The sequence below is a fragment of the Heterodontus francisci genome, chromosome 10 (assembly GCF_036365525.1).
Source record: "Heterodontus francisci isolate sHetFra1 chromosome 10, sHetFra1.hap1, whole genome shotgun sequence".
NCBI classification, from domain to species: Eukaryota; Metazoa; Chordata; class Chondrichthyes; order Heterodontiformes; family Heterodontidae; genus Heterodontus; species Heterodontus francisci.
Genome location: NC_090380.1, coordinates 63,101,799 through 63,245,977, shown reverse-complemented (window position 1 = coordinate 63,245,977; position 144,179 = coordinate 63,101,799). Strand labels below are relative to the sequence as shown.

The 144,179-nt window shown below is 43.2% G+C and overlaps 3 protein-coding genes across 12 annotated transcripts in view; 2 read left to right on the top strand and 1 right to left on the bottom strand.

Annotated features, from left to right (window-relative positions):
- The window catches only part of tiprl (TIP41, TOR signaling pathway regulator-like (S. cerevisiae)), a 22,302-nt gene extending 7,916 nt beyond the window's left edge, over positions 1–14,386 (top strand). For 3 of the 5 annotated variants that reach the window (XM_068040618.1, XM_068040617.1, XM_068040620.1), the window contains exons 2-8: positions 2,469–2,588; positions 3,274–3,453; positions 3,836–3,935; positions 4,211–4,342; positions 9,039–9,134; positions 10,022–10,084; positions 13,550–14,386. In XM_068040618.1, the coding sequence (XP_067896719.1) occupies positions 2,485–2,588; positions 3,274–3,453; positions 3,836–3,935; positions 4,211–4,342; positions 9,039–9,134; positions 10,022–10,084; positions 13,550–13,711 (837 nt within the window). In that variant the 5' untranslated portion in view covers positions 2,469–2,484 and the 3' untranslated portion in view covers positions 13,712–14,386. Of the gene's footprint in view, positions 1–1,520; positions 1,626–2,468; positions 2,589–3,273; positions 3,454–3,835; positions 3,936–4,210; positions 4,343–9,038; positions 9,135–10,021; positions 10,085–13,549 lie in introns of all 5 variants that reach the window. The other 2 variants (XM_068040619.1, XM_068040621.1) reach the window with 2 other exon arrangements.
- A 29,262-nt stretch (positions 14,387–43,648) lies between these two features.
- Positions 43,649–89,937, top strand: riox2 (ribosomal oxygenase 2). 6 transcript variants are annotated; one of them, XM_068040616.1, is made up of 10 exons: positions 43,649–43,857; positions 49,261–49,700; positions 49,813–49,932; positions 50,527–50,655; positions 55,477–55,580; positions 56,678–56,780; positions 59,608–59,776; positions 65,642–65,730; positions 69,765–69,869; positions 89,695–89,937. In XM_068040616.1, exons 2-10 carry the CDS (start codon positions 49,263–49,265, stop codon positions 89,851–89,853), a joined length of 1,416 nt encoding a protein of 471 aa, XP_067896717.1. In that variant the 5' UTR covers positions 43,649–43,857; positions 49,261–49,262; the 3' UTR covers positions 89,854–89,937. The 6 variants fall into 6 exon arrangements, with proteins under 6 accessions (XP_067896717.1, XP_067896716.1, XP_067896711.1 ...); XM_068040615.1 differs by having other exon boundaries at positions 43,649–43,861; XM_068040610.1 differs by having other exon boundaries at positions 43,649–43,910.
- Positions 89,938–92,422: 2,485 nt separating this feature from the next.
- LOC137374186 (beta/gamma crystallin domain-containing protein 3-like) lies at positions 92,423–135,566 on the bottom strand. Its single transcript, XM_068039973.1, has 11 exons — positions 135,537–135,566; positions 131,199–131,341; positions 130,992–131,118; positions 129,596–129,628; positions 116,286–116,395; positions 113,210–113,339; positions 107,872–108,011; positions 105,016–105,139; positions 98,153–98,302; positions 93,834–93,993; positions 92,423–93,040 (listed from the first exon to the last, which is right to left on the bottom strand). The coding sequence occupies exons 1-11, from the start codon at positions 135,564–135,566 to the stop codon at positions 92,949–92,951; spliced, it is 1,239 nt and encodes a 412-aa protein (XP_067896074.1). The 3' UTR covers positions 92,423–92,948.
- Between the last annotated feature and the right edge of the window lie 8,613 nt (positions 135,567–144,179).

The window sequence follows — 144,179 nt, the reverse complement described above, 5'->3', positions numbered from 1 at the left end:
TGAGCACTTGAAACGCTATAGCATACAAGGCTACGGGCCAAGTGCTGGAAGATGGGATTAGAATAGATAGGCTTGATGGCCGGTGCGGAAAAGGTGGGCCGAAGGGCCTGTTTCTGTGCTGTATGACTCTATCTGGGGAAGTCAAACAAGGCAAAGGAATACACAATTAATGAGAAAACACTGAGAAGTGTAGAGGAAGTGAGGGACCTTGGAGTGAATGTCCACAAATCCCTGAAGGTAGCAGGACAAGTCGATTAGGTGGTTAAGAAGGCATATGAAATCCTTTCCTTTATTAGCCGAGGTATAGAATTTAAGAGCAGAATTGGTGAAGAAAAATTGCCTCTTTTTGAATGCTGGAACTGGATAACTCATTGGTTAGGCCACAACTTGAGTACCGTGTGCAGTTCTGGTCACCTCATTACAGAAAGGATGTAATTGCACGAGAGAGGGTACAGAAGAGATTTACAAGAATGTTGCCAGGACTGGAAAAATGCAGCTATGAGGAAAGATTGAATAGGCTGGGATTGTTCTCCTTGGAACAGAGAAGGCTGAGGGGAGATCTGATTGAAATGTACAAAATTTTGAGGGGCCTGGATAGTGGAGGTGAAGGGCTTGTTCACCTTAGCAGAGAGGTCACTGACTAGGGGGCATAGAATTAAAGTGATTGGTAGAAAAATTAGAGGGAAGATGAGGAAAATATTTTTCACCCAGAGGGTGGTGATGGTCTGGAACTCACTGCCTGAAAGGGTAGTTGAGGCAGAAACCCTCAACTCATTCAAAAGGAGTCTGGACATGCACCTCAAGTGTCATAATCTGTAGAGCTATGGACCAAATGCTGGAAGGTGGGATTAGAATAGGTGTATTGTTTTTCGGCCAGCGCAGACACGGTGGGCCAAGTGGCCTCTTTCTGTGCCTTAAACTTTCTATGATTTCTATGAAGACATTTTACTGAGAAAATAAAAAAATTATCTGCTGAGCCAAAGGTGGAAATATTAGCATTGGTGAGCAAAGGCTTGCTCAAAGAGGTGAGTTTTAAGGAGGACCTTAAAGGAACAGAGGAACCTGGAGAGACATAAGGTTTTATGGAGAAAATCCAGAGCATGGAGCCTAGGCAGAAATGGTGGAGGGAAGGGTGGTGGAAATGCCCAAGAGGTCAGAATCAGAAGAAGAGATGTAAACCTGAGGATCAGAATTTTAAATGGGAGACACTGGGGGACTTGAAGCCATTGTAGGTTAATAACGACAGGTTTCATGGGTGAATTGATTTGGTGTGTGTTAGGATATGGGCAGCAGAGTTTTTGTTTTTGTTTACAGTGCCAGGCTCGCCAATGAGGAAATGGCAGGAAATTCAAAGTTTATTTTTACTAGTAAATTACCTGTTACGTTGCTCATGGCAAGTTGGTGGTTTAAAGGGCTGATGCCGAGGTGAAAGGAAGGGTGCCCATTGCTGCTGAATTGATTTGGAAAGAAGTTTGGACAATGAAATAACTAATTTTTTTCATTGGTTCAAATTTCCCTAGAATTAATCAAGACTTTTTGAGTGATGGAAACGTTGTGTGATGAGCAAAGATTTTTTCAAAACTCAATTTTCCATAAATAGTGCTTTCTTCATCCACGACTGTTAGGTAATGATATCAAATTTATTGTCCTTGTATGTAATTATATAAATAAAGCTGTACATGAAGGGTGCTGTAGTTGCATAAATAACCTCTTGGGTATAGTTAGAAAAGTTTTTCCTTTCAAAGTTACTTCAGATAAAGTTAAAAAAGGTCATGCTTTATTTTCTTTTGATATTTTCATACAAATAAAGGACATTCAATTACTTTGGCAAAGTCACATAAAACTGCATTGTGAATTATACTCTGGTCCTAATATTAGCTTCTTTGCATTCAGTTTGCTTGACGTTTTTCATCACTGGACTGAGGTGAAGAGGAATAGGACATGCAGAGTTTATGAGCATTAACTTGTGGAATATCCCGTGAAAAGCCAGTTAGTCACCATTTTTTTAAAAATAGTGTGGGATGTCCCTCATTCCTGCCTAGCTCCAAAATGTGGTAATCACTGGAAGTAGAGAGAAGCCAGCCTTAAAATACATACTAAGAGTTTTCCCATGCAGCGTGCTTACAAAAAATGACAATGGTGTATTTTGGAAGTTGCTTAATTGAGCTTCATTTAGCAGACTGTGTAGCAGTTCTGCAAATCCCAATAAAGTCAAGTGTTGTATGATGTAGCTATTAATATTTCAGGTATAATTAATCTATTTCAGAATGCTTAGAGAAATGCCGTCAGGTCACTGAATAGATTTCTTAGGGATAAACAACAGTGTATAAAAGTGATTTTTATAATACAGCATTTGTTTATAATTCTCAATCTGAAGAATTTATGTGATCAAAGATACAATTGCATTATCACCATATATACAATAGAATTGACATGATTTATAGAAGTAACTGAGTATTTTCTCTTAGGTGACATTTGACCGCTATGACAACACACAGTTTCAAAAACAGCAAACAAGAATTTAATTTTGGACCATGGAAACTAACTGCCAGCAAAAGCCATATTATGAAATCAAAGGACATTGAAAAGTACGAAATGAGTTTCTTTTTGCTTTTTAAACTGAATTTATTTGTTGTCTAGTAATATCTTAATGTGCAAGAAGAGAAAATAATAAATTACTGATCCTGGATCAGAATTCAAAAATTGATGAATGTGGTGCCTTATCATCTGCAATACTCAAATCTATAAGCCTGCTGTAACACAATACAAAGTGGTCATAATTTTCTATTGCCTTAGTATTGGAAGGTTTGTTCTTCGATCTGCTAAAATCTGAATTCAAGTTCGAGGCAAATGGACCTTTTCAACTCCCATTTATTAATTTTTCCTTTGGATGCTTTCACGCCTGATGAAAAAAGCTAGAATTTGAAGTTGACTTGTTAACCAGCTTGGATCAAAATTCCCAAAACTAGATATAACCTTTCCCCTATTTTCCTAGAGGAGTAATATGACCTAGAATACAATGTGAAAAATTATTTTCATAAGTTTAGCCATCGTTTTAATTTAATCGGATTAATTTAGTTGATCTATTTCTCAGGAAATGAAATTTGTTAGAATAATTGATTAGTCCTGTTGGAATCCTACTTTTTTTTTTTAGCTTACACTCGAATGTACACTTTCGATCTTCTGCTGGTTTTTTAACATGGGTGAAAGCACCTGAATGGACATGGTCTTTCTTAATGTTTTCAACTTTCCTCTGACTGGTTAACCATACAGGTTAGCTGAGGAAATGAAGATGCATTCCCTTCCGGAGATGTTGTTTGGTGATAATGTCTTAAAGGTGCAACATGCTGGAGGATTTGGAATTGCATTTAATGCTACAGATGCCTTAAGGACAGTGGATAATGGACATGGCACGGTGAAAGTAGCATGTGCAGAGGCCTGGCAGGAGAGCAGGTGAGGTCAAGAACTGCAAGTGCAAAAAAGCTATCTTTTTAGTTTAGCAGTGATATCCATAAATAAGAACTGATTTTTTTTATTTGTCGCCAGTATGGTGCTAATTTGGTTGTTCAGATTCTGTATTAAATATAACTGGATTTAACCTTGCAGTTACTATTTTTTCACAGGCATTCAAATTAATTTTCAGATACTGGAACAAGTACTATTATATTTTATTTTACCTTTATTAATGGAACAATTTCCCAGTTAAATTGCATCAATGGTCTTTGTGATCATCTGGGAATATCTTAATTTTGGGGTGTGTTTAGTCTGATTGCAATAATTGAGGGAGCAAGTGCTGCACAATTAATTTCAAATTACATATCTGTTTTAATCTCAGGGCTGATTCTGAACACTCAAAAGAAGTTGTTAAACCCTATGATTGGACGTTTACTACAGACTATAAAGGAACGTTACTTGGTGACGAGTTAAAGTTAAAGGTAATTTGTGAAGATACTGACTTTAAAAAAACCTAATTGTTATAATGTTACTAACGCTTAAGACCATTTCATCAATATTGGGTGTATATAATGGTTGCAAACATACCCAGTGATGAAGTGAATTATGAAAATGTTATCCAGTTTATTGACTTTTTATCAGTGACATAGTAGTATGATGCAAAGATAATCATTTAATAACTGCCTTATTCCTTTAGGCAATATTATATAGTCATTCTTTAGCTGGCTGAATGGTAGACATTCATTTCTTTTTGTAGGTTACTCCCACAACTGAACGAATTGATTTGGAGAAATTGAAAACAAGAGAGCAGATCATGTATTTTGAAGAAGTTTTGTTATTTGAAGATGAACTTCATGATCATGGCGTTTCCATGCTCAGTGTAAAAGTGGTAAGATGGATTATCTGGCAATCCCATGCTAAAGTTGTTAGTGACACCATCCCTTAAGCAGCGAAAGCTGAAAGCACAGTATACTATGGGGTTCCCCAGGGGTTGGTACTAGCACCATTGCTTTTCTTGATCTATATTAATGACCTAGACTTGGGTGTGCAAGGCACAATTTCAAAATTTGCAGATGACAACGTTGGAAAGATTGTGGACTGTAAGGAGGATAGTGATAGACTTCAAGAGGACATAGATAGGCTGGTGGAATGAGCAGTCATGTGGCTGATCAAATTTAATGCAGAGAACGGTGAAGTGATATATTTTGGTAGCAAGAACGAGGAGAGACAATCTGTAACAGTAATACTTGGTTTTTGTCTGTCCTGATTGTTTTGATTGGTCAGTTTAAGGGGTGCATCTGTTGGGTTTATTTGGTGAGTGGTACCTGGCGCATGTGGAGACAGTTGGGGCACGTGGAGGACTGAAGCACGTGACACGTGGCTGCCAACAGTTGGTGGTGGCGCCGGCAGAGTGGAGGGAGTTGGTGAAGAGCTAAAACAGCAGAAAGAGGAGCCCAACAACAAAGTTAGACTGGCTGGAGAGATTGTGTTTCCATGAGGGATAGAATGGGATGGGGATGGCATGAGAGGGATGCCATAGAATGGGTTGCATGGGAGGAATGGATGAGATGATGGAATGGGTTGTGTGGCAAAATGGCGAGGACAATTTTTTGATACAACTTATTATTCAAAAGCTATTCTTTGTGCTAAAAATGAAGATTCACTAGATTTGAATTAAAAAGCTGTCAGGTGAATTAGAAGAGTACATCAGCATTTAATTCTGTAGGTGAAAGTGATAATCTACACCCTCCAGAATTTCTACACAGTCTAACTCCAATGGCCATGCCACCACACAAACTTAGACTCAAGGAAGGAGCAGTTATAATGTTGCTATAAAACTTTAATCCTAAGCAAGGATTTTGCCATGGAACAAGATTGGTAGTTAGGAAGCTGTTTTCTTCAATGATAGATGCTGCATTTATAACAGACAGATTTCAAGGAAATAGAGCTAAGACTATAAACAAGTTGCAGGCCTGACTCTTGACAAAATTTGTATTTATATTCCAAGGTCTGTTTTTGCATATTGATAGCTTTATGTAGCTTTTTCCAGAATGAGATGTTTTGATTCTATTTAAATCTTTGGTGAAAGAATAACTAGAGATCCTGTATTTAAAGAAGTACTGTTGCAATGAAGATACTAATTAGACCACAAACATTTTGCGCGTCTCTGCTAATATAAAATAAAGGATACAATTCTGGTGCGGGAGCAGAGGGACCTGGAGGTATATGAGCACAAATTGTTGAAGTTGGCAGGACAAGTTGAGAAAGTGATTAATAAGGCACACTGGATCCTGGGGAGGCATAGAGTACAAAAGCAAGGAATTTATGAAGGATGTGAAGGCTTTAGAGAGGGTGCACCAAAGATTTATGAGAATGGTTATAGGGATGAGGGACTTCAGTTTTGTGGATAGATTGGAGAAGCTGGGGCTGTTCTCATTTGAGAAGAGAAGGTTGAGAGGAGATTTGATAGAGGAGTTCAAAATCATGAGGGCTCTGGACAGAGTAGATAGGGAGAAACTGTTCCCTTTGGTGGAAGGGTCAGGAACCAGAAGACAATGATTTAAGATGAAATGCACAAGAACTAAAGGCAACGTGAGGAAAGACAGCTTGTGGTTCGGCTCTGGAATGCAATGCTTGAGACTGTGGTGGGGGTAGATTCAATTGTGGCTTTCAAAAGGGAATTAGATAATTATCTTGAGAAAAAATTTGCAGAGCTACAGGGAAAGGGCAGTGGAGTGGGACTAGCTGAGTTGCGCTTGCAGAAACCTGGCATGGACATGAAAGGCAGAATAGTCGCCTCCTGTGCTGTAACCATTCTACGATTCTATAAATGGTTTCCTATTCTACTATGTGCACCAGAACAGTTGTAGCTATTTTTTGCCACCAATATCCCAATCCAAACATATAATGAAAAAGCAAGTTTTTGTACAGGAGAAAATCATATTGTATCAGGCCAATGAAGTAAATCATGCAGTGCAAGCGTGAGCAAGCTTAAAGTTTTTTGTAATCTTATTTCCCCTTCCTCCAACCGCATTTTTTTTTTATAACTGCTAGCTGTGGATGTGCTGCTCATCTTGGTGTGTGGGGTCCTTGTAATGTCAAAGTGTCTGCTCTTAAAATATGAAGCCAGTCAATGAATGTTGGCCAATTATTTGATATTGAGTGGGGGGCAGGTGTTGCAGTGGGCATCAGAACCAAGCCCAATCCTGTGTATCTATGTGTATTTTCCATCAGGGTTCATTGGATAATCATGATTCGGAGTGGAGGCTCTTACTTGTATTTTTCCCCCTTCCCCAAGGCCAATTATAGTGCCACTATTGATCACCCATTAAACTTGTGACTTCCACTTAAAGGACTCAGTACCACACCATGTATATCATATACTCACATAGCACAGATTCAGTCAGACCATCGTACTTGTGTAGGCTCTTTGAAAGAGCAGTCCAATTCGTGCACTTTCCCTGCTCCGTCCCAAGAGCTCTGCAGATTTTTCCTTTTCAAGTACTTATCCAATTTGCTTTTGAAAGTTACTATTGAGTCTGTTTGCACCACCTTTTAAAGCAATACGTTCTCGATCACAACAACTGAGTTTTTTTTTTGATAATCCCTTCTCCCCTCTTATTCTTTTGCCAAATATCTTAAACCTGTGAGCTGTGGTTATGCGTCCTCCTCCCAGTGGAAACCATTTCAATCACTCTGTCAAAATCCTTCATTATTTTAAACACTTCTATTAAATCTCCCCTTAACCTTCTCTGCTCTAAAGAGAGCAATTCCAGTTTCTCTAGTCTCTTCTCTTCCCTGTGGAGCGAGAAACAGAGTTAATGGCCGGAATTTTACGCCACCCCAGCGAGCTGGATGGTGGGGGGGTGGGGGGAGGTGGCATAAAATGGAGCAGGAGGCCTTCCAGACCTGCTCCCGCCTCTGCCCCACTTTACGTAGGGCAGAGGGGAAGGGGGGGGGGGGTGAAAAATGGGCTGCCCGCCCTAGGCAAATCAAGGCCCTTAAGTGGCCAATTAACAGCCACTTAAGGACCTTCACCCACCTCCACGCGGATTTCACGCGTGGCAAGCGGGTGTCCTGAAGCCAGTAAAGGCCACCCGGGAAAAGCTGTCGGGCTCTCCACGCCCCGGGGGTGGACCCTGACAATCGGGCATGAGTGAGGGCCGCCCTCGCTTCCCCAACCGGGACCCAAGATGCCCCCTTCCTTTTTCCCCCCAAACGACCACCCTTGCCTTGCCGGGGCCTGACCAATGACCCCCGGCGAGGCAACCCAAACTTACCTTGACTCCTGGCTCTATGTCCTCAGCTGGGCTGCAGTCCCAGCAGTGGTCACTGCTCCCGGTGGCACTGCTGGGACTAAGAGCTGCCAGCCCACTGATTGGCCGGCAGTTCAATGAGGCGGGACTTCCTCCCTCAAGTGGGTGGAAGTCCTAGCTTGGAACAATTAAAGCCTAGGGACCTGTAAAATGCGAGGCGGAAGTGGGTTCGCCACTGACATTTATGTCGGTGACCAGCTCCCGTCCGCCCACCATAAAATCTAGCCCAATGCTTCAGATCGATGACCTTTCTGTCATAACTGGAGAAGTTAGTGATGTAACAGGTTTTAAGCAAGTGCATAGGCAGGGTAAGGGTGGGGAGAGAGAACAAAAGCGAAGGTCTGTGATGAGGTGGACGTTCTGTCAGTGGCAGGTTAAGTGGCAAAAAGGATGAAATCTTGAGGCAAAGGATGATGGTAATGGGACAAGAAAAAGAAAAGATTGGTCCTGAAGTGGTGTAAATGTGAATAACAGAATCATCATAAATAGCTGTCATCCAAAAAAGTAAAAAAATCAAAAATTTTGGGGGCAGAGATCATGATCTGAAATTGTTGAACTCCTTGTGTCCATAAGGCTATAAAGTGTTTAATTGAAATATATGGTGCTGTTCCTCAATCTTATGTTGAGCTTAATTGGATTGGTGTAGGAGAATGAGGAAGGAGAGGTTGGAGTGGGTGTGTCACATCTCTTAAATATTTCCTGTTCTGATGAAAGGTCGTCGACTTGAAACATTAACTTTGATTCTCTCTCCACAGATGCTGAGTATTTCCAGCATTTTCTGTTTTTATTTCAGATTTACAGCAAGTGCAGTATTTTGTTTTTGTCCCTTATCCTAGTAGTACTCTGGCAAATCTCCTCTTCACCCTTTCAAAGGCCTTGACTCTCTTCTGAAAGTGTTTGCCCAGATATTGGACCACAGTACTTCATTTCAAGTCTATCCAGTGACTTACAAATGTTTAGCATAACTTACTTGATTTAAAGTGCTATTTTAAATAAGGACAATGTTTTCAAGAAAATAAGGAACAAGGTACCTTATCTTGAAGTTATTCTGCATAATTCAAAAAGATAACTAGGTGTACAGCTCATGTTTGTGATGAAGGTTCTTTAAAGGACATCATTTGTCTTCTACTGGAAAGATTGTGTTTTTGTCTCAATAGTGCAGCTGAAATGTATGAAACAAATTGCAGATTGTTTAAAGTTAAATTATTTTGGGTGGGGAAATTGAGGCTAATGGGGCTGTACAGTTGAATAACATTCATTTTTTTTAAGAGAGTGATGCCATCTAGTTTCTTCGTGCTGTTGAGATTTTTCTTGAGAGTTGATGGTGTACTCATACGAATAAATGACACCAGAGTTTATCATGAGGTAAGGATGGATGATAACTACTTGCTTTACCTGTATATTACATTATTATTTTATATTTGTGGAATTTTGCTAAATGTCTCCATTATGATTAATTACTGGATTTTTTTAAACTAGAAATTTAAAAAACATTTATTCACAATATTTCAGTTTCTACCTTAATTCCATGTTTATGTCCCAATCTTTGTTTCACTCTCTAAAAATCTTTGAAAAGTACTTTAATTATTGGTGTTTTTTATTTCCTGGTCGGCTGTCTGAGAATTCTTGAATGTGGTTGGCTGCTTGACCATCTTGATGACATCACTGCAGTTCGACGCCAGAAATCCTTATTAAGCATCTCTAGGATCAGTTGCATGTCGAGAGAGTTAAAGTTCTCACCAAGGAGATCGCTAGCAGCGTTATGAAGCTTTCTTCAAGAATTTGACTGAAAAATCTGGGCCATCATTTTTGTCCCATCTTCATAGCAGTATTTTGGAGCTGAAATGTTAAATCTTCCTTATTCACTAAGCCTCCACATACAGATAGCTTTGAACTTTCAAGTCACTTTGTGACCACTGTCCACTTTGCTGTTGAGACTTGTTTTGGGCAAGAGTTGACCTTTTGACAATCTTGTGCTAAGACTTGAAGGTCTTCTGTTTTAATTTGCAAAAGAAAATGAAATTTTTAACATCCTTATTCTTTTGGGTAACTCAAGTTTTTTTTTCTTTTCACTCTTCTGTTGAATGTGTTCGACCCTTGGCATAGACGCCTGGATAGACTAGTGAAGGTGAAAACTCTGGAATCTTTTCAGAAACCATTAGCAATGTCGTGACTGTAGGATTGTTCTGAATGGATAGATCAAGTTACATAATTTTTCAGTAAAGAAAATCCACTTTCCTTTTCTTTCACAGGCTGACAAAAACTACCTTCTCTCTGAATATAGCTCCCGGGAAAGTAATATATCAGCTCTTCAGGTAACTTCTGACATATCTGGGATTTGCAAATGAACAACCTAAGAATTAAAAGATTACTATGCATTTTGGAAACGCATCACATGTGAACATATTGCAACAGTAAATTGCAAGGCAGTTTTTTTCATAACTCCTGTTTTGATAATGCTGATGAAATGATGGGTTGGGAGTGTTAATTTCACATTTAAAAGCAAATTTAGAAGCTTTGGGTGAATTAATTTGTGTATTTATTTTAGTATCCTAGTTTGGAAGGGTAATCCTCCTGCAAAATATCTATTTTCAGATCAGTTGTAAAAACAATGGCACTTTGATATTTTGTCAGAGAGCACCATGAAGCACAACTGCTAGTAGCAGGTGGTTGAGTTCTCTATATATAGTTAGGAACATAAGAACTAGGAGCAGGAGTAGGCAATTCAGCCCCTCGAGCCTGCTCCGCCATTCAATACAATCATGGCTGATCTCTTCTCAGCCTCAAATCCACTTTCCTGCCCGTTCTCCATAGCCCTTCAATCCATTACTAATTAAAAATCTATCTCCTCCCTACTTTTATACTCTATTCCTTTAGCAATAAATGCCAAAATTCTATTTGCCTTCCTTATTACCTGCTGCACCTGCATACTAGTTTTCTGTGATTCATGCACGAGGGTATCCAGATCCCTCTGCACTGAAGCACTCTGAAGTTTCTCTCCATTTAGATAATTTGCCTTTCTATTCCGACCAAAATGGATAACCTCACACTTATCCACATTAAACTCCATCTGCCAGATTTTGGCCCATTCACCTAACCTATCCATATGTAAATGTCTTATTTCTTTATTGTAACTTACTATCCCACCTATTTGAGTGTCATCTGCAAACTTGGCTATAGTACCATCTATCCCTGCATCCAAGTCATTAATATAGATTGTAAATAGTTGGGGCCCAAAGACTGAACCCTGTGGCGCCCCACTAGTTACATCTTGCCAACCAGAAAAGGACCCATTTATCCCAACTCTTTTGTTTTCTGTTGGTTAACCAATCCTCTATCCAAGCTAATAAATTGCCCCTAACCCCATGTGATCTTGCCTTGTGTATTAACCTTTTGTGCGGTACCTTATCAAATGCCTTCTGGAAGTCTAGATATACTACATCTACAGGATCCCCATTATCCACTTTACTTGTTACATCTTCAAAGAACTCTAGCAAATTAGTCAAACACTATTTACCCTTCATAAAACCATGCTGACTCTGATGGATTGCGTTTTGATTTTCTAAATATCCTGTTATTACTGCCTTAATAATGGATTCTAACAATTTCCCAACGACAGATGTTAAACTAACTGGTCTATAGTTTCCTACTTTCTGCCTCCCTCCTTTTTTGAATAAGGGTTTTATATTAGCATTTTTCCAATCCACTGGAACTTTTCCTGCATCCAAGGAATTTTGGAATATTATAGCCAATGGATCCACTATCTCCGCTGCCACTTCCTTTAAGACCCTAGGATGTAGGCCACCAGGCCCTGGGGACTTGTCTGCCTTCAATCCCAATTGTTTGCTCAGTATTTTTTCCCTAGTGATGATTGTTCTAAGTTCCTCCCTTCCTATAACCTCTGCATTACTTGTTACTATTGGGATGGTACTGGGGTCCTCCGCCGTGAAAACTGAGGCAAAATACTGATTTAGTGTCTCCGCCATTTCTGTGTTCCCCTCTATTAATTCCCCAGTCTCATCCTCCAAGGGACCAACATTCACTTTAGCTACTCTCTTCCCTTTTATATACTTATAGAAGCTTTTTCTATCCGTTTTTATATTTTGCACTCGTTTTCTTTCATAATTTACCTTTGCTCTTTTTATTACTTTTTTAGTAACCCTTTGTTGCTCTTTAAAAGTTTCCCAATCTTCCAGCCTACCACTGGCCTTTGCAATATGGTATGCCTTAGTTTTTGGCTTTATGTTGCCCTTAACTTCCGTGCTTAGCCATGGATGTTTTCTCTCCCTCTCACAATCTTTCTTCCTCTCTGGAATATATTTTAGTTGGGAGGGTTTGAAGATCTCAAACATCTGCCACTGCTCATCAACTGTCCTACCTTTTAGTCTTCCTGCCCAGTCCACTAGGGCCAAATCTGTCCTCATGCCTATATAATTACCTTTGTTTAACTCCAGAATGCTAGTGTGAGACTCCAGTTTCTCACCCTCAAACTGAATTTGAAATTCTAGCATGCTATGATCATTCTTCCCTAGAGGATCCTTAACTATGAGATCATTAATTAATCCCACCGCATTACACAATACCAAATCTAGAATAGCCTGCTCCCTGGTTGGTTCCACAACATATTGCTCCAAAAAACCATCTCTCCCTCGATACTCCCCTTGCCAATATGATTAATCCAATTTACATGCATATTAAAATCACCCATGATTATTGCCGTACCTTTCTTACAAGCCCCCAGTATTTTCTGGTTTATACTGTGCCCCACTGCGGAACTACTGTTTGGGGACCTATAGATTACACCCACCAGGGTCTTCTTTCCCTTGCTATTTCTTATTTCTACCCAGAACTGATTCTACGTCTTGATCTCCAGTGCCTATATCATTTCTCACTATGACACTGATCTCTTCCTTTACTAACAAAGCTACACCACCTCCTTTTCCTTCCTGCATATCCTTCCGAAATACTGAGTACCTTTGGATATTCAATTCCCAAACCTGGTTTCCCTGCAACCACGTTTCAGTAATCGCCACTAAATCATACCCGTTCATCTCTATTTGCACTGTTAACTCATTAATTTTATTCCAAATGCTTCGTGCATTCAGATACAAAGCCTTTAAGTTTGTTCGATTATCAAATCTCCCTACTCTTGTACAATTCCTTGGTGCAATATGACGTTCGCACGTTCTGTCCCTACTGTTTATATTCTGGTAACAATCAGCCTCATAACTAACCTACACTCCTACCTTCTCCTTTAGCTTTGACTTCCTAATTTTCCATGCAACTGAACCCTCCCCTCACTATTTAGTTTAAAGCCCTATCTACAGTCCTGGTTATGCGATTCACCAGGTCTCTGGTCCCAGCATGATTCAGGTGGAGTCCATCCCATCGGATCAGCTCCCTCCTTCCTCCGTACTTGTGCCAATGTCCCACGAATTCGAACCCATTTCTCCCACACCAATCTTTGAGCCACTAAGATTTTATGGTCTGAATATTTTGCAACACATTAAAGGTTGGGCCAGTTTATGACTAAAAACAAAGGGCCCCGAAATTATGCTCAGGGATACTAGCAAAGGAATGCTTAGTCCTTTTATCCAGAATTCATTTTTGCTATTTTGGTAGATGTATTAACCCATTTAGTTCGAATTGAGCTAGTTAGATGAATATGCTAAGTAGTCATATGTTAGCATCGCATTGTGGAATTTCAGGAAGCTGGAGGGAGAAAAAAAAGCTTTGCCAAGATAGTTCCCCAGACCTAATCAAATTTACTTTTGTTTCAGAATGTTCCACAGTATCTTTTCACTGATCCAAATGAGATCTCAAAGTATTTACCCCTGAAAAAGCTAATCTGTGAGAAGTTGGAATTCCCCGAGGGGGTGGACAACAACACCTTTGAAAATCTGCAGATCTGCATTGCAGGCAGAGAATCAAGACAGACGTGACATTCTGCTACATGAAAGCGAAGAGTTATGTGCTGTTTATAAGTGATAAACTAGTATAATCCTTTTTGATTTATTTTAGAAGCTGCCAGTATACTTCTGAACTACTGCAGTGAATTTTGTCTTGTGAAAGCAGCAGCTAACATTCTAACAGCTGCAAAAGACTATTTATCAAAAACAAAATTTATTAACTGACTTGATTTAAGGACTCAGGCTTAGATGTCACAGTAGAAGCCAATGTATTATTGTGAGCAGTGCAGCTTTCAATCTGATTTTTATGTGCAGGTTATTGGTGTTTCTATTTTTTTGCTCGTGAAATCTTGAATCTATTCAAGTTTTGAAAAGACCAATGGAATTTTTAACTCGTCATTTGTAATTAAGGTGAAAATTAGTAGATATACAACAGGTAGATTGAAACAGCACTGTTCACAATGTGCTGGTCGCACTGGAATATGCTTGTAGTTGTACCACAGCATTTGTACTTGTCTGTCACGAACACAATCCTCAGTAAATTACAGCATTTGTCCACACAAACCAACATCACAGGCAGCCATTTACTGTATGTTACTTTTGTGCATTTTGTATTGATAACCAGTCAATGTAAGCCAATAATGGATATCTTTAAAACGGTGTAACTAATCTATAAAATCTAAATAAAGATTGATTTCTGAATAGGTCCATTCTTGAAGAGATCTAAAGTTGTTTGGCTTACAACCAAGATTGATATTGTCGAAATTGGCTAAATTTACTTCAAATTGAAGCAAGTTAACTTGTTGGTAAGTAAATTAAGTAGAAACATATTTTAGTGTACATGCCATTTCCAGAGCAAGATTCAAAAAAAATCTAAGAAATTAGATCTTGCTTTACAGCATGAATAATAAATTCTTAGGAAATGTATGAAGTATAACTGATGTATGGAATATTCTCTGTTGATCTGAATAAGATATGTCTTCAAAAAATACAAAACCATCCCCAGATGGTTATACAAATTGAGTTTCACAGTAAGTCTTTGAAAGGGTGCAGAAGAGATTTACTAGAATGGTATTGGAGATTTCAGTTATGCGGAGACAATCAACCTGAGTCGTCTCAGAGCAGAAAATGAGATTTGATGCAGGTGTTCAAAATCATGAATTTTTTACTGGACTAAATAAAGAGAAACTATTTCCAGTGCCAGAAGAGTCAGTAACCGGAAGGCACAGATTAAAGATTAGTTTTTAGTTTTAGAGATACAGCACTGAAACAGGCCCTTCGGCCCACCGAGTCTGCGCTGACCATCAACCACCCATTTATACTAATCCTATACTAATTCCATATTCCTACCACATCCCCACCTGTCCCTATATATTTCCCTACCACCTACCTATACTAGGGGAAATTTATAATGGCCAATTAACCTACCAACCAGCAAGTCTTTGGCATGTGGGAGGAAACCCACGCAGACACAAGGAGAACTTGCAAACTCCACACAGGTAGTACCCAGAATTGAATCCGGGTCGCTGGAGCTGTGAGGCTGCGGTGCTAACCACTGCGCCACTGTGCAGAAGATAGTTCCAAACTTCTAACAAATTTTGTGTGAAGAAGTCTTTCCTAATTTCATTCTTGAAAGGTCTGGCTCTTAATTTTTTGACTAAACCCCTAGTTTCTCCCAAACTACCATAGCTGTTCCACAATGGGCTGAAAGACCTTCTGTGCTGTAACATTCTATGATTCTACATATAAAATTTATAACTCAATCTTTAATTTTTAAAAACATACTGGAATTGTACTGTAGGTTCATCAGGATCGAGAAAAGGATCTGAAGGCATGTTAATATTTTGAATAGAGGTCTTTTGTAAGAAAGTCGAGTGAAGTTGCTGAATTCGGAGAAAAGGCCCTCCCAAATAAAGTATCAACAGCCATACTTAGATGATTACTGATCAGTATATTGCATTCCTAGTATTTGCAAGATTTTTTTACATATGCTGGTAAGATACCTCATATTGGAATACATTATTTTGGATTGGAGATAAGAAGCAGGAGGCGGGCAAAGGCCCTTAAGTGGCCGTTTTTTGCAACCCCCCCCCCCCCCCCCCCCCCCCCGGCCCTACGTAAAGGGCGGCAGGAGCGGGTCGGGAAAGCCTCTGGAGTCTCCCGCTCCATTTTACGTTACCCCCCCATAGTCTAACATGGAAGGCTCATCCCTGTGTCCCAAAACCTCTCCTTGTGTCCATAAACTAATTCAAACCAACTAAAGCCAGTGGACTCATTGGGTGAGTCCTTGGTGGCAAACAGGAGAAATCCCAGCCCTTTGTCCCAGTCATAGTTATACAGCACAGAAACAGGCTCTTTGGCCCATCATGTCTGTGCCGGCCATCAAGCACCTATCCTAATCCCATTTTCCAGCACTTGGCCCGTAGCCTTGTATGCTATGGCGTTTCAAGTGCATATCTAAATACTTCTGAAATGTTGTGAGAGTTCCTGCCTCTACCAACTCTTCAGGTAGTGTGTTCCAGATTCCAGGAGGACACTCATAGCAGTATGCTCTGATCATTGTCTTTACAGTCTGGTGGTACCACTTCAAAGCCCCTTGTGACTGTGGGTAGTGGGCTGAGGACTTTAGCTGCGTTATGCCCAGATTACCCATGATTTTTTGAAAGATAGCAGACATGAAATTCATGCCCTGATCTGACTGGATCTTGGCAGGCAGCCCATATCGGGTAAAGAATTGGGTTAGCTCCTCTACCATTACCTTGGCAGAGGTAGTTCTTGGGGAATGGCCTCTGGGAATCGGGTAGCCACATCCATGATGGTGAGAAGATACTTGTAGCCCTCTTTTGTTTTCGACAGGGGTCCCACACAATCCATCAGCACTCTGCTCAACAGTATGGGAATTAGGGGTGTAGGTTTTATTGTGGGTTGGGGCTTCCCCACAACCTGGCACGCACGGCAAGTTTTACAGAACTCCACCACATCTTTGTAGAATTTTGGCCAGTCAAAATGCTGTCTTATTTGGGCTTGGGTTTATCGTATACCAACATGTCCAGCCATTGGTAGTTTGTGGGCTATTCTTAGTATTTCCTTATGGTATCTCGATGGCACCACTATCTGGTGAACCACTGTCCACTCTCCGCCTGCAGGTTGGTAATGAGGTCTCCTGTTCCTCATCAGCACCTCATTAAACACTAGCACTCTGGAACTCCCTCTGCTTCAGTTTCAGCTTGGGCAGTCTGTGCTAACTTTTTAAACACTGTGTTGGCTTGCTGACCTTCGGCCATGGAAGATCTATTTAACACAATCGTTGGGTCCTCTAACTTTCCAAAGAAGGTTTCAGATAACCAGACAGTAGGGTCATCTGTCTGCAGTGCCAGTTCAGCCTCCACTGACGGGGTTTGTTTGGGCATGAACCAGGACACCACACAGTCAGAGAAAATGCCAGGGTCCTTCTTAAGAACCTAGTGTCAGGCAAGCCCCCCCACCTGTCAAGAATGAGGAAAATTAATTTCACCACATGAACATTGATTTTAAACTATTGTTGGTGAAGAAAGAACTTGCTTTAAAAAAAATTGGAGAATTTGGCTGGACAGAGATATTAGCATATCAACAGACAAGTACTTCAAAGGACAAAGGAGCTATTCCCTGCTTCAATTTAATCCACAATGGACTTTTGATTACCAGACATTGAAGCTGGAAAGGCTAGCATTCCAGGTTAATTGCTAAGATGGCCAAATACACAAACGGACGTGGTCAGACCAGTTCAGTCACATGACTGGCTGACTGTTGGATTTTTTTTGAATTTGAACTTCTAACAGGGATTTTGAACTCCGAAAGCTGTTTTCTCCTGGACTGAGAACACCTCTCTCCTGTCTGCTCTCATCTCACTCTCACCAACTTTGGAAATCATTAAAGACATATGAACCCCAAGAGAGAAAAGTCTCCTACAGTGAGCAAGGTTTAAGAAGAATACTGGGCCCCAATGAAAATTAAGACCTGTCTACAATCAAGGACTCTACGGTGAGCTGGAAACACAGAAACAGTAACAAGAAATCCCCTTTAGAGACTGCCTCAAACTTCGCCATTTTCTTTTTCTTTTTTCTATCTCTATTTCCATGTGCATATCATGTATGCATACTAGCATGGGGCCCGTCGTATATCCCTAGGCATTAAACGAATTACAGCTTAAGTTTAAGTTTTAATCAATTTCACTTTCCTTCTTTAAACCTAAGAAAGCCTGTTTGTGCTCATTTCTTTGCCTTATAAATTGGAAAGCTGTGAACAAGGATTCACCAAAGGGGGAGCTCAAAACACAGTGTGTTTAAAAATTAAACCCTGTTACAATAAGACCAGCTGAAGACAGTAAAAGACCCCTACACACCTTTCTCACCTGGTCGTAACACTAGTTATGGCAATGTGAGATTGAGAAGTGAGTGTTAGCGAATGAATGTGCGTGTACAGTTTCTTTTTTTTTACCTATTTACCTGTTGTCACATTTTATTCCATGTGATGTGGAGGTGTCAGGAAAATGTGCCAATATGAGTGACGATTTTTAATTCATTGGTTGGAAACCTAAGTTAAACTTTTAAAAGGGAAGCCAGAATTCTAAATTCAACTTTTACAAAGACAGCAGCTAAGATGGCCACCACAATTTGCATTGAAATACCTCACATTCCAAGGTATTGAGATGGAGACACATATCTGAATAGCCCTCATCCAGAACAATAGCATGAACAGTTTGAATGCTACCTGGTATTGCTTTCATTAGCAAGACATTCAAAGCCATCTTGCAACATTAACACTAGTAGAGATGAACCTCAGTGGCTAATCATTGAAACAATAAGATCTGAGAGAAAGCGGAATTCTTAGACTTGGATCTCATTAAAGTGCAAAAGAGAATACACTGGGAGAATCATGTGACAGTCTCCCCAGTCTGTGAAAATTTGGAGTTTCTTTTGAACACATCAGACAAGCTTTGGGTTCTAACCAGTGCAGGACCCCAGTTGTCGATCTTTCTCTCTTTCTCTCTCTCTAGGCAATGCTGTAAGTTTCAAACCTGTCTGTGGACTGTAAAACATCCAAGTCTATCATTGCTGCAGACAGACACTCCAGAGAGAAAACCATCTACAGCATTGTCTCCAAGAAAACGCAGACCAGATGGCCGCCTCTACCAACCAGAAACTTCAGGACCATGGATTCATCCAGAAGACAACTGAATTACCAGACTCCGCAGACTATATTATTTTATTTGTTCTGGACTCTAATCCAAACAAACTATCTTTCTTCACTCTATAACCTATTTGTGTGTGAGAGATTCTTGTGTGTGTGAGTGAAAGTTGGAACATAGTTTATCATTTATAATTAGATCAGGTTTTGATTTTAAGTACAATAAACTAACTTCTTTCTTGTTTAAACTCAAGAAAACATGTCCAATTGGTTATTTTATGATCACAGCACCTAAAAGAGTCAAACACTCACTGAATTTGTAATGACACAGTACTGCTTTTTTCTCCTCATAATAAAACATTTTGCCTTTAAAAATTAAGAGTATAGTGTGCCACAGCTGCACCTGTCTCCTAGGCCACAGCAGGAGAAAGAGGTCACATGGTGTGCTGTAAAAATTTGACTCTGTGCAGGGACTGGCTGAAACCAGTTTTGACAGACACCAACGAAGCATGCTTGCCTTGAAGGATGGGAATTCCCTCAGCAGAAATTCTACAATGAGCCACAGGCTGTGTTAATTGCCTAAGGAAAAAAAACCTTTGAAGAGAATATTTGTATTGTTGGAGGTAGCAAAATTCCTTTTCTTTACTTTCAATTTAAGAAGTCTTTGCTTCAAGATTGACTCTCTCAACTGATAGTGTTTTCTGGAATTCGCAGTTAAGTTTCAACTGAACATCTCCTCTTACATTGTTTTGTTTCAAAGACATGTCATCCAGTTGACCTCACAATCCAAAAACCTGAGTCCACATGCAAAACACACTAATGGTCATGTAAATGTGCTGCTTACATACTTTATTGCAGATATTTGTTTGCCCAACACCATTCTTTGGGACAAGGTATTGCATTATGTTGGCATCTGCTTGGTGAACTTTATTACGATTGCAATTATTTTAATTTAAAAAGTGTGTAGAAATCAATATTAAGTGTGCAGTATGGGAGTTATGGTAGATTTAAAGTTTTTGGTTAGGAAGAATTTTTTTTCATTCATTCATAGGATGTGAGTGTCACTGGCTAAGCCAGCATTTATTGCCCATCTCTAATTGCCTTGAACTGAGTGGCATGCTAGGCCATTTAAGAGGGAACCACATTGCTGTGGGTCTGGAGTCACATGTAGGCCAGACCAGGTAAGGATGACAGATTTCCTTCCCTAAAGGACATTAGTGAACCAGGTGGGTTTTTACAACAATCGACAGTGGTTTCATGGCCACCATTAGACTAGATTTTTAATTCCAGATTTATTAATTGAATTCAAATTTCACCATCTGCTGGGCCTCTGGATTACTAGTCCAGCAACATTACCACTACGCCACCACCTGCTAAACAATCTCATCTGAAACTGTTCAGGATAGTGTGCACAATTTTGGCTAGGGAAAAGTTCACTCTACAACTTCAGAGCGAACCCCTGTGTTTACAAGTTTAAGTGTTGTGATGTCTCTAAGGAAATACAATAGCACGCATTTTAAATAGTTCAGTGTTCAGGATAACTGGGTTTACACATATTTGAAAGCACAACACATCAGTTACTCTCCAAAGTGGGTTAATGTTGGCTTGGGACGTTATACTACATTAATAGTGTTATATAACTGCAAGTTGTTATGAAAATATATCAAACTTTTAATACAGAATATCAAGAGGAAAATGTTTACATCTTTTGTAACACAGTTTACATTAATTTAAACACCTTGTGATAGTTATGTTAAATATTAAAGGAAGTGTGACCCTTAATTTAGTATTAATAGTAGTAGAAAGCTCATAGTGGAATCATCGCTAATCTTGCAACATTATTTACTTTATAAAATGAAGTAACATTGTCCAAACTACTGTTTTGCGAGGAAATAACAAACCTTTTCACCTAAGAACTTATCTGAAGGTGAAGACTGCCAAGCATTAGTGGTAAACTGCAAATTCACAGCAACTCCGGCACTTTCTATGAAGAGAAAAAATAGGATCATGATTTGGGTGCAGTCCCTTTTTCAACTCTCACTGGGTATAATGTTGTGCAAGAATTCACTGCAACTGTGATAGGCACCAGAAGGTCCTTACAGCCCACCACCTATTTAATTGATTGCTACTGTTAAGACCAGGTGAGAAATGTGTCTAGGGGTCTTCTGCAGTCTTTACCTAGTCTTATTGTAACAGAGTTTTATTTTAAACACACTGTATTTTGAGCTCCCCCTTTGTAAATCCTTGTTCACAGCTTTCCAATTATAAGGCAAAGAAATGTGCATAAACAGGCTTCCATGGTTTAAAGAAGAAAGAGTGAAATTTTATCAAACCTTAGAAAAGAGGAGAGGAAATTTTTTTTTACTGAATTTGAAAATAAAATATTGATAAAAATTGATTAAAACCCTAATTAACTAATTAATAAGTAGAGTAACTAAACCAGAGGGAGGAGATTACTGTATTTAGTTAGCATTTAATATTTATAGTAGGAATCTAGCACTAGGGACCATATAGTTATAACAATTTAGTAAGGATTTAATAAGTATTTATTTATCTTAAATTAATAAATTAATTTATGCTAGAAATGTCAGTTAGAGGGGTGAAGTGCTTCACCTGTGAGATGTGGGAGTACCATGACGCTTCCAGCGTTCCGGACAACTACATCTGCAGGAAGTGTACCCAGTTGCAGCTCCTCACAGACCGCATGGATCGGTTGGAGTGGCAACTGGATGCACTTAGGAGCATGCAGGTGGCAGAGAGCATCATAGACAGGAGTTTTAGAGAAGTGGTTACACCCAAGGTGCAGGCAGATAGATGGGTGACCACTAGAAGGGGCAGGCAGTCAGTGCAGAAATCCCCTGTGGCTATCCCCCTCTCTAACAAGTATACCGTTTTGGATACTGTTGGGGGGGTGGGGGGGGGAATGGCCTATCAGGGGAAAACAGCAGCAGCCAGGGCAGTGGCACCATGGCTGGTACTGTTGTTCAGCAGGGAGGGACAAAGTGTAGAAGAGCAATAGTTATAAGGGACTCTATAGTCAGGGGCACAGATAGGCGCTTCTGTGGACGTGAAAGAGACTCCAGGATGGTATGTTGCCTCCCTGGTGCCAGGGTCAAGGATGTCTCTGAACGGACAGGGGGCATTCTGAAGGGGGAGGGTGAACAGCCAGACGTTGTGGTACACATCGGAACCAATGACATAGGCAGGAAGAGTGACGAGGTCCTGCAGGGGGAGTTTAAGGAGTTAGGTAGAAAGTTAAAAGACAGGACCTCTAGGGTTGTAATCTCGGGATTACTCCCTGTGCCACGTGCCAGTGAGGTGAGAAATAGGAAGATAGTGCAGCTAAACACGTGGCTGAACAGCTGGTGTAGAAGGGAGGGTTTCAGATATCTGGACCATTGGGATCTCTTCAGAGACAGATGGGACCTGTACAAGAAGGACGGGTTGCATCTAAACTGAAGGGGCACAAATATCCTGGCTGCGAGGTTTGCTAGCTTCACTCGGGAGGGTTTAAACTAGTGTGGCAGGGGGGTGGGAACCAGAGCAGTAGGACAGCAAGTGAAATAAATGAAGGTAAACTAGTAAATAAGGCCAGTAAGACTAAGAGGAAGAGCAGGCAGGGAGATGTTGCGGAGCACAGCGGGACTGGTGGTCTGAAGTGCATTTGTTTCAATGCGAGAAGTATAACAGGTAAGGCAGATGAACTTGGAGCTTGGATTAGTACTTGGAACTATGATGTTGTTGCTATTACAGAGACTTGGTTGAGGGAAGGACAGGATTGGCAGCTAAATGTTCCAGGATTTAGAAGCTTCAGGCGGGATAGAGGGGGATGTAAAAGGGGTGGGGGAGTTGCATTACTTGTTAAGGAGAATATCACAGCTGTACTGCGGGAGGACACCTTGGAGGGGTTGTGCAGCGAGGCAATATGGGTGGAGCTCAGGAATAGGAAGGGTGCAATCACGATATTGGGGGTTTTCTACAGGCCTCCCAACAGCCAGCGGGAGGTAGAGGAGCAGATATGTAGACAGATTTTGGAAAGATGTAAAGGTAACAGGGTTGTAGTGGTGGGTGATTTTAACTTCCCCTATATTGACTGGGACTCACTTAGTGCTAGGGGCTTGGATGGGGCACAATTTGTAAGGAGCATCCAGGTGAGCTTCTTGAAACAATACGGAGATAGTCCAACTAGGGATGGGCCGTACTGGACCTGGTATTGGGGAATGAGCCCGGCCAGGTGATTGAAGTTTCAGTAGAGGAGCATTTCGGGAACAGTGACCATAATTCCATAAGTTTTAAGGTACTTGTGGATAAGGATAAGATTAGTCCTCGGGTGAAGGTGCTAAATTGGGGGAAGGCTAATTATAACAATATTAGGCAGGAACTGAAGAATTTAGAGTGGGGGCAGCTGTTTGAGGGTAAATCAACATCTGACATGTGGGAGTCTTTCAAATGTCAGTTGATTAGAATCCAGGACCAGCATGTTCCTGTGAGGAAGAAGGATAAGTTTGGCAAGTTTCGGGAACCTTGGATAACGCGGGATATTGTGAGCCTAGTCAAAAAGAAAAAGGAAGCATTCGTAAGGGCTGGAAGGTTAGGAACAGACGTATCCCTTGAGGAATATAAAGACAGTAGAAAGGAACTTAAGCAAGGAGTCAGGAGGGCGAAAAGGGGTCATGAAAAGTCATTGGCAAACAGGATTAAGGATAATCTCAAGGCTTTTTATACATATATAAAGAGCAAGAGGGTAACTGGGGAAAGGGTTGGCCCGCTCAAGAACAGAGAAGGGAATCTATGTGTGGAGCCAGAGGAAATGGGCGAGGTACTAAATGAGTACTTTGCATCAGTATTCACCAAAGAGAAGGACTTGGTGGATGATGAGTCTAGGGAAGGGAGTGTAGATAGTCTCAGTCATCTCATTATCAAAAAGGAGGAGGTGTTGGGTGTCTTGCAAAGCATTAAGGTAGATAAGTTCCCAGGGCCTGATGGGATCTCCCCCAGAATATTAAGGGAGGCAAGGGAAGAAATTGCTGGGGCCTTGACAGAAATCTTTGCATCCTCATTGGCTACAGGTGAGGTCCCAGAGGACTGGAGAATAGCCAATGTTGTTCCTTTGTTTAAGAAGGGTAGCAAGGATAATCCAGGAAATTATAGGCCGGTGAGCCTTACATCAGTGGTAGGGAAATTATTAGAGAGGATTCTTTGGGACAGGATTTACTCCCATTTGGATACAAACAAACTTATTAGCGAGAGGCAGCATGGTTTTGTGAAGGGGAGGTCGTGTCTCACTAATTTGATTGAGTTTTTTGAGGAAGTGACAAAGATGATTGATGAAGGAAGGGCAGTGGATGTTATCTAAATGGACTTCAGTAAAGCCTTTGACAAGGTCCCGCGTGGCAGACTGGTACCAAAGGTGAAGTCACATGGGATCAGAGGTGAGCTGGCAAGATGGATCCAGAACTGGCTCTGTCATAGAAGACAGAGGGTAGCAGTGGAAGGGTGCTTTTCTGAATGGAGGGATGTGACTAGTGGTGTTCCGCAGGGATCAGTGCTGGGACCTTTGCTGTTTGTAGTATATATAGATGATTTGGAGGAAAATGTAGCTGGTCTGATTAGTAAGTGTGCGGACGACACAAAGGTTGGTGGAGTTGCGGACAGTGATGAGGATTGTCAGAGGATCCAGCAGGATATAGATCGGTTGAGACTTGGGCAGAGAAATGGCAGATGGAGTTTAATTCGGACAAATGTGAGGTAATGCATTTTGGAAGATCTAATACATGTGGGAAGTATGCAGTAAATGGCAGAACCCTTAGGAGTATTGACAGGCAGAGAGATCTGGGCGTACAGGTCCACAGGTCACTGAAAGTGGCAACGCAGGTGGATAAGGTAGTCAAGAAGGCATACGGCATGCTTGCCTTCATCGGTCGGGGCATAGAGTATAAAAATTGGCAAGTCATGCTGCAGCTGTACCAAAACCTTAGTTAGGCCACACTTAGACTATTGCGTGCAATTCTGGTCGCCACACTACCAGAAGGACGTGGAGGCTTTGGAGAGGGTACAGAAGAGGTTTACCAGGATGTTGCCTGGTCTGGAGGGCATTAGCTATGAGGAGAGGTTGGATAAACTCGGATTGTTTTCACTGAAACGACGGAGGTGGAGGGGTGACATGATAGAGGTTTACAAAGTTATGAGTGGCATGGACAGAGTGGATAGTCAGAAGCTTTTTCCCAGGGCGGAAGAGTCAGTTACTAGGGTACATAGGTTTAAGGTGAGAGGGGCAAAGTTTAGAGGGGATGTGTGAGGCAAGTTCTTTACACAGAGGCTGGTGAGTGCCTGGATCTTGCTGCCGAGGGAGATGGTGGAAGCAGGTATGATAATGACATTTAAGAAGCATCTTGACAAATACATGAATAGGATGGGAATAGAGGGATACGGTCCCCGGAAGTGCAGAAGGTTTTAGTTTAGGCAGGCATCAGGATTGGCGCAGGCTTGGAGGGCCGAATGGCCTGTTCCTGTGCTGTACTGTTCTTTGTTCTTTGAAAATATAGTAAAGAGGGTTTTTTGACAATATCAGAAGAGTTTCTTGTTTACTGTGTTTCAAGCTCACTCTAGTCCTTTTGTGAGTAGTCTTGCTTTTCGTTAGGGCCCAGTATACTTAAACCTTGTTCACAATGGGAGACTTTTCTCTCTTTGAGGTTCACGTGTCTTCACAAGATTCAGTTCCCTGAGAGATGAGCAGGCAGACAAGAAAGGGTTCTGCTACAGTTCCAGGAGCACTTGGCTTTCTGATTTCAAACACTCTGTTGGAAGTTCAAATTCCAACAGCCAGCTACGCATGTGACTAAAACTGGTCTGACCACTTCTTCTGTGTTTGTGAATTCTGCTATCTTACCAGTCAATCTGGAATGCTAGCTCCCCCCACCTTCAACGTCTGGTCATCAAAAGTCCATTGTTGGTTGAATGGGTCATGACATGGTCCTTTGTCCCTTGTTCCAACACCGTCTGTTACCATGCAAATATCTTTCCAGTCAGGGGCTTGCAATTTTAAGTTTTAATGTTCATGTTGTGAAATAATGTGTGGCTCAGTCTTGGCAGGTGGGGGATTTGCCTGACACCTCCACACCCAAGGGAATGAAATGCGATTTGAAGAAAAACGGTGCATTTCATTACAGAGTTTGAGAGAAATATAAGATACAGAAAGAAAAACCATGAATTACTCTCTTTCATTTCCATTCATTCACCAATCTTAAAGCTCATTAAAAATGGTCTGTTCTGGGTGCCAGGGTTGCTTTAATTTTTCCTTATTCTTTTCTCAAGAGAGAAGTAGCGGGTGGGTCTATCCTGAACCCTGACTCATGCGACAACTTTTGACTTCAGGGGATGGGTGGTTCCCTTTTCTTCTGACTGCGGGGGAGGAGTCTTTGTTCCTCTCCCCTTTGTTCTCTGGGACACTCCTACATGCGGGTATTTGGGCAGACTTGGCTGCACCCTCCTGTGGCACTCCGATTAAGTGAGGCATCACCCTCATGGTTTCTCTGCTCCCTACAGGTCTCTCTTTGTCTCTGCAAGTTCCTGTAAATGCTGTTAGCAACTGTGGTGGGGTGCTTCTAGTGCCTGAACAAAGAATAAAGAACAGTACAGCACAAGAACAGGCCATTCGGCCCTCCAGGCCTGCGCCGATCTTGATGCCTGACTAAACTAAAACCTTCTGCACTTCCGGGGACTGTATCCCTCTATTCCCATCCGATTCATGTATTTGTCAAGATGCCTCTTAAACATCGCTATCGTACCTGATTCCACCATCTCCCCCGGCATCAAGTTCCAGGCACTCACCACCATCTGTTTAAAGTACTTGCCTCGCACATCCCCTCTAAACTGTGCCCCTCGCACCTTAAACCTATGTTCCCTAGTAACTGACTCTTCCACCCTGGGAAAAGGCTTCTGACTATCCACTCTGTCCATGCCACTCATAACTTTGTAAGCCTCTATCAAGGTGCCCCTCCACCTCCGTCATTCCAGTGAAAACAATCCTCATAGCTAATGCCCTCCAGACCAGGCAACATCCTGGTAAACCTCTTCTGTACCCTCTCCAAAGCCTCCACGTCCTTGTGGTAGTGTGGCAACCAGAATTGCACGCAATATTCTAAGTGTGGCCTAACTAAGGTTTTGGTACAGCTGCAGCATGACTTGCCAATTTTTATACTCTATGCCCTGACCGATGAAGGCAAGCATGCCGTATGCCTTCTTGACTACCTTATCCACCTGCGTTGCCACTTTCAGTGACCTGTGGACCTGTACGCCCAGATCTCTCTGCCTGTCAATACTCCTAAGGGTTCTGCCATTTATTGTATACTTCCCACCTGTATTAGACCTTCCAAAATGCATTACCTCACATTTGTCCGAATTAAACTCCATCTGCCATTTCTCCGCCCAAGTCTCCAACCGATCTATATCCTGCTGTATCCTCTGACAATCCTCATCACTATCCGCAACTCCACCAACCTTTGTGTCGTCCGCAAACTTACTATGTCTAACTTTTCACATATTTCAGGGTTGGTTGACCGGATAGTAGGGGTTTTCATCAATGATTCTTCCCTGACCTCCTTTAACGTGCCCTCTTGGTCACTTTATCCCCTTCTCTTTCTAAACTTTTGCCAGCCGTGTGCCTGCTATCTCCTTTGGTTCTCAGCGGGGGTCCCTTACAGTTCACTAACCCTCTGCTGGAGGGTCCTCCTAACACTTGTACAGTACTTAGGGGTGCATATTTCTCTGAAGATTGGGTTTCTCCTCAACCTGGCAAATGTGGCAACTCCTGCAGTACTCCACCACATCTTTGTGGAGTTTTGGCCAGTCAAACTGCTAACTTATGCGGCTTTGGTCTTTTGTATACTGGCATGTACAGCCACTGTAGTCTTGTGGGCCCATCTTAATATTTCTCCCCGGTACCTCTCTGGCACCACTAACTGGTGAACTACTGTCTACTCCTTGCCCTCAGGTCTGAGGAGCACTCCATTTCCTCATCAGTACTTCATCCTTTAAATAGTAGCAATCAGGGACTCCCTCTGCTTCACTTTCAGACTGGACAGCCGGTGCTAACTCTCGCAATACTGGATCGACTCGCTGAGACTCACCTAAGGAAAATCCATTTAATTCATTCCCTGGGTCTCCTAACTTTCCAAAGAAAGTCTCGGACAGGCAGACCTCATGGTCATTTGCTTGCAGTGCCGATGCAGTCTCCTCTGGGGGAGCTGGTTTGATCATGACTTGATCCACTACACATTCAGGGACTCTGCCAGCAAATCGTCTCATGCCACTGCCCTGTCTCTCTGACCTCCTGGGGTCTTTCTTTCACTACTGGGGGTTGGGGGGGTGGGGGTGGAGCTACCAGCTTCATGCATGCCAGATCATTACCAAGGAGCAGGTCAACCCCATCCATAGGCAAACTAGGGACTATCTCTACAGTCGCCAGTGCCAAAACTAGGTCGCACTCCAGGTGCACCCGGTGTACAGGTACAGGCATACACTGCCCTCCAATACCATTCACTACCATTTTGGTGTTCATTGCACTTTCTGTAGGAAAGGCCAGGCCTTTTCCCAATAAAAGGGATCTAGTTGCCCCTATGTCCCGAAGAATTACTGTGGGTTTGCTTGCTCCACTCGAGGGGATATGGGGTTACTTTCTCTTCAATTACAAAACCCTGATAACCTTAAGGAATCCTATTAACTCTTCCTGCAGTAGCCATAGTAAGCTTCCTGAGTTGCACTCTTACTGCAGTTAAAGCCACAGCTTGTGTTTTCCATCAGGGCCTCATCTTCACTGAGCAGGTGTGCCCTGATTAACCCTACCGGTTTCCCCCTTTAGTTTCCAGCAGTCAGCTTTTAAATGCCCTGCCTTATTACATTGGAAGCACACAGGTCTCCGTGTTTCATTCTTGTTCACAACACCTTCCTTTTTTGGCTGTAGGAGGACCCCCTTTGTCTCTTGCTTTCTTTTCTCTTCCAGGACTGCCTGGGCAGATATCACCTTCCCACCCTTTGTTCTTTTCGGATTTGTGAGGATGATCAGGAAAGGTTCTCCCCTGGGAAACCAACTTATAAATTAAAACAAACTCATTGGCCAAAACTGCCACTTGCCGGGCTCCCTGAACCCACTGCTCCTCTACATGGGTTTTTACTGAGAATGGGAGAGAGTTTTTAAATTCCTCTAACAGGATTACTTCTCTGAGAGTCTTATAGCTGAGCTGTAATTTTAAAGCCCTCAGCCACTGGTCAAAAGCCAGCTGTTTGCTTCTTTCAAACTCCAGATAAGTTTGATTCGCTTGCTTTTTGAGGGTTCTAAACTTTTGGCGATAGGCTTCAGGTACTAATTCATATGTCCCGAGGATAGCATTTTTGGTCAGCTCATAATTTGATGAAATCTCATTGGCAACAAGGAATAAACCTCATGGGCCTTTCCGGTTAGTTTGCTTTGCATTAAAAGAGACCAGGTCTCAGCTGGCCATTTTAGCTGCCTTGCCAGTTTCTCAAACAACACAAAGAACTCTTCCACATCTTCCTCATTGAATTTTGGAATTAATTAAGTGAGTTTTAGCAATCTTGTAACCAGCCCTGAATTATGCTCCTTCATATTGACCATGCTTTCACTGGGGTTACTCTGTCGCCCCCTAGTTAACTCAAGCCACTTCAGCTCTCTCTCTTTGGATTCTTTCCAGAATATTCTTTCTCTCTCTCTCTCCTCTCTCTCTCTTTCCTTCTCCTGTCTTTCTTTCTCTCTCTCCTGCCTTTCATTTTCTTCATGTTCCTTTTGGAAGGCTCTCTCTTTCTCCCTCTCTTCTAATTCAAGTTTCCTTTGTTCCCTCTCTGGGTCTATTTCTAACACAGCTTCTGCTTCTTCAAATTCAAGGGTAAAATGGTTGGCCACTAGCCTTAGGAGTTCAGACTTCCTAGCCTTGCCACATACAGTGATCCCACACTGCTCAACCATTTTTCTCAACTCCTCCGCAGACAGTGCTTTTAACTTATCTGAAGTTACTTCACCCTGGCTTGGAGAGCAGTTAGCTTCAGTTGCAGACATGTTAGTATTCAATCACACACAACCACAAGAAAACCTGGATTGAGACTTTGCTCTTTTTGATTTGGAACAATTTGGCTTCCCACTTCCAATTTCTCTCGTTCGTCTGTGGGTAAAATTCTGGACGCTAGCCCCTAAATTTCTGTTACAATCAGGTGAGAAATGTGTCTTGGGGTCTTTTGCTGTCTTTACCTGGTCTTATTGTAACAGGGTTTTTAGTTTAACACACTGTGTTTTGAGCTCCCCCTTTGTGAATCCTTGTTCACAGCTTTCCAATTATAAGGCAACGAAAAGAGCATAAACAGGCTTCCTTAGGTTTAAAGAGGAAACAGTGAAATTTATTAAAGTTAAACTTAAACGCTAATACGGTTCATGCCTACTGATATACGATGCGCCCATGCTAGCATGCACATGCGATACACACATGCAAATAGGGACAGAAAAGAGGACAGGAAAATATAGTGGAGAGGGTTTTGAGGCAATATCAGAAGAGTTTCTTGTTTTCTGTGCTTTGAGCTCACTTTAGTTCTTTTGTAAGTAATCTTGTTTTTCGTTAGGGCCCAGTATTCTTAAACCTTGTTCACTGTGGGAGACTTTTTTCTCTTTGTGGTTCATGTGTCTTCACAAGATTCAGTTCCCTGAGAGATGATCAGGCAGACAGGAAAGGGTTCTGCTACAGTTCCAGGAGCACTTGGCTTTCTGATTTCAAACACTCTGTTGGAAGTTCAAATTCCAACAGCCAGCTAGTCATGTAACTGAAACTGGTCTGACCTCTTCTTCTGTGTTTGTGGATTCTGCTATCTTAACAGTCAACCTGGAATGCTAGCTCCCCCCACCTTCAATGTCTGGTAATCAAAAGTTCATTGTTGGTTGAATTGGTCATGGCATGGTCCTTTGTCCCTTGTTCCAACACTATCTGTTATGATGCAAATGCCTTTCCAGTCAGGGACTTGCAATTTTAAGTTTTAATGTTCATGTGGCGGAATATTGTGTACCTCAGTCTTGGCAGGTGGGCGGGGGCTTTCCTGACACTACTCTGTAGTAGAGTTTATGAAAACTCCTAGTTTTCTTTCTTGATGAGTTTGTCACTACAGATGCTAACAAACTGGCTGTATATGAGAATCAGCTGTTTTTATTGGGAAGGCGTGAATGGCTTTGGCTCTAAGAGGCCTCTGCTTGTACAAGCCCTTCAGTTATTCAGCTTGCTGTGCAACATACCTGTAAGTTAAAATGAAATCAGTGCATGTAATAAAAGTAGAAAATGCTGAAAGACACAACATGTCAGGCAGTATCTGTGGAGATAGTTGCCCAGATGAGCTCCAACAACACTCAAGAAGCTTGATACCATCCAGGACAAAACAGCCCTCTTGATTGGCACCCTATCCAACACCTTAAATATTCACCTTCTCCACCAATGGCTCAAAGTGGCTGCAATTTGTACAAGATGCTCTGCAGCAACTCACCAAGGCTCCTTCGACAGCACCTTCCAAACATGCAATCTCTACCATCTAGAAGAACAAGGGCAGCAAACACATGGGAACACCGCCACCTGCAAGTTCTCCTCCAAGTCACACACCATCCTGACTTGGAACTATATTCCTTCACTGTCACTGTGTCAAAAATGGGAACTCCCTCCACCTATGTGGACCTACGCCACATAGACTGCAACGGTTCAAGAAGACAACTCACCATTACCTTCTTAAGGGCAGTTAGGGATGGGCAATACAGCAATGCTCATGCTGCCAGACCTGCTGAGTGAATCCAGCATTTCTTGTTTTTGTTTCAGCAATGCTCATATCTCCTGAACAAATTTTTAAAAAAGACATTTCAGGTAGCGATCGTTCATCAGAACTGAAAGATGTTAGTGATGAACAAATTTGAAGGAACGGAAGCAGAACGGAGATTCGGAGCCAAACACAGGCAAATAATATCGAAAAATAATATTAGAGTGACATCACAATCAATAGAATGGAGAAACAGAAAGCAGGCTGGGGTGAGATTCTAATTTAATCTAAATTAATCAACTATTAAATAAGACTTGATCGATTCATTAGTATAAAAACTAGAAAATAAAACCGATTTTATAATTAATCATATAATTAAAATAAGTGCTCAATTAATCAATCAGATCCAGGTGATAACATTAAACAATAAATAATAGGGGATAGTAAAAACTAAAGAAGTCTGAATTTTTCAGTAAATTAAAATCTAAGATTTTTAGATAATGAGAGTTAAGTAAAAACATTTTGGTTAACATTCCTATAAAATATAATGACATCAGCACAGGAAAAGCAACTGATTGGTGAGTAGCTGGTGAGTTTCTTTTAGTTTAAGTAGCAAGTTTAATAGTCCAATAAATAGAGGCATGGCAGTGCAGCTCGGATCCATGGCATGTGCATCCTGCTCCATGTGAGAACTCCAGGACACCTCTCGTGTCCTGGACAACCACATATGCAGGAAGTGTCGTCAGCTGCAGCAGTTCAAGCTCCGGGTTTCATAGTTTGAGCAGCAACTGGTATCACTGTGTGCATCAGTGAGGCTGAGCATTTCATGGATAGCACATTGATAGATATGGTCACCCTGCAGCTGAAAGGTATGAAGTCAGAGAGGGAATGGGTAGCTGCCAGACAGTCAAAAAGGCCCAGGCAAGTAGCACAGGAGTACCCGGAATGCATCACACTGGCCAACTGAATACTGGTGGAGTGATTGTTTTTGTGGGGTGTGCAGCTGGAGTCTAGTCCATGGCTGGCTCAGCTGTACAGGGGGACAGGAGGAAGACTGAAAAAGTAATAGGAGAATAGACAGAACTTTCTGCGGCCACAGACGTGAATCCAGGATATGTTGCCTCGCTAGTGCCAGGGTCAAGGATGTCACTGAGCAGCTGCAGAGCAATCTGAGGGGGAGAGTGAACAGCAAGCAATTGTGGTCCATATTGGTACCCCCCAACATAGATAGAAAGAGGGTTGAAGTCCTGCAGGAAGATTTTAGGGAGCAAGGAAAGAAACTAGCAAGCTGGACTTCAAATGTAGTAATCTCCAGATTACTCCCAGCACCATGCGCAAGTGAGTATAGAAATAGGAGGACTGAGCAGATACTGCGTGACTGGAGAGATGGTGCAGGAGGGAGGGCTTTAGATTTCTGGGGGATATGGGACCTGTACAGGTTGCACCTGAACCAAGTTGGGACCAATATCCTGGTTGGGCAATTTGCAATTGCTGTTGAGGAGTGTTTAAACTAAATTGGCAAGGGAGTGGGAACCAGGAGGTAATATTGGAGTGTTCAACCAATGTGCACAGAGAATTGGGCGAGACAGATAGCATTAGAGTAGGAAATAGTAAGGCATTAAGTGGGGTCAGTGTAAGGTGGAACATACTAAGGTCTAAATTAGGTTTACTGTACATGTATATGAATGCGCAGAGTATGGTAAATAAGGTTAATGAGTGGCAGGCTCAGATAGCCACGTGCAAATATGATGTTGTGGCAATAACAGAGACCTGGCTCAAAAAAGGGCAGGACTGGGTGCTAAATATTCCTGGATGCAAAGTATTCAGGAAAGATAGGGAAGGAAGGAAAGGAGGAGGGGTAGCTGTATTGATTAAGGAGAATATTACAGTGCTGGAGAGAGACGACATCTTAGAGCAGCCAAGGACCGAATCTCATTTGGTTAGAGATAAGAAACAACTGAAGTGTATTCTATAGGCCACCAACTAGTGGGAAAGATAAAGAGGGACAATTTTGCAAGGAAATTACAGAGAGGTGCAAGATTTATAGAGTGTTGAGGACTTTAATTATCCTAATATAGACTGGAATAGTAATAGTGTAATGGGCAGAGAGGGGCAAGAGTTTCTAGAGTGTGTCCAGAGAATTTTCTACGTCAGAAGTTTCCAGTCCAATGAGGAAGGAGGTATTGCTAGGATCTGGTGCTGGGGAATGAAGTGTGTTATGACCAGGTGAGAAAGGTGTCTAGGGGTCCCTTTTGGCCTTCACCTGGTCTTGTTGGAACAGGGTTTAATTTTAAACACTGTGTTTTGAGCTCCCCTTTGGTGAATCCTTGTTCACCGCTTCCCAATTATAAGGCAAAAAGTGAGAACAAACAGGCTTTCTTAGCTTTAAAGAAGAAAAGTGAAATTTATTATAACTTAAACTATAATTCGGTTAACGCCTACCGATACAGGCCGCTCCCCACGCTAGCATGCATACGCGATATGCAAATAGAGACAAAAAAGAGCAGAAGAAAAAAAATAGAGCGGTTTCAGGCAATCTCTGAAGAGGGTTTTTTATTACTGTGCTTCAAGTTCACTGTAGTCCTTGCATGTAGGTAGATCTTGCTTTTTGTTGGGGCCTATATTCTTCTTAAAACTTGTTCACTGTAGGTGACTTTTCTCTCTTGGGGTTCCTATGTCTTCAATGGGTCTTCAGTTCTGTGAGAAAGAGATGGGAGCAGACAGGAGAGAGATGCTCTCAGTCCAGAAGCAAAGATCTTTCTGAGTTCAAATTCTCTGTGGCAAGTTCAAATTCAAAAACTCAGGTTATCCAGCAGGTTAGTCATGTGACTGGGGGTGTGTGACCACGTCCATTTGTGTATTCGGCCATCTTAGCAGTCAACCTGGGATGCGAGCTCCTCCGCCCTCAACATCTGGTAATCAAAAGTCCATTGTGGATTAAATTGGAGCCGGGAGTGGCCCCTTTGTCCTTTCCAAGTACTGTCTGTTACTATGCAAATGTCTTTCCAGTCAAGGGTCTGGTGTTTTTTTTAAAAAAACAAGTTATTTCTTTACTCCAGTTTAAAAATTAATGTTCATGTGGTGAAATTACTGTGCCTCATTCTTGGCAGGTGAGGGCCTCCATGACAGGTGGGTCAAGTGGATCAAGTGTCAATAGGAGAACATTTAGGTGATAATGCCCATAGTATTATAACATTTAAGTTAGCTATGGAAAAAGACAAGGAACAATCCAGAGTAAAGATAATTAATTGGGGGAGGGCCAACTTCAATTGAATGTCAAGATCAGGTGAGGAGGGTCACAAGGCTCCCCTTTTATTTGACTGAAACAGGGTTTATTCCTTTTTGTAATCAGTGGATTTTTTTTTTCATTCATGGGGAGGTGGGCTTCGCAGCCCAGGCCAGCATTTATTGCCCATCCCTAATTGACCTTGAGAAGGTGGTGGTGAGCTGCCTTCTTGAACCACTGCAGTCCATGTGGGGTAGGTACACCCACAGTGCTGTTAGGAAGGGAGTTCTAGGATTTTGACCCAGCAACAGTGAAGGAATGGCGATATAGTGCCAAGTCAGGATGGTGTGTGGCTTGGAGGGTAACTTGCAGGTGGTGGTGTTCCCATGCATTTGCTGCCCTTGTCCTTCAAGGTGGTAGAGGTCACGGGTTTGGAAGGTGCTGTCTAAGGAGACCTGGTGTGTTGCTGAAGTGCATCTTGCAGATGGTACGCACTGCTGCCACTGTGTGTTGGTGGTGGAGGGAGTGACAGTGGACGGGGTGCCAATCAAGTGGGCTGCTTTGTCCTGGATAGTGTCGAGCTTCTTGAGTGTTGTTGGAGCTGCACCCGTCCAGACAAGTGGAGAGTATTCCATCACACTCCTGACTTGTGCCTTGTAGATGGTGGACAGGCTTTAGGGAGTCAGGAGGTGAGTTACTTGCCACAGGATTCCTAGCCTCTGACCTGCTCTTCTAGCCACAGTATTTATATGGCTACTCCAGTTCAGTTTCTGGTCAATGGTAGCCCCTAGGATGTTGATAGTGGGGGATTCAGTGATGGTAATGCCATTGAATGTCAAGGGGTGATGGTTAGATTCTCTTTTGTTGGGGATGGTCATTGCCTGGCACTTGTGTGGCCCGAATGTTACTTTCCACTTATCAGCCCAAGCCTGGATATTGTCCAGGTCTTGCTGCATTTCTACACGGACTGCTTCAGTATCTGAGGAGTCACGAATGGTGCTGAACATTGTGCAATCATCAGTGAGCATCCCCACTTCTGACCTTATGATTGAAGGAAGTTCATTGATGAAGCAGCTGAAGATGGTTGGGCCGAGGACACTACCCTGAGGAACCCGTGCAGTGATGTCCTGGAGCTCAAATGATTGCCCTCCAACAACCACAACCATCTTCCTTTGCGCTAGGTATGACTCCAACCAGCAGAGAGTTTTTCCCCTGATTCCGATTGACTTCAGTTTTGCTAGGGCTCCTTGATGCCATACTCGGTCAAATGCTGCCTTGATGTCAAAGGCAGTCACTCTCACCTCACCTCTTGAGTTCAACTCTTTTGTCCATGTTTGAACCAATGCTGTAATGAGGTCAGGAGCTGAGTGCCCCTGGCGGAACCCAAACTGAGCGTCACTGAGCAGGTTATTGCTGTGCAAGTGCCGCTTGATAGCAATGTCGATGACACCTTCCATCACTTTACTGATGATTGAGAGTAGACTGATGGGGCGGTAATTGATCGGGTTGGACTTGTCCTGCTTTTTGTGTACAGGACATACCTAGGTAATTTTCCACATTGCCGGGTAGATGCTAATGTTGTAGCTGTACTGGACCAATTTGGATAGGGGCGCAGCAGGTTCTGGAGCACAGGTCTTCAGTACTATTGCCGGAATGTTGTCAGAGCCCATAGCCTTTGCAGTATCCAATGCCTTCAGTCATTTCTTGATATCACGTGGAGTGAATCAAATTGGCTGAAGACTGGCATCTGTGATGCTGGGACTTCAGGAGGAGGCCAAGATGGATCATCAACTCAGCACTTCTCATACAGTCATAGAGTTATACAGCACAGAAACAGGCCCTTCGGCCCATCGTGTGTGTGCCGGCCATCAAGCATCTATCTATTCTATTCCCATTTTCCAGCACTTGGCCCGTAGCCTTGTATGCTATGGCGTTTTCAAGTGCTCATCTAAATACTTCTTAAATGTTGTGAGGGTTCCTGCCTCTACCACCCCTTCAGGTAGTGTGTTCCAGATTCCAACCACCATCTTTTGCACTGATGTGCTGGGCTCCCCCATCATTGAGAATGGGGATATTTGTGGAGCCACCTCCTCCAGTTAGTTGTTTAACTGTCCACCCATTCGTGGCTGGATGTGGCAGGATTTCTGAGCTTAGATCTGATCCGTTGGTTATGGGATCACTTAGCTCTGTCTATCGCGTGCTGCTTACACAGTTTGGCATGCAAGCAGGCCTGCGTTGTAGTTTGACCAGGTTGACAACTCATTTTAAGGTATGCCTGGTCCTGCTCATGGCATGCCATCCTGCACTCTTCATTGAACCAGGGTTGGTCTCCCGGCTTGATGGTAACGGTAGAGTGGGGGATATGTCGGGCCATGAGGTTACAGATTGTGTTTGAGTACAATTTTGCTGCTGCTGATGGCCTACAGTGTCTCATGGATGCCCAGTTTTGCATTGCTAGATCTGTTTGAAATTTATCCCATTTAGCACAGTGGTAGTGCCACACAACACTATGGAGGTTATTCTCAATGTGAAGGCAGGACTTCGTCTCTGCAAAGACTGTTTCTCAAAGCAGCGATACAAGTGAGTGAGGAGGCCCATTCTATTCGATACCTGGAAGTAATTGTACATGGCCTGCTCATGTACTGTCATGAACAGATGCATCTGCAGCAGGCAGATTGGTGAGGACGAGGTCAAGTATGTTTTCCCCTCATGTTGGTTCCCTCACCACCTGCCGCATACCCAATCTAGCAGCTATGTCCTTTAGGACTTGGCCAGTAGTGGTGCTACCGAGCCACTCTTGGTGATGGACATTGAAGTCCCCCACCTAGAGCACAATCTGCACCCTTGCCACCCTCAGTGCTTCCTCCAAGTGCTGTTCAACATGGAGGACTACTGATTTATCAGCTGAGGGAGGGCAGTAGATGGTAATCAGCAGGAGATTTCCTTGCCCGTGTTTGACCTGATGCCATAAGACTTCATGGGGTCTGAAGTCAATGTTGAGGACTCCCAGGGCAACTCCCTCCCGCCTGTATACCACTGTGCTGCCACCTCTGCTGGGTCTGTCCTGCCGGTGGGACAGGACATACCCGGGGATGGTGATGGCAGTGTCTGGGACATTGCCTATAAGGTATGATTCCGTGAGTGTGACTGTGTCAGGTTGTTGCTTGACTAGTCTGTGGGACAGCTCTCCCAACTTTAGCACAAGACCCCAGATGTTAGTAAGGAGGACTTTGTAGGGTCTACAGGGCTGGGTTTACTGTTGTCGTTTCCACTGCCTTGGACGATGCCGGTTGGTCCGTCCGGTTTCATTCTTTATTCATTTTGTAGCAGTTAGATACATCTGAGTGGCTTGCTAGGCCACTTAAGGCATTCAAGAGTCAACCATTGCTGTGGGTCTGGGTAAGGACAGCAGATTTCCTTCCCTAAAGGACATTAGTGAACCAGAAGGGTTTTTACAACAATCGACAATGGTTTCATGGCCATCATTAGACTAGCTTTTAATTCCAGATTATTCATTAATTGAATTCAAATTCCACCTTTTGCTGTGGTGGGATTCAAACACACATTTCCAGAGCAATACCCTGGGTCTCTGGGTTGCTGGTCCAGTGACAATACCACTATGCCACCGCCTCCCCCACTTTCAGTGAGTGTTTTACCTTTAACTTTTGTGGTGATCATAAAAGTACCAATTGGAGAGGTTTTCTTGAGCTTAAACAAGACGTGAGTTTATTATACTTAAAAGTCTAAACCCGATCTAAATAAACATAATAAAATTATGCTATACTTTCATGCACACATTAGAATCTCATAGACACAAATAGATTACAGAGTGATGAGGAATAAATTTGTGTTGGATTCGAGTTCAGAACAAATAAAAATAATGCACAATCTGTGGTCTGGTAGCTTTAGTGGTCTACCAGTTGAATTTGTTCTCTTGAAGTTCTGCGATGATAGTTGTTCTTGCAGACAGTTGAGCAGAAGGCTTCCTTCTCGGTGTCTTTGTCTTGGACCTAGCAGCTCCAGCTAGGCTTCGCACATCCCACCTAGCCTTCTAGAGAGAGACAGAGAGAGAGAGACAGCCCAGATTGAGCTTCTGCACAGATTAAGTCACTGGATTGTCTACTTGTCCAAGGGCACTTCCTGCTTTCAGAGATGGACAGTCACGTGACTATCTCAGTGTATTCCCTGGTACCTTCTAATGAGATTCAAGTTTAGCAATTTCCATCTCTCAAGCCTCATGGTGTTGATGTTTTCCCCTGGAGGGGTTTGCCCTTTCAATGTTAATGTCCCAGGATGACTTTGAATGTCTTGCTAATGAACGCAATGTCATGCAGTTCAATCAATAGGGCAAGCCATTGATTGGGTACTGGCTAATCAGACATGTCTCTCCACTTTTGATGCCTTGGAATGTGCAAGGTTTTAAAATGCAAATGATGGCGGCCATTTTTAGCTGTGGCAAAGTCTTGGTAAAAGTTGTCTGTAATATTCCAGCTTTCCTTCCTTTTCTTCAAGTTTTTTATAAGTTTTCAACTGATGAATTAAACATCCTCATTTGACATAGCATGTTTTCTTGACAGGAGTGAGAATAGATCTGGCCCAAGTAAATTTGAATCAAAGACTGGAAGGCAAAACTGTAACTGAACAATGGGCTGCTTTTAAAGAGGAGATAGATCGGGGACAGTCAAGGTATATTCCCACAAGAGGGAATGGTAGGGCAAACATATCCAGAGCACCCTGGATGATGAAAGCGATAGAGTAAGATGAAGCAGAAAATGACAGATGTCGGATGGATAATACAATTGAGAACCAGCTGATTATAAAAGGTTCAGAGGGGAACTGAAAAAACAAATAAGAAGCAGACTCACAGCAAACATAAAAGGGAATCTGAAAGTCTTCTACAGGCACGTAAATAGTTAAAGGGTGGTAAAAGGAGGATTGGGGCCGATTAGGGATCTAAAAGGGGATTTACGCATGGAGGTGGGGGACATGGCTGAGGTGCTAAATGAGTACTTTGCATCTGACTTTACCAAGATGCTTCCCAAGTAATGTGAAGGAGGAGATTGAGACATTGAATGGACTAAAAATTGATAAAGAGGAGATATTAGATAGGCAGGCTGTACTTCAAATTTATAGGTCACCAGGACCGGATGAGATGCTGAGGGCAGTAAGGGTGGAAAATGCGGAGGCACTGGCCATAATCTTCCAATCCTCCTTAGATATAGGGTGGTGCCAGAGGACTGGAGAATTACAAATGTTACAGCCTTGTTGAAAAAAAGGGTGTTTGGATAAGCCCAGCAATTACAGGCCATTTAGTTTACCTTCAGTGGTGGAGAAGCTTTTAGAAATGATAATTCGGGACAAAATTAACAGTCACTTGGACAAATGTGGATTAGTTAAGGAAAAATAGCATAAATTTGTTCAGAGCAAATTGTGTTTAACTAATTTGTTTGAGTTTTTTGATGAAGTAACAGAAGGGCTGGATGAGGATAATGTGGTTGATGTAGTGTACATAGACTTCCAAAAGACATTTGATAAAGTGCACATATCAGGCTTGTCAGCAAAGATACAGCCCATAGAACAAACAAGACAGTAGCAGCATGGATACGAAATTGGCAGACTGACAGGAAACAGAGTAATTATGATCGGCTGTTTTTCAGCTGGAGAAAGATATATAGTGGGATTCCTGAGGGGGCCGTGTTGGGACCCCTGATTTTCTTGATATATATTAATGACAGAGACTTGGGCATACAGGGCACAATTTAAAAATTTGCAGATGAAACAAGAATTGGAAATATTGTTATTAAAAGCAAAACACTGCAGATGCTGGAAATTTGAAATAAGAACAGAAAGTGCAAAAAATACACAGCAGGTCTGGCAGCATCTGTGGGGAGAGAAACAAAGTTAACATTTCAGCTCTGTGACCTTTCATCAGAACTGGCAAAGGTTAGAAATGCAATAAGCTTTGAGCAAGTGAAAGAGAGGGCGGTGGGGGGGGGGGGGGGGGGGGGGGGGGGGGGAGAACAAAAGGAAAGATCTGTGATCCTGCAGAGGGCAGGAGAAATTAAATGACAACGATGGCATGGAATAAAAGACAAAGGGAGCAGTAATAGCTGTAGTAAAAGACAAAGCATTTGTGCAGACACAGTGTTATAGGCAGATGAACTTTTAATCAAGAGAGAAATCTACAATCATCTCAGGCCTGCACCCATGGAGAACTTGATTTTCAAGAGAATTCAATAAATTTATCATGACCTCCTCCCCCTGCCACAAAAAATCACTTTCTTTTCTTTCCGCTCTATCTCTTCTTGTGTGTGTGTGTGTGTGTGTGGGCGAATGAGTGGATGCGGTTGCGATAATTTCTGGATAAGGTGTATTGATCAATAAACAATTAATGTTCAATTTTTAAAAACCTACAAAAAAACCTGTCGTTGTCTGTTCATTTGAAAAATAAAACACCAAGGGATTAAAGCCAAGTAACAAAACACTTGCTGCGGTCAGGTGGGGAGTTGAACAGTGGGAACCACCCACATCACACCACGTGGCCGTAACAAGAGACTTTGTCTTTTTCTGTATGGCTTCTGCCCTTGCTGTAGATGGCCTGTGTGGTCCCAAACTTCTTCTGTGGCTCTTCCTGACTTCAGGCTGGTTGCTCTCCATGACCTTGGGCTGAAGTAGTGCACCACAATCCCAATCTTCTGTTTCACTTATCAATTTTAAATTTTTAAAATTCTACAACGTGACCCAGTTTTCAAATACACACCGCTGCCACCATATTGCATGTGTAAGCTGATACTATACACAAAGCACTGACCACTCAGGACAGGATCAGTAACACGGTAATGTGGATTTGTTATTTAAGGATGGTTGGAAGAACAAGGAGAGGCAATGCAAATTAAAGGATACAATTCTGAAGCGGGTGCAGGAGCAGAGGGACCTGGGTATATATTTGCACAAATCATTGAAGATGGCAGGGCAGGCTGAGAAAGTGGTTAATAAAGCATATGGGATCCTGGGCTTTATAAATAGGGGCATAGAGTACAAGAACAAGGAAGTTATGATAAACCTTTATAAAACACTGGTTCAGCCTCAATTGGAGTGTTGCGTATAGTTCTGGGCACCACACTTTCAGAATGATGTTAAGGCATTAGAAAGAGTGCAGAAAAGATTCACGAGAATGGTTCCAGGGATAAGGAACTTCAGTTACGTGAATAGTTGGAGAAGCTGGAGCTGTTCTTCTTGGAGAAGAGATAATTAAGAGGAGATTTGATAGAGATGTTCAAAATCATGAGAGGGCTGGACAAAGTAGATAGGGTGAAACTGTTCTCATTGGCCAAAGGATCCAGAACCAGAGGACGCCGATTTAAGGTGATTGGCAAAAGAAGCAACAGCGACATGAGGAAAAACTATTTTACGCAGCGAATGGTTAGGATCTGGAATGCACTGCTGAGAGTGTGGTGGAGGCAGATTCAATCGAGGCCTTCAAAAGTGAATTAGATAATTTTCTGAACAGAGAAAATTTGCAGGGCTATGGAGAAAGTGCAGGGGAGTGGGACTAGGTGAGTTGCTCTTGCAGAGTGCCAGCGTGGACACGATGGGCTGAATGGCCTCCTTCAGTGCTGTAACCATTGGATAATTTTATGTATGAAGTATTTGTCTCAGTAAGTGTATTTATGGAGCTGGGTTGAAGTGTGGTGAAAGACTTAATGAAGACTCTCCAGACATCACAGGCTCTGCAATTAATGGCAGCTCTGGATCTTGGAGCGGGCTAAGTTGAATTAATTCCATTAATTAATAGATACAAAATACGTTTAAATGTCAAACCAAGGACAGTCACCTTAATGCTTGAAATGGCACCGCTCCCATTACTTATCATGCTTACCCCCTATTTTACATCAAATGTTCAAAAAACACTAAGAACCGGATCTAATTGCAGGCTGATTTTAGCACATTTCTGGATGCTTCTGTATAGAACTTACTTTCATTGCTTTAGCTAATAAGCTGTTTTGTCCAGATCCACAGGAGCAATTTTTTAAAAAGATCGTTCCGGCATAAAGACATTTTGAAGAGTAACGAAGCCAAACATGGAGAGACAATATAGGATAAAGGGTACAATTCTAAAGGGGGTGCAGGAGCAGAGGGACCTAGGTGTATATGTGCATAAGTTAACGAAGGTGGCAGGACAGGTTGAGAGAGCGGTAAATAAAGCATACAGTATCCTGGGCTTTATTAATAGGGGCATAGAGTACATGAGCAATGAGGTTATGTTGAACTTGTATAAGACACTAGTTCGGCCTCTGCTGGAGTATTGTGTCTAATTCTGGGTGCCGCACTTGAGGAAATATGTCAGGGCATTGCAGAGAGTGCAGAACAGATTCACGAGAATGGTTCCAAAGATGAGGAATTTCAGTTATGAAGATAGATTGGAGAAGTTAGGACTGTTTTCCTTGGAGAAGAGCATTCTGAGAGGTGATTTGATAGAGGTGTTCAAAATCATGAGAGGTCTGGACAGAGTAGATAGAGAGAAACTGTTCCCACTCGTGAAAGGATCGAGAATGAGAGGGCACAGATTTAAAGTAATGGGTAAGAGAAGCAAAAGTGACATGAGTAAAAACTTCTTCACACAGCGAGTGGCTAATGTCTGGTATGCACTGCCTGAGAACGTGGTGGAGGCAGATTTAATTGAAGCATTAAAAAGGGAATTAGACAGTTATGTGAAAAGGAAGAATGTGCAGGGTTATGGGGAGAAGGCAGGGGAATGGAACTGAGGGAGTTGCTCTTTCAGAGAGCCGGTGCAGACACGATGGGCCAAAGGCCTCCTTCTGCGCTGTGACGATTCTGTGATTCTGTCACATTCCTTTGCAGTCGCTCGAAAAGGGTAACAGTGGCACCGGAGAACATTTAAAAATCACACCACGATCAGGAAACTGTGGCAGCGGCCGGAACCTATTCTCCAGGACCGGTTTCTGTCGGAAGCTGCAGAGGGTGGCGCCGACCTGTGGGTTCGTTTGGAAAAACTGGAATCCGTTCGGCACGCGGCGGCGTCTCCGGGTAACGGCGGGCCCGGGCGGCGGCGTCTCCGGGTAACGGCGGGCCTGGGCGGCGGCGACGTCGTCTCCGGGTAACGGCGGGCCCGGGGCGGCGGCGTCGTCGTCGTCGTCGTCGTCTCCGGGTAACGGCGGGCCCGGGCGGCGGCGTCTCTGGGTTGCCGCCGGGCGGCGGCGGGGTCTCCGGGTTGCCGGCGGGCGCGAGCGGCGGCGGGGTCTCCGGGTTGCCGGCGGGCGCGGGCGGCGGCGTGTCGCATGACCCGGTTAGCAGTCGCTCGGCGAGAGTTTGAGGGATCCGATCCCGGCAAGACTTGAACCGGCCCCTGACAGTGGTTGGAGTGAAGCGGTGTTAGCGCTCGTTGTAGAGCGTTCACTGTCCCTGCTACTCGCTCCCAGTACATCTCCAGCCACCACCTGCTCCTGACTCTAACCCCTCTTTCAAACTGTCTCCCACTTTTTCCCATTCGTAAATCCCCACCTTCACCAAGAACATAAATAGATTATTGCACTATATAGCTAAGACAGTAAAATACAAGCTATATGAAGCCCTGAACAAAGTGTACACAGTGCTCTTGTCAGCCCGGACCTTGAATACTCTTGTTACCCGGCACCGAAAGCAGTGCACATGGTTGTTCTCTATTCTGGTGTTCAGTAGCCACAGCTATGGCCACGCCAGCACCGTTTTAGCCACATGCATTTATTTTAGTAGTTTTACATCTATTAGATACAGGTAAATATACTTGCTACTGAATGGTAGTTGTTTTTAAGATACCAAGGAAAAAAAGCACAATGATGAAAAAAAAAACACTCGTACTCTTAAAATAAAAGCAAAATACTGTGAATGCTGGAAATCTGACATTAAAAACAAAGTGTTGGAAATATTCAGCAGTTCTGACGGCATCTGGAGAGAGAAACAGCGTTTCAGGGTTTTGACCTTTCATCAGAACTCAAACTACTTTTCCTCTTACCATTTTATCAACTTATAGCTGTTGTCTTCCTGATTTCTCTATTGCTTCTGATCGTTCTGCCCCTCCTGATCACACTCCTTCCCTCCCTATTTGTGTCCCTTTCTTCCTCCTGATGGAGCATGCACTTTCTCCTGATTTTTCTTCTCCTCATTTCTCTTCTGTAATCTCTCTTCCCCCTGATCTCTCAGTTCACAGTCTCCCTTTCCTCCCAGATCACTCCCTCTTTCCTTGATTTCTTCTTCCCTGAATCTCCTCCCTTGATATTTCTGCCTCCTCAATAACACTGATCTTTCATTCCCATTTCGCCCTCACCTTATTTCTTATAGATAAAAGATGAAGATAATAAAATTTGCTGTTCTGGTCCAAGCCATTGGGTTGTTGTTGACCCTGCATGTTTTTTTTAAATACCCCTTTATAATTTTATTTTTATGTGGCTGAGTACATAAAAGTGACGTGGGTTAAGAGCGTGCCTGCTGTATGCACTTCTTAATAAACAATAATGTATCCCTATCCAGTCCAAGTGCCCTAGGTTACCCTACTTGGGGACTATGAATGGATCAAACGTATACCATCGATATCAGCCCCACTGGATATCTTGCAGAGAACTCAGGATTGTCAGCAGGAAGCAGACTGAAGTAACCTTTTCTATCAGTATCTATTTTATATTCAAACACACTGTTCTTTGTAAGAATGCATTTTCTTTTTCTGGATTTTCGGACTTGCGCACACCTGGCTTATAGTTTTAAAAACCCCTAGCTTCTTGACCTTGGAGTTAGTTTGGGCAATGAAGCAGAAATGTTTGTTACGTGAATATACAATGAGCGATAGAAGTTTTCAAGGGAAAATAAAACTTTGGTTTGTTGGATGACTAGTAATTAAACATGCCCAGTGCTGAATTAACGAAACCTGGGACAGCATTTGTGCCAGATTGGCCTGAGGCCACTATTCCAACCAGTGTCTTGCTTGGGTTATTCTTGGAAAACACCATAATGTGGCAGCAACAACTGCATTAGGACTGATACTGAGGCTTTTGCTACATCTAATAGCAGACTGGTGGTCAGGCTTTAGATTTATGTTAATATGCAATTTGCATATGTTTTACACTACTTCCAGCTAACCTCACATCAGCAATTTTCCTCAGTTATGCAGCCTAGAAAGCAATGTTTGACTTTCCCTCAACAACTGGAACTTAAAAAAAAAAATTATTTAAACACTGTTGAACAGATGAGTTTTCAATTTGCTTTTGGCCCAGAGATCCAGTCCACAGTGTACCCAGCTCAAAAATAAATCATCTTGTGCTTACTTTATGTCTTAAAGTGTTTTACCTGGTTCAAACTGAAATAAATCAACAGTTTAAAACTTTCTAATTGGATTATGTATTGATTTCACATGTGCACCGACCTTTTGCAAGCCTTTCTTTTGACTTGCTGCGTTTGCACTAGTTGTACCTGTACCTGCACGACACAAACTATGTAGTGTATATCAGTGACTTGTACAAATGCAACCATTTGTGGGTACTAATTCAATAATAGCCTTCAAAAGGGAATTGGATAAATACTTGAAGGAGAAAAAAAATTCTAGGAATATGGGGAAAGCGCGGTGGAATGGGGCGAACTGGATTGCTGTTTGAAAGGGCCGGTGCAGAGTCGATGGACCAAATGGCCTCCATCTGTGCCGTACAATTCTATGATTCTTTTCCATGATGGTGGCTTTGTACAGAAGCATGGCAGAATATGCACAACTTGCTTTTATTGGTGCAGCCTGTACCTGCACGAGTGGGGCTGCTGGAAAGAAGTGCAAATCTATGCTGGGGCACCTGTAACAGAGACTGCAGTTCTCTTGCAGACTGTACAATAAGCATCCCTGGTAATAGCCTGAGAAAATTACAGTGAGACTAATTGGAAATAAATGTGAACCTGTATTGTAGTTAGTTTAACTGGAGCATCTTTTTAATGGCTTTTTGTGAAGGTGAGGTATGTTACTTCTGTCTAATGGTATTCCACCTTTCAGGTACTGAATGTGAGCAGCTAGTACTTCTTTATCAATTATAGCACATTTAGGTGTGAAATAAAACCTTGTTTATTCTCCCCCAACAACGTGCCCCAGTCTCAGTTTCAGGAAAGCATCGATGTGTCATCTTCCCATTTTCCACAATAGCCATCCTGAGGGCTTGCTGAGTGAGATTGCCCCTAATTAGGATTAAAATGTGCAGTGGGCCCAAATTTATTTAATATAGCACCCTCAAAGTGGGCGAGATTTGAATCACAATCCTAGAGCTGAAAGGCCAGTGTTGAACACACTGGAACAAGTTCTTTCCTCGACGGTGCTTACATTGGTGGTATAACGTTTTGGCTCTTTTAATTCTGCTGGCAATGCTTGCATAATATACCCAATTTAAAACTGGAAAAATATGAAGTGTTATCTCATCAAAATAAGCTTTTATTAAGTTGCATTCTCTATCTTTGATCAATAGGGCAGGTAATGTCTTTGGTAACAGTAGTGGAAAACTTCAGTTCCCAGAGGTTAAGAACCCTGAAAATGTGAACTTAATTACTGTTAAGTAAAAAGAGGAAAATGTAGATTAGGTTATTGCTTTGCTTGTTCTGTCGGCAAGAGCAACATCCAGCGACTGTGGATTTCCAAAAGGCATTGGACAAGGTGCCAGACAAAAGGTTAATACACAAAATAAGGGCTGATGGAGTTGGAATTAATATATTAGCATGGATAGAGGATTGGTTAACAGATTTGAAGCACAGTGTAGGGATAAATGGGGCATTTTCAAGTTGGCAGGCTATGACTGTTGGAGTGTTGCAAAGATCAATGCTTGGGCCTCAGCTATTTACAATCTATATTAATGACTTAGATGAAGAGACCAAGAGTAATGTATCCAAGTCTGGTAATGATACAAAGTGAGGTGGGAATGTAAGCTGTGAGGCTGCGAAGAGATCTAAACAGGCTAAGTGAGTGGGGAACAAGATGGCAGATGGAATTTAATGTGGGGACGTGAGAGGTTATTCACTTTGGTAGTAAGAATAGAAAAGCGGAATATTTGTTCAAAGGTGTGAAACTTTGTAAATGTTGATGTTCCGAGGGACTTGGATGCACTTGTACAAGGAACACAGAAAGCATGCAGACACAACAAGCAATTAGGAAGGCAAATGGCATGTTGGCCTTTATTGCGAAGGAATTGGAGTACAAGAATAATGAAGTCTTGCTTTAAGTGCACAAGGTTTTGGTGAGACTACACCTGGAGTACTGTGAGCAGTCTTGGTCTCCATATTTAAAGAAGGATATTCTTGCCTTGGAGGCAGTACAATGAAGGTTCACTAGATTAGTTCTTGAAATGAGAGGGTTGTCCTATGATAGGCTGAGTAAATTGGGTCTATATTCTCTGGAGTTTAGACAAATGAGAAGTGATCTCATTGAAGCATACAAGATTCTGAAGGGGCTTGATAGGGTAGATACTGAGAGGTTGTTTCCCCTGGCTGGGGAATCTAGAACACGGGCACAGTCTCAAGGAGCTGATCATTTAGGCCTGAGATGAGGAGAAATTTCTTCACTCAAAATCTTTGGAATTCTCTACCCCAGAGGGTTCTAGATGCTCCATTGTTGAATATATTTAAGACTAAGATAGACAAACTTTTGGTCTGTCAGGGAATCAAGGGATATGGGGAGCAGGCGAGAAAGTGGAGTTGAGGCCGAGGACAATTGTGTTGAATGGCGGAGCAGGCTTGATGGCCGTATGGTCCACTCCTGCTATTTCTTATGTTCTTATGTCACTTGTACTCCCTTTCCAATTTCCACACTGACCTCGCTGTATTGACCTTGCACACTGTTGCAATGGAGGGGCAAGCTCAAAGAACAGTGTCTTATCTTTCTCTTAAGTGCCCTGGAATTGTCAGGTCTGAACATTGACTTTAGCTAGAATCTGTTTTCAAACCTGCTTTAATTTCATAGTTGACTCAAAGGAGTTTTATTCCTCCAATTTTCTTGCATCTCTGATCCCAGTTCCCTAGCTATTACTACACAACGCTATGTTTCTCTAAAGTCCTGATGTTTCTGTCCAGTAGTTGACTGAAATGATTTGTTTCATCATTCCACTTATGACTGTTATCTGACTTTTTAAATTTTATGTATCGTTCCCCCTTTTCTGATCATATTAATATGCCTTCCTGCCTCTTATTTATCAGTTCTGAAGGAGATGCTGCACCCAGTACATAAATTTGCCTGTTTTCTCCACAGATGTTGATTAATCTGTGATGTGTTTCCAGAATTGATTGGTATCCAATTAGAGCTAAGAACTCAAAAGAAATCAGTAAGACTTTCACAACATGGTTACTTTCAGTGTCAAAATGTTAAAACATTTTTTTTTTCTTTCCCACAAAGAAATGCTGAAGAAGGTGGGCAGAAAAGCAGAATATGAGTCTGAGAGAGAGGATACTGACGTATGCAAAAGAGTCAAATTAGATTCAGATGTTGCCAGCACAGTTCTCAACTTCAAAAGCCCAGCCAGCTTGTTTGAGAGTCTGATCTCTCCCATTGGAAGTAAAGAGTTCTTCAATGAATATTGGGAGCAGAAACCCCTCCTAATTCAGAAGAATGACCCTTCAGTAGCTGCTTACTACCAATCATTATTTAAGTTTGATGATTTAAAGGAAATCTGCAGGGATGATGTTTTTTATGGGAGAGATGTTAATTTTTGTCGATGCCTAAATGGGAAGAAGAAGGTTTTAAATAAAGATGGGAAAGTTAACTACATACAATTAAAGAAGGACTTTGAACAGAAGAAAGCTACAATACAATTTCACCAACCACAGAGGTTTAAGGTACTATTTCTGAGTGATATCTGTTTTCAGATGTGATTTGTAGTATAAATATTTTTTTCATCTTTTTATTTTTCTTCACCATGCAAAGCACACATTTTGTTTCTTTTTAAAGGATGAACTTTGGAAGATCCAGGAAAAATTGGAATGTTTCTTTGGCTCATTAGTTGGATCTAATGTTTACATTACACCTCCGGGTTCTCAGGGTCTGCCGCCCCATTATGATGATGTTGAGGTATGTTTAAAAACTTCTTTTGCTGCTCTCATTTCAGCATTTTCAGTGGATAAAAGGCATTGTATATTTTGTTTGAAAAAAAAATCTGCTTTGATTATGCAGGTTTATGTTGCAGTTTATGGCAAATGTTAGGATACTTGTGTCCTATAATTTTCTCATTTACCTGGTAAATGAGTTTAACTCTACAATGCAGACAAAGTTACATTAACAGAGTATATGGTCATATGCTTTTATTTTGATTTGCTTATGTTCTGTGTGTATATGCATAATTTTGGTGAATGTTAGTTACTTCCTGCAACTAATATCGGCCTATTTTCATTTGTTCATATATTCATACTGTAAAGTGAGCAGTGTGTATATATGTATATGCATTGTTTATGTTTCTCTATTTCCCTCCCATATTTTATAATAAAATGTTGATGCATGTGTAGTAGAGCAACAATTCAGTTATGAGCCTGGGAAAGAAAAATGAAAGAGAGAGAGAGAGAGATTTCTATTCCTTTCAAAAGCTGCTTATTTGAGCACAGTAGTCAAAATAATGACAGAATTCCTGCTAGTTTAATTTCTTGTGACATTTTTTCTTTGATTTGGTAGGTGTTTATTCTGCAGCTGGAGGGACAGAAGCACTGGCGACTTTACAAACCCACTAAACCTTTAGCTCGTGAATACAGCACAGAACCTGAAGACCGGATTGGAAGTCCAACCCATGAATTTACATTAAAGGTAAAGAATTAATATGATCAGTGTATACTCAATTAGATTTGACAATTTTTCTATTTTTTTATTAAGTTTTCACTCATCTCTCACAAATTACTATGAAACACTTTTTTGATGTATTTTGTACATTTCTGCAGCATTCTCTTATTTCCTGCCACAGCAAGGACCAATAAGGTTATTTCTAAATAATTAACCTAATTTTTGTGGCTTTTTAAAGGGAAACTACAGCAGTAATACATGAGTTTACCCAGTACTGCACGGTGACGCTAAGCATTCACAAAGCATTAAACTACAGCTGTATTTTGTTTAGATGCTGCAGTTATAATGTAAACACTGACTGACTCTGGTGTCAGGGCCTGACCAGAAACCAGAAGGAAAACCAAGTGAGACTTCCTTTAGAAGGCAGTCTTCCATGAAGGTCAGTTCAGGCTTTCATATTGGATTTATACTCAAAGTTTAGCATCACCGTAAAGCGGTTTCAAACTCATACTGATGCAAAAATTCTGGAGCATGAGCACATATTACACACTGCCACTACAACAGAATGTTTCAAACAAATCTAACTGTATGTTAGGTGCCTGCTTAATTAACATTTTCAGTGGACACTCCAGAAATGTTGACTTTTAAAAAGATTGTTCTGAGGATCTTGGTGACATTGGCAAGGCAGTACTGCCCACCCTAGTTACTCTAAGCCCATTGAAAGCCAACCACATAGTGTGGGACTGGACTCACATGTAGACCAAACTGGGTAGGAATGGCAGGCTGCTTTCCCTGAAAGATTTTGGTGAACCAGTTGAGTTTTTACAAGAACCTAGCAGCTTTCATAGTAATTTTCTGGTGCTAGTACATAAATTGCCAGATATTTTGAGTTCAGTTTCACAACTTGCATTGGTAATTTTGTGACCCCCTGGGTTGCTAGTCCAGTACCATAACCACTGTTTATTTACATGCTTAGCTCTTGTAAAACCATAGAAGAGTTATTGAAGTATGATAATGAACTCCCTAAACTGTTGCTAGCTAATAATTATAACTTTTTTTGTTTTGCAACCTCAGCTTCTAGAGAAATAACACTAATGTAAAGCCAGGGGAAGTACTTTTTCTGCCACAATATGTGCATCCACTAATAATTTGTCTGGATTGGGGATCTTCCAGATCAGTTAGCAGCACACCTTGATCCACCAGCACTCATGTAAATTAATGGAACTGCTTTGAATTGCATTTCTCTTTAACTTATGGAGCAGTGTTCACAGTTGTCCACCAATTATACATAAGGTGTTGTGAATTGGGGGAAATAAGAGCACTGGGTACATAATGCCTTTTGGAATAAATAACACTGTCACTTAATGCTAATGGGGTATAATCAATTCTGCAGGATCTTTCACTTTGACTATCTCAAATAAGCAAGATATACAGTTGATTGGCTTTCCTACATTTAAAGTACATGAATTTGAGTTTTATTACCCATAACTTTAAATTAAATCAGAAAACATTGTTAGATAATATGTTGAAGTCTTGACATTCAGTAGCTTATCAAGTTGTTATGCAAAAGGAATGAAACTGGACGGACCACCCGGCATCGACCTAGGCACCGGAAACGACAACGGCAAACCCAGCCCTGTCGACCCTGCAAAGTCCTCCTTACTAACATCTGGGGGCTTGTGCCAAAGTTGGGAGAGCTGTCCCACAGACTAGTCAAGCAACAGCCTGACATAGTCATACTCACAGAATCATGCCTGACAGACAATGTCCCAGACACTGCCATCACCATCCCCAGGTACATCCTGTCCCACCGGCAGGACAGACCCAGCAGAGGTGGTGGCACAGTGGTATACAGTAGGGAGGGAGTTGCCCTGGGAGTCCTCAACATGGAATCCGGACCTCATGAAGTCTCATGGCATCAGGTCAAATATGGGCAAGGTAACCTCCTACTGATTACCACCTACCGCCCTCCCTCAGCTGATGACTCAGTACTCCTCTATGTTGAACACCACTTGGAGGAAGCACCGAGGGTGGCAAGGGCACAAAATGTACTCTGGGTGGGGGACTTCAATGTCCATCACCATGAGTGGCTCGGTAGCACCACTACTGACAGAGTTGGCCGAGTCCTAAAGGACATGGCTGCTAGACTGGGTCTGCGGCAGGTGGTGGGGGAACCAACACGACGAAAGAACATACGGAACCTCTTCCTCACCAATCTGCCTGCCGCAGATGCATCTGTCCATGACAGTATTGGTAGGAGTGACCATCGCACAGTCCTTGTGGAGACGAAGTCCCGCCTTCACATTGAGGATACCGTCCATCGTGTTGTGTGGCACGATCACCGTGCTGAATGGGATAGATTTCGAACGGATCTAGCAATGCAAAACTGGGCATCCATGAGGCGCTGTGGGCCATCAGCAGCAGCAGAATTGTACTCGACCACAATCTGTAACCTCATGGCCCGGCATAGCCCCCACTCTGCCATTACCATCAAGCCAGGAGACCAGCCCTGGTTCAATGAGGAGTGCAGGAGGGCATGCCAGGAGCAGCACCAGGCATACCTCAAAATGAGGTGTCAACCTGGTGAAGCTACAACCCAGGACTACTTGCATTCCAAACAACGTAAGCAGCATGCGATAGACAGAGCTAAGCGATCCCATAACCAACAGATCAGATCTAAGCTCTGCAGTCCTGCCACATCCAGCCGTGAATGGTGGTGGACAATTAAACAACTGACTGGAGGAGGTGGCTCCACAAATATCCCCATCCTCAATGATGGGGGAGCCCAGCACATCAGTGTGAAAGATAAGGCTGAAGCATTTGCAAAAAACTTCAGCCAGAAGTGCCGAGTTGTTGATCCATCTCGGCCTCCTCCTGAAGTCCCCAGCATCACAGATGTCAGACTTCAGCCAATTTGATTCACTCCGCGTGATATCAAGAAACGACTGAAGGCACTGGATACTGCAAAAGCTATGGGCCCTGACAATATTCCGGCAATAGTATTGAAGACCTGTGCTCCAGAACTTGCTGCGCCCCTAGCCAAGCTGTTCCAGTACAGCAACAACACTGGCATCTACCCTGCAATGTGGAAAATTGCCCAGGTATGTCCTGTACACAAAAAGCAGGACAAATCCAACCCGGCCAACTACCGCCCCATCAGCCTACTCTCAATCATCAGTAAAGTGATGGAAGGTGTCATCAAGAGGCACTTGAACAGCAATAACCTGCTCAGTGATGCTCAGTTTGGGTTCCGCCAGGGCCACTCAGCTCCTGACCTCTTTACAGCCTTGGTTCAAACATGGACAAAAGAGCTGAACTCAAGAGGTGAGGTGAGAGTGACTGCCCTTGACATCAAGGCAGCATTTGACAGAGTATGGCATCAAGGAGCCCTGGCAAATCTGAGGTCAATGGGAATCAGGGGGAAAACCCTCCGCTGGCTGGAGTCATACCTAGCGCAAAGGAAGATGGTTGTGGTTGTTGGAGGTCAATCATCTGAGCTCCAGGACATCACTGCAGGAGTACCTCAGGGTAGTGTCCTAAGCCCAACCATCTTCAGCTGCTTCATCAATGACCTTCCTTCAATCATAAGGTCAGAAGTGGGGATGTTCACTGATGATTGCACAATGTTGAGCACCATTCGCAAAACCTCAGATACTGAAGCAGTCCGTGTAGAAATGCAGCAAGACCTGGACAATATCTAGGCTTGGGCTGATAAGTGGCAAGTAACATTCGCGCCACACAAGTGCCAGGCAATGACCATCTCCAACAAAAGAGAATCTAACCATCTCCTCTTGACATTCAACAGCATTACCATCGGTGAAACCCCCACTATCAACATCCTAGGGGCTACCATTGACCGAAAACTGGACTGGAATAGCCATATAAATACCGTGGCTACAAGAGCAGGTCAGAGGCTTGGAATCTTGAGGCGAGTAACTCACCTCTGACTCCCCAAAGCCTGTCCACAATCTACAAGGCGCAAGTCAGGAGTGTGATTGAATACTCTCCTCTTGCCTGGATGGATGCAGCTCCAAAAACACTCAAAGCTCGACACCATCCAGGACAAAGCAGCCCGCTTGATTGGCACCCCATCTACAAACATTCACTACCTCCACCACTGACGCACAGTGGCAGCAGTGTGTACCATCTACAAGATGCACTGCAGCAATGCACCAAGGCTCCTTTGACAGCACCTTCCAAACCCGCGACCTCTACCAACTAGAAGGACAAGGGCAGCAGATATATGGGAACACCACCACCTGCAAGTTCCCCTCCAAGTCACACACCATCCTGACTTGGAACTATATCGCCGTTCCTTCATTGTCGCTGGGTCAAAATCCTGGAACTCCCTTCCTAACAGCACTGTGGGTGTACCTACCCCACATGGACAGCAGTGGTTCAAGAAGGCAGCTCACCACCACCTTCTCAAGGGCAATTAGGGATGGGCAATAAATGCTGGCCTGGCCAGCGACGCCCACATCCCGTGAATTAAAAAAAAATTTTTTTAAATGTGGTGACATTTTCCATATTCTTGAGTTGGAGCAATCAAGCAGTTTTGATTATACCTTGAGACAGTTTACTATGTTAAAGGTGCTATGTAAATGCAAGTTGTTATTGGGATCTATGATAGTTGTAATAAATAGTGAGTCTGAAAAGAAAATAGAAAATAAATATCACTGCTTTAACAGGAAATAAGAAGCATAAGTAATACTGCGTCAGCAAAACATGGAAAAGTTTCCCTTCTCTATCCATTGACCTGCACAGTATGACTAAAATGTAGTAAACTAATCCTGGAAATGTAATAAACTAATCCTGGAAATGTGCATTATTTGCTTCCCTATTTTCTAGCCAGGTGATGTGTTATATTTTCCCAGAGGAACAATCCATCAAGCAGATACCCCAGCTGGAGGCTCACATTCTACCCACATTACCATAAGCACCTACCAGAACAAGTAAGAGCACTTTATTCTGACTTGCGTTTTGTAGGAATTTTGTGCATGAAATTAGTAACTTTTAGTCGCAATTAATTCTTTCTCTGAACATCCTTATTCTCTGACCAGATCGAACTTTATCATTTCAATGACTAACCAAAATGCAAACTAAAGTCCACACAAGTTGTTAATGTGTCTGTTTATTAATGAGGTTTTTACAAGGGAAGTGGGATTCGGCTGCAGATGTTGTGATTGTATTGTCACTATCCACCTAGCCACTCTGCATCATATAAAGATGACCATAATGTTTTTGGTATCCATTCAAACCTTTAGATGTAGTGGGCTTCACCTAGTTTTGCAATCAAAAGTCTGACCAAAATAGTAATTTATGTTAAATATAATATATTGTGCACACATTTCCTGTAAATGCCTCGCATTTATTCACCTCATTCATCCCAAAGCAATCATCTAAAGCAAAGAGAGAGGAAATAAACAACTATTACAGATGTTTTTTTAAAGGTAAGCAGGATTCTATAAAATAATTGTATTTATATTGAAAAATGGATGGAAATAGCTTAAAGCTGCGAACCAGTAGTGATAAGCGCAAAGATGACAGAAAACCGAAAAAAGTCTTGAGAATAATTTAAGGAACACCACCACCTGCAAGTTCCCCTCCAAGTCACACACCATCCTTACTTGGAACTAATAACTTACACTGCATCCAGTACAAATGAAATACGATAAAATAATGCAAACTGATTTCACTCCTGTTCAAGGATATTTGGGATAAAAACAAGAAATGCTGGAAATACTCAGCAGGTCTAGCAGCATCTGTGGCGAGAGAAGCAGGGTTAACGTTTCAGGTCAGTGACCCTGAAACGTTAACCCTGCTTCTCTCGCCACAGATGCTGCCAGACCTGCTGAGTATTTCCAGCATTTCTTGTTTTTCAGATTTCCAGCATCTGCAGTATTTTGCTTTTATTCAAGGACATTTGGGAATGTTTTCCTCTCTCTCTATAGAAGGTATTGTCAATATTGGATCTCATTAGTGCAACAGGTAATAACACTTTTCTATTACTGCATTTACTGTTTTTAATAAATATGTTTTTTCATTATAGTACCTGGGGAGATTATCTACTAGATGTGATTCCTTGGCTTGTATATGATACAATGAAAGAAGATATTGAACTGTCCAGTGGCCTACCGAGGCAATATCTTATGGTAAGGATCTTTATTTTTCCCTTTTTCACATTCAATGATTCTGTTTCTCTCTTTTTGGCAACTTGAGAACGCAGGTATTGAAATAGTGACATATGTTCTGTGACACAAATTTGAAATATATTTTTTACTAACTATCTTTGGCTTTTCTTATAGATGGCTTACTAGAGAAGTGGCATTCTGCCTTTCTGATGTGGGAGATATAATTTGAGTCTAGAGAAGTCAGTGGGGGAGAAATTCAACTTGCATCCAAAACCGGTAGAACAATCTTTCTGCACATTGGTCCATGCAGGCCTGAAACCCGAGTCAAATTTGGCTTCATGCTTAATTTGAAATGCCTCTTGCAAGCTGCAGACCCCAAATGGGCACTCTGCTGTAAGGAGGGTAAGCCTGTTTGACATGAGACCAAAGGTTGCCTGTGCCATTATGGAATCTGGTGCATTTCCAATCCAGATTGTGGATTTGGAGGCCAAACATCCATTTTTATAAGTTGCAAAATGGACAGCACTAAATTTAAATAACTCCCCCAAAGCAATATCATCATAGATTGGCCAAGTTTCATTAGTTCTTAACAGCCTGCCACATCAAGCACAACATTGTGGAAAGATTTTCCAGTCGAGTGCAGGGAACTACCTTTTGCTGTATGAACAACCAATAGCAAGACTTGGAAGGGCATCCTTTCTTCAAACTGCTTCACTATAGTAGTGATTAATCCAGAAGAGATAAAAAGAAATCTCCCATCTTTGAAAATGAAAGACATTAATCCAGAGGTTGATTGTTTTAAATTGCTTCTCTATAAATGCATTTTTAGATTTTTTTGACAAATTAAGTAAATTGCCTCTACATTGGCCTCGCATTTTCTGGATTGCACTTATGCAAAATGATGCCAAAATTTACACTGGTTTCTGCATTGTGCTTGCCAATGGGAAATTCTATTAGTTTCTTGCGGAGCTCATTTACTTACGCTGGAATGTAAGCATCACGTAAAATGAGCACAAGTGCAGTGCCACCAATAGGGAAAATAGCAAGTAGGCTGCTATTTTCTGTTGTGGTGCTTCATTTGCGGAACATCTTGCTTCTGCTGCTCCTTTTCCTCTTCTGTTATTATCCATAACAGGAATATGCCCATTGAGAAAGGCATTCCAGCTGCTTGGTACTTCTGAACATGTGAGTCCAAAATATTTCAGGTTCACTGAGACTGATGGCACTTTTATTAAGTATAGTGCAGATCTCAGTAAGAAAAATTCAAAAGGGAAATTGCAATTTAGCTTCCGGATATCTCAGTTATGATTATATCAGGTGATATGTGGCCCTGCTGTGCTTAAATATTGGGAATAAATCTACAATGCATTGTTCAGGAAATTCACGTCAGCTTGTCATTTGCATGGAGGGTATAGCTGTATAAATGAGTGGCAGAGGGTTTTGCCGTTGTATCTTGAAAGCGGTGCATACGATCAAGGAAATTCGTGCGTAGCAATTTTGCAGCATAAAACTGGCGTAAATTAATTAGCACACGAGATTCCTCAGGAAAAACTAGTGCAATACTGCTGTTACACCATAGTTATGCTGAAGCTGTCCAGTCGAAATATTTGTAATAGTGATAATATTGAGTTGAATGTGGTCAGTTTGGCTCCGTAGTAGCATTCACACCTCTGAATTAGGAGGCTGTGGGTTCAAACTTTACACCAGGTGTTGAGCACATAATCTGCATGGATCTAGATTAGCTAATCCAAGTAGCTAGTACTTCAATGCTGAGATAGTACTTCGTGTGTTGGAAGAGCTGCCTTTCAGATGAGATGTTAAATTGACACCCTGGGCTGGATTTTAAAGCCCCTGCGCCGTCGGTAACCTTGGCGGGGGGACAATGAAGATCGGTGCGGCGGAGGCCTGCAACAGGCCCCATGCCAATCTCGGCGGTGGTGGCGAGGCCTCGTGGCCACTTGGTGACTGGACCCCCATTTAAATATGTAAACTAATTTACATACCTAATTTAATGAGGGTCCCATCGCTCCTTGATTGCTGCACCGATCTTCATTTGGGTGGCCGACAATGCCACGCCTTCGAATCGCCGTTCGAGGAAACGTGGTACGACACCTGTCGGGAGGGGGGAGAAGGATTGTTTCTCTGTGTGGGAGGGGGAAAGTGGGATGACATTGCTGCGGATTGGTCGGGGTGGGAGTGATGGGAAGGGGTAAAGGGCAAAGATGCCGAATTTTGTGGGGGGAGGCGGGGGGAAAGGTTAATAAATAAATTCCGGGGTGGAAAAGGGCAGGACTGTTTTGAAATGCCATTGTGGGGGGTGGGAAAATGAATTTAATAAAAATTTATTTATTTTTTTCAGTCATGGAACTGACCTGGCCCTTTAATTTTAAAATCTCCAGTAAGCACTGGATGCTATTGCCTGTGACGGCTCGCCCCCCCCCCCCCCCTCCACGTGATCACGGGGGGGCGGGTGCCCCGGCCATGCAAATGAGCCACTGCGTTTGAAATTGCAGCAGCTCCGGGACGTGGTGGCCGTGCGAGTGGTGCACTTTTTTTGCTCTTAGAATCCAGCCCCCCATCTGCATGTTCAGGTAGATGTGAAAGATACCATAGCAATATGTAAGGAAAAGCAAGGCGTTCTCCTTGTGCTCTGGCCAATATTCATCCCTCAAGTCACACAATCAACTCAATTATCTCATTCATTGTTTGTGAAACTTTTTTTATATGCTGTCCCTCTTGCCTGTAAGTGTTTTCTCTTCTAAGGTAACTAAGTGCTTTGGAATGTCCAAAAGATGTGAAAGGAACTATGTATATTTAAGTTTGTTCTTTCCTTCTGCGTGTTTTATAGCAGATGAGCTCGTCAACTGATTCAGCAAAGAAACTGAGTAAATTCCTGCGAGGGTTGGCAGATCAGGTAGAGAATGGAAAAGAAACTAGATCATCCGAAATGAAAAAGGACTTTATTTTAAACAGATTACCTCCATATATGAGCAACACTTCAGATTGTTTAACACAAGGTGAGGTTGAACTCCCACGTGTGAGGGAATTTCTCTTTAAAGCTGGATTGATTTATTTAAGCTCTTTGTAAATGCTCCTGAACACCACAAAAACTAAAAACAGCCTTTTGCCTCATTAAATTCCATGCGCTTTGAATGCACTTCAGAACTTTGAATATTGAGAAAATAAATGTCATCCACCAAGCCTATTACACCATTGTTTTAAAAAAAAAACTATGGGCTGGATTTTAAAGCCCCTCTGCCTTTGGGAACGTTGGCGGGGGTGGGGGCAATGAAGATCGATGCAGTGGAGGCACGCCAACGACCCCGATGGCGACAGGCCCCGTGACGCTCTCGGTGGTGAGGCCTTGATGCGGCTGCCCCGCCGCTCGGCGACGGGACCCCCCATTTAAATATGTAAACTAATGTACATACATGATTTAATGAGGGTCCCGTCGCATCCTTAATCGCCGCACCAATCTTCATTTGGGCGGCTGGGGGAACGTGGCACGACATCTGTGTGGAGGGGGAGCTGCAGGTTTTTTTTCTCTGTGCTGGAGTGGGGTGCGGGTTTAAAACGCTACGGATTGGTCGGCAGGGGTGATGGGAAGGGGTAAAGGGCAAAGGTGCCAAACTTCGGGGCTGTCAAATTTTAAATATCTTTCATTCTGGGAGGGAAAAGGGCAGAAATGTTGAGATTTGCCGTTGGGAGATGGAAGAGTGCATGGTAAGTTTATTTCATTTATTTTTAAGAAACTTAAACTTATCTGGCCCTTTAAATTTTAAATGTGCATTGAGGGCTGTAAGCCCTTTAAAAATGGCACCTGTGTATTGGCGGCGGACGCCTTTGCCTGCGACGGCTCGCCTGCCCCCTCCACATCATCCCAGAGAGCGGGCGCGCGGCCATGCAAATGGGCCGCTGCATTTGAAATTGTGGCAGCTCCGTCATTTGGTGCCCGTGCACACTGGTTGCATTTTTTTACATCCGCTGCCTACTGCAGCAGCGGACTCTTAAAGTGCAGCCCTATGACTTTTCACATTGAAATGTGTTAAGGTGTTCATAATGAAGGAATATTTTACCGCCTTCTATAAATCTATAGACATGACAGCTGCATTCCCATACTAAACTCGTAAAAGAAAAAGATGCTTTTAACAAATCATGTTGACTGTCCTTAATGAACCCATGAATGTCAAAATGTTCACTAATTTTATTTTGATTACGAATTTGCTCACAGCTCAAGTTTATGTCAAACCTTCTCTCCCTTTTGTAATAAAGATATTGCATTGGCTGTTCTCTAGTCCAGAATTGTAGCTAATGTATAGGACCATGTGACTAATTGGGATTCCAGATGTGCCTAATTGAGTTTTAGGTTAGTAAATAAAATAAGTAATAAGACACTATGGATAGCCATATGATAGCTAATGCTTAACCCTTTTGTGCATTTTTTGAAGAAATTGTAAGACAAATGGAGTGCGCAAATGCTTTTTGATTGTTGTGTTTACTTTCTTTGTTACGGCTGATTGGTTGTCTGCTACAATGGTGTGTAACAGAGTTGAACACACCAAACTTCAGCACAATGGAAACACATTTATATGGAAAGGGTAGCTGTGATTGTGGCAGCTTGATCAATCAGAATAACCACTCCAGGCCAGCATGAAAAACGAAAATCCAGCCAATAATGAGCAACTTCGACAGGGCATGTCATGGCAAAGAGAGTGCAGCATCCAGCATCTTCTTGATGAAGAACAGGGACAGGTCATCTGCATCTTATTTTGCAAGTCAACATTCTCAGCAATCTCTGATGAAGTCGAAGCATTGCTTGCAAGTTGGAGTTTTTCTAGACCAAAAACCTAGAATCTACAGTACAATGTGCTATATGCTAAACTCATGACAGAATTCCTTTGGTGAAAGAGAAAGACTGCCAACTTTTACACAATGGTGGTCAGTGTTTGTTAAGTAAATGTACATATGGAATACATTTAACTGTATTGTGTGTGAGGCTTAATCTGTCACTGTAGCCATGCCTGTGAATAGTCAGCAATTTCTATCAGACATCACTGCTCTGGTCCAACAGTACAATTTTAAATATTTAATGAGGATTGAGACATTGTGAGCAGAACCTCTACCAGATTTTCTAATTTCTTTGTTCAGTCTCAGACCAATATCATCAGGGCTCAATAACTTATTCACTTTTAATTTTTTTTTTTCAGAACCAAGTCCATTTCTACAGTTTTTAACAATTGTTCCATGTCCTCCACCTTACTTACACCATTTGTAAAAATTAATTCCAAATATTAATTTACTATCTCTGCCATGCTTTTAATCATGCACATGGATTCTTATTTATTCCTGAATGGTCCTATTCCTCTCTCTTTCTTTTACTTTTACTTTTTATATGTGTATAAAAGCTCTTGTTATTTCCTTTAATATTATCCATTAGTGAATTTCATATTTCCTTTCAGCTTTTTTAATAGCCCTTTTAATGTATTTCATATTGTTAGGACTAACGTTTTTTTTCACACTCATAATATGTGCGTCTCTGGCAAAGCCAATATTTATTTTCTATCCCTCGTGCCCTTGAGAAGGTTGAGGTGTGCCTTCTACTTCACCCGTTGCAGTCCATGTGTTAAAGGTATTATTAGGTAGGGAGTTATGGGATTTTGACCAAGCTATAATGAAGGAACAGTGATGTATGTCTAAGTCAGTATGGGGTGAATTGGCTGGGAGAAGGAGGGAATTGGGGAAGCTTGGACCCACTTCCCTTGTCGTTCTAGATAGTGGAGGTCACTAGCTTGGGAGATGCTGCCGAAGGAATCTGTGCATTCTGTAATCCTGTAACTAGTACACAGTACAGCCACAGTGTGCCGGTGGTAGAGGGAGTGAATGGCATCCCATTTGCCAGCTTAAACAGTCAAGCGGACTGCTTTAACTTAGGTGACATTGAGCATTTTTTAGTGTTGTTGCAGCTGCACCCATTCAGGCATGTGGAGAGTATTCCATCACACTCTTGACGTGCCTTATATTTGGTAGAGAGGTCTGGCGAGTCAGGAAATAAGTCACTCGCCACTAAATACCCAACCTCTAACCTGCTCTAGTAGCTACAGCATTTTTATGGATAGACCAGTTGAGTTTCTTGTCCATAGTGACCCCCAGATTGTTAATGGTGGGGCTTCAGCCTGATAATGCCATTGAATATCAATAGAAGGGGTTAGGTTCACTCTTGTTGGAAATCGTCTTTGCTTGGCATTTCTGTGGCATGAATATTACTTGCCACTTATCAGTCCAAGCCTGGATGGGTCAAGGTCTTGCTGTAGGCAGGTATGGGCTGCTTCAGTATCTGAGGAATTGCGAATGGAACTGACCACTGTGAAATCATCAGCGAAGAGCCCACTTTTGTTCTTATGATGAAGGGAAGATCATGAATGAAGTAACTGAAAATGGCTGCCCTGAGTGTAGTGACCTGTAGTGGTGTCCTTGGGTGAGATGACTGGCTTCCAACAACCACAACCATTTTTAGGTACTGGAAAGTTTGCTGCCCAATACAATTGACTTCAACTTTACTCGGGCTTTTTGATGCCACATTTGGTCGAATGATGTCTTGTCTTGTTTATATGTCTCTCTCTTAAATTTCTGTTTTATTTTAATCTATACTTAACCGTGAAACTCTGTTCTTGAAAGACAATTTTTTCACTACAAGGTATTTGATAAAGTTCCTCTCAAAAGGCTATTGCCCAAGCTCAAACCTGTAAGAATTCAGGGTAAATCTTAGTCATGGATAAGAAATTAGCTGAAGGATTGAAAACTCATAAGGGTGTTGGGTTTGGGCACCCTATGGATCAGTATTGGAATCGCTATTTTAGATTATTGACTTACAGTCTGAAACCCAAAGCAAATTGTTGAAATTTGCACTGTCGCTAAACTGATGGAGGCAGTAGAATCAGAGGAGGCAGCTCGGGAATTACAGATTGAGCAGGACAAATTACATAAGTGAGCAGAACAGTGGCAGCTGAAATTTATTACAGACAAGTGTAAAGTGCCACATGTAGCAAGGATAAATGGGAAATTAATGGTGTTGAAATAACTAAGGATGAATTTGGAAAAGCCCTAGAAGCCAATATGTCATATCAATGCAGAGCAGCAATCAACAGAGCCAACAGAAAGTTGGACTGCATACCTAAAACAATAGAATGTAAGCCAGATAAAGTCATTATCAACCTGCATAGTGTTCTGGTCAGACCACATCTTGAATACTGTGAGAGGTTCTGGTCAACAAGACACAGGCTTCAGAGGGAGTACAAAGAAGGGTCATGAGGCTAATCCTTGGTATCAGAGGTCAGATGGACCCTAAAGACTGGAGCAGTGTGGGCTTTTCAATCCTAGAATGGAGGTTATATTATAGAGGTATATGAAATATACATTAAAATTATAAACAATATGGAAAAGATAAATCCACAAAATTGCTTTAAATTATAAAAGTAGGACAAGTTTGAATTAGTAACAAGTAATAAAACCAAAGTGCTGGAAGTACTCAGCAGGTCAGGCAGCATATGTGGAGAGAGTAGCAGAGTTAATGTTTCATGTCTGTAACCTTTCATCAGAACTGACAAAGATTAGAAAAGAATTAGTTTTTAAGCAAGTGAACTGAACAAGAGGGAAAGTGTGTGATAGGGCAGAGGGCAGGAGAGATTAAATAATAAAGTTGTGCTGGGACAAAGGCAAAGAGTGTGTTAATGCTTGTGGTGAAAGACAAAACATTAGTCCAGAGAGAGTGTTAATAGCAGAATAATGAGCAGCTCTGTCTACTTGAAAAACAGGCACGTGGTTAAAAAAAAAATGAAAATATAAAAAAAAAAGGCCAGTCTCAAGTTATTGAACTCAAATGTTCAGTCTGCAAGGCTGCAGAGTGCCTAATCGAAAGATCAGCTGCTGCTCCTCAAGCTTGCGTTGATTTTCACTGGATCACTGGAGCAGGCCAAAGACAGAAATGTTGGCATGAGAGCAGGCGAGGGGTGTTGAAATGGCAAGCGACCGGAAGCTCGGGGTCATGCTTTTGAACTGAGTGGAGGTATTCCATAAAGCAGTCACCCAATCTGCATTTGGTCTCCCCAATATAGAGGTGACTGCATTGTGAGCAGCGAACACAATATATGAAATTGAAGGAAGTACAAGTAAATCGCTGCTTCACCTGAAAAGAGTGTTTGGGGTCTTGGATGGTGAGGAGTGAGAAGGTAAAAGGGCAGGTGCGATTGCATGGGGAGGTGTCATGGGTGATGGAGGAGTGAACTGGGGTGTCACGGAGGGAACGATCCCTTCAGAATGCTGATGGGAGGGGAAGGGAGATATTTTAGTAAAAAGCAAATTTAGGTCTGTTGCTAGCAAGTTCTTCAAGCAAAGAGTAGTGGATGTAAAAATCCTGGAGTTTTAGACAATTGAATGCTGTAACGAGAAGACGTTAGAATGAACTAAGATGGACGAAATGATTTTGCTCCTAATTACCTTCTAGTCTTGAGAAAAACAATTTTAACCTAATGCCATAAAATAAAGTTTTAACCTGTAATTACAGAGTTTCAGTGCAATGCTTGATTACATTTTTACTTGGTTTAAGCTTCCTCTTCCAATGGAACAAACTCAGTTGTGTTGCCCATCCTGTAACATAAAAGCAGCAATTGTAAAATTAAGTATATCTTGAAAGCTATAAAAAAGATAATTATGTTCAAATTGTTATATTTATTTTGGCACAAAAAAGTAATTTATAAATGCAAAATATTTCAACCCCGTTTCTTTTATACCTCATTCTGCTTCAGTGATCTTGACTGTGTCATCTGTCTGCTGATTAGATATATTTACTGTGTGTGCATGCTAACTGGTTTTACTTTCTTCTCCAGCTGGAAAACTCCCCAAACTCAATGATCAGATCAAGTTAAGATTTAAAGACCATACCATGATTTTGGTAGAACATGATCAAGAAAGGACGGTTAGTATAGACAATACCAAGTAATCTAATTGTTTAAGCACTCTTCTCTTTCGATTGAGTTTGTGTACTGACAAATTATTCCAGATCTCCAGGTGTACATTCTAGTATAAAGAAGTGAAAATACCAATGGGACTTTTAATATTACCCAGAAGCTATTGAAGTTAGTTTGGCGAATATTTTATTTTTGCGAATGAATTTTATAAAGTGTGACATGTCCTATTCCAGTAGCAGAGGAAAACTGTTTCTTATTTAATATAAAAATGAACATAGAGGATTCAATAATGTGATTTCGTGGATATTGGTTATGGCATTTGTTTTGCCTATTTGAAAACACCTCACTTATTATGTGTCATGTAATTCTGTTATAAACTCATTCAGTATCTGCTCTAAATTAAAACACAGTATCCAACATTAGATGTGATTCCGCGATTGGACAACATTTGCTAAATAATCCTCAGTGTGCTAAGAATTACGCTGACAACCAATTTAAGATTGTCAGTGGGGCTTGCTTTGGCAGATTTGCACATACTGGAAGCTACATATATTAATACACGGGGCCCTGTTCTTTGCAGACAGAAAGAACATGTACAAACATTGTGCCTGTTTCAGCTAAACCAAATAAATGACACCCATTCGCTGGTTCATTCCTCAGGACAATGCCTTGACCAATCAGAGTCAAGCTGCTTGGTTTAAATTTCAAACAAAGCTTGGCAGTTAACTGTCAGTCGCTGTAAACTGTTGCATTCTCCATGGCAGTCCCTATACCAAACAGAATTCACTTGCCAACCAATAAGCACTCTCCTGATACAGTATAAAGTTGTTTTCCCTTACATTGGTATTCTTGCGGATTGTCCTGTTGAGTGCAAGATGAAAAGCTTCGACAACATGACTCTATTTTCAGCAATACTCAAAATGTAAGTGTCAAAATGGGGTAGAGGAGCAGAGATCTGGGGGCACAGATACACAAATCAGTAAAAGTAGCAACACAGGTTAATAAGGTCATAGCAAAAAAGCAAACAAATCACTGTGGTGTGTTTCTAGAGGGATAGAATTGAAACGCAGAGAGGTTATGTTAACTTTGTATAGAACCTTGGTTAAGTCACATTTGGAGTACTGTGAATAATTTTGGTCTCCATATTATAAAAAGGATATAGAGGCACTGGAGAAGGTGCAGGAAATATTTACCAGATTGATACCAGAACTGAGAGGTGACCTTGGAGGAAGTGCAGCGTAGATTTACCAGTACAATACCTGGACTCCAAGTCCATTTTAGAAAGTCCAAGCACACAACATCAACTGCACTACCCTCATCAAGTTGTTAGTTTATCAGGGAGCTACAAGGAGAAATTACACAAACTAGAGTTATATTCCCTGGAAGTTAGAAGATTTCAGGGTGATTTGATCGAAGTTTACAAGCTATTAAGGGTAACAGATAGGGTAGACAGTGTGAAACTATTTCCACTGTTTGGGGGTGGGGGGTGTCAAGGACATAGGGGGTAGAGTGTAAAAATTAGAGCCAGACCGTTTAGAAATTAGGAAACACATCTACCTACAAAGGGTGGTAGAAGTTTGGATCTATCTTCTGCTGTGGCAACTGATGCTAGATCAATTGTTAATTTTTAATCTGAGATTGATAGGTTTTTGTTAACCAAAGGTATTAAGGGAAATGGGGCAAAGCCAGATATATGAAGTTAGGTCACAGACCTGCCATGATCTCATTGAATGGCAGAACAGGCTTGAGGGGCTAAATGGTCTGCTCCTGTTCTTATGTTCCCATGTTTGATAGTGTAGGCGTGGCAAAGATTAAAGGCCTGCTACCCGACGGGACCGGACGACATGTGTTGGGTTCGGGTCGGGTCAGGCCCCTCTTTCGGGTCCAGCTTTTGGGCTCTGCTCGGGTCAGGCCGGACACACACAGTAAGTGCTCTGCCGGTAATTAAAAATAAAAAACTTACCTGATCTGGGAGTCCGGAACGAAACAGTCTGCGCAGTGAGCGAGTGACGTCACTATGATGTCATCACTCATGCGCTGCAGCTTCGTGGAGCTTCCCAGTCGGAAGGTAAGTAAAGGGATGGTCGGGTCAGGTCGAGTGGGGTCGGGCTCGGGTTCGGGGCGAAATTGGAGGGACTCTGGCCGGATCGGGCTCTGGTCCGCTGTGGATCGGTCGGGTACAGGTCGGGTTCTTTTTCCCTACCTAAGCAGGCCTTTAGCGAAGATCGTTCCACTTGCGGGCGAAACCAGAACTAGGGATCAGAAGTATAAGATAGTCATTAATAAATCCAACAGGGAATTCAGGAGAAACTTCTTTACCTTACCACAAGGAGTAGTTGAGGTAAATAGCTTAGATGCATTTCATAGAAAGCTAGCTAAAGAGACAAGGGAGAAAGGAATAGAAGCATATATTGATGGGGTTAGGAGGCTCCTATGGCACAAAAACACCAGCATGTGTTTGTTGGACTTAATGGACTGTTTCTGTGTTTGTAAATACTATCCAACAACATTATGTCATACATTGAACGATCCTGAAGAAAATGGGATAAGATATAGTGGAGGCCCTCAAAATTATATATCGGGGTTCTATTGAAAATGGATATGTACTGGATGACTGGAGAGTAGCCAATACCTATAATTTTTTATAAGGGAGACAGAGATATCATGTTTGCCTACAGACTAGTTAACATCTGTGGTATGGAAGCTTTTGAATCTTTGCTTAAAGATGAAATTACTAAACATCTAAACGAAGAGAAAATAATTAGAAGTATCTAACGTGGATTTTAGAAAGGAAGATGCATGGCTAACCCAAATGAGTACTTTGAGAAGGTGACAGGTATGTTGGATGGGGAAAATGCAGTGGATATGGTGTATATGGACTTTCAGAAAGAGTTTTACAAAGTGTCACGCTGAAGATATGTTTAAGAGCAGGGCAGCAAATTGGGTTTAAAAACTCAGTAGAAGGAAGGAAACAGAGTAGGAGTTAAAGGCAGTTTCTCAGTGGATGGAAGTGGATAACAGTGTCCCACAGAGGTCTGAGACCATTTCTATTCACTGTATAGCAGTGGTTTGGTAGAGGTATAGAGGGAGTTGTATCTAAATTTGAAGATGATACTAAATAGAATTTATAGTAACTAATTATGAGGAACAAAGGAAGCTACTAAAGGATGTCGATAAAATGGTGGAAGACAAATGTCAGTAAATGTGTGATGGTACATTTTGGTCAAAAAAGAAGTAGTAATTAGACTTTGTGGGAAAATTGGATGATGTGAAAAAGCAGAGCGATTTGCGGGTTCAACTTCATGGACATTAAAAACAGCATCTGAATGGGATAAGACCATAAATGGAATATTGAGATTTTATGGCAATAGAATATAAAGATTGTGATCTAATAGTCAATCTACTTAAACCTTAGTAAGATCAGTTTGCGTCTTCGTGAAGAAAGACTTGGCATCCGCAGTATTTTGCTTTTATTTTAAAATTTGGAACTGTTTTCATCTGAAGAGGCGATTAAGCTGTAATTTGATAGAGGTGTATTAAATGGGATAGGGCAGAGTACTTTTGTTAAGCATAGATATTGACGGATATCTTAAAGTCCCATATATGGAGTTAGGCCGCGGATCAGACATGATCTCATTGAATGGCAGGACAGGCTCGAGGGGCTGAATGGCCTACTCCTGTTCTTATCTTCCTATGTTCCTAGAGTAGATAGAAGGAGTCTGTTTCCAGTGATTGAAGGGTCTAGAACAAAGAGACATAGATGTTAGATTAAATGTAAGATATTTAGGACAGAGAGTAGGAGAAATGTTTTTACAAAGAGGGTTGTGGGAAGTACTACCAGAGTTAGTAAATGAAGCAAAGACCATGTCAACATTTGAAAAGTTGGGTAAATAATGGAAGGAAAGGAGAATGAAGGGATAGGAGAACAGGGTAGGCACATGGAATTAGGACCACTGGTAATGTGGAGGACAACAAACATGGACTGCTTGGGTCGAATTGTAATTTCTGTGGAATTCTATGGTTGCTGCAATTTTTTTTTCAGGATGAATCTCGAGAATTGATGGTGTATGTATATCATTCTCTGAAAAATAGCAGAGAAAACCACATGATGGGGGCTGAGGACAATGAAGAAGAAGAAAGTTTTCAGGTAAGAATACTTTTGTTTTCTTGAAATTCTGTTAATGTGATGAGATTTACTTGAACTCCCATGTATTTCAACTTGGGAAGGGGGAAAGACCAGCATGATTTTAAAGATACTCAATCCAATAATGGAAGTATAGGAACATAGAAATAGGAATAGGCCATTTCCCCCTCGAGCTTGATCTGCCATTCAATGAGATCATGGTTGATCTGTGACCTAACTCCAAATACCTGCCTTTGCCACATATCCTTTAATTCCCTTGGTTAACAGAAACTTATCAATCTCAGATTTAAAATTAACAGTTGAGCCAGCATTAACTGAGAGATCCAAATTTCTGTTATTCTTTGCATGTAAAATTGTTTCCCAGCTTCACTCCTGAAGGGCCTAATTAAAGGCTCTAATTTTTAATGCTATGTCCCCTTGTTCTAGATTCCCCACCCAGTGAAAATAGTTTCTATCTACCCTATTAGTTCTCCTTAATATCTTGAAAACTTCAATCAAATCACCCCTTAATCTTCAAAATTTCAAGGAATACACCCCTAGTTTGTGTAATCTACTCATAATCTAACCCTTGGAGTCTGGGTATCTTTCTAGTAAATCTGCTGCACTCCCTCCAAGGCCAGTATATCCTTCCTAAGATGCAGGACTGGATTTTTGATGCCCGCTGAATGCAGGTGCAGAGGTGAGCACAATTTAAAGATCGTGTTCTTGGAGGTCAGCACTGGGACCCGCCGCCTCAGGAATGCAAAGCTATTTTTAAAGAGATGCTGGGAGGCAAGGAATGGCAACCCCGCATGCCTGCAATTAATTGCCCACTGAGCTCATTATGGAGCTCATAAAAAGGCTTCTTAGCAACAGTTTGGGATTTTTAAAAGTAGGGAATGGGGAGGATGCCATATGTGGAACATGGCAGTGTGTACAAGACGTGGATGCTGTGGGGGACCATTAGGGCTATGGGAAGGGTGATTAAAATAATGCTGTGGCACAAAATTAAGCTCAGCAGCTTTAAAAGTGCCACAGAGTAGCCATTGCTGGAGCTGTGAGACTTGCTTTTCTTAGTGGTGAGTGGCAGGAATCAGGAGAGGGACATGAGCCTGTTGGCATCACTTGGGCACTGGCGTTTGGCAGAGGAAGGCCTGGTGAGCAAACGGACCCCCGCTGAGGGAGTTTGGATGGGAGCAGGCTTCTCTGACATTGGACAGAGCAGCCAGGATGAGCCTCAGCAGGAGGCCAGAGGAGCACAGTGGGGGGCGGGGGGGCGTTGGTAGAATGTGCTATCCAAGACATCAGGTCTACTGCCCAACAGTCAGCTACCTGCAAATGACAGAGTGTCAGTGCCGTAGGAGGCTGCACCTATCCAAGCAGATGGTCTCAGACCTTTGTGCTCTCGTCCACAATAACCTGAGACCTCACGTTCCCAATGGCAGTCCCTTTCCTGCAGCCATCAAGGTCACCGTCACCCTGAATTTCTATGCAACCCAGGTCATTCCAGGGATTTACTGCGGACCTAGCCAGCATCTTGCAGTCGGCAGCTCATTACGCCATCAGGCAGGTCATGAATGCCATATTCAGGAGGGCGGGGGACTGCATCCACTTTGACACAGATGGGCCTGCGCAGACACAGAGGGGGGCATTGGATTTTGCCTCCGTCGCTGGATTCCCCCAGTGCAGGGCATCATCGATGTGGCTGTCAAGACACCCAGTTAGTAGCCAGTGAGATCCATCAACAGGAAGGGCTTCCACTCCCTCAATGTCCATCTAGTCTGCAACCACAACAAAAGCTTCCTCCATGTGCACGTTCCCTTTCCTTGTAGCTGCCATCACTCCTTCATCCTCTGCCAGTCTACGCTGCATTGCATCTTCACTTCATCCTCCAAAGTGCGTGGATGGATCCAAGGGGACAAGGGATATCCCTTGAAGATGTGGCTGCTGACCTCTCTAAGGGAGCCCCAGACAGAGGTACAGAGGCAATACAACCAATGCCACCTGTACAACAGGCCAACCATTGGGCAACCATCGGGCTTCTGAAAAAGCGATTCCCCGCACCTGGACCGGTCGGGTGGTTCTCTCCAATACCTTCCTGCAGTGGTCTCTTGTCATTGTGGTGGTCTGCTGCGCTGTCCATATCATGACCCTCCCGACAGGTGTGGGCCTTGAAGCCAGTGAGGCCCTGGAAGGAGAAAGCTTATTGAGGGAGGAGCAGGAGGTAAGAGAGGAGGAGGGGGATAACATTGAACGGAGAGGTGCCTGAGCTGAGAGGACCTCCCTCCTCTACCCCATGACCTCCAGCATTAGATCCAGGTTGGCATTGATGAAGGGAGGGTCTGCGCCGCCCCTAGTGCCAGCCCTCCAACTCCCCTGTGACATCTAGCTTCCCTCTGGTGCAGTGGAAGGCTTTGACACAAACCGCAAATCTCTTCAGGACAACAAGCAGCCTCAGTGATGGCTGACGGGAGTCTACATGAGTCCCACACTTGATCTGACTCACCTCCATTCCTGGGCCCATGGCTCTCAGTGGACTGGAAACCTGACCCCATACCATTTAAGGTCTCACCTATTTGAAAATTGCATTCTGAATCAGTTCCCTACCAGAGGTGGGTTTCTGATCCAGAACCATGCCCGGTTCCTGTTTCCTGCCTCTGTAACGAAAATCCAGCCCATGGGGTCTAGAACTGAACACACTGCTCCAGGTGTGGTCCAACCAGGGCTTTGTTTAGATAGCTGCAGCATGACGTCTTCCCCTTGTGATCTAATCCACTAGATATAAAGACCAGCATTACATGAGCCTTTTTGGTTATTTTCTATACCTGTTCATGACATTTTTAATCATCTGTGCACCTGGACTCCCAAGTCTCTTTGGACCCCCACTGTTCCTAGCTTTTAACCATTTAGAAGTTACCCTGTTGTGTCCTTTTTAGGTCCATAGTGGATTACCTCGCGCTTGCCTATATTGCCACAGTTTTGTCCATTCACTTAATCTATTTAGTATCACTTTGCAATATTATGCTTACAGCTACACTGCATATATTGCTGCCTATTTTTGTGTCATTAATAAGCTTGGATATGTGGCTCTCTATTCTGCCATCTAAGTCATTACTAAATACAGTGAATAGTTGAGGCCCCAACACAGATCCCTGTGGGGTGCCACCAGTCACATCCTGCCAATTGTCCCTACTTACTGTCTCTTGCCGTTCTGCCAATCCCCTAACCAGGTCACTAATTTGCCTCCATGAGGTTCTTCGTTAGCTAGCAGCCTCTTCTGTGGGACTTTATCGACTGCCTTCTAGAAGTCTATATAAATAACATCCATAGACATTCCCCTATCCACTACTTGAGCCACCTTTTGAAAAAAAATTGACCTACCCTGTACAAATCCATGCTATCTGTCTCCTGATCAGCTGAAAAATGTCAAGGTGTTCAGTCACTCCATTGTTACGACCAGGTGAGGAAGGGGTCTAGGGCTCCCCTTTCGGCCTTTTCCTGGTTTGGCCGTAACAGGGTTTAACTTTTAAAACACATTGTTTTTAGCTTCCCGTCAGTGAGTCCTTGCTCACTGCTCTCTAATTGTAGTTGTAAAGGAATCAACCAGACAGGTTTGCTCAGATTTAAACAAGAAAGGTGTTAAGTTTATTAACCTTAAAACTCTAATTCAGTTATAATTGCTAAAAAGACGCGCCGCAACCACGCTAGCCTGCATACGCAATAAACACACACGCAAATAGATACAGAGGAGGAGAAAGAATTAAAGAGGGGGAAGGGTTGAAATAGTAGATGGAATTCAGTTACTAGTTTTGGGTTGGATGTAAAGTCTTTGATTGAATTTAAGTCTTGCCGTTCTCGTTGGGGCCCTTTGCATACTTTCAAACTTGTTTCGCTGGTGCCAGAAGGTTGCAGGGGTCTTCTGTCTTGAGGCTTAAGTTACTTCTGTGGGTCGCAGGAACTTTGCGTGAGAGAGGGAGAGAGATATTGCTTCTCTTTTGGTCTTCAAAAGCAGTCTGTCTCAAAACCTTTCTGAGCACAATTCAATCAATTCCCAGGTTGGCCAGCAGGTTAGTCATGTGATTTGCTCTTTGTTTGAAACGGCATCACCGAAAGGTTCTTCAAAGCTTACTAGATGCACTCAATGGGGGGGGTGGTGGTCGAATGCTAGCTCTTACACAGACATTGTCTTTTGATCATCACTATTTGGCCTAACCATCAGCCTCAAGAAAACGAACATCATGGGGCAGGATGTCAGAAATGCTCCATCCATCAATATTGGCGACCACGCTCTGGAAGTGGTTCAAGAGTTCACCTACCTAGGCTCAACTATCACCAGTAACCTGTCTCTAGATGCAGAAATCAACAAGCGCATGGGTAAGGCTTCCACTGCTATGTCCAGACTGGCCAAGAGAGTGTGGGAAAATGGCGCACTGACACGGAACACAAAAGTCCGAGTGTATCAGGCCTGTGTCCTCAGTACCTTGCTCTACGGCAGCGAGGCCTGGACAACGTATGCCAGCCAAGAGCGACGTCTCAATTCATTCCATCTTCGCTGCCTTCGGAGAATACTTGGCATCAGGTGGCAGGACTATATCTCCAACACAGAAGTCCTTGAAGCGGCCAACACCCCCAGCTTATACACACTACTGAGTCAGCGGCGCTTGAGATGGCTTGGCCATGTGAGCCGCATGGAAGATGGCAGGATCCCCAAAGACACATTGTACAGCGAGCTCGCCACTGGTATCAGACCCACCGGCCGTCCATGTCTCCGTTATAAAGACGTCTGCAAACGCGACATGAAATCGTGTGACATTGATCACAAGTCGTGGGAGTCAGTTGCCAGCATTCGCCAGAGCTGGCGGGCAGCCATAAAGACAGGGCTAAATTGTGGCGAGTCGAAGAGACTTAGTAGTTGGCAGGAAAAAAGACAGAGGCGCAAGGGGAGAGCCAACTGTGCAACAGCCCCAACAAACAAATTTCTCTGCAGCACCTGTGGAAGAGCCTGTCACTCCAGAATTGGCCTTCATAGCCACTCCAGGCGCTGCTTCACAAACCACTGACCACCTCCAGGCGCGTATCCATTGTCTCTCGAGATAAGGAGGCCCAAAAGAATTGACAAAACCCATCTGGTTAATTGAATCAGGGGCGCTTCCATTGTCTCTCTGTGCAACTGTCTCTCAGAATGCAAATGCGCAGCCATGTTTTCTGCCACTGCTCTGTGGTCTTTTTAAACAAGTTATTTTCAATGTCCAGTAAGCGTTCAAATAGTGTTCCATATGACGAAATTAACATGTTTCCATTTGGCAGGTGTGGCTTTCCGTCACACCATCCTTCAGTATAGACTAGTAATTTCCCAACAACAGATGTTCGACTTACTGGCCTAAAATTCCTTGATTTCCCTTTCTCACCTTTCTTAAATAGCAATGATGTGCAATTTTCCAATCTAAAAGAACATTCCTGAATTGAGAGAACCTTGGAAGGTCAGACTTTAGGCATCTGAAATGTTCTCACCCACTTCCTGTAAAACCCTGGGATGAAAACAAGCTAGTCCTGAGGACTTGTTGGTATTTAGTACCATTATTTTCTTCAATGCTGTTAGTTTGCTTGTCTTATTTTTGGTGAGTCCATCGCTGATTCAGTGTTAATTTCTTGGGATGTCCGGCATGCTATACACTTCCTCTACTGTAAATACTGACACAAAGTAACTATTTAACATGTCCATCATTTCCTTATTTTCATTTATAATATTGCCATTGTCAGTTTTTAAAGAGCCCAAAGTACTCCTAATATAATTGTAATTGTTCTGTGTTGATTTTTATATCCCTTGTAAGTTTCTTTTCATACTCCCATTTTATAGCTCTTACTGTCACCCTTTGCGGTACTTTTATCTCTCCCATTCACCAGGACCCACGCTACTTTTGGAATTTTTGCATCCTTTATCTTTTAGTTTTATATTGTTCCTTACCTCTCGTCATTCATGGCTGTTTTTTTTGGCAAGTAGAGCTCTTGCCCCTTAGGCGCAAAAACTAGTTCTGTATTACATTAAATTCTTCTTTGAAAACCTCCAACTGATCTGCTGCTGTTTACTTGGTAAGGTAGCATAATGGTTATGTTCCTGAACTAGCAATTCAGAGGCCTGGACTAAAGATCCAGAGACATGAGTTCAAAGCCCACCTTGGCAGCTGAGGTATTTAAATTCAGTTAATTAAATAAATCTGGAATAAAAAGCTATTATCAGTAATGGTGACCATGAAATTACCAGATTGTCATAAAAACCCATCTGGTTCATTAATGTCCTTTTGGGAAGGAAGTCTGGCCTATATGTGACTCCTGAGCTGCGCTTTGAAATGGCCTAACAAGCCACTCAGTTTTCTCAAGAGCAGTTAGGGATTGGCACTAAATGCCTTGCCAGCAATGCCCACATCCTGTGAATGAAGGAAAATAAACTGGATAGTCTCTACCATATCCCATTGAAGTTGCTCTTACCTAAATCTAAGATCTTAGTAACTGTTTTGCATTTCTCCCTTTCAAATACAACATTGAACTCAATCATATTATGGTTGCTGTTAGATAAATGTGCATGCACCATTGGGTTGTTTACTAAATCTGGCTCATTGCTCATTATAAAATCTAATTTGGCCTTCTCCTTGTTGGTTCTCGGACAGAAAACTATCCTGAATACACTCAAGAAATGCGCTACATTTCTGACATGAGCTTGTCTACTTATCCCAATTTATATGGAAGTTAAAATCCCTCAGTAAAACCACTCTTTTATCACATGTTAGTCTAATCTCTGCATTTATATATTGTGCCACTTCACAGCTGCTATCAGCGGGCCAATACACAACTCTCACTACAATTTTAAATCCTTTTGTATTTCTTAATTCTACCCATAATGTCTCCATTGCCTACTTACCTCTCATTTAAATCATCTTATTCTTTCTTTGGCCTCCTTATCTCGAGAGACAATGGGTAAGCGCCTGGAGGTGGTCAGTGGTGTGTGGAGCAGCGTCTGGAGTGGCTATAAAGGCCAATTCTAGAGTGACAGGCTCTTCCACAGGTGCTGCAGAAAAATTTGTTTGTTGGGGCTGTTACATAGTTGGCTCTCCCCTTGCGCTTCTGTCTTTTTTCCTGCCAACTGCTGAGTCGCTTCGACTCGCCACACTTCAGCCCCGCCTTTATGGCTGCCCGCCAGCTCTGGCGAACGCTGGCAACTGACTCCCACGACTTGTGATCAATGTCACAGGACTTCATGTCGTGTTTGCAGACGTCTTTAAAACGGAGACATGGACGGCCGGTGGGTCTGATACCAGTGGCGAGCTCGTTGTACAATGTGTCTTTGGGGATCCTGCCATCTTCCATGCGGCTCACATGGCCAAGCCATCTCCAGCGTCGCTGACTCAATAGTGTGTATAAGCTGGGGATGTTGGCCGCCTCGAGGACTTCTGTGTTGGAGATACGGGCCTGCCACCTGATGCCAAGTATTCTCCGGAGGCAGCGAAGATGGAATGAATTGAGACGTCGCTCTTGGCTGACATACGTTGTCCAGGCCTCGCTGCCGTAGAGCAAGGTACTGAGGACACAGTCTTGATACACTCGGACTTTTATGTTCCGTGTCAGTGCGCTATTTTCCCACACTCTCTTGGCCAGTCTGGACATAGCAGTGGAAGCCTTTCCCATGCGCTTGTTGATTTCTGCATCTAGAGACAGGTTACTGGTGATAGTTGAGCCTAGGTAGGTGAACTCTTGAACCACTTCCAGAGCGTGGTCGCCTTTATTGATGGATGGAGCATTTCTGACGTCCTGTCCCATGATGTTCGGTTTCTTGAGGCTGATGGTTCGGCCAAATTCGTTGCAGGCAGCCGCAAACCTGTCGATGAGACTCTGCAGACACTCTTCAGTGTGAGATGTTAAAGCAGCATCGTCAGCAAAGAGGAGTTCCCTGATGAGGACTTTCCGTACTTTGGACTTTGCTCTTAGACGGGCAAGGTTAAACAACCTGCCCCCTGATCTTGTGTGGAGGAAAATTCCTTCTTCTGAAGACTTGAACGCATGTGAGAGCAGCAGGGAGAAGAAAATCCCGAAAAGTGTGGGTGCGAGAACACGCCACTCAGGATAGGAAAGGGGTCTGATGAGGTGCCGCTATGTTGAATTGTGCCTTTCATATTGTCATGGAATGAGGTGATGATACTTAGTAGCTTTGGTGGACATCCAATCTTATCTAGTAGTCTGAAGAGACCACGTCTGCTGACGAGGTCAAAGGCTTTGGTGAGATCAATGAAAGCAATGTAGAGGGGCATCTGTTGTTCGCGGCATTTCTCCTGTATCTGACGAAGGGAGAACAGCATGTCAATGGTCGATCTCTCTGCACGAAAGCCACACTGTGCCTCAGGGTAGACTTGCTCGGCCAGCTTCTGGAGCCTGTTTAAAGCGACTCGAGCAAAGACTTTCTCCACTATGCTGAGCAGGGAGATTCCACAGTAGTTGTTGCAGTCACCGCGGTCACCTTTGATTTTATAAGAGGGTGATGATATTGGCATCGCGGATGTCCTGAGGTACTGCTCCCTCGTCCCAGCACAGGCAAAGTGGTTCATGTAGTGCTGAGAGTATAGCAGGCTTGGCACTCTTGATTATTTCAGGGGTAATGCTGTCCTTCCCAGGGGCTTTTCCGCTGGCAAGAGAATCAATGGCATCACTGAGTTCCGATTTTGTTGGCTGTATGTCCAGCTCATCTATGACTGGTAGAGGCTGGGCTGCATTGAGGGCAGTCTCAGTGACAACATTCTCCCTGGAGTACAGCTCTAGGTAGTGCTCAACCCAGCGGTCCATTTGCTTTCGTTGGTCAGTGATTATGTCCCCTGATTTAGATTTGAGGGGGGCGATCTTCTTGATGGTTGGCCCAAAAGCTCTCTTAATGCCATCATTACATTCCTCTAATGTTTCTGGTGTCTGAGGCCAGCTGAATATGACTGCATAGGTGTTGCCAGTAGTCATTTGCGCAGCGCCTGGCTGTTCTTTGTGCAGTGCTTCTGGCTGCTTTAAGTGCTACGGATGTTAACTCGCTGAGGGCTTTCTTGTAGTTCAACAGTGCAATGCGCTTAGCGGCTATGACAGGTTCCAGCTCTTCAATATGAGATTGAAACCTGCATTCCTCTTCGCACGTTTGCCGTAGGTGGTCAAAGCTGACTCATAGATGGCGTCTCTGATGTGGGCCCACTTGGTCTCAGCATCCCCTGTGGGAGTGTTTTGAAGGGCTGTTGCAAGTGAATTTAGAAATTTTTATAACAGCTGTGGATGAGAAATTCTGCTCGTGTTGATGCGCGGGTGGCCCTTCTGCTTGGAATGATGCAACTTCTTTGGTCTGAGTCTAACCTTGCTGCACACCAGGGAGTGGTCGGTGTCGCAGTCCGCACTGTGGAAGCTGCGTGTGATTTGAACACTGTTTAAGGAGGCTCGCCTTGTGACGATGAGCTCTAGCTGGTGCCAACGACGCGATCTTGGGTGCCTCCATGAAACCTGGTGACACGGTTTAGTGTGAAAGAACGAGTTGTTGATGCAGAGGTTATGATAGGTACACAACTCAAGCAGTCTCTGTCCATTCTCATTCATCCTTTCAATTCCATAGCGCCCAAGGCAGGAGGGCCATGAGTCATGGTCGGCCCCAACCCTGGCATTAAAGTCCCTCAGCAGGAACAGGTGTTCGGTGTTGGGGATGCTACTAATATTGTGGAGTTCCTCGTAGAACTGGTCTTTAGTTTCAGGTGGGGAGCAGAGTGTTGGAGCATAGATGCTGAGTAGGTGTACTGGACCAGAGGTGGTGAGCAGTCGGATGGACAGTATGCGTTCCGAGCCATTTGAGGGAGGCTCTATCATGCTGAGCAAGGAGTTTCTGATGGCGAAGCCCACTCCATGCTGTCTTGGTTCTTCAGGATCCCTACCCTGCCAGAAGAAGGTGTAGTCTTGCTCTGTTACAGATCCACTCACGGGGAGGCTTGTCTCCTGAAGTGCTGCAATGTCTACGTTGAGTCTACAGAGCTCGTTGTTAATGATGGCGGTCTTCCGAGAATCATTGATTTGTGTAAGGTCTTCCGACAGGCCAGGACACATAGTAATGACGTTCCAGCTTGCAAAGCGAAGGGCTGGTACCTTTCCTTTTTTCATGTTGTTTGGTGCGGTGTTGCAGTCCACTTTTCGGGCAATGACCCTGAGCTCCAAGCACCCATTGAAGCAGGTGGACTGTGGCGGGACAGAACCTTATTGACCGGGGGCTGCCCGGTTTGAGGCGGGCGGTAGCTGTCCAATGAGGTGTGATGACCTCTCCCACTGACAAAGGCAACCCGTGGCGCCCAATCTCTACGCCAATTGAGCTGGACTTCTAACCCGTAACTGCTGCCTTCCGTGTTGTTTCAGTCGCTGTGAGGTGACTATGGAGTGACCTCTCCATGGCACATGCCTGGGCGAATGTATGGAGGTTGAGAGTTGCCCAAGCGTCAAAACCCCCCTCTCGGCCTTTCTGGTGGGGTCCAAAGGAGTGCAGAGCATGACGTTTGGCACCGGTATGGCTGCAGGAACTGCTGGAAATATGCCAAGGGTGACCGCCTACGGGGTTCCGCTCCGGATTTTCTGTTCGGGTTTACTCCCTTAGCCTTGGTCTCTCCCGAGATGCCCACAAGGCAGTGGGGTTGTTAGGGCCCCTACACAGGTGTAGGAGGATGCCGGTGGGAGGAGGGGGTGGGGTGGAGGGAAGAGGGTGCGAGGGAGAGCTGGGAAGGGGGTGGGGGGGGGGGGTGGTGCAGGGGGAAGATGGTGCGTGGGGGGGCTGGGAAGGGGTTGTTGGGGGGGTGAGCTGAGAGTGTGGAGCTGGGAAGGGGAGATGGAAGGGGGGGAAAGTGGGTGCAGATAATAAGCCATTTCCTCAGTTCCCACCATCGACGCCTGGAAAGCTCATCCGCGCCCTTCGGGAGGTGAGCGACATCCTCGGGCGCCGGTATCAGCATTGCCGACATTGCGCTGCAGATGCTCTCTGAGCCATCTCCCGCGGGCGCTTTGAAGTTGCGGCCGAGGAGCCGTTCGTGGCTTTTTGCGTGTTCATGGCACCTTTACGCAAGGCTTCCCCTCTGTGGTAGACTTATTTCCCTTGGGTCCTGCTGCTCCTCCTCTACAATGGACTTACCGTACGCCGTGGCCGCGGACACTGGACGGTGTAGAGGAGTATATATAGAAGTAATTTCATCCTTAATCATTAATGCTATTTCCTCTTCTTCCTGTAGATCTTTCAGTAATGGCTACCATGTCATACCCTCAAAGTTGAATTGGTGCCCGCAATCCATTCAGTTAGTTCCTTTATATTTTGTGTTTTTGTAAAGAACACATATTTAGGCCACACACCCTAAGCTGTCCCTGTGCTCTAGTGCTGTTTTTCTCTCACATTTATAGGGGAATGTATAGGTGAAAATGCTAAAGTTATTACAAATTTTCAATGATTTGAAGTTTTAAAAGGAGTTATGATGAGAGTTTTTCTTTGAAGTAAAAGAGAGCTTCTTATGGTTTAATGGTTAAGTGTCCAGCCCAACATGGTACAAAGTCATACAACCCAGAATGAACATTGGACCAGGAATAGTCCTTGAGCCTGTTCAACCATTCTATTAGATCATGGTTGATTTATACCTCCACTTCATTTGCTCCATAATCCCTTGATACCCTTACTGAACAAAAATCTTATCAATCTCAGTCTTGAAAATTTTTATCGTCCCAGCATTCACTACCCTGTGTGTGAAAAAGTGCTTCCGGGTGTCACTCTTGAATGACCTAACTCAACTTTTAAGATTGTGCCCTCGTGTTCTGGATTCCCCTACCAGAGCAAATAACTTCTCTGTATGTACCCGATCAAATCTCTTTATCATTTTAAACTGCAGGGCTTCAATTTTATGGGCAGTGCAAGAGCAGAATGTGTGGTGTGCGGGATGATTTAATTAGGCGGGTGGTGTTTTTTCAGATTCCCGACGGCGGGATTCTTTTTTAAATTACAATAAGTCGGCGATGTGTTTATGGCGTTCCAGGGTTCTCCCCGCACGGTGGCGGATTGCAGCTTTGCATTTACAGGCCATGAATACTCAATTCCCTACACTTAGTTCTGATTAAGTCCTACCTGCCAGATTAGGTCAACAGCTAGCGCTGTTCCCATGCCACTCGGTTCACATTCGTTTGAATGTGGCGTGCAGCAGTCCGCTTTGTGCAGTTGAGTCTGAGGTCAGTGTTTTTCATTCTAGAACTCACTAGCAAACGAATGCAAGGCTTGGAATGGATGTTTGCCTCCAGGCTCGCCACCAGCAATGGCAATTCTTCTCGGGGTCTACATCTTGGTGCAGGGGAGGCTACTTGGGGAGGACAGCATGGGGTTACCAGGTCTACATGGAGGGGCAAGGGAGCCTACTTGGGGTGAACGGGGTGGGGTTACTGGGTGCATGGAGGAGCAGGGGAGGGTGTCGGGGAGAACCAAGGATGAAGTTACCGGGTGCATGGAATATCAGGGGAGGGAGGAGCAGAGCGTCCAGGGTGTGTAGTGGCTGTTTTTGCTGCTGAAGCTGGCTGCGGGGTTGCTGGGTGGATTTGAGTATTACAGTCATCAGAAGAACATGAAGAGCCTAAAGGGAGGAATGAGTACTGTCAACGTCAGGGACTTATGGAGTGAATTCAGGGTACTGGCTGGCAGAGGGAATGGTCACAGTCAATCAGGGCAAATGGATTCTATAGTGGGGGGAAGGTCAATACTTAGGATTGGGTGTTCTACGGCATCACAGGGAGGGGAAGGGGATTTGGCAGTAATACTCAGTTTGATTTCAGGAGGATCAAGGGTCAGAGTGACATTTCAATGGTAACAGGAGTAGGAACACTGGGAGGGATGGTATGAATAAATTTATTGTGATACTGCCCAGTAATGGGGGGAAGTTCAATGGTAACAGAGGGAAGGGTTAAGGTTCCATTGGGTGGTTACACTGAGGATAATGGGTTCAGGCTGGAAGGTGGCAGGAGGAGGTTGTAAGTTGGGGAGACTTGCCTTAAATTGCACCAGCACCATTTTCTCAATTGATAATGAAAACCACACTCAAGAGTTGCAAGGCGAGTGGGAGGAGACAAATGATTGTAGGTGGGTACTCAACCTGGCTGCATCTCTAAGGCACAGAAAAAAAGACTGCACGTTGCCTGGATGTTTCTGCTGACTGGCAGCAGAAGGCTATTCTATGACCTGCATCCTCTTGGGTTTTGTGGGATACCCATGCCATTTACCCTCCAGGTGAATGCTGCACTCAGTTGATCGTGTACTGGCGTCTCCCAGGGATGAACGGGTGACATAAATGGCATATTATAGTCTGTGACACATAGTTGTATGGAAGAGGTGACCAATGTCCTATTTCTTCGTGCCAAGGAGTTCATCTGCTTACTCGTAGATGAGGACAGCCATGCAGCATGGTCTGTAGACATTGCCGCCATCACTGGTTTACCTCGAGTGCAAGGGGTTATTGACTGCACTCATGAGACCATTAGACCTTCTTGGGAGATGACTGCTGCATGTGTAAATCGTAAACATACAACTATTTTGTGAGGACAGGAGAAAGTTAATGCAGGTTTGCAAACGATTCCTGTCATGACTCATATTTTTCAATGAAAACACCACTGTGTGAGGTTATTGAAAAACAATCTGAATTGAACATCTTTCTTTTCTTTTTTTTTTATAAGGTGGCCTTTATACCCCAGGCCCCTTTTATATATTTTATGTCGAGGGGCTGAATTGAACACCTTGATCCATCGTGATGAGCGTTACCCCCTTGCTACATGGTTGATTACATCAGTCTGTCATCCCCAAAGCGGAGCTGAAGATAGATGCAAAGGTGCTCGCACATACACCAGAGCTAAGATCAGTAACACCAATGACATTTTTAAAATGCCCTGACACTGCCTTGAGAGGTCTGAAGAGGATCATCATGAAACACCAGAGAGGGTCTCATGCGTCATGGTTGCCTCCTGTGCATTACACAACCTGGCACTTAGACACAACTACTTTCTGCAGGCAGAAGAACAGGAGAAAGAACAGTTCCATACAGATGAGGATTACTTTGAAGAGGGTGAGGAGAAGGATAACAATGCAAACGATGCCATAATAGATATAAGGACAGTGGAGAGGCATGCAACAGACATCAGGGAGCACCTCGTATTTGCACTTCTCTTACAACAGTAACCCAATGTAAAAAGTGACGTTCACAGGAGAAAACCTACATTCTCTACTTGTGTTCACAAACCCCTGAAGTCTTAATTATTACAATGAAAAAAAAGGATTCTTCTGACAACATCACATAAACCCACAGTGGAGATATTGTAAATGGCCTTTATGCGAGCCACTTAATTGATACATTGAAAATTTTGAAATAAATCAAGGCATTAACCTGCCATCAGAGGAAGCTACAACATTGCAGCACTTTGATGCGACCAGCAGATCTAATGTTCTGTGGGCCTATCAAGCATTGTCTGTTAATATACAAATGTCTTTTCCAGCCAGGGCTGATCTGTTTCACAGGTCCTTTCCTTGCTCCTGCAACAGTTTAAAATCAATGTTCATGATGAAATTAATGTGCCTCATTTTTGGCTGGTGGGGGCCTAGCATGACACTATAAAATCACATAGGATAGGGGAAACATGGCAGAAGCGTAAGCTATGCCAACTTCCGGTCCCACCGTTGGGAACACGCGGGACTCAAAACCCCAGCCCTTGATTAAATCAATCCTAAACTGTTTAAACTCAAGGGAATGCAAGTGGAATTTATGCAACCTGCCTTCGTACTTCAACCTTTTCAGTCCTGGTATCATTCTGGTATATCTGCACTGTACTTCTTTCAAGCCCAATGTATCCTTTGTATGATGCAGTGTGTTGCGATCAGGTCAAGAGGGATTGAAAGGCTCCCCTCTTTTCCTTCTCCACAACAGGTTTATTTCTTTTTCAAGTGGATATACATGCCAATTCAGTGAGTGTTAACTGTTTACGCACCATGATCATAAAAGAGCCAATGGGACAGGTTTTCTCGAGTTTAAACCAATTTAAGTAAAAATAAAATAAGCTCCAACTTTCTCTCACATCCATGCACACAAGTAGGTTAGAGTGGGGAAGGATAGTTTGATCTAATTTAGAGTCCAGAGAAATAAAAGGGTATACTGTATGGAGGTTGGTGACTCACCTGGCTTCAGGCTGAATTCAGTGGTCCTGAGGCTTCCGGCTTGAAGAGATGGATGCTGATTCAGTGGTTCTCTGGGAGACAGCAATGTGACTGAATTCCTTCAAGGGAGATCACTCTCTGTTCTTTCCGGAAAGTTCTCTAAACTGTGTAGCTGAAGGAGGTTTCTGTCTGTTCTTTCCAGAAAGTTCTCTTTACACAATAGCTCCCCCGTCAGGCTTAAGTAAACAAGCACAGTCAGCAGACAAAGTTTGAAGCTTGCAAGTTTTGAGTGGTTCGCCTCCACCTTGTAACTTTTCTATGGTTCTGTTGGAAGGTGGAATTAGATTGGGCAGATAGTTTTTTCAGCCGGTGCAGGCATGATGGTCTGAATGGCCTCTTTCTGTGCCACAATTTTTCTATGGTTCACCAGTTTAATATTCAGGTTTCCAGCCGGTGGATTAAAAAAAAAATCATCATTCGACCTAGCACCTTTTCGTGACCAGTATCTAAAAGTGAATGAATAATTCCAGATAGGGTCTGACCAAGGCTCTGCATAACTTCCTTCCCTTTACGTTCCGGCCCCCTTAAGATGAAGGCCGACATTGCATTAGCCTTTCCTATTAGTTGTTGTACCGGTCTACTAGATTTTAGTGATTTGTGTACCTTGTTGCTAATCTCAGCCAGACAGTGCTACAGTTGGTTTTGCTGCCTGTGCTAAGTAAAGCAGAAATCTGCCAGTGCTGCAATTCCTGATTGCCATCCAGTGACTTCTAATGGAAAGTGCATGTATGCTCTATTAGGCATGGGCATGATACAGCCCACAATGGAATAGCCTGCTGAAATTTGGTTCTTAGGCTCACATACTGCTCCAGCATAATTCACCGCTCTTAAAAAGGAGACAAAAGGAGGGGCCAGCACAGAAGAGGATTTTGTCTTTCCTTGTCTCAACTTTCCTTTGATCCTGCTGCAAATCACAATCACCATTGATTGAAATGGGTCAGATTTTGTTGGTGTCAGCATCAAAACTGTGCTGCTTTGCATTATTATATTAACAAAAGTCCAATTACTTGTTGCAATATTAGTTGCCTTCTGTAGGTGGAGAGTCAATGGAATTTGCTGCACATAAAAACATCAATAATTGATCAAAAACATTATGTAGAAAGGGTCAGGGACCAAACATTTTAATTTAGAACTTCTAAAATGTGATTTCCTTTTTTGTTATAGCCATACTTCTCATATGAATATTCATAGTAAAGGCATCTAGATATGTGCCAACACCAACGAATCAATGAAAAACATTAGACTTTTTTTTACCCAAAATCTTTGGGAATTTGATGTTCTTGACATACTGGTTTCTTGCCATTTGGGGGTGTAAGTGAGCTTTGTTCAACAGAAGTGTCTCAGGATAGTCACAGCAAGTTATACTGCATGTGGCTGCCTAAACTTTAGCAAATGTTAATGGCTACTCTGTTCTGTGTTGTTAATTAAGGATTTAGGCGGCGCAGTGGTTAGCACCGCAGCCTCACAGCTCCAGCAACCCGGGTTTGGATCTGGGTACTGCTTGTGCGGATTTGCAAATTCTCCCTGTGACTGCGTGGGTTTCCGCCGGGTGTTCCGGTTTCCTTCCACAGCCAAAGACTTGCAGGTTGATATGTAAATTGGCCATTGTAAATTGCCGCTAGTGTAGGTAGGTGGTAGGGAATATGGGATTAATGTAGGATTAGTATAAATGGGTGGTTGTTGGTTGGCACAGACTCGGTGGGCCGAAGGGCCTGTTTCAGTGATGTTTCTCTAAATAAATAAAATAAATTATTTGGTACACTTCAGTTTCTAGACTCACATTCTTGTGCAGAATGTTTTTACAGAGGAAAACTACGTTAGAGATGACGAGAGATTGAATTTCAGCCAGTGGGCATAACAGTTATACAGGCAAGAATTTAACCACGATCTTCATTAAAATTGAATTGTTTTCTTGTGTATACTAGGAAAGGGAAAGCAAGTTTAAATGGGTTGGATTAGTATTTAAAGAGCTTGTCTGGAATTGCCTTTACCTAATTGCATAAGGGTGCATTCAGCTCCCTTTTTTTTGATGATCAGAGCTGATCTACATGGGTGAAAGTAAGTGGTTTGAAAAACTGGTAGAAGTGTGGGAATTCTCTAGAAACCATGGCTCTATTTATCACTATTAGCAGTTTTGGTGTTCTACAAAGCCTACATTAATCTAGTGATGGAATACTGGAACCCATGCTTGTTATAAGTATGTGGATTTTGTTTGCTTCTTTGTTAGGCCGAATTCAAAAAATGGTTGCTAATTAAGAAATATTTGATGCTAGATCAGAATGGCTTGTGCATTTGAATTTCTAAATGCAGCAATATAAATTGCAGGAGTTTCCTGGAAGCTGCATGAGTGCTGAAACATATTTATATATTTGTATTTTTGATGGTGAAATTGTATTTATGAATTCTAATAATTTTCTGGGAAACTGACTTATGAAAGAATTGAGCTTCGGCCACATTCCGAGGGATAAAAAGAAATCCAGGATATTGAAAAAAGCACAGTAGTTCCTCTGAAAATCTGGCGACAGGAAACACCTATGAGATTTTTTGTGAGGGTGAGGCATGATAGCAGACATTGATATCGAAGGTGGAATGAGATGATAAAGCTTTGTTTATCTCCAGAGCTATTTCTTAGGAAGAATATATATTCTATATTGACTATTTGCAAAATATATGGCACTGTTCAGTACTTCTATGATTTGCACTCTGTGTATCTATTTAAATCTAGATTAATTATCATAGTCTGTAGTAGTTTAATATTTGCCACTTCAAAGTGTAGTCGCATAAGATTACATTTATTCTCGTAAACCGGTTATTGCAAGTAGGTTAATTGTTAATCCTCAGGTCATCCACTTCTGTGAAGGGCAGCTTCCAGATTATAGGGGATTAAGTATCTTGAACTGTATAAATCCATTGAAAGCGAAAACTGTTCTCTACCAATCCAAAATTACAGTACTCTGAGTCATCACAGCCTAAATTTATTTGGAGAATGATGTGCAGCATGCTAGATTCTATTGGCTTTGGTATTAGAGAGATGTCACTGTGTCAGTTCTGTAAAAGATTATGACTTAAGCAACACCATAAAATTTTCTACTGCTTAAGCCAGACCTCATGTTACACCACATTTCATTCTGCCTCGCTCTTTGAATGACACCAACTTTGAGCTTTATTTTTGTATGTGTTTTATAATGCGGTTGCTAATATACTCTGTCCGTGTAGAAATGCAGCAAGACCTGGACAATATCCAGGCTTGGGCTGATAAGTGACAAGTAACATTCGCGCCACACAAGTGCCAGGCAATGGCCATCTCCAACAAGAGAGAATCTAACCATCTCCCCTTGACATTCAATGGCATTACCATCGCTGAATCCCCCACTATCAACATCCTAGGGGTTACCATTGACCAGAAACTGTACTGGAGTAGCCATATAAATACCATGGCTACAAGAGCAGGTCAGAGGCTAGGAATCCTGAGGCGAGTAACTCACCTCCTGACTCCCCAAAGCCTGTCCACCATCTACAAGGCACAAGGCAGGAGTGTGATGGAATATTCTCCACTTGCCTGGATGGGTGCAGCTCTAACAACACTCATGAAGCTCGACACTATCCAGGACAAAGCAGCCCGCTGATTGGCACCCCATCTACAAACATTCACTCCCTCCACCGCCGACGCACAGTGGCAGCAGTGTGTACCATCTACAAGATGCACTGCAGCAATGCACCAAGGCTGCTTAGACAGCACCTTCCAAACCTGCGACCTCTACGAACTGGAAGGACAAGGGCAGCAAATGCATGAGAATGCGACCACCTGCAAGTTCCCCTCCAAGTCACACACCATCCTGACTTGGAACTATATCGCCGTTCCTTCACTGTCGCTGGGTCAAAATCTTGGAATTCCCTTCCTAACAGCACTGTGGGTGTACCTACCTCACATGGACTGCAGCGGTTCAAGAAGGCAGCTCACCACCACCTTCTCAAGGGCAATTAGGGATGGGCAATAAATGCTGGCCTGGCCAGCGATGCTTACATCACATGAATGAATAAAAAAAAATACTGCTGTCTCCTTTTGAAAGAATTTCAAAATCCCAGAAAGAGGCATATATGTAAAGTGAGAAAACTGCTTGCGCCCTGTATGGTACCAAACTCTTAAACTGACAGTGATGGCTTAGTTTTTTTCCATAATTTTGATGACTGGTCATCTTTATTCTCTGAAAGAAATCATTGTAGCTAATCTAACATTATGATACAAATATGCAATCATTATCATAGAGGAAATTAAATCTTAATAGCAGTCAACTGCCTTTTTACATGTTAATTATCTATAAAACAAATTTTCTCATTCTAAAAATGGATGTATTTGTCTTGAGTGAGATTTCTTACATTTTGAAGAAGACTAATGTGTGATTGCAGGATAAACATTATTATGGACAAGCAGCAATTTTCCTTCAATTACATTTCATAACTTGCATTTTAGAAGAAATATTTATAGTGTATTATACTAATAACAATTCATCATTTGTGTGAAGAAACTGGTTCATTTAGTAGAAATTATTATTCCAAAATTATTTTTTCCTCCTCTCCATACAGGCTCACGGCTTGAGATTTTCTTGGTCTCATTTGGAGGCATTGAAACAACTTTGGGCAGGTGACACTGTTCCTGTGAGTGATCTCAAGGTGGACTCCGATAAAGCGAAAGAAAGTCTTGCATTGTGTTTGTGGACAGAAAATTTAATTGAAGTGAGCTAAGAAAAATGAACTATCATTTGAATTGGCTTGTAATTTGAGTGCCTTTTACTGTTCTATATTACAATAAAAACATGGAACTGAAAATGTCTGCTTTATGGAGTATTCATCTCACTACAAAGTTGTATAGTACTTGCAAAAAAAATTCCATAAGTTTTCTGGCGTGTATAGGAAATAACATTTCTATATCAGCTTTGCATTTTCATATGTATTTTAGCTGATGCACATATTCAATGTTTTTATGCAGTCTGTGATGTAATACTGAGAAAATATGGTTCTCTAGTGATATCCTCTCCACCCTCCACATAGAATATGTTCCTCCACTTTTATGTCTACCATTTTTAAAAATAAAAAAATACATATGTGTATATATACATATGTTTTACTAACAATTTCTGTTGAGTCCCTTTGTTTAAATCAAAAATCCCTTAGGTGCCAATGGGATATGACAATTAAGAGCAGAGCTAATCAAAAGGTAATTGGGTAGAATTTTTTATAATGGAATTGAAAAGACACCAACATAATTTTCTATTTCCTTGCTAAAAGCTCCACTGTGATAAACAGATGAGCTGAATCCTTAATTAGCACACACTAAATGGATCCCATTGAGTTTGTAATGTTGCATTGATGCTGCCAAAATGTAGTATGTAGCTGTAAAAGTATGCACACTGCTAACCTGTGCTTGCCTTTGGTAATGACCTAGATGCTTAATCTAGGTGACTCATACTGCAACAATTTGAAACCTAATAATGCTTCATACCTTTGACATACTCGGAATATGTCCTGAAGATGGTTGAATCTTGAGAAAACCAGTTTTGCAGGGTGGGCACACCTAATTTTGTTAAAGAATCCTGAAGCACAAGAACAAATGATATGAAAAAAATGAAAACTGCCTTTGCTCAAAGCTTGTGTACATAACACATCTACTCTTAGTAATCTAATTCAGTAGTGCTCGAAGGCTTTCAAGGTGGATGAGCACTTTTCCAGTGCATTGATTTTTAACCTGGGATCTGTGGATTATGGGGTTTCTGCAAAAAGGTTCGGAGTGGGGCGAGGGGTGGAGTGGAGGCTCTGTGGTCATCAGATTTCCATCTGTAGCCAGGCATACCATAGGCATTGCATCTTGAGAATTCTGTACTCTATTTTTTCTGCACTTGTTGAGGTGTGTTATTTCTATTGCTGCCTTTCAATAAAAGAAACATTTACTACAATTATGATGCTATTTTCCTTGGATAGCTGACATTGACTGTTGGAAAGTAAGATTGGTGGTCTGTGTGCGCTAATTAAAGATTAAAGAAAGGTAAGGCTGCAACTAAAAATAGTTTGTCCATGTTTTCATTTACTTTCCCCCCTTCACTTTGGATTTTCTCTAACCCATCCTCTTTCTACATGTTGGATTCACTTTCCACCTCCTCTGTCATGCATGTGTGACTCTCACTACTTTTTCTTCTTCGTCTGTTCTTCCCTCCTCCCCGGTCACTTTTGTGTGTACCTTATCGATCCATTTCTGTTTGTTTTCTCTCTCCTCCAGTTTTAAATTTTCCTTTTCTTACCCATTCTTTGTTTGACTCTGCAATACATTTTCCCTTTTTCCTGCAGCATTCGTACTGCTGCATGAGGAGTTTCTGTTGGTGAGTAGGGATCAGTCACTGTAGGAGCATGATAGGTTTAGTGAGAGGAGTTTTGTAATGTAGGAAAAGTTGGCATTAACTCCAGCGGGGGAAATTAAATGCCATGTCTGCAGGATTGTGATGAGAGGAGCTTGCATGATTCATTGTACGGCAACTAATTAAAAGGAAGCAAAGCCACTGCACCATAGTGCCAGTATGGTGTATAACTTGCAACAGTGTCCCACCCTTGTCATTACATTTAGGCTAGGGTTTGCCTGAGTTATGGATAACATGATTGGAGCATCAATTAAAATAGAATTTTGCAAATGATGGTTACTATGAATGTGCTTAGGGTGGCCAGTTAATTCTAGTTCTTGTTACTTATTGCTGATACACAGATCTTTAGCAATGCAATAGCTTTAGAAGCAAACAGATTCATATTTCACACAGAGGCCATATTTAATTTGAATTTGTTGACTGGTCAATTCTGAGAAATATTACAGCTCTGCCTTGATGACTGTTTAGCCAAGAAAATCAGAAAGGCTTCCTGGTAATGTTTTAATACAACAGCCCAAGAGATCCATTTTTTATTTATCTTTTGTTAATACTTAAGTACTTGGTCACTAAGTCAGTGTTTAAGTAGCTTTGTATACATTTCTTCTGCCCAGCTATGGATTTTAGCCAGTTTTGAACAAAAACCATAAAGCAGCTCCCATTATTCCCTGTGTCCGTCAGTTCTAAAAGTATGAAGTGCAGACAAACTTCCTGGAAAATGTATTTTTCTGCTGCTTTAATCCAACAAAGATGCAAATACATATTTTTACTCATTTACAATAATTTAAAAAATCACTACAAGTCATCTTTATTGTTATAAGCTTCATTATTTGAAGTTGTGACTATTAAAAAAAAAAATTAGTAACAACCCTCTCAATAAGCAAAGAGTTAAATAGCAAAGTACACAAAGATCAGTTTGTCAATGCATCAGGTTTTTGTGCTGATACAATGAGCTGTGTATTTTTAAATACAGACTTTTTTGTTTTGGAGCTTAGTAAATTCTGCTTGGATTACACTGCCTTCCATTGGAACCTAGTATTAATAGGTTGCAAAGTAATGAGGCTTCAAATATCGCTGGACTTGAGGGAACGTCCATGAACTGTTCTAGATGGTTCTGGCAGGTTGCAATGTGGAGAATGACAAAGCTTCATATGTCTGACTAAAACTGTAATTTCTAACTGCTAGTCTCCTAATGGGGAATGAGCAAGTAGAAATGTGATTGTTTTCTCTCAATTGAGCACTTTTCATAGTCTGGCCGAGTTTAATTGCAATCAACAGTGCTGCTTGAATTGTGATTATTTGGCTTGAAGACAAACTGTATAAATCATAAAGGCATCCAGGATCTTATTGTGCTTTTCATGACAATAGTTTGCATTGCCTTGATTGATCCATCCAAACAATATTTCAGAATTTTCCTTTTCATACTTGTCTTTCTCATATCAGCACTTCAATGTCCCAGAACTGTGTCTGTTTTTGTTCTTCTGGCAGGTTTAAGATGATGCGGTCCTTGTCATAGAAACTACCACCTGAAAAACAATACAAAAACTAGAAGTATTAAAATTGCGTTGGTGCATAATGAAATGCAATACTAGGTTAGCTCATGGCTTCTCAGTTATGAAGGTGGAAGTTTTTTTCATCTAGAAGTTGCTTTGTAAGCGTCTCAACTTATTTTTTAACCCTTTGAGGAATGCCACTAATTTGTCGTCTTAGGACATAATTGTGTTTCTGGGGCCACTGATGAGATAACCTCTTGAGCGATTTTCAGTTTAGTCCTACAAAAAACAAGTCAAAAGTAATCCTGATATGTTTGGCAGGAGAGAACTCTGCATATCTGTGTGCACATGCATCTGCAGAATTCCATTTCCAGGCAGTTATTTTTTAAAAGTTAGGAAAAAAACAGGTGGCAGTGTTTGATTTCCTGTAATAAAAAGATTTGATGCTGAATTGATAAAGTTTCCAACAGACTTAGTGAATGCTTTTTAAATCTGTCTTTACAAATCTTGGAGTTGTACTCCGCTAAAGAGTGTGAGGCGGCATCTTAGAGAGGATTGTGCACTGCTTGGCTTTACTGCGCTCAGGAAACTTCTCCCAAGCTATGCTGCCATTTCTGTTTTGATGTGTACTTGACAATTTTTTTGCATTGATATGAAAATAGCATAATAACTGCAGTCTGGATTTTAAGCAAATTAGATTGAGTGGTGTTTCTGTCACTGTTATAATGGAAATTATCCAGTATTTTCTTCAGATTTTACATTCTTCAAATTCAGATGAGGTGGAAAATCGAGTTCCTGTTTCTTTAAATAGACGAATATGTATTACCTTTAATATCTAGTCGCAGGTTGAAATCTAGAAAAGAAGAAATAGTTCCATCCCTGTTAATGTTCCATTTCTGATGAGTACGCCCATGCTTTGGCCAAAGATTTACTTTTGTTCCAGCCTTCCTTTGACCACAGATGGCATCAATGCACGCATAGTTAGCCTGTAAGCAGAATGGAGTATGACATTTGTAAGATAATTAAGGTTAAATTAATTTAGGTTATTGGGTGAAAAATCAGTATAGCTTTTTTTTTAAGCAATGCTGGTAGTTTATTGTATAATATATTCCTTCTGTATTCATATATAGGGCTGGATTTTACCAGCCCCTCAACGCCATGGATGGTGCCAGGAAGGGTAAAATACTTGCAGGAGAGGCCCGCCACGACCCATGATGCCGATAAGGCCCTGCTGCATATTTCCGCCGGCGGCGAGGCCTTGGTGCCACCCCCCCGTCACCAAGCAGCGGGGCCTTCATTTCAGTATTAAAATACATTAAAATAAATGAATTTACCTGGATTGCCATCCCATGGCAATATTATGAGCGCCGGCCACAACTCACGTGCTTTCGGAACTCCGAGCGGAGCTCCGAGGCGAGACACTGGTAGGGAGGAGGGCATATTTCAGGGCAGGAGGGATGGGGGAATGGGGAAAACACTTTTTATTGGCTGTGGGGATGGTGGGAAGGAGTTGAATGGCAAATGTTACGAGGTTGGGGTGGTGATGTTCACATGGCAATAGAGTTTATTCAGGGTCGGTGGCCCTAAAACAGACATTGGGGTGGGGGCGGGGGTTTGAAAGGGCCTCCAGGTTATAATAAAATTTTAATAACAAATGTACACAAATTCCCCTTTAAATATTATAATTTCATCTAAGTGCTTGAAGACCTTTAAAAATGGCGGTGGTGCTGGACGCCGTTGCCAGGGACGCGGCAGATGCCCCCTCTACATCATCAAGGGCGGCCGCTCCGCTCCCTCCATTTAAGTGAGCCCCAGTGCCTATTATCGCGGGGGCTCTGCGGAAGCAGTTCTTGTTGGAAGGCCGCCAGTGGCCCGCTGATAAAATGCAGGCCGTAGTGTCTGTATGTGATTGCATTTTGTTTAATTTGACGTTTTAAAATTTTGTTCTCGGAACTAGTTATTGCTTGACTAGTCTATGAGACAGCTCTTCCAATAGTTCTCAGATGCTGGTGAGAAGGACTTTGCAGGATCAACTTGGTTTATGTGAAGCCTGGGTCATTGACCATCTTTCTTGTTCTTTTGTATTGTAGTAGTTTTACACGTAAGTGGTTTGGTAAGCTACTTCAGAGGGCATTAAGCATCAACTCACATATTGTGGGTTTTGAGCCACCTGTAGACTGGCTGGACTAAGTGGATCCTTTCCCTGAGGACATTAGTCAACCAATTGGTTTTTTAATGGTAGTTTGGCACCTTTACATGATCACTTTTCTGGTGCTGGTAGCAAATTACTAGATTTATTGAATTCAGTTTCACAATTTGCCTCAGCGGGATTTGAATTCATAACCTCCCGCTTGTTAATCCAAAACCATAATGGCTATCAGGTGTGGCTCAGTGGTAGTAGCACCTCTCACCTTTGAGCCAGATGATGGGTTCAAGCCCCACTCCATAGACAAAATCTAGGCTGACAATCCAGTGCAGTACTGAGGGAACTTTTTCTGATGCATAAAAACTTATTGAAGGTGTGGTGCTCAATTTTTAAAATACTACTTTTTTTAAAAAAACAAATGAGTTATACAGTAATCTGTTCAATTTTTATTCAGGTGCTCTCGAGGAACATCCTCGTATTTGATCACCCATGTTGTTAACTGATTCACATTGGCTAGATACTCGTGAGTGGTCAATAATCAGTCCTAATCTCTTGATTCTTCGCATTTTGTAATAGTAAACCCAAAATAGGAACTGGTCATTATGTATCCAACTTTTATATTTCCTCTTCTAATGTGCATTGTTTTACATTTTGTGCCTTTTACATGCCTTTGTTACCTCTAGACTTGACAATTTGCTTGTACTCCCAGCTGGCCTCCCACGTTTTACTCTCCATAAATTTGAAGTCATCCAATACTCTACTGCCCATGGCCTAATTTGCACCAAGTCCCGTTCACCCATCACTCCTGGTCTCGCTGGCCTAGTGCCACCCAGTCAAATAACCTCCTCCAGCCCCACAACACTCCTTAATATCTGTGCTCCTCTAATTATGGCTTCCTGAGAATCCCTGGTTTTAATCAGTCCATCATTGGTGATCATGCCTTCAGCTGTCAAAACCCTAAGCTCTGGAATTCTCTCCCTAAATCTCTTCACCTCATTACCTCTCTTTCCTCCTTTAAGAAGTGCCTCAAAATCTACCTCTTTGACCAAGCTCCTCTTATGTCACTCTGTCAAATTTTGCTTTATAATGCTCATGAGAAGTGCCTTGGGATGTTTTATCATTAAAGGTGCTATATAAATACAAAAGCCCTTTTTTGTTACTTATACAGATTAAAATCCATCTGGCATTTCTGAGCCAATTCACCCAGATATCTTTGAATCTTCTAAATATCCTTTACATTAGTCTCATGGTCACTTAACTTGTTGTCATAAATCATTTTTATGATATAAAGTAGATGTATCCTCCTCTACTAGTGTCTGTCCCCTTCTTAGTTCTGCTTTTAATAGGCTGCTATTAATAGGCTTAGTATCGTGACCCCATCAGTACTTAATTTCAATAAAAAGGGAGAGTGGACAACTACATTAAGGGAATGATTCCCTTGCTGCTTCAAGAAAACTTAAAAATAATGAACAAGTGTTTGCAGGAAGTATGAGGTAAATATTTATACAATTAATTCAATAGCTTTGAATCAATTTATCAAGTAAATTGGTAAAGTTACTCAATGCGTATTTAAACATTTTTTAAATAATTTGCAGGAGACAGCAGAAAAAGAAAACCTGAAATACAATGTATATATTAGCTGGGTGATTATCATGTGTGTTAGGTAAAATACCCAGTCCAAACCAGCTGGACATCGTTCAGGGCAACAGTAACAGATTAATGTTGCTGCATAACATATTGGGCTGAATTTTATAAGTGTGCCGCAAATCGCGATGGCGCTCTTTGATGTTGGCGGTCCGCCTGCACGGAGAGGCCGCCACTGAGCTCCCGTGATATTTTGTGCGGGTGCTCATTTAAATGGAGGGGCGGAGCAGCTGCCCCCAATGACATAGAGGGGATGGCCACTCTGTCCCAGGCAATGGTGTCTAGGGCCATCGCGCAGGCACCGGCACCATTTTTAAAGGGCTTCAAGCCCTTCACTAGCATTTGAATTTTTAAAGGGAAGAGATGTTCAAAATTAAAGTTATACATGTAACATTTTCACTACCCTCACCCACACCTCCAAGGCATAATCAATTTATAATTGCCCATTCCCCCCCAAAAGAACTTTTATGCAGATTCTGGCCTCCCCCCCCCCCCCAATGAACGTTATTAACTTTAAACCTTAACCCGTTCCCACCAGCCCCCCACAAATCAAAAGACTGTTCCCTACTCCCCCCACCCCTGCCCTGAGAATTACACTCCTCCCCCTCCTTCCCACCAGTGTCTCGCCTCAGTTCCCCAAACGAGGATCCGAAGGCACGGGACTTCCGGCCACTGCCCAGAATATTGGCGTGTGATGGCCGCCAGGTCTAGGTAGGTTTGTTTACGCTTATTTGAGTACATTTTGCAATGTAAAAGAAGGCCCTGCCGCACCGAGGCCTCACCACCACCAGTAAAATGGGGCCGCCTTGGTACAGGGGTCGAGGTGGGCCTCTCCCGGCAGAATTTTCCAGGGCCCCCCTCCGCCATAACCCCCGATGTCGGAGGGATGGTAAAATTCAGCCCATTGAATCTAGATTTAATCATTAAATTTTGCTGCTTTATAATTTAATGTTGCTTGGCCAATTTTAATCATTTAAGTAATCGATAGAATTACAAAAGCAATTGGCTGGCGTAGCCTTACCTGCAGGGCTACAGACCAAATGCTGGAAGGTGGGATTAGGCTGGGTGGCTCATTTTTCAGCTGGCGCAGACACGATGGGCCAAGTGGCCCGTTTCTGTGCCATAAACTTTTTGTAATTCTACAGACCATACCAAGCTTGTGTTAACAGCCCACTTGCCATAGTCTTTGCATAGCTGCAGATAGTTTCCAGCTATCAACACACATAACATTACATTGTTTGCTTAACTATTTCAGCAGCCAATCAACTTTTTTCCACTAAGTCAAAAGTATTTCTCTAATGTACAATTCATCTCAGAGCATTACATATGTTTTCAGAGAATTACAGATACATTACCTTGGATGAAATAAGTCCATCACAATAAAACCACATCTGTGTAGTTTTACCATTGTAAGGACAGACAGATAATATAGATCCCACATGATCTCCACTAACTGTTAGAAACTCTCCTGTGGCCTTGTTTTTGATTCGGAAGTAGACTCTAGGCTAATGGAACAAAAACAGGTGGGTGCAGTTGTTAGTAAACATTGTTATTGTTCTGAAATTATAATTGAGAATTCTGTCTGCATTTAACTTTGTATTGCTATCAATCAGGCATTAACGAATAGAACTTTATCCATTGTGTCATCCAGGAGTAAGGTTTGGAGAATGTATTAAATAAATTTAGACAGTTTACATAAAAACACATATCCAGCTTCATAATGCATTTATAAAACCTTCCTCTCATTTTAGAGGTGTTCTTTTTCTTCCTCACTCTGCATAGAAACAGTTCTTTCTGCTTCACAGAACCAATTCTTTACCCATCCCTTCATAGAAGCACTCCTTCTTCCTTTGCCATTATAGATCCACTAGTTTCACCCTTCCACCCCACTTTTCCAAATCAAAATGAATATATCTGATTTTTTTTCAGTGCAGATATTCTTTTTTTTCTTTTTGGGCCTCCTTATCTCGAGAGACAATGGATACGCGCCTGGAGGTGGTCAGTGGTTTGTGAAGCAGCGCCTGGAGTGGCTATAAAGGCCAATTCTGGAGTGACAGGCTCTTCCACAGGTGCTGCAGAGAAATTTGTTTGTTGGGGCTGTTGCACAGTTGGCTCTCCCCTTGCGCCTCTGTCTTTTTTCCTGCCAACTACTAAGTCTCTTCGACTCGCCACAATTTAGCCCTGTCTTTATGGCTGCCCGCCAGCTCTGGCGAATGCTGGCAACTGACTCCCACGACTTGTGATCAATGTCACACGATTTCATGTCGCGTTTGCAGACGTCTTTATAACGGAGACATGGACGGCCGGTAGCTCTGATACCAGTGGCGAGCTCGCTGTACAATGTGTCTTTGGGGATCCTGCCATCTTCCATGCGGCTCACATGGCCAAGCCATCTCAAGCGCCGCTGACTCAGTAGTGTGTATAAGCTGGGGATGTTGGCCGCTTCAAGGACTTCTGTGTTGGAGATATAGTCCTGCCACCTGATGCCAAGTATTCTCCGAAGGCAGCGAAGATGGAATGAATTGAGACGTCGCTCTTGGCTGGCATACGTTGTCCAGGCCTCGCTGCCGTAGAGCAAGGTACTGAGGACACAGGCCTGATACACTCGGACTTTTGTGTTCCGTGTCAGTGCGCCATTTTCCCACACTCTCTTGGCCAGTCTGAACATAGCAGTGGAAGCCTACCCATGCGCTTGTTGATTTCTGCATCTAGAGACAGGTTACTGGTGATAGTTGAGCCTAGGTAGGTGAACTCTTGAACCACTTCCAGAGCGTGGTCGCCAATATTGATGGATGGAGCATTTCTGACATCCTGCCCCATGATGTTCGTTTTCTTGAGGCTGATGGTTAGGCCAAATTCATTGCAGGCAGACGCAAACCTGTCGATGAGACTCTGCAGGCATTCTTCAGTGTGAGATGTTAAAGCAGCATCGTCAGCAAAGAGGAGTTCTCTGATGAGGACTTTCCGTACTTTGGACTTCGCTCTTAGACGGGCAAGGTTGAACAACCTGCCCCCTGATCTTGTGTGGAGGAAAATTCCTTCTTCAGAGGATTTGAACGCATGTGAAAGCAGCAGGGAGAAGAAAATCCCAAAAAGTGTGGGTGCGAGAACACAGCCCTGTTTCACACCACTCAGGATAGGAAAGGGCTCTGATGAGGAGCCACCATGTTGAATTGTGCCTTTCATATTGTCATGGAATGAGGTGATGATACTTAGTAGCTTTGGTGGACATCCGATCTTTTCTAGTAGTCTGAAGAGACCACGTCTGCTGACGAGGTCAAAGGCTTTGGTGAGATCAATGAAAGCAATGTAGAGGGGCATCTGTTGTTCACGGCATTTCTCCTGTATCTGACGAAGGGAGAACAGCATGTCAATAGTCGATCTCTCTGCACGAAAGCCACACTGTGCCTCAGGGTAGACGCGCTCGGCCAGCTTCTGGAGCCTGTTCAGAGCGACTCGAGCAAAGACTTTCCCCACTATGCTGAGCAGGGAGATTCCACGGTAGTTGTTGCAGTCACTGCGGTCACCTTTGTTTTTATAGAGGGTGATGATGTTGGCATCGCGCATGTCCTGGGGTACTGCTCCCTCGTCCCAGCACAGGCATAGCAGTTCATGTAGTGCTGAGAGTATAGCAGGCTTGGCACTCTTGATTATTTCAGGGGTAATGCTGTCCTTCCCAGGGGCTTTTCCGCTGGCTAGGGAATCAATGGCATCACTGAGTTCCGATTTGGTTGGCTGTATGTCCAGCTCATCCATGACTGGTAGAGGCTGGGCTGCATTGAGGGCAGTCTCAGTGACAGCATTCTCCCTGGAGTACAGTTCTAGGTAGTGCTCAACCCAGCGGTCCATCTGTTTGCGTTGGTCAGTGATTATGTCCCCCGATTTAGATTTGAGGGGGGTGATCTTCTTGATGGTTGGCCCAAGAGCTCTCTTCATGCCATCATACATTCCTCTGATGTTTCCGGTGTCTGAGGCCAGCTGAATATGACTGCATAGGTGTTGCCAGTAGTCGTTTGCGCAACGCCTAGCTGTTCTTTGTGCAGTACTTCTGGCTGCTTTAAGTGCTGCGGATGTTAAATCGCTGGGGGCTTTCTTGTAGTTCAAAAGTGCAATGCGCTTAGCGGCTATGACAGGTTCCAGCTCTTCATTATGAGATTGAAACCAGTCTGCATTTCTCTTCGCACTTTTGCCGTAGGTGGTCAAAGCTGACTCATAGATGGCGTCTCTGATGTGGGCCCACTTGGTCTCAGCATCCCCTGTGGGAGTGTTTTGAAGGGCTGTTACAAGTGAATTTAGAAATTTTTGTAACAGCTGTGGGTGAGAAATTCTGCTCGTGTTGATGCGCGGGTGGCCCTTCTGCTTGGAATGATGCAACTTCTTTGGTCTGAGTCTAACCTTGCTGCACACCAGGGAGTGGTCGGTGTCGCAGTCCGCACTGTGGAAGCTGCGTGTGATTTGAACACTGTTTAAGGCGGCTCGCCTTGTGACAATGAGGTCTAGCTGGTGCCAACGACGTGATCTTGGGTGCCTCCATGAAACCTGGTGACAGGGTTTAGTGTGAAAGAACGAGTTGGTGATGCAGAGGTTATGATAGGTACACAACTCAAGCAGTCTCTGCCCGTTCTCATTCATCCTTCCAACGCCATAGCGCCCAAGGCAGGAGGGCCATGAGTCATGGTCGGCCCCAACCCTGGCATTAAAGTCCCCCAGCAGGAATAGGTGTTCGGTGTTGGGGATGCTGCTAATGATGTTATGGAGTTGTTCATAGAACTGGTCTTTAGCTTCAGGTGCGGAACAGAGTGTTGGAGCATAGATGCTGAGTAGGTGTACTGGACCAGAGGTGGTGAGCAGTCGGATGGACAGTATGCGTTCCGAGCCATTTGAGGGAGGCTCTATCATGCTGAGCAAGGAGTTTCTGATGGCGAAGCCCACTCCATGCTGTCTTGGTTCTTCAGGATCCCTGCCCTGCCAGAAGAAGGTGTAGTCTTGCTCTGCTAGAGAGCCACTCGCGGGGAGGCAAGTCTCCTGAAGTGCTGCAATGTCCACATTGAGTCTACTGAGCTCGTTGTTAATGATGGCGGTCTTCCGAGAATCGTTGATTTGTGTAAGGTCTTCCGACAGGCCAGGACACATAGTTCTGACGTTCCAGCTTGCAAAGCGAAGGGCTGGTACCTTCTTTCCTTTTTCCATGTTGTTTGGTGCGGTGTATCAGTCCACCTTTCGGGCAATGACCCTGAGCTCCAAGCACCCATTGAAGCAGGCAGACTGTGGCGGGACAGAACCTTATTGACCGGGGGCTGCCCGGTTTGAGGCGGGCGGTAGCTGTCCAGTGAGGTGCAATGACCTCTCCCACCGACAAAGGCAACCCGTGGCGCCCAGTTTCTACGCCAATTTATCTGGACTTATAACCCGTAACTGCTGCCTTCCGTGTTGTTTCAGTCGCTGTGAGGCAACTATGGAGTGACCTCTCCATGGCGCATGCCTGGGCAAATTTATGGAGGTTGAGAGTTGCCCAGTCGTCAAAACCCCCCTCTCGGCCTTTCTGGTGGGGTCCAAAGGAGTGCAGGACACGACGTTTGGCACCAGTATGGCTGCAGGAACTGCCGGAAACATGCCAAAGGTGACACATGACCGCCTACGGGGTTCCGCTCCGGATTTTCTGTTAGGGTTTACTCCCTTAGCCTTGGTCTCTCCCGAGACGCCCACAAGGCAGTGGGGTTGTTGGGGCCCCTACACAGGTGTAGGATGGTGCCGGTGGGAGGAGGGGATGCAAGGGGGAGGGGTAGAGGGAGGGGGTGGGGGGGGGTGCAGGGGAAGGGGGTGCGGGGTGAAGATGGTGCGAGGGGGGGGGCGGGCTGGGACGGGGTTGTGAGGGGGTGAGCTGAGAGGGTGGAGCAGGGAAGGGGACGGGGGTGGGGGGGGGGGGGAGGGGGGGTGGAATCTGGTGCAGGTAATAAGCCATTTCCTCAGTGCCTACCATCGACGTCCGGAAAGCTCATCCATGTCCTTCGGGAGGTGAAGCATCATTTGGCAGACTTAGAGGTGATTACATTTGTTAAGGGTTTTTTTTTTGCAGTGGTTTAAATAAAGGCATGCAGCATTGCCGACAGTGCGCTGCAGATGCTCTCCGAGCCATCTCCCGCGGGCGCTTTGAAGTTGCGGCCGGGGGGGCCGTTCGTGGATGTTTTGGGTGTTCGGGGCACCTTTTCACAGGACTTCTCTCGGGTCCCGCAGCTCCTTCTTCACCTCAATGGACTTACCGCATGCCGTGGCTGCAGACACTCTGGACTGTGAAGACAGCAGGATCGGAGATTAAAGTATCGGCAGCTGTTCTCGTCAGTTTCATCCGGATCAATTTCATTGAGAAAACAAAGAGCAGGTGTGGCTGGGGGAGGGCAGTGGGCCCAGGTAACATACACTAAACTAACTGTTAACTTTTAGATAGGGCTAAAATGAACTGATTTAAAGAGCCAGGGGAATTTAAACAGTTTAAGAGGGCAGATTGGGGGAGAAAACGTTAGGGATGGGAGCAGATGGCCATGGATAGAGTTGAACAGCAAGGGAGCTTCCTAGGGAGCTTCCAGCACAGGAGCCATCTTGAAAGCATAGTGCAGATATATTCTCTGCCTTTCAGTAAAGAAAAGAAATGCAATGATCGAAGGATAGGTTTTGAGGCTTAAAATGGAAGGGATAGAGATAACAGGTAAAGGGTTTAGGACAAGAGTTCGAGTATGGGCCAAAACAGTTGATGCTTCTGCCACTGAAACGTAAGTCGGGGGAAGGATGGTGCAGAGGAAGAGATTAGAGGAAGGGCAGAGATTAGAAAAATGGAGGATATACCCTATCATTGTTTCGCTAATGGTTCCACTCTACCTTCATCAGTTTTCTAGGCATCTGCTAAATCCCAGTGGTGCAGATTAAGATAAGCCAACTTGATTTTGCTTATCAAACCACACAATCAGGTGCTGGATTTTTTAGGCAAGACTGGGGTGAATGATCTGCAATGTCCAGTGTTGACAGACCATCCCCTCAAGAGGCAGGGCAACTTTTCACCATTTCTTTAGTCACAATGTGTGACATTGAATTGAGTACAGGGCACTGGTTACCTTCAGAATTCTTTGTTTTGGGAGAACTCATCTCTTTGTGGCCTCAGAACCCAATCCTATGGGTTCCTTCCTTGAGGAAAGCCACAGTCACTTTGAAAGAAGCCTAGATCTTTGCTGTTTTTTTATGGATGTAATGAAGAAATGGTGCATCTCAGTAGTATCCTTATATTTGACTGGGACTCTATTTCTCATATCTGTTCCTCTCTGTAGTATATTATATACCTTCATATACTTCACAGGAAAATAATAGACTTAAATTTTTAAAGCCGCATAACTTTGAAAGAAGCCGAGATCTTTGCTGTTTTTTTATGGATGTAATGAAGAAATGGTGCATCTCAGTAGTATCTTTTGAAATTGATTGAATTTGTAAGCAACTCAATTTATGTAATAAAAATAAGAAATGCTGGAAATACTCAGCAGGTCTGGCAGCATCTGTGGAGAGAGAAGCAGAGTTAACATTTCAGGTCAGTGACCCTTCTTCAGACTTGTGTTGTATGAAAATCAAGATGTTACTTTTCCTAACCTACATGCCATTGTTTATTCCCTATTTGAAGGGCTCAGTATTAGCAGGTGCCCTGTGTACTGTGTACAGTGGTGATAGGAATGCTTAAGGCAGATATCTAACATGCAGCCTAGTTTTTCCCCACTTGCCAACCTGATGTGTCTTTGAATTCCACACTTCTATCAACATGCCACGGCACAATTCCTCCAGTTCAATATGAAGCAAATTTTCTCTCCCAGTATATTTTCATTAATACAGCTACTTTCTGTCTTTACAGTGAGATAATTGGGATAACGCCCCTGAGTGTTTGCTTTCCCCATTCTACATTAAACTGAAACTAGCATATTATCTGTATTGTTAGTAGACCAGTTTTAAATTGTAAGAGGCTGGGCAAGTACTGCTTCTCTGTCATGTTCCTTCCTCGCTTCAATATCAAAAGCAGAAGGCAGCAACTCCTTTTGGGAGGATATTGGTTGGTATGGATGATGAATTAGAAGAACAAAAGTTCAAGGTCAGATTTGGGAAAACATGAAGCAAACGGATGGGTGATACAGAGACATAGATCCTCATGTCTCATATAGCTTTAAATTGCAAAAGCTTGACAACTTACCTGTCTGAGTGGATAAACTGAGCCAATTGTCTTCCATCCGCTGAATTTATTCCAGTTGGTAATTTCAGTATGTTCCAAAAGTAACTGCTTTCCTCTAAAGTTGGCATGTTCATAGGCTATCCATCTGATTATATACAGACAATATATGATGAATTGTAAGATAACAGCTGAGTTATTTTTCTTAATGAATTAAATAATGTATCTAATATATATTTTTTAGTATTTGGTGTGGGAAAATAGAACAGACTTACTTAATGTATTGATCCTTTGCTGTGTAAGGATGATGTTGAATTCACCATGTCACATATACACTTGCATTATTGCCAACTGATCAATGTGAATTTACTTCTCAAAACTGTTGGTCTCAAGGTGCTTATTGCAAACATACTAATTTGGAATTCATTTCAAATAAATACCATTATGAAAGGTTATCCAGTTTACTCGAAAGACTAGATAAGTGTTTTCCTTACAGAGCAACAGTTTGATTATAGGACTGACAGACAAGTTACTAAAATATCTCCAAATTCTAATTTTAAATATACTACGACCAGGATTTTATGGCCCTCCCCCACCACTCCGAGGCAGGATTGGAGGCATAGAGTATCGTGACGGGTGGCAAGGGGGTGGTGGGCCCGTCACTCAGCGATTTTCCAGGGGGGCGGGATAAGTTGACGACAGCCTTCCCACCCAGAGGCCGATTGAGGCCCTTAAGTGGCCTATTAACGGTCAATTAGGGGCCTCTTCCCGCCCCTGCTTGGATCTTACCAGCGGCGGGGCAGCTCCGCCGTGCAGAGAGGACACTGTGTAAAACGAGGTGCCCTCCCTGCGGGCTTGGGGTGCAGGAGCCCAACTCCATGGGCAATTTGTGACCCATGGAGGGTCCTACCAGGAACCAATTGACCCTCGGGACTCCCCTCCCCCGGACCACAAGACCAACCCCCAGGCCCCCCCTTGCCGGGGACTTGCGGACCGGCCCAGGCAACCCTGCCTCACTTACCTTTTGTCTGGGGTTCCGCCGCTGGGCCTGAGTCTGAGGCCTTTGCAGTACTGGCAGTGGCCACCGTTCCCAATGGCACTGCTGAGCTGCCGGCCCTCTGATTGGCCGGCAGCTCATGGCGGTAGGATCCCTGCCTTTAAAGCAATGGGGATCCCACCTCCTGAAACTTACATTTAATAACACCAGAGGATTTCTCCAGGGAGCCACAAAAGTGCAGAGGTGGGGATCCCCCCGTCTTTTGTACCTGGCACGGGAGCCCCGCCTCCTACACAAAATCCAGCCGTACATGTGTGAAACAAAATTCTTATCATAGATTTTTGAGATATATTTTCTGTAGTTTTCTAATTCTTTTTGTAAATTCACAAAGCTATATGCTACTCGTATAAGTCTGTTATGAGAACTAGGAAGGTCTTTATGAACTCCTCATAAGTTAACTCAGTATCTTGTATTATATATAAATATATATCTCATAACAATTACTTCATCCTTTCATCACCTTTTTTTCCTGTTTCTATTACCGGTTCTGAACAGTAAAGCAATAGGCTATTGAAGCAGAAGGCATTTGAAAAGTCAGAACATAAATGGCTACAGGGAAAAAGCAAAGAATGGGACTAATGTAAGCAGCTCCATTTAAAAAACTGTCACCATAATGGGCGAATGACCACCTGTTTTGCAAATTCTGTGATTTGTTACTATATCTGACACCTGGGTTCAAATCTACTCTAAGTTGATTCTACTCTATTGTATGAATGTCTCCTCTGTCTGCTGCCTCTAAGGGTCCAATGTGCAACCCACATCCTTGTGGGCCTTGGCCTAGAGCAAAGCCCCACACCACCCCCACCCTATCACCCCATTTGTAAACTGTACCCAGGCCATTCCTCATCCTTGCCAGGAATCCGTGACTGGTAATTTCAGAGATGAGATATTCATTGCTGTATTTTACCTCTGTACAAAATCTGTTGCTTTTGCTTTTTAAAAGGTTACTTTTGTTTAATTTTCAGTCCATTATAGATCTTTATCAAGGGTGACAGCCTAATAATTCACCCACTTATTTTAATCTTAATATTTTATATTTGGCTGGCAGATCAGATAAGTTAGTTTACACAAAAAAGCGATGACGTAAATTGCAGTTTGTAATTTTGATTTATAATTATAAGTTTAAAAAAAAGTGAAAGTAGCTTACATTGCAGAATTTTACCCAAGAGCAACTTATACGGTAAGTTCAGGAGGGAGCTGTGCCTGAAGAGAATGCAGGCCTGAGAATTGTCTTTGCAGTAATGTTGCCCTATCGCTGATTTTTACTCGGCCCAAGCATAGCTCTACCTGGGAGAGATCAGTCATTTTATCGGAACAATCCCATTTTATGCTATCATGGTTTGGTTTAGTTCAAGGCTGCATAAGAAAGTTGAAACATCAGGAACTGTCAAGCCCACTTCCCTACAGACTGTGCCTAATTATTCTGTCATAGACTTCCTGCCCCTCTTGTTGATCCCCTCATCCCTGAATTCCATTCTTTATCTCCCCATGATAAAAAAAAACAAGCAGCGGTGTTAGTATGTTAAGTGCAGAGAGGCTGTGCTACTGCTGTACAGCCTTGCTTGATTTGAATGCAACTTAAAGGATTGGGTGTTCCCATTGTGCGAGGTTGTATGTTGGGGGTGTGGTCTCAATGAATTTACCCCAATATCTCTAAAACTTTTAAACCTTCTGCTCAACCAACATCGTGGCAGCTCCCTTTTAACAGTGTCAACTGACCCAGAATCAACTACCTTCTCTGGGATTCTTCATCCCAGGTACAGAAATAAATATGCCTTCTAAACTTTAGAACTGCAGACACTCAGTGATTTGTGCCTACTTACATTCCATTGTTCACCTTGACTGACTTCGGAGATTGGTAGTACCCCTTGTCCTTCAAGCAACTGGTGCCTTCTGTAAGAATCAGCTCTTGACCTTCAAATGAATAAAGGCTAAATAAGCTGATAGAAGGCATGGAAAAATCCTAAAACAAGAAATAATAACAGGGTCACACTGAGCAGATGCTGCTTTTACTGGTAAGAAATAGTTATCTGACATGAAAAGAAATCATTTTATGACAAACTGCATGTTTTGCTCTTTAATGAACTATGATACAAAATGCGGCACAGTGATGCAGTGGTTAGCACCGCAGCCTCACAGCTCCAGGGACCCGGGTTCAATTCTGGGTACTGCCTCTGCGGAGTTTGCAAGTTCTCTCTGTGACCGCGTGGGTTTTCGCTGGGTGGGTTTCCTCCCACAGCCAAAGACTTGCAGGTTGATAGGTAAATTGGCCATTGTAAATTGCCCCTACTGTAGGTAGGTGGCAGGGAATATGGGATTACTGTAGGGTTAGTATAAATGGGTGGTTGTTGGTCGGCACAGACTCGGTGGGCCGAAGGGCCTGTTTCAGTGCTGTATCTCTAAATAAAAAATAAAATAAATTGTTAAAAGTAACCACATGCGCTGTGCTCACTGTAGCCAGCAATACTGGATGAAGATTAGCCTTACCAGTGGTCCATAAAGGGACTGTTTAGGCTGCTCCTGAATATCCAAAAGAAGACATGTGGCACAGACATTTGTCTGGCCTGGAGGAGTATGAATGTTTATTTTAAAATAACAGATAAAGGAATTTGATAAAAGTGTATTAAATGTTCAGATGATAATATCACACTGTAGTCTGTGAGATTAAAATCCAATTTTAAGCTGTACTCTTACTAGAAAATAGAATTTTTGATTTTACTTCCACTATCAAGTGTTAAAGTAATAGTAGTCATTTTCAAAATCCTGACTGTAAAATTAAGGGTCATTTACCCCCACCCTTACATTTCTTATATATATATATATTTTTAAAAAAATATTTATGTAAAATGATACTGATTTTTTCCTTTCATGGATTAATTATTTAAAAATAAGGAAGTTTCAATTGTGTAGTATTGCCAGATCCAGCTTATATCTTTTTATATTTTTTTAATAAAAGAAGCACTGACTTAATAAATAAATATATAAATCTCACTTTGTAATGCTCCCAGTTGTATTGCTTAAAAAAGGAATTACATTTTGATGTAAAAAGCTAATTTGTATTGGGTTAGGACTATAAGTACCAGGATCTGACAGCTTCTAGCATTCAAATAAATTAGCAGCAATTAAATACATGTTGATTTGATCTTGTGGAATATATTTGCATTGCTTTATTCCCGTCAACATTAGAGAAAAATCAAATAAGTTTCTGTAATCAAATATCACAATTTGTAATTACTAACCAAATTAAAACGCATTATCAAGAGGATTTGAGGCTTAACCTGAAACAATTTTTTAGATATCATCTTTAGTTAATGATTACACCAAGAAGCTATTGCCTATTCAATTACATATACCCATATTAGGCCTAATCATAATACTTCAGGATGATATTAATATACACATTGAGCTGCCTATTTTAGCCATCCTACTAGCTTTGTTCCATTTCACTGATGTCAAAAATATTTTTCTATGTGGATAAACAATACAGAATACAAAAACTATGCTAAATTCTTTTGGATGTGATCCCACCAAAGTTACAGTGGGAGGCTGGTAGAATCTTCAAGGAATTTCAGGGCCTATATTCTGGTGTAGGGATGCTGCCTGACCATCCTCTCCCATCTCACTTTTTTCCTCTTCTTCCGCAGAACAAAAATACAGGTATTCTCAATGGGAAACCCAGCTAACTGAGTTTTTTTAATGGAGCTGCTGGACACTTTAGATCAAACTCTACCTGTTCTTTAGTGTCTCGCAATGCTAGATGCTCCCATTTTGGCTATGATTGATGCTCAATGTAAGTGAGGCGATAGTGATGGAAGAAGGGAGGTATAACATCACAACATTGTTAACAGGAAAATCCAGGCTATTTGTTATATTGCCCATAGCAGAATTAAGAAGAATTTTGATATACTGTATTAAACATAAAAATCATACTGTCATGGTTGATATGCTATTTAACTAACACACAAGCCTTTAGGCAGGATTTACCCAAGGAGAGGTAACAATATTAATTTGCCTTAAGGATCTGTATTAAATAACTTTTATCCACTGTCCCATCAGTTTTTGATTGAGTTATTCAATGCACATTGTTGCTATGTTTTCCTAATTTGCTTTTCATTTTATTTTTACTTCTAATTCAATGTGCACTTGTTACAAAACTTTAATAGAATTTGCCCAGTAATGCACAATATTCTACTCATTCATGACCACTAGGTGGAACTTTACAGCTACCAGAAAAGATGGGCTGAATTCAGGGTTTGATGGAGGGACCCCTCAGTGGCAATGGCCAACCCTGCAGCAAACGCCTTTCCCCTCAACAACATCCCCCCATCACCATCACAGAGGCCTGCTTGCCTGGCCCCAGCACAAAGAACAAAGATAATTACAGCACAGGAACAGGCCCTTTGGCCCTCCAAGCCTGCGCCGATCCAGATCCTCTTTCTAAACATGTTGCCTATTTTCTAAGGTTCTGTATCTCTTTTCTTCCTGCCCATTCATGTATCTGTCTAGATACATCTTAAAAGACGCCATCGTGCCCGCATCTACCACCTCCATTGGCAACGCGTTCCAGGCACCCACCACCCTCTGCGTAAAGAACTTTCCACGCATATCCCCCCTAAACTTTTCCCCTTTCACTTTGAACTCGTGTCCTCTAGTAATTGAATCCCCCACTCTGGGAAAAAGCCTCTTGCTATCCACCCTGTCTATACCTCTCATGATTTTGTACACCTCAATCAGGTCCCCCCTCAACCTCCGTCTTTCTAATGAAAATAATCCTAATCTACTCAACCTCTCTTCATAGCTAGCGCCCTCCATACCAGGCAACATCCTGGTGAACCTCCTCTGCACCCTCTCCAAAGCATCCACATCCTTTTGATAATGTGGCGACCAGAACTGTATGCAGTATTCCAAATGTGGCCGAACCAAAGTCCTATACAACTGTAACATGACCTGCCAACTCTTGTACTCAATACCCCGTCCGATGAAGGAAAGCATGCCGTATGCCTTCTTGACCACTCTATTTACCTGCGTTGCCACCTTCAGGGAACAGTGGACCTGAACACCCAAATCTCTCTGGACATCAATCTCTGGACCCAAATCTCTCTGGACCCCCAGAACCCAATTACTTTGTTGATATGGCAACGTCCTTCCATGGCGTCCTTGGGGTTTTTGACAACACATCAAAAAGCTGGGGGTGACCCCGCCTCAGCCATTTGCGGGACCTCCAGCCGCATTTTACAAGGGCCAGGTCACTAATTACTTGTTGTAGAGGCTGCCGTCCCTTTAAAGGACAGATGCCTGACCCCAGGAGCCCAACCAATTGGAGGGCTGGCAGCTCAGCAGTACTACCGCGTGCAGTGGCAATTGCTGGGACTGAAACTGGAAAAAGAGGACGCCATGGAAGGACCCTGCGATATCAACAAAATAATTGGGTTCTGGGGGTGCTGGGACTAGTCAGGCAGGCCTCTGTGAGTGGCAACGGTGGTGGTGGTGGGGGGGGGGGGCGGTGGTTGTTGAGGGGAAGGGCGTTTGCTGAAGGGGTGGCCATTGCCACTGAGGGGTCCCTCCATCAGCCAAAAAGTGCCCAAGAGGATGGTCCCCTGCTGTGCTCACAGGGAGGCCCCCATGGTTCACCTGTGGTCTCCCCATGTGGCAGAGGGCCCACCTGCTGCTGTTAAAATGCCAATGGCAGTGGGAAGAGGCCCTTAATTGGCTACTTAAGTGGCTCAGTTTGGTCTCTGGGTGCGACAGCTGTCCTCTACTTTCCCATCTTTCACCTTCCCGGCAGCTGGCAAGACGGCATGGCAGCAGGAAGACAACAGAACTCCACACCTACACCCCGCACCCAGCCCCCCCCCCCCCCCCACCCCCGCTTTCCCTTGTCATTTTACAGCTCCCACTCGCACTCCAGGCCCGTCACCAGAGGGCTGGTTAAATCCAGCCTGATAATTCTAAAGCTCCATTAATCCTGGTCAATGCCGCTGCTGCTGCTCTCACGAGCTCCTCAACACTGAAGATACTTGCAGAATTTTCCACAAAATAGTGATAAATGTCTCATATACTGAATCGTCAAGGGAAAATACCAATTAGTATGGAAACGTTTCTTTCAGAATTGGCCATAGACAACACGGAATAACTAAGTGATATTTTTCACTTGTTACTGTAGAGGCTTGTACAATAAATGGGAAGGGATAGTGTGATAGGCAAGAATAATCGCTGCCTCGTGCCAAGAATATATTATCATGAGCCCCAAGTTTGTAATTCTTTGTATGCCACTAATTTAAAATGGTGATAGCTTGCTTAGGTCAGTTTTCTTACAATATAGGACCCTGGAGGCTTGCGTAGAAAAGTAAGCATCCCATTTATACTTTAAAAACTTTAAAAAGCTAGTAAACTTATAATCTGAGGTCTTGTGATATCTGTAAATTTACTTCGGCCAGTAAAACATTAACCAGTGAATATTCTGTGGGCCTGAATGTCCAAAGTATAGTACAATTAGCAGGAAAAGTTCTGTAAAGAAAGTCCTGTCAGAACAAGTCAGACACATTTGATGTTTCGCTACAGTTGTTAACCTTGAGCAACAAAAAAAGGACAAATTAAACTAAAAGGAAGGATAATTGGTTAACCTCACTACACTGATTTACAAATACTAATCACCTGGAAGAGGAACTATTGCCTACAGTCAGAAAATAACCCCGGGGATAGAATGTCCTCTGCATTAGTCTAAGCAGCGTGATGGAATGGGACCAAGGGAGCAGGTGGTGCAACACATAAAGGAAAGCAGTCTAATGAGTTTGCTCAGCCAGAAATAGGTGAAAAACTATAGAACATTGCAGGTACGGAGAGGGCAGGGGTCATGGCTGAAGGAGGCAGAAGCAGCTGAACAGAAAGCCCCAGTTTTGGAGGGAAAAATCCATGAACTCCTTGCATTGGTTTCCAAGTTAATGATAGAAGGGGTAGGGAAGGGAAGTTGAAAGAAAGGCTTTGTGGTGGCGAAAAGGAATGAATCTGGAGCAGTAGGTGGTTTTGGCCCCGCAAAAAGACAGGTGATATCATTTGAACAGGTCAAGGCAGAACTAACAGTGGACAGTCAGGCTGGTTGTGAAATAAATGCAGTCATACAAATGTTGATTAGTATTACAGGGAATTACAAAAAGCACTTACATTTCTGATGGGCTTCAGAGATTGGATTGGTTTGGTTGACAGGCATCCCAGGGAATCAAGGTCTGGGTAGTGTCCTTCCTCTAACACATACTGGCAGCCACCATAATCTTTTTCATCATACAAGACCCAGCTGGGAAGGTGAGAAAAGAAAGAAAATTAAAGACATATTTATATAAATATAACAAGATGTTTTCAATATATTGAGCTGAATTTTATGAGTGAGCCGCACTTTGTGGCGGCGCACTCTGAGAACGCTGTGCGTCCCGTGCAGATGTGCCATCGCTGAGCCCCCGCAATATTATGTGCGGGGTCTCATTTAAATAGAGTGGGCGGAGCAGCTGCCTCGATGACGTAGAGGGGATGGCCTCCTCGTCCCCGGCAATGGCGTCTGGCGCCATTGTGCCGGCGCAGGCACCATTTCTAAAGGGCTTTAAGCCTGGACAAATAAGTTTAATTTTTAAAGGGTATAAAATAAAAGATTTTTAATACATTGAAAGATAAGTGATGGAGGCCCTTCCCCAACACACCCCCGCAATGGTCAATCCAGGCAATGAAATTACCATCAGTTGATTGTTTACATACCCAAACTTTCCCCCCAACCTTCAATATTTTGCCCTTCAACCCCTTCCCACCATCCCCACATACAATAAAGATAGATTTCCTCGCTCCTCCACCCCTCCAGCCCTGAACATTTTATTACTTCCCCCCTCCCCACCAGGTTCTCACCCGGAACTCCGTACGGAGTTCCAAAGGTGCGCACAGCATGAACAGTGGCCGTAATATCGGAGTGGGTCGGCCGCCTGCAGGTAAGTTTATTTAAATATTTTACATGTTCATTTACATATGTTGATGATGGGCCCGCTGTCTGGCGGCGGGGGGCCGCACAGAGGTCCTGCCGCCCCCAGTAATATGCGGTGGGCCCTTCTCGACGTCGCAGGTCAAGGCGGGCCTCTCCCCGCAGCATTTTACCAGCCCCCACGCCACGACCTGCGGGCGTCAAGGGGCCTGTAAAATTCAGCCCACTATGTTCTATATTGAAAGAAGAATTTCAGATTTGGAGGCATTGCATATTATATTTTATGCAGTAATTCCTAAATTATATATTGATAAGTCATTTTATGAAATGCTGGTACTAGATGGCCAAATATAATTGTGTAAAAAATAGCTCTGGGGAGGATTTATGTGTGGCAAATATATAAATGCAATTCTTCCTTTTTGTTTAGTTATACCACCCAGTTATTGTCTGGGATCCGATGGTTGTGAAAGGCTCTATATCAATGCAAGTCTTTTTTTATGCTATCCATGATGCCAGATCTCCACTCACTTGTGTCACTCACAATTTCCTACTTGTAGGTCAGGGTGGTGTTGGAAGCACTTACTTGAAACTGGCATGAGCGTCATTTAATTATTAATTTGGAACAGGTTACATAATGCAATCTAATTCCCGATGTTCACTGCATCGACCAGCCATATGCTCCCTGAATGGGATAGATGTTAACTTAGTCGCCCCATTACACTGTTAAAATAACTAAAGGCACTGAGGCCAAAGAATGCCTCCTCCCCCATTCTGGTCTCTTTCTGGAAGAGCTAGGGCAAACCTGATTGACTGAAAGCCTCCTTCTCTGCTGAATTATTCTATAATTCTATAACACCATAAACCTGTTCTTTATAAACAGGAGCTCTTCTAGATTCTCCATAAACAGGGCTGAAAAAAGCAGTTTTACACAAAATCCTTATCTGGTATTCCCTTGAATTTAGGAGATTAAGATCATTAAAATGTTAGAGGGATTCAATAGGGTACATACAGAGAGACTATTTCCTCTGGTGGAGTAATCAAGGACAAGGAGACATGATCTTGAAATTAGAGCTAGATCATTTAGGCCTGAAATCAGAAATCACCTTTTCACATGAAGGGTAGTAGAAATCTGGAACTCTCCCTGCATGTGGATGCTGGGGGACAATTGGAATTTTTAAAAACGAGATTGAAAAAATTTTTGTTGAGCATAGGTGGGTAAATGGAGTTAATATACAGATCAGCCATGATCTCGTTGAATGGCAGAGCAGGTTCAAGGGGGCTAAATAGCCTCCTTTTGTTCCTATGTACCTAGTTCCAGTTCCATTAGGATAGGTGTTGTCAGGTCCCAGCCAGTGGGGTGCCCAAAGCTCCACTTCAATGATGCTTACAAACATGATCTGAAGGCCCTAAATGTCGACTGTCGTACCTGGCAGTCACTAGCTGGTGAAAGAGGGAAATGCTGACACATCCTGTGGACCGGCGTGCACTAACACGACGCCCAGTGACTATAGCAGCTTGGCAACAGACGCCAATGAAAAACAACTCACAGTGTCACTTAGCAGTTTCATGTGCGGCACTTGTGGCAGAACCTGCCTCTCAAGCATTGGCCTTCACAGCCATTAGCAAAGCTGCACCAAGAGAAGACACCCCACCTAAATGGATTGTTTGCTGCGTGCTCATCATCTTTCGTAGATGGAAGGATGCCAACAAAAAAGTCCAGGTGTCTATGTTTCCGCTTGAGACAGGTACTGTCATACCAGCTGAATTGCTGAAAGCATCAGCACTTCACCAGACTAGCTATGCTGAGAAAAAGCTTTTTTATGCAACAAGTGGTTAAGGTTTGGATTGCACTGCCTTATAGGGTGGTGGAAACAGATTCAATTGTAGCTTTCAAAAGGGAATTGGAATACTATTTGAAGGAGAAGGAATTGCGGGGATATGAGGAACGGATGTGTGGGACTAACTGAATTGCTGTTTGGAAGAGCTGGGGTAAACCTGGTGGGCTGAATAGCCTCCTTCTGAGCTGAATTATTCTATGATTCTATAAAACCATAAACCTGTTCTTTATAAAGATTCTCCACAAACAGGGCCGAGCAAAGCAGTTTTACAAAAAATGTATACGTTTTATCAAGTGAAGACTTATTTTAGATAGGAAAGGGTAACAACAGTTTATGCAGGTTACTAGGGTTAAGGGCTTATACAAGCAGACAAGAAAAAGAATTTGAATTTTTGTCTCAAATGCTTCACATCCAATAAAAGTAAATGTTTTTGCACTCTTACCAACCACGAAGAACTTTAAACGAATTTGGTTGTAAAGATGATAAACTGGGCATTTCTGTTACAAATTCAACACTTTCTCCCTGAAAATCAATTCCATTGTGTGCTCGGAGCTGTAATACAGATGCGTAACAGTAATTTTGTAACTTTCTAAAATCTTTTCCATAATAGGCTTATTCATTTATTTACATCATGGCCTAGACTTCACTCTCAATGGCGAAGGTATGGCTTTTGCCACTCACCTCGCATACAGTTGCCAGGAGACTTTTTGCGGGGTTGTCAGTGGGGATTTCCACTAATTGGGTGTCTGACACAGTGTGCTCCGATGACAGGGCATCTGTGTAATCTGTGAGCAAGGCAAGCAACAGTAAGGCTCTTCAACCAATCAGATTGAAGAATCCTCACCGAGCCACACAGACTGCAAACCAGGAAGTTAAAAAAAGGAAATATACATTATATTTAAATTATGTGCAGGAAGCAAAATAAAGATTAGACATATGGGTGGGATTAAGGGAGAGAGATAAAAGAGACAAACAGAAAAAAAAACCCCAAAAATTAAAATCTGTAACATTAATTTTCTTCTGAGAAAATGAGACTCCATACTTGCAAAATTTATTTTTCAGGACCAGGGAGTTTGTTCAGCAGTAATTATCACTTGCTACCCATAATGCAGTAGCCATAACCTTTTCATCTGTCTTTAGTGTGGAATTCGTGGGTAAATACCTAAGTTTACGCCATTACGGTGATTTCAATACCGAGTCTATCACTGAGGACTGCGACAGCGCACCCAATGGAGAAGCAGGGTATCTCTGACAGCAACTTCTGGATTTCTGCATGTGCAGACCCAGAGGCTGCTGTAAGATTTACCTTGTAATAATGGCAATTGCTGAGAGCCTTGCTGTTATTATTACAGCAAAATCCCAGCCCATGTCTTTACAGATGGAACAACATAGAAGAACCTCCATATCACAGTTAACCTTTCCACAGTCTTCAATACAATAATATACAGTAAGGAAGTATACATTTTGAAACATTTTATTTCCCCCTCCCCCATCCTCTTGAAAATAACCTGTAAGACAACCTAATTTCAAATGTTCATCCTACATACAAGCTGTCTGGTTGGAGGAGCAGATGTCTTCCTTATGCCACAGTTGTTATTGGGAGCACACTGCATGCAAAATCATGTAAGCACCATATTCTACCATATAGTAAGTTGGGGCACTGCCAAGCTGTGCCAATGCATCTCTTGCTTTGACCACCACAATTAATCAAAAGGGTTTCCTAAGCTGATTTATATTGATTTTTGGCTTCAAGCTTTTGTGGTGTTAGCCTCCAGCAGAAGGTGGATACATCAATGTAAATCTGTGGGTTTTATTTTTAAACCTATTGTAAAGGCGATCCATTTTTGCATTGGGTCTTCTTGGCTGCTGTCAGTTAGTGTTGGTATAATGCCATTGGGGTCAATTTTTGTTTGTGGCGCTGATCAGTGAGTGGGGCATCTGGTCTGCCTGTCTGGTGACGTTAGCGGGATGCACAAATGATTTTCGTGATCAGGCCTCATATAAATATAGGAGTTGGGCTGCTGGTGCTAATTGCACTGCTTGTAGACAGCTCACTGTTTGGGATTGTAGGAAATGCAATGGTTCTATTGCTTCTTAAAGACAATCTTCAGCTCTTAAAGGGGCGGGGGGGGGGGGGTAGAGTTTTCGATGGTGGTGAATGGACAAATAATTATTGAAGCATCAAGCTGAATGATGACAGCCTGAGCACCCCAATTATCAGATGCTGCAGTAGAGTTTCTCATGGAACAAGTGAGGACCAGGAAGGATGTCTTTCCTTCAGATGGGTGATGAGTGCTCTGTAGAATTTGCCAGCTGCAACAGAGAGATGTGGCTAAGCAGGTCAATGCTAACAGCATAGTTCCTAGGACCTGGCTGCAGTGCAGGAAGAAATTTAATGAGTTTACCAGGATTGGCAAAGTTTGAAATTTGAAGACTCTTCTTGAAATCTCTTATTCTCTACACAGACCTCCAACTCCAGCCTCTAGTCCAGTACTTGCAATCCTTTACTGCCCTGCTTTACGAGCCTCTCTCCAATTACAATAGGACACTTCACTGTACCTCTTTCTGTTTGTACTCACACACTTAATACCTGTTAGTGTCATGACAACAATTTCCTCCACTTGCCCACACCTGGGGCAACGCCATTTGAACTGGGCGGCGTGCCGCATTCACTGGCCACCGCCGAGCCCCTGCGATATTAATCGCGGGGGCTCATTTCCATAGAGGCCGCGTGCCACCTCCCCTCATATTACGTGGGGGGTGTGTGCGGGACTGCCGGCTCCATGCTGCACGCTGGCACAGCTGCAAGTTATGTGCTGGGGCCCTATTTAAAGGGCTGCCAGTACAGCAGTTGTGCCTGCATCAAAGAGGATTCCTGGACACAGTGTGGCAAATTAAAGGGATACAACATTATGGAGAGACAGCAGCGTTAAAGGGTGGCACCACGGTTCAGGGATGCCTCTCTGCCCGCCCACCTCCAGGCTGTGCATGCAAGGTGGGAGGTCCTCTTCCCCAGCGATGGCAGGAAGAGGCCCTCTCACCTGACCAAGGCAGCCTGGTTGGAGGTGGCTCAGGAGGTGAGCAGCCGTGGTGCCATCCAGTGCGACTGGGCGCAGTGCCAAAAACGAATGAATGACCTGCTAAGAAGTGTGAAAGTAAGTACCAATGTCTATCAGGGCTCCTTTGAAACTGGGTGCGCCCACACAGAGTGGCGTCTGTATGCCACTGCTGTGTCGAAGAATGGGAGGTTGGGCGGAGAGGGAATAAGCACCATGAATGGTGCAATGGATAGCACAACATACCCTTGTCCGATGCTCAGGCACCTACATAAGTGGATCACTCAGAGGTGCACACCAAGAACCCACCAGCTTTGTGGCCAGCACTGTCTTTTTACATGTGTCATCCTGTTAATATCTGCCCCCTTGCCTCTCCAGGCAAAGAAGGCCCACAATTCGCACCGGAGGAGGTCCTGCCAATCTGCTTCGATTGACGGATTCCGAGGAGGAGGCATGCAGCTGATGCCAAGGCAGCAGCCGCACTTATTCGGGCAGATTGACATCGGGCTCCGAAGTGAGCAGATGTCTAATTGATATTAAAGATGGGCACTGTGTATTGTTGGTTCGGTAATGCAATGCTGCTGACATTGTAAAGTGTGTTACAGCAGAACCGACAATGTCCTTTTCCCATTGTGTCTTCAAGGTGAAAGAACAGAGTCGAACCCACCTGGGCGCGTGCCATCCGCCACCTCGGAGGAAGAGCCAGACTCTGAGGAAGCACAATCCCATGAGACTAACGCACCTTCTACCAGCGTAGATATTGTCACCTCAGTGGGTATCCGTTCGGCCTTAGAGTGTGGGTCACAATCTGGTGAGAGCATTGCACACGCGCCCAAGCACCTGACTGAGGCTGAGACAGCTATGGCTCCTGACAGTCGGAGGCCTCTGAGCAGCCAGGGCAATGGTGAGCATGAGGTTTATGATGATGCGCTGCTATTGACAGACCAGGGCAGGCGAAGCTGTTGGGAAAGTTATGGGAACTCCAGGTGGAGATGCCACAGGCCATCCGCAGTCTTGAACAGACGATAGGGGAGTCTCACCACGCCATGACTGCTGCCATGTCGCAGGCATATGAGCGCCTGGCGTCATCTACTGAGGCGGCGGCGGCCCTTGTGGTGATCCAGAATCAAATAATACACTCAGACATGCTCTCACTCGCGCTACCATCACATCCACCGAGCAGTGGCTAGGCGCGAGAGGGACCAGGGGCATGGAGACTGCCCCTGCTCCCTCCCAGGAGGGCAGACGGGTTCCAAAGTACCCTGAGATGGAGGAAGCGCGCCAGCAGACCATATCTGGTGCCCCCTCCAGACGATTCCAATGTGGATGCTCGCCCCTCTGCATGTGAGTGAAGCTCCAGCAGCCGTGACACCTGAGAAGGGTTCTGTGATGATGCAGGATCCCCCCAGCGAGCCGGGGCCCTCCAGGCCTCGTGCGCGCAGAGGACGACCACTGAAGTTATCCACAGCCAAAAGGCAATCTGATCACCAAGAAGGGGCACCCACAAATGTTTAAAGAAAACACACTGACACAAATGGGAATGCACGGGTGTCACAGCAATGTAAATACATCTTTCACTAAATGTTCCTCACCAGCATGTGTGTCCTTTTCTCTGTGTGAATGATGTGTGCCAGCATGTAGCACCAATGTCACATCTCTTTGCACCGTTGGCCCTTCAGGAGAGCCAACATATGCAATAACATCATTGCCATGCCACCATTACTCATGAGCGTCTCCACGGATGCAGTGACATGGACATTGGCTCAGTCAGCTGCTGCCTCTAATGGTTTACACAGGGATGCTGTAGATGTGGACTGGTGCACAGCAGGTGAGCGAGGGTGATGTGTGGCTTGCAGAGCTCATGTCAGTTCCTATGGAGCAGAGAGCTTTTGTCTGATAAGCCACTTCCGTACATCCCTAGCTCACTGCTAGCCCTGCGTGCAGAGCCTGGGTGCCATCTGCCCTCCCATGCGTCTTTCATGTTGTAGGTCCTCAGCATCCTCATAGTCTGAGCAGGAATCCAGTTGACGTCTCTCCTCATCATGCCAGGCCTGGTCCCTATTGGGTGTGTAGTTGTGCAGAGCAGCAAAGAAAGGAGCTGGCCTTTTTGACCTGTAGTACAGAGCATCACCCTATCCATACAGGCATTGGAGGCGCTCTTTCAGCATGCCGATCTCCTGCTCAATGGTGGCTTTAGTGGCTGCTGTTGTATCTCTACTCTGCAGCAGTGGTGGGGTCTCTCACTGGTGTTGGGAGCCATGTCTGCAAAGGATAGCCCTTATCTCCAAGAAGCCACCCCTCCATCTGAGCCAGTTTAGTGAACAGCGGCGGCAGCCGGGACTGGCGCAAGACCCAGGTGTCATGGCAGCTGCCTGAGAAGCAGTCACACATTTGCAGGAAGCATCTGCGATGATCACATACCAGCTTCACCTAAATTGAGAGGACTACTTTAATGGTGACGTTTGCAGGTGGTAGCTTGGCGGGGAGGCCTGATGGCCATATGGGTGCAGTCTATGAACATTATAGCCTATGGTTCTCCAGCAATGGTGCTGAAACCAATGGCACTGTGGGCCTGGCTGAGAAAGTCCATCCTGAAGTGGAGATACTCACTGGCCCTCCGGTACAGGGCATTGGTGACCTCCCCCTTGCAGCGGTACACTGCTGACTGTGTGACCCCACAAAGGTCTCTCGTGGGCCTCTAAAAAGCTTCAGAGCCGTCAAGCTTGAGGAACAAAGGCATAGGATGTCCACCGAAGCCCATGCGCTGCAGGTCATCTTTGAGCAGGGCACAGAGACGTGTCACCACCCTCTCTACATGCACAATCGCCTCTGACACTGGTGCTCTGACATCATGTCATGTCATGTGGGGCCTGTAGATGCACAGCAATCGTAATGGCGAGCTCCCCTTGGGGGCTGCTGCTCAAGACTAGGGGCCTCTACATGGATCGCGCCTGCCTGTTGATTTTGCCTCTGGTGCATACGGAGCAGAGGATCACACAATGTAGGATGAGCCATAACTATTTCTATGTGATAAATAAAGTTGAACCCTTCATGTATTCAAAGGTTCCTAACAGGGCATGGATTGGTATTGATGGGTATATCAGCTGCTTTCCTGGATCAACTATGTGGCATGCTATGGCATTGCCCATCTTGGTAAACACTCAGTGGCACAGCATGATCACATCAAGATCCTATCAGCTGAATCGATTGTCCCCACCATCCACATATCCTAAATGTTCCTGCCCTTTCTGGCACCCTCCTCACACACAGGGTGCCTAGAGTGTCATTGCTTCTTCACAAACACAGAGCGTACACTGTTTACGGAGGGAGGGTACACAGTACCTCCCTTCATACCTACAGAACTTTCACTCGAGCAATCCTAGACCCCCTCCCTCCTCCCTTTAAGAATGCAGAGTGAGACCACTGTGTATCCTGCTCTTCCCTCCTCCTTTACAGTATGCAGAATGAGACCCCTGAAAAGGAACGTACATTCTTTCACAAAACCTTGTGCCTCCGATGACCAGCCAGCTTTTCTAATCGTGAACGGGACAGCATGTGACGGCCGCCCATTCAAAATAAAATCAGGAAGTGTACATGGCGAGGCGGCGGGATGCATATTTTGCAGAGGTAAATACCGTTTAACATAATCTAATTGGAGTGCCGCCGCCGTGTGGCAGGAGGGGGGTGCAGCTGCACCGAGGTCCCCCCGCAGCCGGTAATTTGCGGCGGGCCCTTCTCGACATCACGGGTCGAGGCGGGCCTCTCCCTGCAGAATTTTACTGGCCCCCGCGCCGTGACCCATGGCGTCAAGGGGCCGGTAAAATTCAGCCCCTGATGTTTCTTCTCAGCATGTGCACTATGCTTATTGAAGGATAGTAGCACTGGGATAAATACTGAACATAACTGTTAATGTAGGGCGTGGGAATTGTTCATCTGGAGCGCTCTTCAATGAGCTGCTGCTGAAAAGCTTTGGGACACTTCTGCTTCTTTGCCATCCTCGATGCCATTCGTGGTATTGCCCTTAGCTTTCTGAAGGTCTTCCTCAAATGGTGGCTTCATGTATAGTTCCAGTTGCAGAACAAAGTTATGCAGCAAACAGCAAACCACAAGTCATACAGGACTCTTTTTGGGCTGTAATGGAGGATGCCACTAGACCTGTTCAGGCAGTGGAATCATTGCTTGAGGGTTCCAATGGTCTGCACAGCAAGGGGTCTCATCTAGACATGGATCTGATTGCAGCACAGCTTGGCTGCTGAGTGTAGGTTCCTGAGAGGAGTCATCAGCTAAGTGTGCATCTGATAGCTCTTGTCACCAAGCAGCCAGCTCTCCAGCAATTTTAGCCAGTCCTGCTGGCTTTTTTAATGCAAAGTGATTCTTGACACCGCAGCTGGCCACTGACATCATCAGACTGCGCCAAGCTGCGCACATGCGCAAACGGACTCCTGTTCTCTGCGCATGCGTGGCGTTCTGCAATGCCAGGACTGTTTGGTGCATGCGCAGATGACATTGCGTAACACGGGGAAGCGGGGGGGAAGTGGGGGGGAAGCGGGGAGAGAGTGGCCGGAGACCTTGGTGGCGGCGGATGCAGGTGTGCTCTCCTCCTCCCCCCTGGCCGCACTCTCCAGCCACTCGCGCCCCCCCCCCCCCCCGCCCGCTCTCTCCCCACCACCCGCTCTCTTCCCCCCCGCCTCCCGCACTCTCTCCCCCCGCCCGCTCGGCTCTCTCCCCACCTCCCGCCCACTCTCTCCCCACCGCCCGCTCTCTCCCCCCCCGTCCGCGCTCTCCCCACCTCCCGCCTAATCTCTCCCCCCCCCCGCCCGCTCTCTCCCCACCGCCCACCCTCTTCCCCCCCCCCCCTTCCGCGCTCTCTCCCCCAGCCCGCCCGGCTCTCTCTCCCCCTGCCCACCCACTCTCTCCAGCCACTCACTCCACCCACCTGCGCTCTCTGGCCACTCGCTCTCCTCTTCCCTCACCCGCTCTCTCTGGCCATTGTGTGCTGCCATGGGTTTACGTTGCCTTTGTGTGATTATTTGAGCGGCGCCATCTTTAGTCCTGGCAGCTGCCTGAATGTCGCAGACTGCGATGTTTTAGTGGAACAGGCTGCATAAGTGCATGTGCCAGTGCAGCGCCACCTAGTGGTTGCCTTTTCAGCAAACGCAGCCTTTTTAATATGCAGTATTCTATCATCACCTTTTGCATTGTGTCCAAGAGGTGCAGATACTAATGGCTATTTTATTTAAATGGCCTGATTACATCCTCACTCTGGAGACTCAGTGGGACCAGGCTTTCTTTCCACTGACATTTTCCGATTCTTGCTGCACCATGTTTATGGTGCTAGATTGGGATTGTTGATATTTGGGTCTACTAAGTATAATCTACAGTACACTTACATGCTATACTTAATAGTCATTCAAATATATTTCATATTGACATGACATAAAACTTTTCCCTTTCATAAACTTGGGTAATATTAAAGCAGGTTGATAAGAAATCCCAACTCACGATTAAATGAATAATTAGTAATAGTTTGTGACCTCTAAATTGATTATGCTCACTTATTCCTCAACCTGGCACTTGATTAATGATTTAGGTTTATTTTATCCTTGGTCATATCAAATCTCCTTGAAAGTCAAGACTCTCATCTAAAAAAGAATTCAGCTTAAATTATGTAGGATTTTGATTGAAAAGCAATTTTGAAGAGTTGCATATTAATGAAGGCACAGAAGCATAAAAGGAAGTGGCAATAGAACAGCACTGCTCCTCTCAAACACGGCAAATGTTATGCTGTGGACCTAAATAGATCACCTCTTCCCTTTGGGATCCAAAGATGCTGGCTCAGAAAGCACAAGACAGCAAATGACAGCAAAAGGTCAAGGTGATGTGTGCAGCCATGTGATGAAGATCATAAGGCTCTGTGAGAGTTACTGTAATGAGAAGCTACTTTGATACAAAACAATAGTGATTCATTTTGGGACCAAAGCCCACAGCTGGCAATATCATCAGATGAACATTTAATGTTTTCATGTGACATTCTTTTGTCCCTTATTTTAATGGAGGCCTTAACAGATTTAAAGTAAATTGTTTAACCTTTGCAATAAAATAGCACACAAAGGGCTACCATGCAAAATTAACATCAATAGTAATTTCTAGGCTCAAAAAAGTAGTGGTAGAGCAAGAAACAACTTCAAATAAGAATTAAGAAGCAAGTGCATAATTTTGCTAATACCATTTTCCCACAATGAATATAATTCACTATTATAATTCACTATTAAACCCTAACAGAAAATCCGGAGCGGAACCCCGTAGGCGGTCATGTGTCACCTTTGGCATGTTTCCGGCAGTTCCTGCAGCCATACTGGTGCCAAACGTCGTGTCCTGCACTCCTTTGGACCCCACCAGAAAGGCCGAGAGGGGGGTTTTGACGACTGGGCAACTCTCAACCTCCATAAATTTGCCCAGGCATGCGCCATGGAGAGGTCACTCCATAGTTGCCTCACAGCGACTGAAACAACACGGAAGGCAGCAGTTACGGGTTATAAGTCCAGATAAATTGGCGTAGAAACTGGGCGCCACGGGTTGCCTTTGTCGGTGGGAGAGGTCATTGCACCTCACTGGACAGCTACCGCCCGCCTCAAACCGGGCAGCCCCCGGTCAATAAGGTTCTGTCCCGCCACAGTCTGCCTGCTTCAATGGGTGCTTGGAGCTCAGGGTCATTGCCCGAAAGGTGGACTGATACACCGCACCAAACAACATGAAAAAAGGAAAGAAGGTACCAGCCCTTCGCTTTGCAAGCTGGAACGTCAGAACTATGTGTCCTGGCCTGTCGGAAGACCTTACACAAATCAACGATTCTCGGAAGACCGCCATCATTAACAACGAGCTCAGTAGACTCAATGTGGACATTGCAGCACTTCAGGAGACTCGCCTCCCCGCGAGTGGCTCTCTAGCAGAGCAAGACTACACCTTCTTCTGGCAGGGCAGGGATCCTGAAGAACCAAGACAGCATGGAGTGGGCTTCGCCATCAGAAACTCCTTGCTCAGCATGATAGAGCCTCCCTCAAATGGCTCGGAACGCATACTGTCCATCCGACTGCTCACCACCTCTGGTCCAGTACACCTACTCAGCATCTATGCTCCAACACTCTGTTCCGCACCTGAAGCTAAAGACCAGTTCTATGAACAACTCCATAACATCATTAGCAGCATCCCCAACACCGAACACCTATTCCTGCTGGGGGACTTTAATGCCAGGGTTGGGGCCGACCATGACTCATGGCCCTCCTGCCTTGGGCGCTATGGCGTTGGAAGGATGAATGAGAACGGGCAGAGACTGCTTGAGTTGTGTACCTATCATAACCTCTGCATCACCAACTCGTTCTTTCACACTAAACCCTGTCACCAGGTTTCATGGAGGCACCCAAGATCACGTCGTTGGCACCAGCTAGACCTCATTGTCACAAGGCGAGCCGCCTTAAACAGTGTTCAAATCACACGCAGCTTCCACAGTGCGGACTGCGACACCGACCACTCCCTGGTGTGCAGCAAGGTTAGACTCAGACCAAAGAAGTTGCATCATTCCAAGCAGAAGGGCCACCCGCGCATCAACACGAGCAGAATTTCTCACCCACAGCTGTTACAAAAATTTCTAAATTCACTTGTAACAGCCCTTCAAAACACTCCCACAGGGGATGCTGAGACCAAGTGGGCCCACATCAGAGACGCCATCTATGAGTCAGCTTTGACCACCTACGGCAAACGTGCGAAGAGAAATGCAGACTGGTTTCAATCTCATAATGAAGAGCTGGAACCTGTCATAGCCGCTAAGCGCATTGCACTTTTGAACTACAAGAAAGCCCCCAGCGATTTAACATCCGCAGCACTTAAAGCAGCCAGAAGTACTGCACAAAGAACGGCTAGGCGTTGCGCAAACGACTACTGGCAACACCTATGCAGTCATATTCAGCTGGCCTCAGACACCGGAAACATCAGAGGAATGTATGATGGCATGAAGAGAGCTCTTGGGCCAACCATCAAGAAGATCACCCCCCTCAAATCTAAATCGGGGGACATAATCACTGACCAACGCAAACAGATGGACCGCTGGGTTGAGCACTACCTAGAACTGTACTCCAGGGAGAATGCTGTCACTGAGACTGCCCTCAATGCAGCCCAGCCTCTACCAGTCATGGATGAGCTGGACATACAGCCAACCAAATCGGAACTCAGTGATGCCATTGATTCCCTAGCCAGCGGAAAAGCCCCTGGGAAGGACAGCATTACCCCTGAAATAATCAAGAGTGCCAAGCCTGCTATACTCTCAGCACTACATGAACTGCTATGCCTGTGCTGGGACGAGGGAGCAGTACCCCAGGACATGCGCGATGCCAACATCATCACCCTCTATAAAAACAAAGGTGACCGCGGTGACTGCAACAACTACCGTGGAATCTCCCTGCTCAGCATAGTGGGGAAAGTCTTTGCTCGAGTCGCTCTGAACAGGCTCCAGAAGCTGGCCGAGCGCGTCTACCCTGAGGCACAGTGTGGCTTTCGTGCAGAGAGATCGACTATTGACATGCTGTTCTCCCTTCGTCAGATACAGGAGAAATGCCGTGAACAACAGATGCCCCTCTACATTGCTTTCATTGATCTCACCAAAGCCTTTGACCTCGTCAGCAGACGTGGTCTCTTCAGACTACTAGAAAAGATCGGATGTCCACCAAAGCTACTAAGTATCATCACCTCATTCCATGACAATATGAAAGGCACAATTCAACATGGTGGCTCCTCATCAGAGCCCTTTCCTATCCTGTGTGGTGTGAAACAGGGCTGTGTTCTCGCACCCACACTTTTTGGGATTTTCTTCTCCCTGCTGCTTTCACATGCGTTCAAATCCTCTGAAGAAGGAATTTTCCTCCACACAAGATCAGGGGGAAGGTTGTTCAACCTTGCCCGTCTAAGAGCGAAGTCCAAAGTACGGAAAGTCCTCATCAGAGAACTCCTCTTTGCTGACGATGCTGCTTTAACATCTCACACTGAAGAATGCCTGCAGAGTCTCATCGACAGGTTTGCGTCTGCCTGCAATGAATTTGGCCTAACCATCAGCCTCAAGAAAACGAACATCATGGGGCAGGATGTCAGAAATGCTCCATCCATCAATATTGGCGACCACGCTCTGGAAGTGGTTCAAGAGTTCACCTACCTAGGCTCAACTATCACCAGTAACCTGTCTCTAGATGCAGAAATCAACAAGCGCATGGGTAAGGCTTCCACTGCTATGTCCAGACTGGCCAAGAGAGTGTGGGAAAATGGCGCACTGACACGGAACACAAAAGTCCGAGTGTATCAGGCCTGTGTCCTCAGTACCTTGCTCTACGGCAGCGAGGCCTGGACAACGTATGCCAGCCAAGAGCGACGTCTCAATTCATTCCATCTTCGCTGCCTTCGGAGAATACTTGGCATCAGGTGGCAGGACTATATCTCCAACACAGAAGTCCTTGAAGCGGCCAACACCCCCAGCTTATACACACTACTGAGTCAGCGGCGCTTGAGATGGCTTGGCCATGTGAGCCGCATGGAAGATGGCAGGATCCCCAAAGACACATTGTACAGCGAGCTCGCCACTGGTATCAGACCCACCGGCCGTCCATGTCTCCGTTATAAAGACGTCTGCAAACGCGACATGAAATCGTGTGACATTGATCACAAGTCGTGGGAGTCAGTTGCCAGCATTCGCCAGAGCTGGCGGGCAGCCATAAAGACAGGGCTAAATTGTGGCGAGTCGAAGAGACTTAGTAGTTGGCAGGAAAAAAGACAGAGGCGCAAGGGGAGAGCCTACTGTGCAACAGCCCCAACAAACAAATTTCTCTGCAGCACCTGTGGAAGAGCCTGTCACTCCAGAATTGGCCTTTATAGCCACTCCAGGCGCTGCTTCACAAACCACTGACCACCTTCAGGCGCGTATCCATTGTCTCTCGAGATAAGGAGGCCCAAAAGATTACAGTCGTTTTCCATCCAGCTTAGTGGGACATATTCTCTCATCAGAAGTATTAAGACTTTCGAGTCCATATAAAATGTCCATTTCAAAATGCACCAAATAAATTATCAAAGATGTACATTTTCTGAGGGACCATAACCGTTTCAGAAAATAAATCCCACACATAATGTAAACATCTAGAATTGGCTCTGTAGCACAGAATGTTATAAAGCTAAGAATGCCAGAGCACTTTTTATTCCTTTTTAGCACAGTCCCAAAGCTCAAGCTAAATTGCCATCCACTAGAAAATAAACAGGTACCAATAAAAATTAACAACTGGAAATCTTCCAATCTATACCTCTGCGATTTCCTCTTGAGTTGTGCAGTCATGCTACATGGGGGTTCCCACCAAGGAGCACAGTGTTGAAGGTAGCAAGTGGAGTGCACAATCTCTAGGTGACTTTACCAACAACATATCATTGTGTGCAAAAAGCAATGCTACAATTGGTTCAGAAGTGTCTTAACAGATATTTCTGAGGTTAATGCCATCCAACACATCACTGATGAAGACAGTGAACAAAACAGATGACAGAGGACCAAATTGTCTCATTCTCTTTCGAAATATTACTGCCAGTAATGATAATAAAAATGAAGATTTTTGGAATATACCTATTTATTAAATGAAACAACTTATTAATGCTATGCAATTAATGCTTATTATACCTGAAACTGTGCTTCATTTCCTCCAACAGGTTCCTGTAATACAATTCACAGGATATTTGGTCAGCCAGTCTAAAATATAATTTATTATTTCAATACACAAAATGGTTCATTGTTAGTACAAAATGTATTTTAAAACTGAGCAGAATAGTGTTTGAATTCTAGAACAAACATCAGGCATTTCATTTCACTATTAAGAAATATGGATTCTATCACCAACACATGACTGTGTTTGCTCAGTAAGAATGATTGGCTATAAAAAGAACATTTTACTCACAACTAGTCAATTTCCAATGGTGTTACACAAGGAGAATCAAGATTAATCGTAATTGTAAAGAGTCTATGAATAAAGGTGGTATATTTTCACCACTGTGAGCATTTTTTCCTTTAATAAGAAAGTTACATTATTAAACTAAAATAAAAACAAGAAATGCTGGAAATACTCAGCAGGTCTGGCAGCATCTGTGGAGAGAGAAGCAGAGTTAACATTTCAGGTCAGTAACCCTTCTTCAGAACTGGCAAATATTAGAAATGTAAAAGATTATAAGCAAGTAAAGTGGGGGTGGGGCAAGAGATAACAAAGGAGAAGGTGTAGATAGGACAAGGTCACAGAATAGCTGACCAGAAGGTCGTGGAGCAAAGGCAAACAATATGTTAATGGTGTGTTGAAAGACAAAGCATTAGTACAGATAGGGTGTTAATGGACTGAAAATTGAACAACCGCAAGTACAAACATGTTTTTTTTCCAGTTTTTTTTTTCATGTTTGGGTGGTGACCTGTTCCTTTTTTGGGGGCTTCTTCTTTGTGGTTCTCCTTTTGATCACTTGCTACTCATCCGATTGTCCCACTGCTGCCTCCTCTTCCATGGATTCTGTGTATTGAAGAGGGTTTTCCGGGCATGGGGTCGGTGTTGGATCGCTGGTTGCAGCTGGCTCCCCTTTCCTCTTCTTCTCAGATGGATTTTCCTCGCTACGGGGAGGATTGCACGAGGCACGTTGACCATTCCTCCCCCCAGCCTTTCCTGTGCACAACTGAGGCAGCGTTTGGGGCAGGTCTTGTAGAGGTACTATCTCTTTATGGTGCCTAGTTCTGGTCTCGCCTGTAAGTGGAAACATCTTCCCTATGTCTACCTCATCAATCCCTTTCATAATCTAAAGGCCTCTACAAGTCATCTCTCAGTCTTTTCATTTCTAGAGAAAAGAGCCCCAACCTGTTCAGTCTTTCCTGCTATGTATATAGAACTGAGAGGTTATATCTATCACATTTACTGCATTCCTTTTGTTTATATACTTGGCAATCTTCTTCAAGAATTTACTTAAATTAACAAGTACAACCTGCACTTTATGTTGACTAGATACATAACAACATTCACTTTTTTACTAAAAGCAAAATAACGTACCAGTTGGATTGGGCGTATTGACATGATTGAGCTATCATTTCCTCCCCAGTCAGTGTAGTCTCTGTACATTCCTTTTTCTAGAATATATTGCTCTCCAGAGTAATATTCTTCATGATATGCCACCCACCTAATATAGAGATACATTTTGAAAGTTAGTTCAATGGCACTTACAACATCTAATTCTAAACAAATTGAAAACACACTTACACTCCATTTTTTACTTCAATTGACCGAGTCACTGTTCCATATTCTATATTTGTCAAGTTTGGAATGTCATGATTCACAGAAATGCTATTGCCATTCTTTAAGTCTGCTTCCTCAAATAAGACGATTTCAGGTTTCATATAATCCTGGTGAAAAAGATAGTCAAAATATTATCACTAGTAATTGCAAACATATTCCACACAAAGGGTTGGGTTTTACGAAAATCCAGGTTGTCCTGCCGCTGGGACCGAAAGCGGGTTGCGAGACTGTGCGGACAGATGGCAGAACGCCAGGTGGGATTTTACGGCAGTAACCAATTAAAGGGCCGCTGCCAGACTGCTGTACAATTGAGGGCAACGGCCCACCTCTCAGAGCTGATGGCTCAGTCAGAGGGCTGGTAGCTTGGCAGCAACACCGATAGTGGTGTAGAGAGTAGCGGGTGCCTCCATGTTGAGGTGCCCTGAAAGGCCAGGTAAGTTCTTTTTTACTGTGCTGGGGCCAGGCAGGCAGGCCCTGGCGATTGGATGGGTGAACTCTTCAGTGGCGGCGTCAGAGCAGCAGAGACGGCCATTGCTGCCAGGACCGCCCGTCCGTGGGCCATGGAGCAACCGCAAAGAAAGGCCCCCTCCCCTGGGAACTTCTGGGAGTCCACCACTGTTTACCTTGTGGTCTCTTTACATGGTGGCAACCCGTCCCAACGCCAGTAAAATGCCGGTGGGGGCAGGAAGTGGCTGTTTATTGGCCAATTAGTTGGTTTAATTGGCCGCCCACCTCCAGTCTGTGGGGTGCCGCGCTACTGCCATTGACAATATCCCATGGCGGCAGGAAGATGTTGGACTCTCCTCCCAATGCCTTCTGCCGCCATTGTACGACCCCTCCTACTTTCCAACCCATCTCCAGAGGACCAGTAAAATTCAGCCCAAAATATCTGTTTGTGGAAATTGTAGACCATGGAACTAAAGAGTCTGCTCATTTTTTTGCGGTGGTAGAAGTGCATCTGATCTTGTTCAAAATCCCATCACCACCGGTTACCATTCTCTTCATACAATGTGGCCTACCAAGCCAAAAGTCTCCCCAGACTTTCCCCTGCCCTAAACCTGAACCAGTATCTTTCTATAGTTTCTTCTCTCCTCTAATGCCCTCTTTCAGCTCATCCTATCCATTTGACCCATGTCCTCCTTCCTTGATCCCATTCCTGCTAAACTGATGACTGCCCAATTTCCTTTCCTGGGCCCTATGTTCTGTGATATTGTAAATGGAGCCTCCTTTCAAAACCCTCAAAGTCCAATTAGACTGTCAATTTCGCAAACAGTGGGGCTCTTCTACCCTTTAAATGCTTAGTTGCCTCTTTTGGTCCTGCCACATTACCGCCAGGATTTTGTGTCTAGGCTGATGATAGGATTCTTGTCATCAAGAAGTAGCCTATCAGGGGCTGACCATGTATTCCAAAACAGGGAAATGCGTTGGGGGTTTTTGTCACATAAATTTGTATTACTGAAAGTCTTAAGCAAACATTGCTTCATTCTAACTCAGGTCTATTTGTACAAAAACAAATTGTATTTCTATATTTTGTGCAACACTTATTTTGCCAGAAATGCAACAAAATGAAGGTGTGTCTTTCAGAAAGAATTATTAAACTGATGTTTCAGGTGGATGCAAAAGATCCCATGATTCTAATTGCAGAAGAATGGATAGTTCTCCTATTATTGCAGCCAACATTGCTTGCTCAATTAGTATCACAAAACCTGGTTAGCTAGTTATTCATCTCATTACTGATTGTGGGATGTCACTGTACACAAATGTGCTTCTTAAATAGCAACAGTAACTGCAAAGTCTAATTTAATCTTGGTGATGTTTGTGCTTTAGATGTTTCTGAGAGATGTGATAAAGCACTTGTTACACTTTGGGAAAGAATTTGGGAATGATTTATGTTGAAGAATTGTGTTTTAAAACAAAGTTAATTTGTACAGGTTTAAAATGCCACAGGCTACAGCCTCTGAGATCGGTGGTGGTAATTCAAGTGTACACACAATTTCGCAGCAGACAAGGTGACGGTGACATAGTGGTATTATCACTGGACTAGTAACTCAGAAACCCAGGGTATTTCTCTGGGGACATGGGTTTAAATCCCACCACAGCAGAAGGTGGCATTTGAATTCAATTCAAAAATCTGGAATAAAAAAAGCTAATCTAATGATGGCCATGAAACCATTGTCGATTGTTGTAAAAACCCATCTGGTTCACTAATGTCCTTGAAGAAAATCTGCTGGCCTACATGTGACTCCAGACCCACAGCATTTCAGACTCTTAAATGGCCTAACAAGCCACTCAGTTGTATCTAACTGCTATGAAGTCAATAAAACAGAATGAAACCAGATGGACCACCCGGCATCAACATAGGCACTGGAAACAACAGCAGCAAACCCAGCCCTGTTGTCCCTGCAAAGTCCTCCTTACTAACATCTGGGGACTTGTGCCAAAGCTAGGAGAGCTATCCCCACAGACCAGTCAAGCAACAACCTGACATTAAAGCCTGGCTCGGGTATAAAATTAAAACCCGACCCGACAACAGCCAACCTGGGCCCGAGTCCTCTAATTTTTTTTAAATGCCCAACCCAACCCGAACCCGACACATGTAGTCAGGTTTGGTCGGGTAGCCAGGCTTTACTGCAGAGTGCGGAGTCCGGACTGCACATTTTCCACCTTGACGTCCTGAATGTTCATTTGAAGATTACTTCCCGGAGCAAGGCAGCACTGTTTCCATGTCCAGTCCGACCCAACCCAAGCCCGAATGCTGGACCCAGAAGAGAGACCCGACCCGTCCCGAACCCGACCGGCAGGACAGACCCAGCAGAGGTGGTGGCACAGTGGTATACAGTCGAGAGGGAGTTGCTCTGGGAGTCCTCAACATTGACTCCAGACCCCATGAAGTCTCATGGCATCAGGTCAAACATGGGCAAGGAAATCTGCTGATTACCACCTACTGCCCTCCCTCAGCTGATGAGTCAGTACTCCTCCATGTTGGTCACCACTTGGAGGAAGCACTGAGGGTGGCAAGGGCACAGAATGTACTCTGGGTGGGGGTCTTCAATGTCCAACACCAAGAGTGGCTTGGTAGCACCACTACTGACTGAGCTGGCCGAGTCCTAAAGGACATAACTGCAAGACTGGGTATGCAGCAGGTGGTGGGGGAACCAACAAGAGCGAAAAACATACTTGACCTCGTCCTCACCAATCTGCCTGCTGCAGATGCATCTGTTCATGACAGTATTGGTAGGAGTGACCACTGCCCAGTCCTTGTGGAGACAAAGTCCTGCCTTCACTTTGAGGATACCCTCCATCATGTTGTGTGGCACTACCACCGTGCTAAATGGGATAGATTTCGAACAGATCTAGCAATGCAAAACTGGGCATCCATGAGGCACTGTGGGCCATCAGCAGCAGCAGAATTGTACTCAACCACAATCTGTAACCTCATGGCCCGGCATATCCCCCACTCTACCATTACCATCAAGCCAGGAGACCAGCCCTGGTTCAATGAAGAGTGTAGGAGGGCATGCCAGGAGCAGCACCAGGCATACCTCAAAATGAGGTGTCAACCTGGTAAAGCTACAACCCAGGACTACTTGCATTCCAAACAGCGTAAGCAGCATGCGATAGACAGAGCTAAGCGATCCCATAACCAATGGATCAGATCTAAGCTCTGCAGTCCTGCCATATTTGGCCGTGAATGGTGGTGGACAATTAAACAACTAACTGGAGGAGGTGACTCCACAAATATCCCCATCCTCAATGATGTGAAAGATAAGGCTGAAGCATTTGCAACAATCTTCAGCCAGAAGTGCCGAGTCGGTGACGAACCAAACATGCCCCATTCTGGGCAGGTGCATTAGATTAAAATCATGGCTTTAATGTTAATAAGTTTTTTAATGACCTAGCACTGATCCATATAACCAATGATATCATTAATATAAAGCTTCACATCTGCTCCCTTCACTGTTTGAGAGGAAACACAAACCACAGATACATTGCCAATAGTTAATAATTTGCTTCCTTTGGTCAGAAGGTTTGAAATATCTCATTACCATCCATTCAGAAATGGTATGTTTCTTGTGTAATTATGATCACTTTAGAAATTCCATAAGAGATTACTATGTGTCTTAAAAGTTCCTCAGCTGTAATAAGAGGCAATGTTTTTTTCACAATTGCATTTTTCAGCAAAGCAGTAACCTGGCATTTAACTTTGATCATCATCATCCCACAGTCTTGCTTAATTTTAGCAGACTATAACAGAATAAATCTTAATAGATCGTAAAGGAGATGAGTGCAAGTGAGCCCCACCTTGAATTCTTTATTCACTCCACAACCCATTTTTAGCAATTACTAGCCCTCATGAGTTAGCTGCTGTCTATATAAGAGAACGCGAGACACATCTCCATTAAAGAATGCCCTCTTTCAAAATATATATTTTTAGCAACTGCTGGACAGTGAATAAGAAGTTGTGATCCCGTAAATCTTGGAGTACCATTCATAAAATCATATGTTTCAATCCCTCCCTTGACAGGAATCCCAACACATATTGCCATTTAATGCACTTTGTCAAATGGAGCTGTGTCCAGAGGCAGAGCATTAATCTTAAAGAGCAAAAGCTGATAATCCTGATTGGCCAAGCATTGCATTATTACCAATGTCTATGGAGTAGCCAGGGTATAGCTCAGACCATCTTTTCTCCCAACTCAGGGATGAGGTGTGGTGTCAGGATGGGAATGGATACCTAAAGAGGAGAAAGCATTTGGTATCCATATGACTTAGTCAAACAGTCTAATATAAACTCACAGCCTGGATATATCGCATGGATTGTACTGTACTGTCAAATCCACCCCATGCCTGCCAATCCTCATACTCTCCTTCCTCCAGTAGGTACTGGTGTCCTCTGTAACATTCTTTTTCATAACAAACCCATCTGAATAACAAAGAAAACGTATTTACAATATTGATTAAAACAATGCTGTCAGCAGGGAAGAAATATCGATGTTTTACTTTTTTAAAACATAAATAGCTCTCCTTCAATATATTACTGACATGGGGATATTTTCACTTTCACCGCAACTGTAAAACTGGCAGTTGCAGATAAGCTTTCTGTGATACACCTGCCTGGTTTTCCTTTTTATTGAAGTTGGAAATGAAGCTCAGGTGAGGTGTATAATGCATGGCAGATTCACTACTGCCAGTCTTACAACTGTGTCAAAATTGAAAATCACCCTGCCGAGTCAGAGGGAATATTTTTCGCTCAGTGCATGTTAATATAAATGTACCCGGTTTAGTAAAAGAATTCTCTTTAATTTAAGACAGGGCTAAATTGTGGCGAGTCGAAGAGACTTAGTAGTTGGCAGGAAAAAAGACAGAGGCGCAAGGGGAGAGCCAACTGTGCAACAGCCCCAACAAACAAATTTCTCTGCAGCACCTGTGGAAGAGCCTGTCACTCCAGAATTGGCCTTTATAGCCACTCCAGGCGCTGCTTCACGAACCACTGACCACCTCCAGGCGCGTATCCATTGTCTCTCGAGATAAGGAGGCCCAAAAGAAAGAAGAAGTCCAATATATAGCCCTGCTTTTCCTCAAAACATGCATAACTAGTTTTACTGTCAGAAATAGTGGTATACTATATATTAATACTTATTAATATATAATAATAGGTGTGTCTATATAATTGAATTAGATTACTAATTATCACAGAGGAAAATGCCTGGAACACTCATTAAAAAGATTCATTTCCAATTTCAATTGTGAGCTTTTGTTTCCATTGACTTTTTAACATTTAAATTGAACATTTTTTATTCACTGTGATAAACAAGCAAACAAAATACTATAAGAGTGTGTGTTAATCGTACACAATTTATGTATCTGCCATTGTAGTTAACCACATCATTGATATTGTTTTGTCCCATGACAATAGAATTAGTGGCATTGTAAAACATGCAGTAAACATGACCAATCATTTATTATTGTTCCTTTGTTTTTATTAATTAGGCAATTTATAAATATTCAATAATAAATAGGATTATAAAAGCAGCCATTTCACAGTTCCCAACAATAAACCAATATTACTAGGAGTTACAGGCTGTTTAACGGGAAGTTTTCTATGTTGATTTAAGCATCAATGCAATTGATAATTAAATATTCCAGGATGCATTGCATCTTTTTCTGGTTTACATATGTTAAAGTTTAGAATTAAGCTTTGTCAATATAGATCAACTTGCTCAGATTCTCTTCTAGTCTGTTGACAGGAGGGATTTACAAAGTACTCACCCCCACGTCTAGACTATGATTAAATGTAACATCTAGTTTCATGATATCTCTGTTGAATTTTGAACATTTGCTTTTAATTATTAAAGGCTGATAGCACCAACATCAGATACAGGCAGGAAGTGTTCCTGAGTTCAACAATGCCAAAGAGCTAATAGCTAAATTATCATCAGTGAATTCAGTGTTTTTATTATAACAAATCTATGATCATTTGGGACATTTACATGTGTCAAGCTCAATACCTCTTCCAAGACATTTTCTGTTGATGCTGTCATCAGCTCTACTCATACAAACAAAACTACTTCAAAAAAATTAAGCAGAGAAAAAAATTAAATCGATTAAAATTCATCATAGTATTTCATAGCTGTTCGATTTAAAATAGATAAATATAAAACACATGCATATGTAAATATTATGTATGTATATAACTCATTTTCCCACTAAGATTGTTTGAGAATGATCTGACAATACTTACACTCCACCAATTACTCGAATTGAGCCTACTCCTCTAAAGTCATCAATGTTTAGGTCAGTAACATCCTCCCAAAGATTCTTTAAATCTGAGGCATCTTTACAAATTTCCCTGAAGTGCCCATTGAAGAAAGTTTTTTCAAATATTATAACCTAAAAAGGAAGCAGCATTTGTTACATTTTACATTGTTTGGCAGATTAAGTTAAGATTAGTGCTCGCTGGGTACGCTGTTTTACAAAAATTTCAAATTATCAAAATTGAAAAATTTGAAGAATGTCACCTTTCTGATTCTTTTTGAAAGATTGTCCAGAAACATGGAAATGAGAGCACTCTGCAATCAAATTATACTGCAAATCTAACCAAAACACAATACATACCACTGGCTTTTAGAGGTTGCAGAGCACCCAGCAAAATTATCAATTGAATTAGAAAGAACATTGGAACTTATTATCTTTTGCCTTAATTGATTTCTGTGGTCCACATAATTATAATTAGAAGATAAATGCAGGTGAGAAAGAACATTTGTCCTACCTTACCTCTTTCATCTAGAAAACAGTAACCTTATCACATCAGTCAACTGTTTTTTTAATGACTCGAAGGATTTTGCCTCCATTACTCTCTGCAGAAGTCCTTTCCAAGTGTTAATTGTGCTTTAAAAAAGTACTTCTTGATATTAGTTCTAAATCTGCCAGTACCATTTTGAACCCAAACATTTTTGTCCTGTTATTAAGGTTTATCTTGAAGTAGTGCTCCAGATTTACCAGGTTTTCCATGGATTCTGAAGGGCATCATGACTGCTGTGTAATTATTCTGGCAAATAGTGTGAACCTCAGGCACAGTCAGTACTAGTGACTGTCAACCAAATTAAATTCCAGAAATGGCAACTGAATATAATCAAACTGAGAACATGTTCAGCTCTGAGTGGTGTTTGCCTCACCTGGCTATAATGCATGTATTGGCAGGATAAGGTCAGGGGGCAGATGGTGGCCCAGTGGTAATGTCACTGGGCTAGTAATCCAGAAGCCCAGGCTAATGTTCTGGGGATATGGGTTCAAAACCCACCATGGCAGTTGGTGGAATTTAAATTCAATTAATTAATAAAAAATATGGAATTAAAAGCAACTCTCAGTAATGGTGCCATGAAACTATGATCGATTGTCGTTAAAAAAAAATCTGGTTCACTAATGTCCTTTAGGGAAGGAAATCTGCTTTCCTTACCTGTTCTGGCCTACATGTGACTCCAGACCCACAGAAATGTGGTTGCCTCTTACCTGCCCTCTGAAATGACCTAGCAAGTCACTCAGTTGTCAAGGGAAATTAGGCATGGGCAACAAATGCTGGCTTTGCCAGCGACACCCACATCCCATGAAAAAATAAAAAGGAACAGGGCCACTTTCATTTTCAGGTGCTTACTGCTTCTAAATCAGCACACAAGAATTATTTGAATTGCAAATTGCTAAGTCAGTAATAACCTACCATATTAAAAATGTCAGAAAGAAGTAAACATTTGAAAAATGATTTCTGGTGTAATTTTTTTCCATTCAGTGGCAATAAATGTCAGTAGCGTGTTAAAACAAACATCTTGTTAGTGCTTTGCCCAACAAATATAGTTTTGAAATTAATGGATCGATACATACCTTAGGAGCCAAAGGCCTTTCCACTTTTAATCCGCCCTAAAAAAACAGAAAAAATACTTTATTAATTTAAATGGAGTAAAGGCTTTTTACACTTAGAGAGCATGAGCAAGCAGGAACAACTCTTTTTTATAGAATCATAGAAGGGTTACAGCACTGAAGGTGGTCATTTGGCCTGCTGAGTCAACATTGGGTCTCTGCAACAACAATTTAACTAGTCCCAATCACACATCCTTTCCTGGTTACCGTGCAAATGTTTTCTCTTCAGATACTTATCCAATTCCCTTTGAGTGAATCTGCAATGATTGAATCTGTCTCCACCACCTTCTCAGGAAGTGCATTCCTAATCACTCGCTGCGTAAAAAAGTTCTTTCTCATGTCACCTCTGGTTCTTTTGCCAACCACCTTAAATCTGTGTCCTCTGGTTCGCGACCCTTCTGCTAATGGGAACAATTTCTCTCTATCTACTCTGTCCAGGCCCTCTATCAAATCTCCTACCAACCTTCTCTTCCCTAAGGAGAACAGCCCCAGCTTCTCCAACCTATCCACGTACCTGAAGTCTTTCATCCCTGGAACATTTCTCGTAAATCTTTTCTGCACCCTCTCTATTCCTCACATTCTTCCGAGTTGAGGCTGAACTAGTATTTTATAAATGTTCACCATAACTTCCTTGCTTTTGTACTCTATGCCTCTATTTATAAAGCCCAGGATCCTGTATGCCTTATTAACCACTTTCTCAACCTGCCCTGCCACCTTCAATGATTGGTGCACATCTACAACCAGGTCTCTCTGTTCCTGCACCCCCTTTAGAATTGTATCCTTTAGTTTATATTGCCTTGCCTCTTTCGTCCTACCAGAATGCATCTCTTCACACATCTCTGTATTAAATTTAATTTGCCATGTGTCCTCCCACTCCACCAGCCTGTCTATGTCCTCTTGACGTCTATCACTATCCTCCTCACAGTTCACAATACTTCAAAGTTTTGTGTTATCTGCAAATTTTGAGATTGTGCTCTGTACACTGAAGTCTAATTCATTAATATATATATCAAGAAAAGCAATGGTCTTAGTACTGACCCCTGGGGAACCCCACTTTCTCCAGTCCAAAAAAATAACCATTCACCACTACTCTCTGTTTCCTGTCATTCAGCCAACTTCGAATCCAAGCTGCCACTGTCCCTTTTATTCCATGAGCTTCAACTTTGCTGGCAAGCCTGTTGTGTGGCACTTTATCAAATGCCTTTTGGAAGTTCATATACATCACATCAACTGTATTACCCTCATCAACCCTCTCTGTTACCTCATCAAAAAACTCAGTCAAGTTGGTTGAGCATGTTTTGCTTTTAACAAATCCGTGCTGGCTTTCCTTAACTAATCTACACTTGTTCAAGTGACTATTAATTTTGTCCCGGATTATCATTTTAAAAGCTTTCCCCCCAATGAGGTTAAACTAACTGGCCCGCAGCTGTTGGGTTTATGCTTACATCTTTTTTTGAACAAGGGTGTAACATTTGCAATTCTCCAGTCCACTGGCACCACCCATGTATCTAAGGAGGATTGGAAGAATACAGCCAGTACCACTGTAATTTCCACCATTACTTCCCTCAGCATCCTGAGATGCATCCCTTTTGGTCCTGGTAACCTAACAACTTTCCAAACACACAATTACATATATCTGCACTTTTACATTATACTGCAAAACAACCTATCTCCAATGTAATGAAGTTACAATACTGTTGTGATACACAGTTAGATACCAATGTTATTTGTTATGTTAACTCTAGCTTCTAGAAATGTGCTAAGCGAATACTGTGAATAGGTGAGCCAGATGAACCAAAGGTCTCCTCCTGACTGAATCTGTTACTATGTTCCCCTTCCAAGATAATTATACATTTGGAAAATTTAGGCTCATTCTTATCCCCTAAAATAAATTTCAATGCCACATCTGTAGCAATAACACATGTTTATCATACCACATGCATTTTTTAATCAAATGATTCTTTTAATATCTTCCTCCATTTATATATAATTGGAAACAGAACATTCTTTGGGGATGAAATTGTGTTTTGTGATGTTTGTCAAAATCACGTCAGTGCCTTTGTTGAAATAGTAACTAGGGAATTTCACACATTAATGTATTTCTTATTAAGATATTCTGAATTCCCTTTTTGACTACCATGAGCAGAAACAAATGAATCTAGACTGACATGCTCCTTATATTTGTGCACCACAATTAACATAACGACAGCTTATACTTAATAAAAAAACCTCGAATTTACATACCACCTTCATACAATGAATTACTTTGAAGGACAGTGATTGTCGTTATATGAGCAAATGTGACAGCCATTCTGCATTCATCCCACAAGCAGACGTAGAATGAATGATAAATTGGCCTGTTTTTGGTGGCATTGGTTAAGGGAGGAATGATAGCCTTAACACCCAGAGAACTGAACTCATTTCTTCAAATTGTGTCAAGGGACCTTGAATGTCCACTTAAATCACTAGTACAGACAGACAGGACTCAGTTTAATTTCTTATTCAAAGAATTGCCCCTCTGTATGACAGACATTCCTTTGATGCTGATCTAGTGGCGCAGTGGTTAGCACTGCAGCCTCACAGCTCCAGCGACCTGGGTTCAGTTCTGGGTCCTGCCTGTGTGGAGTTTGCAAGTTCTCCCTGTGACCGCGTGGGTTTCCGCCGGGTGCTCCGGTTTCCTCCCACAGCCAAAGACTTGCAGGTTGATAGATAAATTGGCCATTATAAATTGCCTCTAGTGTAGGTAGGTGGTAGGAGAATGGTAGGGAATATGGGATTAATGTAGGATTAGTATAAATGGGTGGTTGTTGGTCGGCACAGACTCGGTGGGCCGAAGGGCCTGTTTCAGTGCTGTATCTCTAAATAAATAGATTGCTAGCTTAGATGATGAGCTCAAACACCTGATATGGGCTCAAACCAATGCCATCTGACCCAAAGGTAAGAATACTGTCAACTAAGCTGAGCTGAAATAGATTAAATGCACATTAAAAAAAACTAAGGTTATATCTTAATGAAACATGAATTATTTCCTCACCATTTTCAGAGGCCGTAATGATTTGATACTGTTCGACTTTACTTCAGTTGATATCGGAACAGGGCTGCTACCAGTTTCTAGCAAGGTAAAGCGGCCACTAAAATTTGCCTTAATATAAGCAAGCCAACTAGTAAAAGAACAAATATTTTGAACATGGTTAACTGGAAAATAGGTGAAAAGGCTTTTCATACAGTATATATTATTAATTGTTATCTTTAATAATAATTATGCTGTAGATAATTTATTATTTTATACTAATGGTGAGATTTTATATATATATGATAAATAAACACAAAACAGCAGATGTAGTACACTGTCATATCATAGTCATCAATGGTCACTAGTTTAAATTATATTGTTGTGTGCTACTGGCCAGAAGCTTCTAATATTGTTCAGAAATTAGAATACCAATAAAATATCAGCTGTATAAATCCCAGTAATGGAGTTCCAACTAAAAAGTTTAAATTGAAATTCCAGCCCGACTAACATTCAACTTGGTTGATACAACAGTGATATACAGTGCAGTGTGAATCACTCCATCTGAAATGAAAAGGAAGACTGGCTATTTGCAAAGGAGCAAAAGCAAAATACTGTGGGTGTTGGAAATCTGAAATGAAAACAGAAAATACTGGAAATACTCAGCAGGTCTGGCAGCGGCTGTGAAAAGAGAAACAAAGTTAATGGGCAGAATTTACCTATGGGATTCAGGACCCCAACATTGCGACCAAATGGGGGTCCCAAGCCCACACTGGCACAGGGAGGCCACTTCTATGGAGCTGGTTGTCTCCCCACAAGGCAGGGGCTGCTCTGCCACTGGAAAAATGCCAGTGATCCTGCAAAATTGCCCCTAATTAGGGCCTTAACTACTTAAATTGCCTGCCTGCCTCCATGCAGTTCCCAGGCCTGGGAAACGTCTTTGGGAGCGGGTATGCTTTGGTGAGCAATCCTGTTTCGGCGCCCTGCTATTTTTCCAGCAGCGCAACCCCCCTCCCCACCCCACCACCTCCACTCCCGTCATCCTAGTGCCAGGAAAATTCAACCTGACGTTTTAGGTCAGTGACATTTATCTGAAACGTTTCGTCTGTTTCTCTCGCCACAGATGCTGCCTGACTTGCTGAGTATTTCCAATAAGAGGTGGAAAGGAGAAAAGATGTTCTGTATTGGCAGAGGAGGTCCTCCAAACATACACTCAGAAGGCTGTGGGAGCAGATAGCTATTGCGGTCAATACCAGGAGTGAAGCCCCAAGTATTCGAATGCATTAATAATCAAAAACAATAATCAGGAAAAAGATCAACAGGCACTTGGAAAGGTTTGAGTTAATTAAGGATAGATTGTGTAGATAGCATGGATTTGTAAAAGGGAGATCATGCTTGATTCAGCTAATTGAATTTTTTGATCAAGTAACAGAAGATTGATGAAGGGAATGTGGTGGATGTTGTTTATATGGATTTTAAGCAAGTGTTTGATAAACTACCACATAAAAGGCTGGTTAACAAAA

Bases quoted from the DNA above. Each gene is read 5' to 3' on its own strand.
- riox2 (XM_068040616.1), top strand. From the start codon at position 49,263: ATGCTGAAGAAGGTGGGCAGAAAAGCAGAATATGAGTCTGAGAGAGAG. The intron at 59,777-65,641 runs GTGAGGTTGAAC...TTTCTTCTCCAG, and splicing joins TTCAGATTGTTTAACACAAG to CTGGAAAACTCCCCAAACTC. The intron at 65,731-69,764 runs GTTAGTATAGAC...TTTTTTTTTCAG, and splicing joins AACATGATCAAGAAAGGACG to GATGAATCTCGAGAATTGAT.
- LOC137374186 (XM_068039973.1), bottom strand. From the start codon at position 135,566: ATGGGTTGTGGAGTGAATAAAGAATTCAAG. The intron at 116,396-129,595 runs GTATAATAAGCA...TCTGTATTACAG, and splicing joins GAAATGAAGCACAGTTTCAG to CTCCGAGCACACAATGGAAT. The intron at 113,340-116,285 runs GTAAGAGTGCAA...TCACCTTCCCAG, and splicing joins TTTAAAGTTCTTCGTGGTTG to CTGGGTCTTGTATGATGAAA.